Genomic DNA, 113081 nt, shown 5'->3' with positions numbered 1-113081 from the left:
TGGGACAGACATTTGGTCTGAATTTATCTGACTTGTATTTTCAGATCTCCTTTCACATAAATCCAATATTTATCCAGTAAAATACATTTTACACAGCTATGGGTTTTTTTGCATAGTGAGCACTGATGCAGTTTTCAGATAATAGAGGATTGTGTGTGATTATACCCTCAAATAACAGAACTTTGCAAGGAGTATTTTTTCTGAGGTTACTTTAACAAAAGTAAGAAATTTGAATTACTCTCTATATATGTTAGATGTATTTTAAAGCTTCTGGATTTAAATGGGTTTTTTTTGGTTCTTGAATAAGTTAGTGAGCGACACATTGAGTTACTGCAATACAGAAAGGTAGCATAGCTATCATGTTTCATCACAAACTGTGTCATGGGTGTTTGACTTTGTTTGTTAAATATGGTCTAAAATGTTTACTCTGGTAGCCACAAAATGACAAATTACATGTGTAAGGCAGTGGAAAAACAACCACAATGTGAATCAATTACTTTGACCTGCTGCCCAGCAATTTGTTGCCCCAGAGTTGTACATACTGTAAGGCATCTTACTTTGGCTCTTGATTACACCAGAACAAATGTGGGACAATTCTTCTTTCATTGGCCTCTCCAGAGAAGTGGCACGATAGCAGTACAAAAGACAATTTCCAACCAGGGCAATTACTCAAGAAAAAACATCTGAATCTAAAATCAGTTACATTGGTGGCACCTGTTCCAACTTGGGGGTCTCCGGCACTTACCAGAGCCCCAGCTGAGCTTATCTACAGGAATCTGGAGCAGAAGGAATCCAGGAGGAGTTGGTTTGATTGTGGGCAATTATGGAAATGACTGTGTGCTATGAAGCCATGGCAGACCCTGCCAGATCTGACCCCCAACATCTAACATTCTTTATGTTTACCAACTGGAGACTTTTTAGGACTAAGTTTAGACAAAGTGCTACTGCAATTAATCTGGATGTAAAGGGAAAAGAGAAGGAACAAGTCCATATGCAGAGGAGGAATCTGCCACCACCACTTCTACAAGCACCACCAAAAAACTCAAGAGCTTAGTGTGGAGAAAAGAATATAACTGCCTTGTCCAACATAGTGAAAACATGTGGGATGCAGCTGTGAAGCAGAAAGGAGTACATCTGCTGGGAGAGATAGACCATTAGGGAGAATCACAGCTCAACAGACTGCAGTTTTTAAGCTGACAGAGTCTCAGAGCACACAAACACACATGCCTACACATTAAGATAGAAGCAGAAAGATACATAAAGTGTAATTGCATCACATTTCAAGCTTGCACATTACTTCTAAAGTTGACTTTGCTGTAATTTGAAACATATTATTGGTATGAATAAAGTCTTAGCATGATAATACGTGGGGAAAACACCCTGTTCAACACTTACTTTATTTCTGCAGGGTTATTTAAAGAATTCTTATGCATTCGGCCCCTTGGAGAAGATATCCCGGAGAAAGATGCTAGGTTTGTGTGATTCCACATAAAGATCAACACCATGACTGTGCAGCTCTACAAGCTCTTGTTCCTGCTTCCACTGTTTCCCCAAACTGAGGTGATGTTAAAAGTTTATTGTGTCCTCTGTTCATTTTTCTGTGAAAGATTAGTCATTGTTTTCTTCGTAACCCAGCATCAACATAGTGAAAATATACTATGGGACTGATAACAGGGACTCTGTTTTTGTTTATTTTGGTTTTCCATTCCGAGCAGAGTAACAAACAACTACCTCACAAGGGCGCTGCCAGGGACTTATTGCCAGTTGAAAAAATAAAAGAACATGTTGAATAGAACATGAACATGTTGGGTGGAATAGTGCGGTCGTGACTGCAAGTGCAGACGCCACCGTCATTCACTGTAGGTGACCTAACACAATTGACAAGTTGCCCCCATCCATTGGTTATTGCAAGTGGTCACTTCACAAAGCATGCTTGATAGATAGCAACACAGACCAGACAGGCAGCATCACCTTCATTAAGGTCATAATCATGTTTTTTCTATAACTGGTATGATGTTATAAGCCATAGGAAGTGCTGGTTTGATTGAAAAGACTAACACAATTAATGTCAACAAGAAACCAGGGTGTAGGCCTGTACTTCACAACTATCAACGTTAACGTTGGCTGGATGGTAATAGAAAGACATACACAGCAGCACAGGGACTGCACGTTTGGACTTTGTTGAACGCGACGAAAATCATCACAAATTAAACTTCCTTTCTCCCTTTAGGAAAAGCCCCCAAAACAGATTTTATATACCGGTGCGATTGACATTCCAGATTAAGTGGTAGCTGTGGGTCCTGCACCATTCTTCTTTGGTGGTGCAAGAAAAATAGGATTTTTATTAGCCATTATTAGACTCAATCAGACTCAATGAACAGAATAACGCCCTACCCAAGCCCCAATGGAATCAGAATGTTTAGAACTCTTGTCATGTTGTTTTGATTTTCAGAATCTAAGAATTTGATGTTCTATCTAGCCTATGTGTGAGAGCTGTGGCGATGATGTTCTGTCTATGTGTTGATCCAAGAGAATGAAATATCTCAATAATAGTTTGATAGATTGCCATGTAATTTGGCGTAGTCATTCATGGCACTTGGGTGGATACATGATGAATAACAACTAGTGACTTTGGTGATCTCTAAACCTTTCCTCTAGCACCACCATGAGGTTCACATCTGTGACTTTGACTTAAAACTCTTATGTAAGGAGTTCGACTCAACCCATACTCCAGCAAAACTTGAATATAGTTCGCTCTCTCTATATACCTTACTCGAGGTTAAAGTTAGCATTGGCAAGTTCTTCTGGTAAAGTATATTTGTAGTGTATTTCATTTACAATATGGGGCTACTGTATATATTTATAGTCTATGTAATAAAGTATATAGGTCCGGCATCTGGAATCTTACAAAGCTCAAGTTCTGTTCTACTGATATCACATCACATTATGACATTCTCTCTATAGTCCTGTACTCAAAGGAAATCATTCATTTCATCATTTAGTTGTGTGAACTTTTTTCATGGTTGCCATCCCTCACCTTAAATCACACAGCAGCAGTGTGTTACTCTCACACCTTCTATAATGGCCAAGCTTTGGCAATCACAAGCCCTCAGGCATAAAGAACTTCGGAAAGTGTTCACAATGTCATTAATAGTCCTGACAAAAGCTTAATGAGCCTCTGCCATCTGTTTATGAAAGCTTCAGGGAAAAGCACGAGAGAAACAAGAAAGTCTGATCCAGTAGCGCTTTCCATTTGTGTAAACGCGCCTGATTTCCACTTGAAAATTTGTAAACACATGAGGACAATTTAAGTGTAGTGACTTATAGGCAGCATCATCTACAGTGAGTCAGTGACTGAGTCTGGGCTGTCTGCCCGGTATCAACAGCCACTAAATCACTGGCTTCAACTAAGGGACCACACTACTTTGCCTCAAGCTTCATTGCCCCTCCTTTACTCTGTACCACCCTGGAGTGTCCTTAGGCCTTGTTTGGCTTAAGTATACACATGGCATGAGTAAGTGTAGCCACCCAGGGTCCCTGGTGCAGTGGCACGAGACACATAGGGTTGTGCACATCAAGACGGTGTAGTGTCCTGTCAATATTTACATGGTACTTAATGTCTTATGCATGCATACACATAGAAGATATATCTTAAAGGAAATAAATATAGCTGCACTCCTCACAGAGGGTGTTTATAAGTAGTGATTTTACCTGTATGGTTCTCAAAACCCACAATTCAGTTGATCATGTCTCTTCTAATCCTAAAAAGAATAATAATATTGAAGGGACCATTGTCTGGTACTGTTAGCACGTTCTGTATTGCCTCTGTAGCCTGCTTTGAAAATGACTTTTTCTTTGGTGCTCTCTGAATCCTACAGATTAGCACTGTCACCTGAAAATCACGAAAAAAGTGAATGTCCAGACTGATCATTCCTTGTGGACGCTTGTTTGTAAATGATTCAATCAGGAGTTAAAGGATCTGGAAGTAAAGTAGTACCATGGAAGCCAACATGCATGTATGTAAATTGCAGATGCATTACAGTCAAGAATCATGGCATTGCAAATGAATTTGGTGGGATGGGATGCGGGTGGGAAGACAAGTATGGTGGTAAGTGTAATCTGTTGTGGGCAGCAGTGATGGTGGTCCCTGACTGTCGATGCTCTCTCCTTCCCCCCCCCCCCCCGTCTCTCCCTCACTCCCAGTACCCTGCCGTCCTCAGCCCATCTGTTCCTGCTTGGCTTCAGGCTCTCCATCAGGTAGGCCAAGGCGATCTATTGAGTGCTCCTCTCATCTCATGGTATCTGAATAACCCAGGATGAGTAGTTTGTGTGCACCTGTAAGGCTGTTCTTATGATATGTCTAAATCATAGAGATATGATTTAGACATATCACAACAACAGATGACAAAGGGTTCCACCAAAGTCAGTAAAAAATAAAACATCTGAATGAAAAGATGTTTTATGAAGATTTGCATGCAAAGATGTTATTTTGACACTATTTCAAATCTAAGCAGTGTCCTTCCCCTTGTAAGCAGTTTCTGCCTTTATTAAGATGACAGCAAGTTTATTCCCCAAATTCTTTCATGCTAAGAACTCTAAAATTTACCATCTCATTTGAAGAGAATTGCCTGCAGTATAGTTGTACAGATGTGTTGTATATTGAACTTTTATCAGTCAAACAAAAAGGTTTCCAGACACATCAGCCAGATTAATCAATTCAACCCTTATTTAGATTAAGCAAATGGAAAGTATTTTCATTCCATTATTTGGAAAAGTAGCTCTCAAGGTGGTCCTCAGCATGAGTTTGAACGGCCGATTGGTATGATAGTGCAGTGCTGTACAAGTTCGGACATCAGATGGTTTTCCCAGGGCTTGTGGTCAATTGTGAAATCCAGGTTTACACAGGCTCTTTGCATTGGGATCATTTTACAACAGAAGGAAAAGAGGTGAATGGAACAGGCGCTTCCAAGAAAGCAGTAAGGTGTGGTGGGAATCAGATTTGAGATTTTTTCCTTTCATTCTCCTCCACACAAAGGTCACTGTTTGGGTATCCAATGAGTTTTGTTGTCCCAGAGTTCTTTGTTTTGAGGTCTAATTTCAGACTAATATTTCATTATCTGGCCCATTTTCTTTCAAAGCTGAAGTGAAAACTTCCCCTTTGTTTGGGATCTTGTTACCAAGCATTAGTATTTTTTTTTTAATGTGCCAGTCTCAGCTGTCTGTGTTTTTTAAATCCTGTTCAATTACCCTTAATTTGTCTCCTAGAAAACACTGCATAGTTGTTACAGTATACATTTTCATATTGCCACCCTTAATGCTCACTTAATGTAATTCAAACGGTGCTCTTCTTTGTGACTTGGCTCTTACTGACTGTGGAAGGTATTTAGTGGTAGCTTTGATGCAACAGCTTGAAAATTGTAATGTAACAGATTAACTACTACTTTTGTTAACTCAGTGTTACATCAAAATGTTTCATTATTCATGTCCAGATGCATTTCCACCTTGCGCTCTTTATTCATCACCCCGTACATTAACAGCTATAAAGTCTCTAAATTCGTCACGCACAACTGCATGTTAGTCAGATGTGTTTTGCCTCTTCATGGCCTTAAGGTTCTCATTAGCAGAGGAGTTAGCGCTGTGTCAGAAGGTGGTCTCCATGTTGGCCCCAGCCATGGGAGGTTTGAGTCAGTCAATATGTTTTTAAGTAACACAAGAAAAAGGGTTACAGGGTAAATCAATTCAAATAAGCCTGACTCGGTCTATTGTGAACTGCAACAACCTGGTTCTTTAACAAGTTGTGTATATGACTAATAGCAGCACATAGTAGATGACGGCTCATTTGTAATGGCTTTATTGATCACTTCAGCAGGAACAGAAAGACAGTTTAAGGACAAACATTGCAAAGCTAAATGTCCAGGTTTAACAATGTAACAGTCCCATGCACTCAGAAGGGAGATGGCTGAGGGGCAAGCAGGAGGTGACTGAGAGCGAAGTGTCCAGGTCCAGGTAAAAATCCTAACAATTACAGTCCAGAGAGAGTTGGGAAAAGGCAAGACATTGCCAGAGAATAATGTAGCAAAAAGGTGAGTCTCTGTGCAACAAGGATAAACAGGTGAGTAATGAGGAAAAGTCACACTGAAGTGTTGTTGCAGAGAAATCAGTATCACATAGGTAGAATCCATAGTCAGGGACAGAAGGCTGAACGGATTTCCAGGGATAACAACAACGCGTATAGGTCAGAGGCTCGCAGGGTAGGCAACAGAGAAGCTGTCCGAGAGGTGCTGGAAAGTCTTGCATGTGATAACATAGATCAATCTGGCAATGCATCAGTAAACAGAAGAGGTTTTTATACTGCCTTGATTGCAAATGAGAGGCAGCTTTCGTGCACAGCTGAGTTGACTTGGCTGATGGAGTGGGTGTGACTGGTAGGCAGAGTGGAGCTGAGGCAGGGTGAGTAGAAAAGTAATGAATTATTGAGTGATGGCATATGAGCACATGTGAGGAGCAAAACTGTGACAGGTTCATGTACAATATTTCATTTTTATACAATCATCATTGTTTCAAACTTACATCTTTAGGAAATACAGGTGTACGTTGTCGGTTGTCAGTTATGAGGTTTCTTTCATCTATGGTAGGATCAAACAGATAAACATGGATGCATGGGTCTATACAGTGAATAGTCAGAGTTTAAACAGGTTTTGCAAATGTGGATAACAGTGTAAAAGTATACTGTGGAAACCATCATCTTTAGACGTATATGTTTTAGTCTTTATTTCATATATCTAATGTTATTTTCAGTTTTAACACAAGGGTGGATGCCATCTAAGGGTGCAATATCTGTGCATAACATGAACATTTTAAACATAAAATATAATCCCACTTTGGAGGAACTATAGCTGCTTTACTCATGTTTTTGCAATTCTGTTAACCCCAAGAAAAAAAGCATGTAAATGACATGACCTTAAAAGAATCAAGTTAATGCAGAATTCTGATAATTACAAAGTATGACACATGGAGTATGATTGAGCACTTTCATCTCCAGCCTCAGACCTCTCAGCAGGGTTTATGTCAGACTGATGGGGTCACTGCACCGGCTGCCACTCTATGTCCCCCTTCCATTCCTCAAACCCTCCATCACACTGACATTTGGACAGACAAGTTGTCTCTCATATAGCCGAAAACAATCACGCCTCTCATACATGTTTGTAAACTTGTCCACACGGGAGTACGTAACATGCAAGCAGTTTCAGGCCTATAATTATTGCAACACTCAAAAACATAAACAATGCCTCATTATCTTCATACTCCTCTCATAGCCAGACAAACAATTAATGAAAGTCAGTGACTATAAACAAACTTTCCATGTTTGTATTTTCTTGTGGGAAAGAGCATTTTGTAAATAATAAAAAAAAAAAAAAAAAAGGATAAATCAGTACAGTGTAAAACCCAAGTTTATCTTCAGCTAATTACGACAACACAGAACAGAACATTATCGGCAGCGTCCTCACTGTGCTACATTCCAGATGCTGATAGTGGTTTTGGACCACCAAGGACTTTAAGTATACTTACATGACTTTAGATGTACAAAGCCTCCGATAAAATGTTTCTCTCTGCATTCTATCCAGCCCTGTCAGACAATCAGCAGTGTATCTGTAAGATGGCATCTTCTATTTAACAATTCTTTGAAGCATAAACTCAAATGGTGTGCTTGGCTGTGGCCGAAAACAGATGAAGAAAGCTGAAAATTACATTTTAAACAAAATGAATGTCAGCAGTGTCTGTTTACTCAGAATAATCAATAGAACAGTGTGTTAACATATTTTATGAGCATTATTGATTCAAAAGAATTTCACTGAACTTAAAGAAAACCTTTGCAGTGAGATATTTTGATGACCCTCTGCTTGTTTACACAAAAATATTTATATTGTATTATTAAATAATTTAAGAGTAATTTTAACCTTGCAAGCTGCAATGCTTCTGGGGTTCCCCTTATTGGATTTTTGCTTCTGCCTTCATGGTGGGTAGTATTAACCAACCATACCTATGCTCAATCAACCTTGTAAATTGTGGTTGACCATCCAAAAAGCATCATGATACTTTAGTACAGCTACTAGTAACAAAGTTGATCACAATTAGTGGCTAAACTTTTGAGCTAACGTTCATGTTTATACTTTATACTGCTGTAATACAATCACCTTTGTGGTCTCTATGACTAATTTTCCAGATCAACTGAATGTAATCTTGACTTTCATTATCTTATGTAGTCAAATTTTGTATGTAAATGTAACTTCAATATTGTAATCTTAAAGCCATTTTGCTGACCTAATCTTAGTTGTAGATGTCAGTGAATGTGTCAAGTACTGTTTTCACTCCATTGTCCAAATGTGATCATTTACAGCTCCAAAAAGAAAAAAAAAGTTTTAATGTGGTAATCCACAAAGCAAGGAGGATTCAAGTTAGTTCCTCTTCTCTAATGCAGCACAACCCAACCTAAATTGTAAGTACTGATGAAAACTCTCAGTCTTCCATTCACATTTCTTTGTTTTGTTTGCTGGTGGTAAATAAAGATACTGATGTCGCATAACAACAACAAAAAATAAACTTTCTGCATAGCCTGATAAGCAAAGACATTTAAAGTATTTTTTTTTAAATCTCAGTGAACCAACTTTTAAATTAAGGAGTTCCTTTCTGAGATATATATGGTGAAAGTACTGTAAATAATTGTCAACAGCCTCACTGTTAATGTAATAGTGTCTTGTATAAGCAGGTGTTTGACATCACTTCTCAATGATGTACAGTTTGTACTAATTTACTCTAAAAGGCTTTTTATTCAGCCTTTGGCAGAAGAATATAAAGGAAACGGGGAGTCTTGCCAACATTAAGCCACAACTGGAATCAGTATTCTTTTGACACAGTGTCTTTGATTAGGAAGGTTGTTATGATTTTACAGGCCAAGTCACATAAGGCATACAGCATGCTTTTTATTAACATGCTAAATGAACTGGGCCATTATGTTCTTGTGGTGCACTCAGCCCACCAAATGAGTTCTGTGAATTCTGATATCCAACGGAGAATTGACTGAACTTGACAAAACTGGTGAGACAAACCAGCAAGCAAATTAGAGGATAGATGGGTCATAAATCATTTGTCCACTGCAGTGCAATGTTCAAATGCATTTCAACACTTGTCCTTCCTTGAGAAAGTGTTTTTTTCTTCTTCTAGGCTTTCATAACCTGCTTTGCATGCTTGTGTTAAGGAGAAAGAGACTGCCAAGTATCACAGCGTACTCCAAATATTTGTGTGGTCAACTGGACAGTGCTGTTGCGGTTAGATCCCATCAGCGATGTTCAAAGACTCTTGAACTTCATGTTTTATATGGCATTGTTCTCATGCTGTAGTGTTACTTTTTGTGTAATTAATCTAATTTGTCGCATTTTAAAGGGAGAAGATGTCTTTCAGTGGTCTGTTGTGGTTTCAGTCTTTTTCTAACCTTACATATGTTTCCAGAGCTGTTTATCTATTGTTGGTAAATATATAGTTACTTTGACTTTAAAAGATGCTAAGACTTTAAGCTTTTCAAATAACTTTGAGTCTAGTAATATACTTTAAGGACACTCCTTGGCCAGGCACTGATTTCATGAACCATTATTTGCCCCACCTCCCCGCAAAGGTCCTTGTTGATAGAAATTACTTTGAGTTATGTGTTTGCATTACTAGTCTCTGGAGAGGCTTGACACATGTTTTGAAAGCATTTCAGTCAGTGTAGTGCATGATTAGTGTTTATTACAAAGCCAGTTTATCTCCTTTGTCTATGTGCTCACATGGCATTGTCTATTCAACTGACTTTGTTTTTCTTCTAAAAAGTGCAGCATTATCTGATGACAATAACAGTATTTGGCAGTATGGGTATCCACAGTCACAGAATACACGTTTGTGTCATTTTTGGAACACAGGTCAATTACTGTAAGGTCTGTGTTGTTTCATCACTGCTGTAGACCTCCACTGAAGACAACAATGAAACTTGAGAATGTAGCACAAACTTTGGGTCATAAAAACATGAAAACCATCAGATTTATTGGAAATGCAGTGGTCTCCAAGATCAACTGTAAAATGCTGGACATCCTTAAATCATTTAGCCTGCAGCCTCATTAGCAACCAGCAGAGGAGGGGAGGCCATATTTTAGCAAATGTTGACGTACTCAATGTGTGACAAATTCCCCAGTGGCCATACATAAACGTTTCATGTGTATTGAATTCTGAGCAACCAAAGGTTTAGTTAAGTATGAATCTTGAACTTCACAATTAAATTATTTCCATTTAGAAATACAGTCTGAAGGATCTACGTAACACTTCAGAGAGTGAACAGGCTCCAAATGCACCAAACATGTCATGTCGGACTGCACACAATGTACAGCAATTGACCTCTTGGTCTTGAAAATCAATTAAGAAAGAAGTCTTTCTTTTTCTTATGTATCAGAAAGACATTGACCATGGAATTTGAGAACCAAATGTTATATAGACGCATGAATATATATAGGAGGCAGTGCAATATGCAGGTAATGCTAATAATAATTGTTGAACAGGTTGTTTGGACTGGCTGTGTGTCACCGTCTGGAGTCCTGGCTAAATATTTACTGTGTGTGTGTGTGTTTGTGTGTGTGTGTGTGTGTGGGGGGGGGGTTTGTAAGAAGGCATAGCTGAAGTATCTGGTTTGGGAGCATGGAGAAAGTGGGGGTAGCAATGGGGAAGTCATGAAGTCATCCCTAGCTACTGATGTCATTAGCGAGCCAGTGATGTTCACTCCTGACCCTTTTACCATTTAGGGGGTCCTGGACTGATATGAGTGTTATTGACCCAGAGGCCATGTGTGGCATGTTTGGGGTCTGCAGAATATATCCCAAGCTTTAACCTATACAACAGAGCCAATTATAGCTGCGAAAGGCCAAACAATACGATCCATCAGTCAGGTTTCTCTGGTAAACAGGAATGGGCGGCCCATGTTGGGGTGTAAACTCCAAATCCCAGAGAAGCTAAGGGTCAGTGGAGTTGTTTGATTGTTAATTGGGGGGGGGGGGGGGGGGGCAAGTGTGTGTCTGAGAAAAAGAGAGAATAAGAGATAAAAAAGAGAAAGACTAAGGGAAACTGTGCATGTGTTTGTGTGTACATGTGTGAGTGTTTGAATCACTGCGCAAACACTATGGTTCGAGAGGCACTGAGACACCTAATGAATGTGTGTTTGTCCTTCAGACCCCACACACCTCTGTTTATTTGAACATGGGATAGTGTTCCCTGAGCTGTTTTGTACTCCCTGTGTTTGCCACTTAACACGTGCACTGCAGGGTCACCGTTTAAAGAAGAGAAAAATATCAGTCAGCCAGGCAATTATGAAAGACAAACAAACTTTATCGTGTAGATTGTGGATACAGTGTTGCTCTTCATTATTGTTCTGATTTCATTATGAAGCAGGGTGATAATCCAAACAGCCAAAGTGGAGACAGAGCCTATGGCAGTGGGCCAGCGGAAGATTGGCGGTCGGTTTAGTGTCAATGATGTGGGTGATGTGGGTCAGGGATAGCAGCAGCAGCCATCATTGCACAGTGGCTAAGAGCCCAGTCAGACCACCGGGGAGGAGGCCTTCACCTCTATCCTTAGCCATCAATCACTCACAGACATATAAGCAAAGATAGATAAAAGCAAACACATCCAGACACTCATTCTCACACCTCAACATTATTTATAATTTACTACTTACCTATTACTTATTTTGCTCAGTCTTTCAAAATTGCCATGGTATGGCGAAGATATTCTTAAAAAGACACATGTTATACGTTATGTTATACAGTCAAACATTTTGGTTATGTAGAGATGCCTTTTCCTTCAAATTTTCCCAAATGTCTATGATGTAAAGATGTAGAGGTAGGAGGAATTCAAATGCTAAAAAAACTTTGCTTAAGGCCCTGACACACCAAAAAGACGGGAAAGAACTAGTAGCAAAGAAGGCTGCCTGTGGCGTCGCCTTTTGTCGCCTTTTGTCATAGCCTAAAAGTTGTACTACGAAGACTACAGTCGACGGCCAACCACCGCGTAGGTTCTGCGCATGCATGAGAGGAAAGCGACAGGTAACAAGCAGGACACAGCAAAAACTAGGACAAGGACTGCTCACTGACGATCTCCTCGGTTTCTCAGGGCCTTTAAACACCTGAAAAGGTGTTAAGTCTGCTCAATCAATCAATCTCAGATTAGGAGTTATTTTAGGCCAGACTCCTCTAATGACTCTTTTTTCAGAAGCGAGAAACATCAGAGAGTAAATTTAACACAAGCAGAGAGAGAGGAGGAAACAACAGCTGTAAGTGCAATCGAACAGCTTTGAGTCTTATCGAACATAGGTGCTGACAGGCAGTGCACATAGGCAAAGCAAGATTGACAGCTGCTCTAGAGCTTTCCAGTCAGCATCAAAACCATCCTAAATATCCTTCTCATCATCAAAACCATCATCGTCAATATCATGAACTGTGTAGGTGTTCACAACAGAGCTGGCCTTTAGCATAAATTGACGCCTTTTATTGGCAGAGTGTAGTGGATGGGAGGAAGTGTAGACCTGGATGATAAACTGTCGGCAAGAAGGAGCTGTTTTGTTGCAGTTTTGTAAGCTAACTGCAGGGTTTTAAATTTGACTTGGAGCCGATGAAGGGAGATGAACAAAGGAGTGACCAGTGGCTCTGCTCCGTTTTCAAACATCTGCAAGGGTTTAGTTCATGTAAGAAAAACTGCCAGTAGGGAGATCACTGCTAATATCACAAGAGCCTGTACAAGGAGCTCTGTAGCATACTCTGACAGGTAAGGTCTGATCTTCCTGATGTTGTACACGGCAAATCGACATGACTAGGCAATCAAGGCCACTTGAATCTTAAATGTAAGCTAGTCATCAATCATGACACCTCGGTTCCGGGCAAACTTTGTAGGCATGAGTCTGGTTGTACCAAACTGGATATTGATCTGTGGTTGCATAGAGGGACTGGCTGGGATGAAAAGAAGCTCAATCTTTGAGAGGTTGAGTTGAAGATGACATATATTCATCCATTTAGAGATATCAACAAGGCACCATGAGATTCTTGCTGAGACTGTGGCGTAATCTGGCAGAGTGAAGGAAGAGCTGGGTGTCATCAGCATAACAGTGTTTGGAGAAGCCATGAGAGTGGATTATTGCACCAAGTGAGGTGGTGTATAGGGAGAACAGAAAGGGGATAGAGCACTGACCCTTGAGAAAGCACTGTGGATAACTGTGCACGTCAGACACATCTCCCTTCAAGTCACTCTAAAAGATGTCCCTGAGAGGTAGGACATGAATCAGCAGAGGGCAGATCCTGAGATGCCAAGTTCAGAGAGTGTGAATTGATAGCATGATTTTATAATTAACTGTGTAAAAGGTAGCCATTTATCAGCAATATAACTGAGGACTTACCATCAGCTCTAGCCAAACATGTTCGATGCTTATCTTGACTTTGTCATAAACTAAGAGCAAAAGAATGATGATTTCTTTCCCCAATACCTATTATGATACCTAGACCTGAGTATTGGCCGATTCTAGGTTTTCGCCCCTCAATACAGACAGAATTGTTGTTGTTCCACCCCTTTGTATTGACTACAGTCAACTCTGAGTTTGTTTTTATCTGAGGTGGGTATTGAATAGTAGAGAGAATCACTCTCATGATTCGCCACAAGCCTTGACGCCATCTTTTGTTATAGCCCTGTGGTGGCGGAATGTACATCCTGTGCATTTAAAAAAAATCTACAATTATCTGTATCTTTTTACCTTGTACTTCATATTGAAATACTGTAAAGATTCTGTCCACACCAAACCTGCACAGCATTATGTCAGTAATAGTGAAGTACTGTATGTCTCTGACCTTTGGGGCCTCAGTGTGTTTCTTCTGTGGAGGCCTGCAGCTCATCTGGTGTTGGCTGTTTCATGCTGGTAAGATAACGGACAGTTAATAATGTTTATGACTATCTGCATGAAATTCACCTTGAAAGTGCCCATGACAGTGATGAGAGAAGTGTGCGGAGGTGTTGAAGAATCTGTGGAAGTTTGATGTTTTTAGCACGTTGTCTCGCATGGTGATTTCTGATCCTGCAAGTTTAAGGATGAATAAAACTGCAATATTAAATACTTATTTTTTTCAAAGCTGATGAAGAAAAATGTTCTTATTTTTATTCAGCTATTCTTATTCAACTTACAAACACACAAACTTACACACACAGGGCTGCTCTGATGTAGCACCTCTTTAATTCATTCCAGCAGCCGCTATTCTTCCCTGGTGGTGCGATAGTATTCGTTGAGAGTCGTTCCTCCTGAGTCTTTCAGTTGTCTCAAACACTCTACTTCAGCGCAGGGCCTTATTGCCCACCCAAAGAGGTTATAGGGATTCTCCACTGCCCTCTCTCTCCCTAAGTGGGTGGTCCTCTGGGGTATGGCTGAGGCACAGGTGGAGCATTGTAGGGGTGCTCACAAAAATAACCCCCTCATTCCTTACCAACAACCCCCTTACCCACCCGATTTTTTTTTAATGCCACGCCTGCTCAATGGAAAGGTGGATTAAATTTGAAGAACCATCCATTAGACTGTACAAGCACTAAACACTGAAGGTGACACATTGACACACACACACACACACACACACACACACACACACACACACTCACACTCACGCGCATACCGTACACAAACTTATGGGTTACATTCTGGGAAAAGCTAGCTTATTAAACACTTGTATACAATACAGCATTCTCTTTTACAAGGACTTTGATTTCAAACCAACCAGTTGGAAGTTGCTTGTAAAATATAATTCTTATTAAATCTTTTATCACAAAGACATGTGCAACAAACTCGTGTTGCAAAAAAAATGTCCTCCCCTCTGAAAATATTCCCATGCTCTGGTTTTGTAAATAATTACAGTTCTGCTGAATGTTTTATAAAGTTTACATGGTAGGTTCAGTGCACCCTATCTGTTGTTTGGAACCTTGCAAAACCACCAGCAAGATGTTGACATATGGCAGCTCTGGTGTAGTGCACAAGGCATGGATTACTTGGGACCATAATAAACAGGAGCATAAAGAGGGATCTGTGCAGAGTGAGTGCCCTGTGAGGAGTGACTCTCATTGGACCTCCTTGTCTTAATATCACTGTGTCTGTCTCAAGCCCTCTGGATAGGTAGGGATGCAGGTTGTAATCACACATACTCTCATCCTACACATCCAGACTGAGTAACCACCTGCTTCTGTGTTAACACAGTCATTTATTGTTTGAGGATGATGAAACAGACAAAGAACATGTGTCTTGATAACCTCACAGGCCCTGAAATGACAGATAACAGCAATATATAAAGGTAAAAGGACTTTTTTGACATGTCATGCAGTTGGCTGGGACACCCATAACAGAGCTGTATTTTTTCAGGAATACAGCAGGTGCTCCTCATGAATTTACAATGCAAGTGTGCACAAAGACTATGCTGTGTGCTCCATCCACCTGCACTTGTAAAAAGATGCCTGAATTTCTGATTCAATGAACCATTTATGCTAGGTCGAGTAACATAGTGGTCTGCATGTTCTCCACCTGTACACTAATACAGACATGAAACACTTGTTTATGATTTTTGAGCGTCCCACAGGAATGTAATCTCTATCCCCTTTAGCGTCAATTGGCAAGAGAATATAATGTTGAGCTTGGTGGATATGGCAAGGTTCCAAAACACTTGGCTACAGCCTCTTCAGACAATGATGGGATTGCCGAAGATTCGGCTGACTTTATGCAAGGCTAAATATCCATTATCAGAGTTCCTATCCTCTTACGTCTCACATAACTTCCTGCTCAGATCTTTGCGAGGGCCAGATGGTTACATTGGCCACTGGGGATAGTAAGAAGCCCAGAAAGACGGTTTTACAATGTGCAATTACGCCACAGATAAACTAAACACTCAACAAAGCGAGGCATTTCCAGATCCCTGGCTTCTAGACTTTGATAAGAACAAGCTGCATTCCCTGGACAATTTGCTGTTGAAATACCAACGCTAATGAACACTAGCTTGAATGGAAGATTTTTGTCACAGTCTAATGAAGGCAGAGCACTAGATATACTGTAAAGCATGCACTAGTGATCCATCAATGTGTGCTTAGAAAGCTCTGCAAAGCACTCAAATCTTACTGATTTGTTCTGGGCTTGTTCTCTTGCCAGTTGATGCTAAAGGGGATAGAGTTTCTAAACCAATGAGCAGGGCTTCACATATTGCTACACTCAGAGTTCAGCCTGTTTTGTTCCACATTAACATTTCAGAGAGAGATCAGGCGCCTGCCCTCTGTGCTTTACCCCAGGGAGCAAGAATCCCCCACAAACTGACACTGATACAATCTCCAGGTAATGGCTGCATGCCTGCAAGCCAGAGGGTGTCTTTGGATAAACTCTGTGTGCGTGTGTTTGTGTGTGTGTGTGTGTGTGTGTGTGTGTGTGTGTGTGTAGGTGTGTGTGTGTGTGTCTATGTGTGTGTGTGTTTGTGTCTGACTTGAGGAGGTACCCAGCCCCACTGGTGTGGTCACAGGGCCAAAGTTCACTCAGAAATGTGTGGCCTGGGGTCGAGAGGTGCTATGGCCTCCGTTAACGGTGAGAGTAGAGTTTCAACCTCCACCCTTGGCCTCTCCTCTTTCTCAAGGCTGTTCTTCCACTTACATTTCTCACTCTGACACGCGTGACGACCCTCACCTCTTAGTCAGGTGACAGAGGCTTGATGGAGGTGAAGAAAGAGCAGACAACAGAGAAGTGCAGCATGATATTACAAAACAGAGTTAGGTCTCAATGGTTTGGTGTCAAGGTAATGTTAAGTTGGGTCAGAGTATAAAAAGTTGAGTTGATTGGCCTGTTCTTCCCCTGTTTTGTCTGAGTCACCTGTTAAACTAAGCAAATACATTAAAATACGAAACAAGAGTCAACTAAGAGAGGCTCATTCGTATTCCAAACATATGCCTGTAGAGACATAAGGCAGACGCAGCACAGTGGAACTTTTGGGTTTTGGGAGCCATGTTTTCTAAAATTCTTGACAAATTTTGGTATTTCTATGGAAACAGCCACATGTGTACAGTGTTTGAGTCCAATACAAATGTTCCTGAGGGGACAATTGAACTAATTAAATCCATATCACATATTGTATTGTGTCTCATTTCATCTTTTCATATTGTGCATTGTCACAGATTGTATCATGTCCCATCATATCATCATTCATTCTCTTATTGGCTGTGTTTCATACCACATTGATGAAGTTTGTCGAGTATGGCTTTCCTATGTTAAAAACAGCAGCCTTGTGAAGCTGCTGCCAATTGTTGAGCATGAACCAAACAGTAAAGTACAGGCTAAAAAGTAATAATAACTGAAAGATGCTGTAAAAAACTGCAATGTAATAGAAACTGGTTAGTTTGGTGACAACTATCTCTCAGAAGGAGCATTCCCTCTCCCATGTAAAGTAGTTCTTGTATCCTTTGTTTTCTTATCTTCTGCTAATTTATTTATTTACAATTAAGAAATATTGAAGTGAAAAAATCTGACAACTTATTCCTGCTTCGGAGAAAAGAAATCCACCAGCCCTATTCTTCTGGTGTACAAAATAACCTGTAAAGTGTCCACAAACAGAAGCCTTTCCCCCTCTAAAATCACACTGACAGTTTTAGGAGTTATCTGGTCCAATAATTTATTATATTAATTGGCGCACCTCTGACTCAGATGCATACGCATGCACACACATACACAAACACACATGCATACACACACAGACACAAATATGTACACACATTCTCAGCCGGCACTGTTTAAGTGTTCCCCAGACAATATGTGATCCTCAGACAGGACAGTGCTTCCTCCCCTCGTAGTCAGGTCTGGTCTGAAGAATCAGTCTTGGGAGGTCATCCAGAGAGAGACAGACAGACAGAGAGAGAGGATTTCTCTCCTTTATGATGCTCTTGAGCATGCGCTCAAAAATGTTGTGTTTTTCAGGTCTGCGTAACTGATGTTACTAACAAATGTTGTTGACATGGTTTTGAGATCCTTCAGTGTTTTTTTAGCTTCAGTTTCCCCCTCACAATACTCTCTTTCAATACTTTTTCTCTATGTTGCTATTAACTTGCTGATTCGTTTCATTTCTGTTAAAGAGGATAATATGTCTTAGTTTCCTCTTCAGTATTCATTGTTGTATTTCTGTGGCATTATTTCATTATTTACGAGGCAATGTTCGAATATCTTTTTTCATCGTCTCCCTTTGTCTCACTTCTTCAATCTTGGTCTTACTGCTGGTGTTTTTCTGAAAATAACAAGGTTCGGGGCTGTGCGTGTGCATGTGTTTTGCTCTGGCTGCATACATAGGCTGGATGGGCTGGGTGCGCTGGAGTGGCTTCTTGTGTGGTCCCCCGGCAAACTTTATGATTTATTCAGCTAAAGGCAGAGGAGCACGACCCCCAGTGACCACAGAGAGAGAGCTGCACGTGGGTTTAATGATTTCACCACAAAAATGTCTGCTATGGCTGGGCCTGCATGGAGCTCAGAGCCCCCCCACTGGCTGAATGGTGGTGGTGGTGGGGTAGGGGGGGGATTTAAAAGGAAAGCTCGGCTGACCGGCCTGAGTCAATACAAACGCTTACCATTACACATCTACTTGGAGGGATTACGATGAAGAAGAGGACAGACTGAAAGCTACATCCGATTGGCATGTTTTAAATGTTTTACAATCGTGTCTTTCAAGATATGTTCAATCTATGCGTATTGTTATTCATGCATTCTGCTATGTTTCTTTCTCCATCCCAGCCCTCCTGAGACTTGTTGCCATTGGGAGATTTAAAAGGCATTATTGAAATGTGGACACTGAGGATGATGTAAGCGAGCTTTCAAGGAGAGGGGCAGAAATAATAGGAAGGGGTGGGGGGTATTTGGCATATTTTTCTCTGCTGGTGTCCAGGTCTGCTGGCTCAAGAGCAAGACTGCTGAGGGCTTGGATCTGGATGCTACGCTTGGTACTGCTTTCTCTGTCTGTTTGGCTACAACTCCCCTGATGATGTCATTCACAGGGATTTGTGAACATTCTTGATAAAGAGACAAAATCACAGGAGTGAGCCTCATTATGCTGCCTTGGGTATGAACAGGTCAGGGAACCACACCACTCCCTGTTTTATAACTGATCTTCTTGGTTTAGCTTGTTGTTTCCACAATAAAAATGTCCTTCATAATATTCAAAAAGGAGATTGAGGACACTTTGGGGAATTAAATATGGAGACTGATGAGCCAATTGCTACAGGTGTAATTTTGGTACAACATCTGAAAAGACGTGGTGTTAAGAGTCATAAGAACTATAGGCAATTTACAGCTGGTATTGGTGATGTCCACACAAGTAGACGGCACTATGCAAAGCTCTGTACACCTGAACAGATCATGCGCCTCCAAAGGGGTCTCCAGCGACCATTTGTAAGGCGCTCTCACTAGCTGTAGGTGCTCTGAATACACTTCATTATCTTTAAGCTTATACCTCAATATCCCTGAAATCCTAAAAACTGCAGTTCCTTGAGTGACCACTTTAGGAAGGCTCCAAAAGCCAAGAGTCCCCATGCCCATTTTTTACAGCAGCAATAACCTGATTAAAGTCTGGTACAAATAGCTTAGTTTTGTTTTCTAGCTCATTTTATAGGACTGTATTATGATAACTGTATTAGCAATAGGATCTCATTCTCGGGGAAATAGGGGGGTTACAAATTATTGCTCCCTGCTAAGGACGGAAGCGCTTGCAAGGCAGTATTACTTACATCACAGCAGTTTTTAGTGTTTGCATGGATGCCTCCCAAGTCTCTGTGTGTGTCGGAGGGTGAAGCCATATCAAACCGGTCATCATTACAAGTTCATTCCAGAACCCCTGGAGGGATTACACAACAGACAGTGCATAGTGGGTGTGACACAGGCTTCTCCGTCAACTCGGGGCTCAAGACTCACAGTGAGTAATGAGTCCACCCTGCAGAACCTCTGCACACGCCTAGGGCCTAAGGAAATGTATGTGCTCACCATGTCTGGTATGACAACCCCCCTCCTAGACTAGCCAGGAACACAAACTCATATCTGCTGCTTTGTCTTTGATCCCCAGCAATCCCTCACACAAAACATATTGTGTGGTTTTTATATGGAAAGCTATGTAAGGTTTAATGGTTTATGTCTAGTTTAACGCAGAAATGTACACACGGGCACACACATACCTTGTCTCTGTCTGCCTGTGTCTCAGTCTTTCGGCTGTATCTTTCGATCAGACACACACGCACATGCACACACTCACTCGACGAGGTCCAGACATAAATCAATATGACTCTAAATGCAAAGAAAACATTAACCCAAAACATACAGAGATGATGAAGACATTTGTTTTCTGTGTGGGTCTGCAGTGATATGGGAGTGAACAATACTGTTTGCTTAGAAAAATTGTGTTTAATTAATTGATGTTTAGGCAGTGAAATTAAGTGTCCAGGGGTCTGCTGAAGCAGTTAAAGTCCACCGGGCATTTGCTCATGGGTAAGCTGCTGAGGAGCTATCCATCAGCTGAAGATGTGGCAAAGGTTGGGAGAAAAGTTTTGAGTTTTGTGTTTTTAACTCTTTTCAGTTAGTAGCATAGACTGTAAATATTAATGGTGACTTGAGCTTGAGTGACGTCAGCCATCTGTTACGGTATTGTGTTCCGGAGGCTCGTTTGCAGCAACCACCATGCTGAAAATGTTGTTAGAGCCTAACTTCAGTCAACATAACGACAGGCTTAGAGCCGGAGCTCAGGCGGGTTTTAAGCTTACAAGTCAATCGTGTCAATTCCCTGCCTAACTATGGACAAATTGTATGGTTCTCAAAATCCAAACAAAGCCATAAATGTGTACATTTCTGGGTAAAACTAGACATAACCCATTAAACCTTACATAGCTTTCCATATAAAAAAACACTATGTTTTTTTGAGGGACTACTGGGGATCAAAGACAGAGCAGCAGATATGAGTTTGTGGTCTTGGCTAGCCTAGGAGATTTTTGTACCAGGCTATAAACATGTTAATTTATGCTTTTTTTGGCTTTGGTGTGTATGTGACTTGAGGGGTTCCTGAAGCCAGCCTCAAGCGGACACTCAATGAACTGCAGGATTTTACACTTCTGCATTGACCTCATTTTTAATACATGAGGTTGCCGCTTTGTTAGAAGTGGATAATCCAGAAAGATTATCCATTGTGTGTAAACACACACAATGAGACACAACATCTCTACTTCTGTTCTGTCACACCTCTTGTCACCTGGTTTCATCTTCCCTCCTCCTCATTCTCCCACAGTCCTTGGAAGAATTTGGTAATGCCAGTTGGTTCCAAGTGTGACCTAACCTATCCTCATGCTCCTGCTTTATCCCCACTCCTCTGCCACCCTGTCCCTTTTTAAGAAGGGTTTGTTTTGGGCCTTGTCACCACCATGCACTGTGTGGTTCCAGCTATGATGGTGGTGAACCGTCTCTTGCTAATTACCACACTCCAGATGAGTCACAAAGAAAGAGGCATTTTCCGCTATTTTTGGCCCCTGACATCGGCCCCTGAAGAAACTTTCCCCCCCTCTGATCTCTGGACCTCCTCAACAGATGAAACGAACACTTTGAAGAGGGCCTCAAATTGGTTTGTGACATAAATACAAACATTCATATACACAGTGTTTGGGTTTTAAGGTCCTCTCTGCATGTCCATACTTTCCTACAAGTTCGGACAAATGTTATTTTACTGTCTTTTGCATTTAACACAAACTGCCAGAGTAGATCGATGTGTTTTCATCGAGCATTCGTTATTTTGCCCCAGTGAGGTGTTTGAACAGCTGTAACGTTTTCATCATTAATAACTTCACTGCATTGGTATAGATTTAGTCTTTAATAATGACACTATAATCAAGATTACGCAACTTCTTTGGGGAATTTGGAATAATTGGTTGAATTCTAGTGTTGTGTCCACATTACACTTGCCAACAGAATGTATTTATTGTTGTGAAAATAGTCACATCCACCAGGAATCTATAAACGATGGGAGTTCTCAATTGCTTAATGTTTATTGGTTAGAGAATAGAAAAACATTGAAAGAGATTAAGCTTGCCATTACACATTTCCATTTGTCACAGGCAGGAATCAGCTCTTTTTTTTTTCAAATGTAGTGCAAATGTTACTCACACTGCATTTAAGCCACCACAGCAAGACCCAAATTAGACTTTATATGCAAGTTTGTAATGACTAGTTACAGCCACAATTTTACCCTTGACAAGATTTAAATAAGGACCCATTTGCTCTGGCATTAGCGGTGTAGGTAGCAATGCAGCTGGCATGCTTGCTGGACACTTGCTTTCAGCCAGAGCAATCTATCATTACCAATATAATAAGGGGTACTGACTCTTTCCTGTCTTACAATTGAAAGAAAAAATGAATACTTCCACACAAAGTGATAATCATGAGGGCTTGCCAAATTTGAGGCTGCTAGAAATCCACTGTTGTAGTCTTATTATGCGTTTCATCCCAGTGGTTTAGGAGGGGTCATTGTTGACTCACTGCTGTCTAATTTAACGTTGTCCTCGATCACTGCTGAGTCTTTCATGGTCAAATAGCTGCAACTATGTTTTTAGTTTTATGGGCATTTCAGGGTGTTGTATACTTGTTTTGTTGCCTAATTCAACCCTTCAATATTTCACTATATTCACAATACAGACTATACAGATTATTTTAATATCAAGGTCAGGGTGAGAAACTGAAATGGTGTCATTAAGTTTTGTTAAAATGTTAAACTCTTTTCTGCAATGATCAACCCCTGTAGAGATATGGATTGTGAAAATCTAAAGGGACATTAAGCCATATTTATAATTCACTATCAATCAACCATGAATACTCTAGATGGCATGAAATTTTAGACAATTTGTGTAAAACTTTCAAACTGTAATTTGTTTCTCTACAAGTAAAAGTGTGCATAGTGTATATTTGTTGTATTATTTTAGTACTACATTTCTTCTTAAATTTACTTCATTTTAAAAATATTTTAGCTATATTTTACTGATTCAATACACATTTTTTTAAGCTGTTGTAAACAAGAGATTTCCCCCAAAAGCGATCAGCAAAGTTTATCTAATCTTATAATACCTTATTTAACCAAGGGTGCACCCATTTCCTTTCATTTATCTTTTGGTAATGGTGGCATCAAACTATTAAAGTTACCCCAGAATTCCCTCTCCCAACTAAATTTTGTAGCTTCTTCTGTTTTTTTTTTTGTTTGTTTTTTTTAAATGAAAAAATCCATTTCCAAGGTCCCCAAGTTGCACTACCCTGGAAAATCTCCAAAGGGATGCACCAAGGAGGCATCCTTGTCAGCTGCTTGAACCACCTCAACTGGCTCCTTTGATGCAAGGGAGGAGTGTTCCTACTCTGCACAGCACTCTTTACCCTATCTCTAAGGCTAAACTCCAATACACCACTAACAACATTCCTTTTGGTTGCATCTACTTTTGATCTTGTACTTTTGGTCACTAAACAAAGCTCATGACCATGGATGAGGGTTGGAGAGTTGAACTAAATCAAAAGTTCCACCTTATGGGTAAGCTTCCTCTTCAGTTTGTGTACAACGCCTGCATTACCGTTTATACTGCACAAACCCATCTGCCAATTCCACAACACATTTGAACCTTATCCTTGACTGAGAAACAGAGAAACCTTTACTCCTTTACACCTAGAAAGATCTGTGACGTCTAGGAGTAAACAACTATTCTTCTAAACATCCCATGCAGATATCAAAAAGTGCTGTTGACTCTCTCTAAGCTGTCCTTGGTCTCTAGCCAAAACTCAACTGTTTTAGGTCTGACTGACATCAGGAACAGTGAAATAACATTACACATTAACTAAATAATTAAAGAAATTCCACCACAAGTGACTTCTTCCAAAGATAAAAGTTAGGCTATTGAATCGATTGTGATAACATTTGGCATACCCTTAAGGTTTAAACAGGATGTATTGCATTAGCTTTCCTGATTTTCGCATTGCACCATGATCAGGGGACGTCTTTGAAAATGTCATGAAATCTACATCAGCCTCAGTGGTCTTTGCTGCTCAGTTCTAGTTGGTAAAAGCGAAACTAAAAATCCCAACTTAGTTAATGAGTCATTGTGAGCATTTAGCATGATGTTAGCTCAAAGCTTCATTCTGTCCAAGTTTGATACTGAATGCCACCAGAACAAAATAATAAATGACTCCGGATAATGTTCAATATGATTCTTTTTATAGTGTAATATCCAGTAGGTTTTCTTGTTGACACTGGGTTTTGGTCATTCACTGTGATGAAAATCAGCCATTGTTGTGTGGTCTCTCTTCCATTTTCCATTGTGTGGTCAAGAGAATTGAGAGCGGCTCGAACAGTGCTCCATCCTGCCCATTCAACATAACAGGAGGGCCTCTGAGAGCAACCAACAGACGTTTGAAGATGAGGGTTGTGGCTAGTTTCCATCCACAACGCCAAGCTGTCTCTGATTAGACCTGGGATCTAATTTGAGAGGGGGGCTATGAGTGGCTTTGGGGTGTGGGGGTCTTTGTGGTGCAGCCATCCTTTCCCTGAGGGCCAAAAGCTCAAGGGTATGTGTGTCTGACTTTCTCTTAAGAAATACATCCTGATGGTTATGAATAAGGGCACTGGAAGTACATGTAGAAATTGAGATGAATGAGAGAAGCCTGTATCCTTTCTCTGCTTTCTTTTTCTGACAAACTGCAGAAAAACCCTATTTCTGAAATGTCCAACTATATGTGTATAGGTGTGTGTGTGTGTGTAGGTGTGTGTGTGTGTGTGTGTGTGTGTGTGTGTGTGTGTGTGTGTGTGTGTGTATTTAACACACACACACACACACACACACACACACACACACACACACACACACACACATCTATACAGTCTCTCCTTGTCTGGGTAATCATGACGGTGGTCGACCCTCTGACCTAAGTGATGTATTTCTGTGCAGTGTGTCAGCTCTCTGTGTGTGTGTTCTGGCTCCAGTCTGGGTCATGCATTGCAGGGAATGTTGATGAAAAATGACAGGTAATTATTTCATGCAATGGCTGTACCCTTCTCTATCCCCTTTCCCTAACCATTGATAGGGCTACTCAAAAAAACACTCAAACCAACAACATAAAACACAGTTACTGCTTAAAAACAATACACCCCATGGACTACAAACCAACTGCCATGCAGACCTGTTTTTGTGAATTTAGCAGAATATTATCCTGGCAATTTTGCATCTTTTTTTGCCAAGCTCTTCTACCCCTCAGCTTTCTTCCTCTGCCATACTCCATTAGCTTAAATGGACTCAGGTTTCTCGTGTGGAGGCCATTGTAGTGCAAATGTTCTGCAGTATGGGAAACAAAGCTCACAGCATGTAAAATAGCCTTGGTTCCCGGGCAGGAAGATCAAGCAGCTGCAGGCAAGGGGTGTGAAGGTTTAGGTTACCTGCTCGCTGCCTGAGCACACCGACTCCTCTTCCTCCAAGCATAGGACCACCTGGGTGGTCAGCACTGCTACTCAAGAAATCAGAGAGTGTGGACACACGTATGGAGACACATGCAAAGAAAATGATGATCACAAATGCACACACAATAAACCCACAAATCTCCAGCCTTCAATGATCCATATCTGCTGAGTACAACCCTCAGGGTCTCAGATGGATGTCAAAAGGTGTGGTGGCTGTCAGTGACGGTTGACCCTGCTCCAGTTCTCTGATATCTCCTGTCACACATCACTGCCCAGGAAGCACTTTCCTTTCTTCTTTTACTCTCTACACACTTAATCATGCTGTCTGACTACAACAAGGCTCAAACCACAGACCGCCAACCCATGTATATGTATGTTTTATGCGTATGTATATACATAGTGTGTACATAGGTTTTGCTTTGTACAATAAATATGGGAACTTTTGCTTATAGTTTGACATCTGTGTGTGCTTTAAGTTGTATTTCATGGGTAAAGAAACACTTTTTCAGGTAAACTAACCATATCAATTTATTGTGCAACTGTATAATTCACAAGAGTATCTTTACAAAAACACATCCGCGCATGTCTTAATAAGCATTTATTGTTGCTAAAGATGTCAAAAGTTCATCAATTTTCTGACAGAAGGCTACTCATACTTTAGAAGAAGCACTTTGTTCATGCATTTGTTGCTGCATGAATCATTAAGTTAGCATGTACACAACTTCTTACCAAACAAAATAACATTCAAAGTGTTTGTTCACAGAGTAATGTTTCACTTAATGACCAGCTATTGCCATAATTGTTTGTAATTAAGACTGGTTCAGAAAACCAGAGAGATTTTATCTCTCCATATTGGAGTTCATTTATCGTACATGTATCTATGAATTACTTTATTTCAGTCAGCTTTAATTTCTACTCATTTGAGATGATGAAAAGGTAATCGCAAGCTGAGAATAGTTCCTGTTCTAATATCTGGAAGCACTTATATGTTGTTGTTTTTGCTCAGCAAACACTTTAAAGTGGAAAGAGTGCTGTGGTTGACCACAGGGGAATAAATATGGTTTCTGATCAGCTCACTAATTACCTTCCCCAGAGTAAATATGAGCAAAAAAACAACATTCTGAGCCACCCTGGTGTAAATGCTAGCTGTTACACACAAATGTGGTCTTCAGATGTATTATAATTTAAAGTGGTGTGTAAGAGCACTTTATGTGGGTTACTAGGCTGTAGTTTTAATGCTACTGCAGCTACATAACCCAGTAATACCATACTCACTCAGTCCTCCCCTATTTGACTTATGCCTTGTTTAGGACACTGAAGTTGATGCAGCCTTTTTTGGTGCTCTGCACTGTAGCTACATGAGGGATCATGACAGCTTCTGTGTGCGAAGAGATCTGTCACTGGCCTGGGACACATTTGTCACTCTTAAATTGCTTTGTTCCAGACAATCTTGCAGAGTGTAATAGAGCTTAACGTTATGCTTTATGAAATGCAAATGCAGCATGACATGAGGGAGAAAGTATGAATATTACACACATTGTTCTTTTTTGCTTTTCTGCACCAATGTAGCTCAGTCACAATCCTGGAGTGTCTTGCCAAACCCCTGCTGATGTTGTTCTTGAACACAGTCCAGTTTTGAACATGTGGACTGCGGCTTGACATCCACTTGCACACAGGTCAGGATCATGGTTCGGGACGATGATGTGCCTCTCGAGCACCTTCCTCTCTCAGTATGTAAAGTAAACAGCTTCAAGTATATTACACTGGGCCGCTTCCTGCTTCTATGTGTGTGGCATGCTGCGTACGTCAGCTGATGAGACATAAAGTAGGTCTGTTTGCGCAGTTATAAATACACGGACTGTGCATGGAAGTAGCCAAATTACCAAGGACTGTTTTGATTTAACTGTCAGTCTGTGGTGTGGAAACTCTTGCAGAAATTGATTGTGACATGAAGCTGAAAATGACATGGAAATATTTTTGGATAAGACAGAGTTTCTTCAAAAATTGACATCTTGACTATGCATTGCAACATGTCGTTTTTCTCCAGATTGAAATCAAATCAAAAAATTACAAAATAGCCTCAAATGGCCTTATTGGATTTCATCCTTGAATGTTTCCACTTCATATTTTAAGTGTGAAGGACTAAATCAACTAATAATTGCGTGTTTTGGCACGCTAAGTTACATGCCATGAATCAAAGCCAAGGAATCACAATGTCATTTGCTACTGTGTCTCTAGTACAACAACAAAAACACATATTTTGTGTTGTTTTGAATAAGGATGGGAACAATAAAGATGAACTTGAAATTAAAAGCCAAAGGTGTAAAAAATTATCCATCTGTATCAAAAGTGTTTATTAGATATTCTCTTAAAGGCATATAAATCCTGTGATAGTTTGTGTACCAGAATCACATCATTTCTCAATAATCAATTGCAACCTGGGGCGTCAGTTTAGTTTGGTGTTTTGAGCCTGTCTCCCACGTTTTGAGGCCATAGTCCTTGTTGCAGAAGCTGTGGGTTTGAATCTGTTACATATCATCCCTGTCCAGGCAACATTTCTTCAACCGTCCTATCCATAAAAGGCAACGATGGCTTAAAAGAGGAACAGCACTTAGAAATAACTGTAATCAGAAATGTGCTTTTTTTTTTTTTTTTTTTTAAATCAAACTGTGTCTGTTAAGATTCTAAGGGAGATGAAGAGATTAAGGCCAATCTGCCTAGGTCACTTTTGATTTGTAAAAATGTCATTATCATCATTGCAAACAGACCCACTTATAAAAAAAGAAAAAGAAAAAATATGAATTTGAACTCAACCTTTTGATAATTATCAAAGTCAGACAATTACTGAGCAATGTTTTTACTATAAGATTAAAGAACACCAGCAACTTCCTTAAAATATATCATTCCTTAAGAAATTAACTAAAAATCAGTTTTATTTAAAATAAGCTGTAAAGCTTCAGCATTAACTAAAACTAGAAAAAAAATCAAATTGATACAGCACTCAATAGTATCTTTGATTTGAAGTCAGAAAAGCCTAAAAACTCACTGAAGTGTATCTACGGTAAGACAAAAGCAAAGAAAAGAGAGAAAGTGGGGGAGAGCACAGTGCCATGACCCGGAGGTCAATGGCAGTAGATAATCTGGTATGAGAACAACTGATAGCCTGTCAGTAATGATGGGGCCTAATGCCAGAGAAGAAAAAGGAGGGGAGCTGCAGAAGAAAGAAAGAAACCTACTGAGAACTCCCCTATGTTTTTTGTCATCTGTGTGCCAAATTAGGGTGAGAAGGGAGAGGAAAGGGGGGTGGGGAGGGTGAGGAGAGCGAAAGAGAGAGTGCAGATGGACCACACCGGCTGACTGGTTGGACTAATGTGGACATTTTCTCTCCGGGGTCAGATATTTACTCCTAATTAGCTGGAGGAATGCAACGCATGAGAGCGGAACAGATACGTTACCGTTTTGGCCGGAATTTCCTCTCCTTCCGTGGCATGCGCTGCTTTAACCTGATTAGGTATGGCACTTATCAGAGGAGATGAAAGCACTCAGGGGATCGCTGACGCATTGCTGGACACCCCTGCTCTGCTCCCACTTCACCTCATTTCCACCATGACCCTCCCCCTGGTCATTACTGGTTGTGCCTTGTGTCATAGTACTATGAAAACTCGGTCCGCGATTTACAGTGAGACTGACTGCCATCGGGGCGCACTTGCTTTGGGACAGAGTCGAAAGGATGTTGCTGAGAATAAAAAAACAAGGAGGCTCTATAAGAATGATTTCATTGAAGGAACTTATGAGATAAACAAGTTTTGCAAGGTGGAGAAAATGGCATCATTTTTACAGGAAATGACATATTTATGTATGTGTTTCAGTGCAAGTATCAAACCCTGGTGGGAGCAAGTCAACAGATTTTGTGGTTTTACGCATGTAGCGAAAAGCTTGTGGTTAGGCCTGACTTTCTGTTAATGATGGATGGATGGCAAATGAAATTAGTTGGTATGGCAAGCTTTCTGTGTATAGCTTTAATCTGTAACGTTTGTGGTTTTCTTGGAAAAGTGGAAATTTGACTTTAGGACATGGCAAGGGTCTTGTTTTCCAAATTCTGGTGACTGCATGGAAGCCATTTGGTCTAAATTCAGGAGTTTGGTGGTAAAATATTTAGCTGTTGTCACCTTGTTTAAGTTTTAAAGATATTGAGATATTCTGAGATTCGCACCAAAGCCCCCTATTTTGTTGAGGTGAGGTTGAGGTTGAGGTTGAGATGGTCTTCAGGTAAAACAGTTACAAAGACAACTGTTAGGTAGTGTTTTTAGGTAGACGCAACAGATTCTGCTGAAACATTGTTGTTGAATTTTTAACCATGTTAACACCATCAGTCCAGACTTTCATGCAGTGAACGATCTTGATAACTTAGAAATGGAGTGATGAATTCTCATACCAATATCTCTTGTTTCTCGAAGATGTATCCGTAAGATGTGAAGTTTAATCTTCCAACTTCATCTTGCCCCGATGGAAGTTGATTTCATTTCTTTATTTTTTACATGGTTTTGACTGAAACTTTTAAAGAACTTTTAGATTAAATGCAAAGGAATTTGAAACTAATAATTTAATAATTGTCAAACTCTTACAATTGGCCTCAGCTGCACTTTGTGTTTTTTGTTTTTACTAATCAACATTTTTTTTTTTATATGCCTTAGAAAAAAAGTTATCATACTAAACAAATGAATGGATTAAACCAACATGTAACATGCAAACATGACCTTAGAGAACTATTATGGCTACCACAAACACAATTCAATTCAACTCAATTTTATAGAGAAAACACAAAATATTGGCAACAGATACTTGTAAACCAGGAATGTTTTTAAAAGATTTTTCATGCATGTATTAAAAAACCCAAGCAGTAAGCAACATGTAGCATTTGTTTATTGGGTCAAATTCTTCTTTATTGTGCAGCTATGATTGCCCTTAAACTACTAGAGTAGATGCTCTATATGCATGTGATGAGGACACAAAGCTCTGGATACATGCGTGTGAAGAACAGAAATGTGTTAACCTTCATGTCGAGGAAGGAGCTGGTGGTCTTCCAACTGATGTGGTTCTAAATTCAGGCTAAACATATATTTTTCAGAATTCCCCAACACAAACAATATCAATCACCAGCTGTCACACAAACCACCAGTGAAGTGGAACTCTTTGATTACACACTTTATCAGTATGCATACAAAACCTCAGTTACAAAACCAGAAAAGAGAGCTCATGAATATTCTGACCCCCTAATATTGTTACATTACATTTCCTTCCCTGGTTTTATATTTTAAAGGAAGTGATGTCTGATCTTACTGCTTTTTGGCATGTGAGAACACTTTTGAATGCAAGACCAACAACACATCTGTGCACCTTCTGCAGTGGGTTTTGCATAGTGAGTAGGAATCAAGCGGACATACATGATACGCACAGATAGACTCATGCTCTCGGCTCTAGGTGGCCCTGAATGTGAAGGCAACAACGCGAGCCTTTTACTCGGCCAACTAAAGCACATGCAGTTGCTGCAATGGTCTGATATGTGTAATTTTAAATTTACTTTGGCATATTGACATTTGCTACATTTTTAATGGCATCAGTGACTGAGAAAAATAACAATGAAAAGGCATCATCAACTAGAAGATGCCTTTTCCATCAACTAGATGAAATTAGCCAGCTGATTGTTCCACATGATGGTCAAGAGAAAAATAGATTAAAGAATGGAAGAAGAGCATGTTTATTCTCAAATTTGAAGATGGAGTTGAATGAGCTACACCAAAATGTGTCCAAAAGATGGACTTGCGAATACATTGTGATCTGGATTTACAGCTGCGCTTTACCAATCCAGATGTACAGATTAGGAAAAACTATTCACAGAGTAGTTATACTATAGCAAACTGTGTCGTCATCATGTATTTTTCATTTTGTCATCTACATGTTTGGTTGCATTATGGTAAGAGTTCTCTCAAATTTGATTCCCAATATGACTTTTGCATAATTGGCTCAGGGCAGGCAACACTAAAGAGACAAAAACCAACAATCGGAAAAATATTCGTTTGCAAAATAATCGGAAACACTCAAAGAAATCCTGGTTGCAACGTGAGAGAGAGAAGGAAGGAGCTTGACTCAAGGTGCCACAAACAAAACTAAGCAGCATCAGTTCTGCACAAAACAATGACAATTACAGTTTTAAAACAAATATATAATTTTTCATAATGTCTATATAAGAACTTTAAAGATTATATTGCCTTACCTTTCTTTCTGCTTGGAACCTGCTTTTCTAAACTGTTTCTCATTGTAGCTTTCTGTTTCTTTTCAGGCCCTGTTTGTTAAGGCAAACTGTTAACCGTGACATTGGTCATTTGAGCTGAGCTTTCTCTGCTATCATCTGGTAGAAGGGATGAAGGCATTTGAGTGCTGGCACACGACATAGGTGGAGGACGCACAGAGAGGTTAGGAGGCATTTGATCGGTACTTTCCATCCTGGGCTTAAGGCAGTGATAGGTTGAAGATTGTACAGGATTACATGCAGCAGCTTGATAACAGCTGTTTTCTGTCCTTTTTTAGAGCACATCGTTTGCCATTAATTACTGTCAGTGTGTAAAGACCATTTTTACTAATTTATGAAATAGTAAATGCTGAATTAATTACCAATCCTACCTGGTTGAAGATTCATTTTATCTCGGCAGTTTTGGATTGTGCAGGAAAGACCTATCTTATTTTACTTTCAACAACACCCCCTTTGGTGTACCGCCAGTACTTTGAATGTATCTTTCTTTAGCTTGAGTCGATTAATAGATAATTTAAATAGATTAAATAATAAATAAATACTTACTTAAATATATTTTAACCAAAATAACGGTACTTTTACTTCCGTTTACATTTTTTTTCACTCTTTCCACCTCTAATGACATCTCCTATAAGTGATGTCAGAGCAGATCCAGATCAGCATTTAAATTACCTCAAACTTTAGATTCCTACCTTGAGCATGACGTCACAGGAAGATGGCCGTGGTGTGATGTGTAAAAAGAAAAGAATCTGAATTCTTATATAACTGTGTACTAGTTTTAAACAGCAAAAATAAACTTTCCAGCAACTGTAATGTCAACAACAGGCGTAGGAAGTGGTTAAATGGAAATATTTGTCTGAACGAAGAAGAAGACTTTTTAGCAATTCTTATAGGTGTAGCAGCTAATGAGTTATCAAATGTGTTGTTTTTCTTTGAAATAGCCTATCACCTGGTTTCCCTTTGTATTTTCACTATGAATTGGTTTTTTTCAGTTTCTCATTTACGTGAAGCTGTTAAATAGTGCTTTCTCAGTTTCCCTTCATTCAGCTTATAACCTGGAACACAGCAGTGTAACATTTTAACAGCATTTGAGCTTTGCATCCTGACAGGATCTTATTTGAAAATGGCATTTTGTGAATATGCTAAATGAGTGCCCCAGAGCTGATGGCTGGGCTGGACCTGAATGTATGTTACAGTTAATGACAATGTTGTCAGAGCCCCTGATTTTCATTTTGTACCCCACACAGAGCTTGTTCCCAGCTCCTACTACGATTATTACTCTACTTAACTGTCTTTAAATCATTCTTGCACAGACACACATACACACACACACACACACACACACACACACACACACACACACACACACACACACACACACACACACACACTTGCTTGCTGATGGTCTGTATTTGCTCAGGACTTACTGGAACAGGCCACATTGATGTCTGGAAGTAGAAGGACATCCAACCACACAGCCTCCAGGTCTCACGGTTCCACTGATTGACCTGATGAAGACCAAAGCCTCCAATCACTGATGTGTGTGTCTGTATGTGTGTGGGCATGACTGTGTGTGTGACATGCATGAGAGTGTGTCATCACCTGACCACACACATGGTTTGGATGAAGCGTTATCATTTGCACACTAGACTTTTTGAAAATACTCTGAAAACTTCTGGGACCAAAATCAGTCTTGTGCTTCCTTTTTCCTTTCTGCTGTCTTCTTTCTTAAATCCCACACAAGAAGACCCACATCTAGTCTGTCATGAGTGTGAGTGTGTGTGAGGACAGATACCAGTTGGTTATATCTGCTGCCTAGGTGGCACAGTACAGATGATTGGAGTTTGAAAGCACTGGAGTCCTGCCAGTGTGCTTGAATTTAAATACAGCTGGTTGGCAACACCAAGGATGAGAGACTTTAGAATGTGTCTTGTATCCACATGTCTCATCTCTGACTTTATGGTTGAAACTGAAGATTTTTTAAAAATATGTTTTTGGTCTGTTTGATAATTTTATGAGTGTAAAAATATCTGGGGGAAAAAGTTGAAATACTAATCACAAATGTAGGAGCCTATTGTGTTGGCTTCAAATGAGCTGTTTTGTCTAATTCACCATCTACTGCATTCAGACATGCATTAACTTTCATTTATTATAAAATGTCAAAGATTGTCAAATAACTTGGTTTCAGAAGATAAGTTTATTAAAAAATGGGTGGTGCCTCAATAGCTGTTTTTTTTTTCAATACAGTGAATCTCATGAACCTATCACTGTGGACATCTAAAATATGTTATCTAAAATAAATGAACAACCCATGAAGTTCTACAGATATTAATCATTTATTGTTTCAATCCTTGTTTTCTTTTTCTGACAACTTTACTATTGACCTGCACTGCAGACAAACTTGAAGCTTTTTTTTCTGTTTTCTTTTCAGGTTTAGCCCCACACAAACATTTCCTCTTCAGCATTTTGATGTTTACCATCAAAAAAAATCCCACCAACACTTTCCTTTGCATTTACATTGCAATTATGCAAAACATCTTTCTCTCTCTTATTTCCTTGGCTAATACCTATTTCTTTAGGAGTTCATGATGTTTCATCCACCAATAAACTAGGTTACATTGCCAATACTGTGAGCCTCTTTCATTTTAAGAGCACACTGGCATCAGCTGAGTGATAAATTCAGTCAATTGTGTGTGGGTGGTATGGGTTTTATTTTCTGGGTGGTCATATTTGGTTAATGTGAAGTCCAATAAAGGTGTATAATTTGTAGGGCATTTTCACCCAGTCTATACCAGATGTACACACACTTCCTGAGGAGAAGAGTGGGTTAAACACAATATGCTATGTGCACATGCAATTTACTCAGACTGGCTTTGGCATTACGATTCATTGCAACAAATGTCATTTAGAAGTATTTCCAAATTTAAAAAAAGCATCATATTCACTTTATTAGGAAGTCAAGCTTGTTTCACTTATGGACTCTTGTTAAAAAATAGTTTGAAGACAGCACATGTATGGTCATGCTAAAGATTCCCTCATAATATCAGTGCCAGTTTCACTGTCTGTAACCAGCTTATGGATCAGAGAGAGCGATTGAAAGAAGAGAGTGTCAAAGGGGAGCAGGGAAAAAAAGAGAGGAGCGAAGTGTTCTGGCTTTTTGACCTCTTAGCATAAGAAGTCTTCTGAGTTTGAACTCCAGTGATTACAAGCTGAGCTGGTATTTAAAGTGGTCATACTCCCCCTCACTCCCTGCCCTTCTCCCTTGCCTCCCTACCTCCCTTTTTGTTCCCCCCAATTCACTGGAGACTCGTGTGAGCTTTGTGTGTGACTTCTACTGCATGAATTTAAGAGTACATACCTCATGAACCTGTATGTGTGTGTGTGTGTGTGTGTGTGTGTGTGTGTGTGTGTGTGTGTGTGTGTGTGTGTGTGTCTGTCTGTTTTGGGGGTTTAGTCGAGTAGGTGGGCATGGTCAGGGGTTGCCTGGCGGGGTGCTGGAGCCAGTGGGCCTTCTCCATTGTTCAGGCTGGAAGAACCAAAGGGGGGCAACGAGTATTGGTGCTAAAGGTATTGCCTACTTCCAGCAGGGGGTTTGCAATAACTGTGTGTGTCCTCAGATGTGTGTATGTGGACCTTTGCTCCAGGAGGAGCCCACAAGGGGCGGGAAAGGAAAAGTAATTACAGATGATATAGGACCAAAGGGAGGAAATTGATTAAAGAAAATGGGTGACCAGGAAGTAAGCAGGGATCTTTGTTTCCCCTTCAATTAAACTGAAATGTTTCAGTGGTCCCCCTCTTTGAGCTACATGTGGTGGAGCAGGACTGTGGAAGAAAGAGGTTAGGAAGTGTGGGAGTTCTTTTTTTCTCTTATGGAGTGTTGGAGGTAATGATAATGAAGGATGACATAGTGCCTACGGAAGATGATACTCCTTTATCCTCTTTATCTTTTGTTGTTACATTCTTTATTTTATATCTTAAAAACATCATACCCTATACAACACTGGCTTCCAGAATGCAAGCTTGATTTTGATTTAGAAGTAGTGTGTGAGGTAGAGCCTTTAGACCCATCTCCATGTTCCTGTGACAGCACACTCTTGGTGGGATGTTTAAATGTTATACTGTTAAATTCCAAGTTGTTCAAATAGTTTTGTGAATCAAACTGTTTCAATTTCATCATGTCACATTTAAAAAGCAATTGACTATGGATACTGAAAACCCAGAGAGAGATCTGATCACATTTCATGTTAGGCTACAAAAAAAGGTATAGCATAGCAGCCAAGTTTAGATAGCGTTCAGCCATTTTTTTATTTACCATTTTTATGTGAGGCTCACAGATATGATTGAAAAGGCATATTTTAGTTGTAAATGTTAACATTCACCTTGAACACGTTTATTTAAGCCTAAAGGTGGATGATTTATGCTTACAGCGTAACTTTAACTGTCTAGTCCTATCTTCAAGCACTATCATCAATGCAGTTTAGTGCCCAGTTTGCCATTCCACAGGTGGTTTGATGAATTATACTAGTATTCAAAAAGGGGAAAACCTGAAAGTGAATTAAGGCTTCTATTAACAGAGTTGGCCTACTGCCCTGTGTACTATTAACTTCATATCTAGCTAACGTGACGATAAAATGTCATCAATGTTCGTGTTTACAGTCTAAATAGGATCTTACTTGTCTAAAGGCTTTGCAAACACCTTGAAAAGAACGACTGTTAAACAGACAACAGACTTGATTTTATCTGCATATATGGTTTGACAGCTGTATTTAACCAATTTTTTTGTGAAATAAGGGGAATTGTTGATAATTTCACCAAACCAAAAGAAACATTTGCAGGTTGAAAGCATGTGGAAAATATGTGGAACATTCCCTTTTAAAGTTCAACATATCCTTATTCAAACTTTCAAGTCGCGCTCTCTCTCTCTCTCTCTCTCTCTCTCTCTCTCTCTCTCTCTCTCTCTCTCTCTCTCTCTCTCTCTTATTTTTTTACTGTTGCTTCTCTTTTACTTGCTTGGCAAATGTGAGTATACAGTATGAATAGTTTTACAAGGCCAGGGGAGGAATAACAGTGAGAGGAGGTGGTGGTGTGGGGATGGGTTTGGGGGGGTAAAGAAAGAGAAAACAGGTTGTCAGTGTGGTTGAACAGCAAAATAGCATTTTCTCCCTCGGGCTCAGCCTCCACAGATGTTTCATTCAGGCCCCATGGCAGGGCCACTCTAAAAAGTGCTCCAGTCCCCGACACAATTCAGCCCCTTTGTGTGCTGAAGGAGAGAAGCTCGGCCCACTGTTTACTGCTCGTCCACCCCCCCATCCCCCCTCACATCACCCCCCTCCTCATGTTAGCAGGCGGAACAATTGGGGAGGGCCTAGCCCAGAGCTGAGGCGGTGTGGCAGGTCAACAGAATAGGCTGTGAATCCTGTGCCTCTGAATCCTCCGGGTGGGTGGTCTGGCTCTCTCTCTCTCCACTCTCTGTGTCTCCCTCAAACACATACACAGAGAAACACATCCTCCTCTTCTCTCCTCTCCTCTCCTCTCCTCTCCTTTCCTCTCCTCTCCTCTCCTCTCCTCTCCTCTACTTCGTGATTATCTCATCCACAGTGCCAGGTGCTGTTGCCTGGTCTCTCTGATGTGGTGATAGGTGGCCCACAGAGGAAGCCAGACTGGGGTCTTTCTGCAGGATTAGTGGACTGCCAAGTTCCCTCGTCACTGCAAGCGGATCTCGGGACAGACCTGGTCTCGCCAGTCTGCAGGAGGGGCCTGCGGAGGTCCACGTGGAGCCTGCCAGAGACTGGGTGGCAGTTAACACTAATCCTGCTGCTGATTAGCACTGGCATGGGGAAATAAACAGTAATAAATGAAGCTAGAAGGCTGAGTACACATATATCCTTACAGCAACCCCACCCAGGTATGAAAAAAAACTGCTCACACAGTTGTGCACACACATTTATGACCCTTCTAAAAGCAAATGCATTACGGCAGCTTTTTCATTTTGAAATATTCATTTGGACTTACGCTATAAATTACAAGAAAGAACAAAACGTGCTTGATACGATATCCAAGAGCCCAAAGACATAAAATGTAAAGCAAAACATAGGATATAAAAAAAGTTACATAGTCAGTTTCTTATTATGACTCAGTGAATGACTTCTTATACCATTGTAGCATATCCTTCAGACACCAAACATCACAAAATATTCTCTTGGACCCAATAATATTGTGATTTAACTTCAAAAGAAACCCTGATACAGACCTTAATCAAATGATTTTGTGAATCTCTTGTAACTGATTTCTTTTGCAACTACTGTTAAGTATATAAGGAATAGAATCAGGTGAGGTTTAAGTTGATCTTACCTTTAAGAGAAAAAGTGCAACGGTCTCATTGAAATTGTGCGTCTTTCCCCTTGGCCACAGCGACATCTAGTTGTCAGAAAATAGAATTGACAGCATTAGAAAAACACACCAAGCAATATATTGTTTCTACAGTCATTCAGTTAAATAACAGACACTAATGAAAAAGTAAGGATAAATTCAAATATATTTTGCTTTGTATGTAAGTTAAATATATACTCCAACAGCTAGCACTGCTTTGTAGGACTGTAAAATTAATACTACGTTTAAAGTACTCTATACAGAAGAGTTTTGTTCGTGATAACGCACGTTATCTTATCATGCATCTGCTTTGTTGAGTACTTACAGGAGCATCTGAGGTAACACATTACTTCTTTATTTCCTCTTACTTAAACCCTTTGAGCAACACAGGTTTTTTGATGCACCCTGCTGTGGTCAGAGACATTGATCCTCTTTTTAGGTTCCTTTAGAGGCATGCAACACTGAAGTATTCAGGAAGAAACACAGCACATGAACGCATCATCTTCTGCTCAGAGCTCTTTGGTTGTTAAAAATTTATCTGGACAAACGTACAATGGCATTGATTCGTCCTCCTTTCTTCATTCTAGGTAAGGCTCTGTATGTTTTTAATGTATATATTTAATGACAGACGTTTAAAGGCCCCTGTTACTGAACTGTTCTGACAGGTAGCTAACCTTAAATGTCTAAAATTCGATACATTAAATGAGGTTGTTGAAAATGTCGAATAAATAAAAACCTGAAGTCTAAAATATCACACGGCAAACAGGGTCCCACCTTATGAAACAGCACTTGTGTTATCACTTCCCTTTACAGTTAACAGAGCTACTAAGTTTTCTGCGTACTTGCAGAAATTGCCTCAGTTTTGTGCTAAACGTTGGTCTCCTTTAATGTCATCATGGCACAGTTTTTTTAAACGGTTGTATTCTTGTCTGCAGGTTTGATTGTGGCTCTTATCACGGCAGCTGAGACAATGACAAACAGCTCATTAAGCACAGCTCTAAATGAAGGAAATACTTCAACTTCTGTAACACCTTCCATGAGCACCACAAGTGTCACCAGCATCAGCAATATCTCTGCTAGTACCATGAACTTCACCACAACCAACAGCACACTCACACCGACACCCAGACCCACAGCAACAGGAAAGGAAGGTGAGAACAAATGTCTTGACTAATTCCCTTGTGCATGTACTATTGAGTTCTGTATTTAAAAAAAAAAAAAATATATATATATTTCTGATTCACTTTTTTGTGTGATACAACATGTCTGCTGATTCATGGGGTGGAAATTGTAAAGATGGCAATGCACCATCGCCCACAATGCCCACAGCTGCACCTGTCCAAACTAAAAAACCCACTGCAGATGTGACAAAAAAACAAGACAACAACAACAACAACAAAGGTGAGGACACCTGGGACAAAAAAAAACCCGACGTATTTTGTGCTTAGCCTACTGATACCAGTTTAACCTTCACAAACATTGTGATATGCTTACTGTGTAAAGCTTAAATAATTCTCTTCTATCTATCAATAGTCTTTAAATATGTCAGTGTAAACCATTTAAATCAAATCAAAGTTATATACCAATAAAACTTGAACTATATGAAACATATAACCTAAAACATACACCATCTTCTGCATTTACACATCAACACACTTCTGACCTCCTTCTGCACATAATTTGACAAATAAATTCAAATGTTGAATGAAGAAAAAAAAACAGAAACAAATGTTTACAGTCCATACATGAGTTAGAATTCAAGGCTGATTTAATGTCTATATAGTCTATTTGCTTTAGTTACAATGGATGAAAGGATTACAGATGTTGTCTTACAGAGAGCCAATTATCACCAGTTCCACCAGTTCTGAACATTACATTGATCATGTTTGGCTCAGCCTCTTAGCTCTCACAAATGTGCTTTGACAGACAAATGCTGCAACGCTAAAGAGCTGATAAATTCACAGTAGCCGACATTTAAAGTAACAGGTAGAGCTAAAAGACAGCAAAGACTCTGAAATGGGCCTTTCTTTCTTTCTGCTTCATATTTTCAAGACATGTGCTCCAAATGGAGGCAGTTTTGCTAAGTTGGCTAAAAGTATAAATATCCAAGACAATGTTCGCTAACACATGAACAAAATGTTTGCTAAGTGGTTGGTTTTTAGCATAGGCTAGTTGATATTTAGTCCCCTTTGGCAAAATTATCTAGAATTCAATAATTGATAATTAGTTAAAGTTTGGCCGCAAGAATTCCTTCTGACACTTTGTTTGTTTTGCTATTAAGACTGCTTCCAAACCTAGTAACTAAACGTGTCATGTTATGTTGGATTTTGGGTTTTGTTGGGGTTTTTCAGACAACCAGTCAAAGGTGGAAGGAGGTGACATGACTGGTGAGTGACTTAGTTTAAATACACTTCAGCTCATTATACCAATGATATTATCATAGTAAGCAGGAACTGTATTGCCTTCTTCAGGTATTATCATCGTCATTATAATTATCATCATCGCTATTGGATTTGGTGTTGCCTGTTACGTGGCACGGAAGAGAGGAAGGGTAAGTTTGAAAGTCTTTTCTTCAACTAATGATTCAGGCATTGTTTTACATTTTGGGAGATCTGAGCAGATTGTTTTCTACCAATAATCAAGCTCCAAAAAGCAGCTTGTTTGCAAAGCCTTACATGCAGACTGGAAAAAGAGGGAAACAGCACAGTGTTTGTTCAATCTACAAATTAGGGAATTAAAAGTTGTACAAGGTGGAAGGCTTGTGTCATATTAGCTATAGAACCACAGAAAAAAATTAAGCAAGTGTTCAGTTTAGTTGTTTTTGTCACTCTGTTATTGCTACACATACAGTACATGGGCCAGTAATCCAGAGACACATTTACAAATATCATCCTATGGTCACGTACTAATGGAGATGTCAGTAAGGCGCTGCACTAGAAAGAGCCCCCAAGCATTCCGGGGTATGATGCCTTGCTTAAGGGTACCTCAGCAGTGCTTAGAAAGTGAAGTAGCATGTCTCCAGCAATCAGACAAATTTTCCGTACCAGTAACCCTCTGCTCTCCAACCCAAGTCAGCTAGTTTCAAATATATTTTAGACTTGTTGTGGCATTCAAATGCATATTCCTGTCTGATTGTTCTGATAACCCTCGTCCTACAGCGCTACTCTGTTGACTTCACATCCAGACCTGATGATGCCAACATCCCTCTCAGCACTGTGGAGCCCGAGTTGCCTATCGACGCTGTACCTCAGAATGGTATGTCCAGAACATGAACTGTTTACAGTAACAAACGATGTTAGAGAGAGGATGCTACAGAAACAAAAAAAATGTGCCTTACAATTTCTCTTGCTCTTTGATCTTCTTTTTAGGCCTGCAAACCTTTGAAAGTGTTGAATCAACAAAAGAGCCTCAAGAACCACAGACAAAACCTGAAGCACAGGAGGAGCAGAAAGGTACGATAGACATGAGGCATGATCAGTTTTCTCTGATTGTGTTTAAATACTTTGTCATTGGAGCCCTTGAGAGAGAAAGAAAAGGGATCTGGTTTCAGTTGAAACAAAATAAGTTGGGAATTTACATAATCGTTTTGTGGCCTGTGTTCCTTCCTTTTTCTTCAGATCAGTTATGGTGAATAAAAGGAAGCACTGTTTGTGTAAGCCTGGAACGCAACTTTACATTGAGAGATATGAATGTTCAAAGTACTGTAGGTGCATAGACTTTGCAATTGTTAGAAAATTTTTTGCTGATTCATCAGCCAAATATAATGTAAAAAATGTTCAGAAACCAGTCTCTCAACTACAAAACCACAAGTCTTTTCTAAATTGTTTGTAAGCAAAGATGTTGTAAGTTCTACAGGAAGAAATACAGATGTTTTTTACAAAGTGTGACTCATGCTGTGAGAAAAATACACTGATGTCCAAATGAGTTCACTTCAGTTAAGTACTTCTAAGTAACGTTTTGAAATGTCGGTGACGCATTACACATTACAGACTCACAACACTACCTCTTTTGGAGAAATAAAGAGTTACTTACTTGCAGTTCACACATTCACCACTTGATGGAAATGGAAGTCAAGTTTACACATCACAAGCTTATTCATCTTAAATGCAGCATGCCATACAACTCATGACTCCTAGTGGTTGATAAACATACTGTAGTGTCAATTTGCCACAGAAAGTAAGAATGTCTTCCTTTTAATAAAACAAGAAAGACAAAGCCTTTATCTTAAAACAAAAAAACTGAATATATGTAAACGCTAGTTCCGAAATAGAAAGGCCAACATATATGGAAATGATTTAGGATGTCATCTAAAATGTATACATCTTGCTAGATTTCATTCATAAAACCAGACGCCATTATATATGGCACCTTATATTATAAGGTGTTTGATCTTGTGTTATTGTTTTGCTATTTTAATTTGTCTGAGAATGAATTGAGTGTTCCTATTTTAGTCCAGGAAGTCCTCCCAGGCAGAATCAGAAAGGTAAAAGAGGCGGTTCATGTGTAGACCTGCCTTTGCGCTCCGGGCCACACTTTGTTTAAATGGACAGGGCTGATGGTCGCTTTAAAAACAACTGCAGTAGCTCTCTCAAGTTAAAGACTTAATGAAACCTTGCCAGCAATCAGGGCAGTTCAACAACCACCTTTGAAAACATTCACTTGGGTTTGTTATTTCTGAATTAAATCACCTTTAATAGAAAGAATACCGATCTTGATTGAACTCACGATGAGAGTTTTTGCAGTACACTTAAACTCGTTTTTCAATTAGAGAACTTGCTATTGAAGAAACAGATGCTTGACAAACTGTAATTTCACAACAACAATGCCTAACAATCTGTTAGGCAACAATTTCCCCTGAAGATTATTTTATGTTGCACCTCATAGACATTTCCTCTGGTTTATTTGGCAGGAACAGAGGACATAGACAGAACTGAACAATGTATTGCAACACAGAATTTAGAGTTAATAGTAATTTCCAATGTCTGTCCCTGAAAATGCACTCAATAAAATACATACATGTATGGAGAGCATGCTTATAGAAAGAGCTCATCTGTATTACAACTCAGTCAAATGGAAGAAAAGTATCAATTTTCAACCAACTTATTTCATGTTTATGCCCTCAATTGCAGGTACAAATATTTCAACAGCAGTCTGATTTGTCATTTCTCGTTAGTCAGTTATTTGTAAATACTTCCTTTTTTTAAGCAGATAAACATTATTGAGAGTAGGGGCATTTCTTCAGGAGGTGGGGCAGAGAAAAGGCACATACATGGTGCATCCCATCTTTTTGAGATCCAGGGTGATGGAATGAATGCATATTTGTAAAACTGGCCTTGATCTTTAGTCAGATTTTCTTACACCTGTGGTATCATCAGTGGGTTTAGATGTAAGCTTATTCTTAGAGTTGAGATGTGATGATTGTATAATGTTGCCACTCTTGACAACAAGCTGAAGCTAGACCTCAAACAAAAGCATGTGGAACAAAGTGAACAGGAGAGGGAGGAAGATGCCACTCAAAGTTTGTTCATGGAAGCCAAACCAGTTCTGAGAAGCGGTCGTATCGGCCAAAATAGGTTTAAACACCTGTGGACAGGAATTTATCTTAGCTTAGCAAAAAATACCTCTGAAAACCTTGCCTTTTAAGGCAAATTGTTCTCAGGTCGAAGCAGCTTATGTCCTTGAATATGGCAGACATCAGCAGGCTTCTACTGCCAATCCTCCAGAAATTTAAACCCTTCCTCAATTCAGATAGTCTTGGGGGTCGAAAAGTCACAGCAGCAAGTCCCTTATTAGAAATGTGTGGTGGTGTCGGGTGAAGACCATTGCTCAAATATTTAATATGTTTTTATTAGCATTAACTTAATATACTACAGTCTCAGTCTCTGACACTTTATGCCAACATCAGCAGCTATGATGCCTTGCTCAAGAGCTCTTTTGCAGTGTTGGTCACAAATACATTTATTTGACAAATTTATCACACCAAGCTTATTAGGCTAAAATTGTCTTGGCACTTTTGATTTTGTACCACAACAAAGTTACTCTGTCTGGTAATGTTTTGGTTCAACAATGAAAAAAAGAATCTAGGTAGTCAGAACACCGAGCTGTTGTTCCCAAAGTATTGAGTTTTTAAGGTGATAGAGGAGAGCGAGGAGTACAATTTTCCATGTGCTTCTGGTCTTAAAATTTAGGTAACTGTCACCTTGTTTCACTGCTTATCTGATGCAATGGTATGGTGTGGTGTTCATTTTCACATACCTGCTGGAAGGAAAATGAGTCGTTACATCTTGTTGAATTATATTATTAAATAGATAACATTTAAAATTACAAGTTAAAACTGCATATCACATCTTCAGTCCAACTTTACCAAAGGAGAACACTGAACTAAGGTCAGTAGTCCACCTGTAATAAAGATTATAGGCATTCCCCATAAAACTGACAGACGCAATGATTCTCTGAGGATTTGGTTAATGCCTGAGGAGTCATCCTAGTCATGGCAGACTTGTGTGCAGAACAACAGTCTCCCCTTCGTTTCTGCTTTCCCTCCACCGAACCCCCAGTTAGATAATCAGGGAAAAGCTGCAACACATAGGAGTTGTGGGTAAAACCAAAGAGCCGTGGTGGACTTTCGCAGGCACAGACCCACTTCTCCCACATGAACATTCAGGGAAAGGACATTGAGATAGTGGACTCTTATAAGTACCTTGGTGTTCACCTGAACATTAAGCTGGACAGGACAGACAATGTAAATAGTCAGTATTTAAAAGGCCAGATTAGACTTCACCAACCAAGAAGACTCAGGTCTTTCGGAGTGCAGGAAGCACTCTGGAGGACCTTTTACAACTCTGGTGGGATCAGCGCGGTCTGTCAGGAACACACTAAAACTGGTAAAGAAGGCCAGCTTTTTCCTGTGCTGGCCCCGAAACTCTGAGGAGGTGGTGGGAGACAAGAGGAAGATGACAAAGCTATGATCCCTGATGGAAACAATCAAAACAACCCCCACCCCAGACTTTCAAAGCTGTGAACTGGTTATCTACCTCCACCCCAGACTCTTGAAGTGGTGAACTATTGGCCTGAATGCACCACTTATTATTATGTTTATTATGTTTATACTGGTCTTAATGCACTACTCCACTTTATTCTGTTAAGTATGCTTATTTATGGCTTCAGGCACTATTCCACCTTATTTTGTCTGATATCAGGTCTCATATCGTATCCCTCATAGCACAACGGTCACTTTTTTCAGCATTAATCTTTGTTTATACAGAGCTAGTATATATTTAGTCTGTTGTTCTATTATCTGCCATGCACCATTATCACTTTATTATTTACTATCTGCCTACTTGCATATAGCTTATACTTATATATTTATGTTCTCATTTACTGTACTATAGTTCTGTTACATCTGTTCATTACTGCATATTTGAATTATGCCTGATTATATCTTAGTCCGATCACTGTCCACTTATACCTTCTTCTGCACTACAGTTCTGTTTACATCTGTTTCAATTACTTCTTACGTTCTGTTTACAGGCTTAAAAATCCATTTACATCTTACTCCATCGCTGTCCTCTGGATCTAACTCTGTAACTTGTATTTTTAACTTGTACAAACATCTTGACACTTTACTCTTTGCTGTCCTTTGTATCTAACCTTGTAATTTTTGTACTTTGTAAGTGAACTTTGTACTAACACTCTTGACACTTATTCTTCTGTGACACTTCATTCCTTGTTGACTCTTATCATGTTTTAGTGTAGATGCACTGTTGTTCATTCACTGCTCTGTGTGCCCTTGAATTGGCCCCCGGGGACAAATAATTGAATTGAATTGAATTGAATTGGAGAATGTCTCCCACGCCCTGCATAGTACTGTGTGAGCACTGGGCAGCTGTATATTTGACATTTTTGTTTAATTTGATTTTGGAGTGTGTGAATTGTGTGCTTTTTCTTCTGTTGGCTATCCTGTTTTGATGCTGTAACACTTTACATTTATCCATTATGAGATGAATGAAGTATTATCTTATCTTTTCTTTTCTTAATGGTGGGGCTGCCCTACTTTCCCACAGCCTCGAACAGCTGCATGGCTGTGGCTCATTAGGAACTGGTCAGTAATCAGCCACCTCATTACCAACATGGTGGCCCCCTGACATGCCTTGAGAGAATCCCACCCCAACCCTCCCAGACTGTCAGAGAGGGCAAAACCACTTCAGGCTATAGAAGTAGAAATACTGTTATTATGTTGGTAGGTTAAACAGAAAGCCAAGAACCTTGAAATCGAATATGCTATGTCATAGACGGTAACATGATGGAAAAAAATGTTGAAACAAAATTTCACAATTTAATCATTGCAACAGTTACACTTCCGTGCATGACATACATGTTGTTTTTCTCCAGTATAAGCCAATGACTCAGCCTGTGTGTCGTTTTGTTTCATGCATTTTATCTTTTCTTAATATTTACTGAAAAAGTTGTGTGTGGTATTGTTACTCTTCACAGTTGATCCTGATAAATCTGTTGTTGAACCTGCTGCTGAGTCTGCAGCTCCCGCACCAACACCAGACAGCTCTGAGGACAAACCCAAAGAGGAAGGGGTTGGGACAAGTCCTCCTGCACCTGTGGAGCCAAGTGTGGACGAGAAAACTGATGACGAAGGTGTCGCCTCCAACAAGACCTCAGTGGAGTCACTAAAGGAGACAAACGAGAACAACAGCAACAGTGCTGACTTCAGACAGAAGACAGGTTGGTATTTAAGTTTGTACCCATAAAATGGAGATTGTCAAACAGAAAAAAAAAAATCAAATCCGAGAACAGAGTTTCTGCTCACTGAAAAGTCTTCCTCCTTCCCCTTGAAAACTGTTTTCCTGTACAACAGCAAAATGTATATATATATTTTTTCAATTAAATCTTTGATTCCCCCTGACATGATTTTAATTAGAATCACTGGTGAATAAATAGCATTTTCTTTGGTATTTAAAAGGATATCTTCATTGTTTTACTCTGATACTTTGATAAACATGGAGGTCAAAACAGTCTGTAATCTAATCCTGTCAAAACAATTACTCCAAAAACAATCTTAAACTAGGTTCAGAAGTTTGAAAAGGAAAATCCAGTGGGTATCAACCTGTCTGTCTTGTGCTGTGAATTGTTTAAAAGTGAAAATTGTATTTATCATTATTATATGTAACTTATACTTTAAAGAAAAATACTTTCTTCTTTGACTTTTAAACAGATTTGATGTCCAGCAACAGCTTCTGCGACGTTCCTCTGGATTGCCCTGTATGAGACCCTTCTCTACCCCCTGTGCTGTTCTTCAGGAACTTGGTAAGAGCACAGAATAGACACTGTGCTTCAGCTGCTTCGCTGCTCAGCCAGCTAAGGTGTTGGGAAAAGGGAACCACCACTGAACTGCATGTCAACATTCACACTCGTATCACCCCTGGGAAGGCTGTGTTACAGCTTCCTGTCCTGAAATATGATTATAAAAATAGAGGAGTCATAACCATTAAGTCTAAAATTATAAAATGTGCTTGTCCAAAAAAACTATAAATCACAGTGACAGTGTGGCATTTAGGAGTTTAAAAATACACACTGTTTCTGCATCCATATCTGAGTTTCTGTACTGGTTGAAAAAGTCAGTATCAACGTGTAGTCATCGTTCCTTCAAACTGTCTTTTAGTTTTTTAATAACAAAAATTTAAAATTTGAAAGATAACTATGTGTCATTCTGCAAAATGATATGAAATTGACAACTATTTATTAACTTCTCTGCAATCTGATTTCGTAACCTTACCCCCTCCATCATTATCACAAGACCGGCGTTCCGAAGAGTAAACACAATTTACTAATGTAGAACAAGAAGAAAGCAGACCCTGGGTACAGAGCTTTTCTTTGATCAGTTTAAAAGGTTCTTTGTGTTTATCTGTAGGCCAAAGTCTAAATGCCCTTAATTATTATGAATAAGCAGTTGTTGTTACTTTATTAATGTGAGACTACTACAGATTTTTTACTGATATCCCCCTAATTCAGCTAACACAATATACACTTGGCTGCATTGTTTTGACCCTCTGTTCCTCCTGTCCTATCTAGAGTCATTTCACACAAGTACTAACATGGGCTCTCTCAGACTAGTCATCATGTACTTCAGGATGTAAGGCCCACACCTGCACCTGCAACCCGTCTCCTTATCGGCTCAGAAACACTCAAAGCAGAAGCCTGAGTCCCGAGGAATTCACACTGCTCTTAACAGCTGATGATAAGCTCACATCTGAGAAGTTGAGCGCTCAGATGCTGTGAGTTCATCATTCACGGATCATCTCCATTCTCACAAAAGCACCAGCTTTAGATATCCCAAGCATTTCAGGGGCGGCCCTACCTTCTAGTCCTATACACCTATATATCATGGGAAAGAGGATTACTGTTACTGTCTTGTATTTAGAATCTGAAATAATATTAACAACATCAATCTATTTTTTTCTGTTTTGGTCAGTTTGATTCAAAGCTCTTTTGTGTCAGTCAGGATCATATCTTACCTTTAACAAATAGCATTCACTATGCACCTGAACCACAATTGTTTACCTACTATGAACACAATCCAATATGATTTTAAGACAGTGTAAATGATATGAAAACACTGCTACACAAGCCTTAAATCTTAGTGATGGACTTGCCTGATGTTACTCCTGCATTTTGTCCAGAGGTCCTATGGAGAAAAGATTGATCTAAAACTGATCTAATTGTTTTTCTTGTAAGAACATTTTTAGATTTTTAGTACACACATTAAGTTATACAGTATATTAAGTTCCTTACTTTGGAAAATTCTGCCAATTTGCAAACGTTAAAAAGTGCCATTAGAAGTAAATATGAAAACTGAAATTATTATTATTTTTAAAATACATTTCAGATTGAGATATTGTCTTTGCTTTAAGATGATATTTAAACTAGTTTCCTAGAAAATACGTTATGAGAATGCCAGAAATTCCAAAGCTCCCAATTGGAAAAAGTAAAAAGTACACTCTCTTCACTCTTTCCCACCTGGTCTGGGAAGCGATTAGCAACCTGGAAACTGCAGTTGAAAGGCTGCTCATCGTTCTACAGGATAATGGATACGAGCTGACAAGTCATAAACTAAACCAGCATAATTAGACCCAGAGTTTCACTGTGTTATTTTCCAGTCAGAGCTGGACTTTCATGTTTGATGGCTGATGTTGGAGGAAACTGTCTGCACTGTCTGGGATAAATATTTCACAGAGAGGAGGGGGCAAGTGTAAGAGAGCAACAGACTGAGATTTAACTGTGTGAGACAAACAGGGGTCGTAGTTAACTAGAGGCAGCTTGTTTTATTAGCAGAGGCTGTTTTTGGAGGGTGGATGATGGTGCTGGTTCAGAGGCAGGTCAAGAAAAGGTAACAACTTAAGAGTTTGAAATACGAGTTAGTTGATTTTTACTTTGAAGCTTTTTGTCCCTTTTTTGGCTTCCAGTAAGATCCACAGTCATAACTTTATTGGGGGCATCTACAGGTGTTAACAATGAGTCACTGTTGGCAAGATGACAATTCACCATACAGTAAATACAGGATTTTTTTTCTCAGTAATAACAGTTAAGGGAAGCTTCCTGCCCGGATTGTTTGATGTGGTTTAGATCGGCTGGTTGGCCGTTAGCCCTGGGCGTCATTACAGGAGGGAGGGACTGTCGGAAAATGCAGACTGACACTCCCTTCTCACTACTAGAAAAAACAGCTGGTGGAGGAGGTTTTCTGTCACTTCCTCTGTTGACTTCCTACCACAAAACATCAAGTTTGGGTCGAGTCACAAACTTGCAATGTAAAGACTTGAGGATGGCTTTTAGACTTGTATAATTAAAGGACTATGCCTTGGATATGTGCTGTTTATGCACTTCAGAGCTGACAACTGGTTCATCACTTTTTTGTAATGTAAAGATTTTGTTGAATTCTGCCGTTTTCTGATACTTACCAATCAAACATTTTTTTTTGTTTTCAATTAAAAAGAAGGCTTTTGAGGTGCCGTTGGATGAGTTAGTCCAATAGGTTTGCACAACCCAAGTAGAGAGGCTGGTGGCTAGGGTTGAAATCCAACCTGTGGCTCCTTTTCCGACATGTCAGTCCCCACTCGCCCATTAGTGTATAAAATATGCTTTTATGTTCATCATCAACAAGTTTAAATAAAGCCAACAACGATCACATTAAGGTGTGTCCGACATGTCCGTTACTTTAAATTTTATTGTATTTGGATTATGATGACATTCTTTAAAAAGAAATAAAACAGGCCTTTGACATTTTTTTATTAAAGGAATGTTCAAAATGTGCATTATCACAAGCTTTGGGTAAAAATAAATAAACGTTTTGTGCATTGTCAGCATTTTGGGATAAACAGAAATGATTACCCAGACAACCTCATGGCATCAAAACAAAAGCGGGCATTCATAAAAAAACCAAATGCATTTGGTTTCCTTCACCAGTGTTAAAATACCAAGCTTTGTGACGTTATATACTTGGCTTAACCACACGTTTCAATGAAGATTGTCCATGTTGTAAAGCTTTTTGTGAGGAACAACTCAGGACCAAAGCTTTTTCCATGCAACACCAACATTTAACGGCAAGGTTTAATGAACATTCAGGCCAGTTAAAGGCTTATTAATTCATTTTAACTTACAATAAATGCTTGTAACCAATGCATTCTATCAACATAATTTAGTTTCTTTTGCTTGCTAAGAGAAATTTATTCTAACAGCTGAGATAAAAGCTCTTAAAAAAGTGCTTTAAAAGAAAAAAATTGGACTCATTCTGAGAGTCAAGCGATAAGATGATTGATGCATCTTTTATATCTGTGAGGGAAACATGTGGTTGAAGTCAGCAGCCATGTTAGTGTATCTTAGTAAAAAGACTGCAAGCAGATTAGAGTTTCCGTTTTACAGCAGGTTAATAACGTCTTGACCTTTTTTTATTTCTGTCCATAAATTAGGCCGTGACTTTTGAATGTTGCGGCTAAATGCTTAATCTACATTCATTTAATGAACTTTGATATCAAGAGGCTGTATATGCTGTTGGATGCAGTTGTTAGAGCTGTATGTAAAATAGATTTAATAGTCATTCCAGGCATACAAGTGAGTGTCATTGGACTAAATAAATCTGTCAGTGGTGTTTGACCTTTGACCTGTAAGGATGTCATTCCCCTTAACGCTCTGTCATCATGTTAGAAATTGTGCACAAACAAAAAACAAGAGCAGGAGACAAGCTTATTGTTAACTTTGTCTAGTTTGTTTTGAAACTGAGTCCCTCATGATATCATGGTTTGCTTTTGTAAAACAGGCTCAGACAGTGACAAATAAGCTTAATCTGATTGTCTTCCAAGTCATACTAATGCAAAACTCTTCAGCCTGTGTCATTGCACATGTGCACTGATTGAAACTTTCCTTTGTGTCAAACCTCACAGGTTAGCTTCCGGCTCCCTGCCTCTTTATCAAAACCAAAGCATCAGTGCTCTTTCTGCTTTGTTGTTTTGACCCAGAGAGGCCTCTGGGTTGAAGTCCTTTCCAAGGCTCAAAGGTCAGATAATCTTAATTAAAGGGTCCACAGTGACTGCGGGAAAATAATGTGGCCTCAATGTCAGAGTGAACTGGCTCACATTCTTTGCCTGTCACTGAGCAAGTCTCTGCAGAATTGGATGCATAGCGGCTGCTGTGATGTGAAGGCCACAACCAGGATACATTTCAACAAAGACAACCAAACAGGATAGAACCTGAAAAAAATGAAAGCAATATTTGTGAGAACACAGAGGAAGAGAAAATCTTCCACGAAGGAAAGTAAAAGTGAAAGGTTTCTAAGAATCCTGATGCTCCAATTTACAACCTCTTATTTTAAGAGATGACAAAGTATGCTGGGCCTTGACCTTTACTATTTACACCATGGACACTTTACAACAACAGTGTCACATTTTGTACATTCTTCCTTTGTAGTTCAGTTCATACTCTGGCAGGTGGACGGCAAAACATTTAGAGGACTTAATTTAGTGCATACTTCCATACAAAATGCTGCATATCACTCGAGAAAGTTGCAGGAGTACATTGTGAAAATATTTTGTAGAGTATTCTTCTTCTGTTATGTTATTTATACCTTTATCAAATATTTACAATAGTTATCAAGAGAAATCAGAGAAATCTTTAATTTTATAGTTGTTATGGGACGTGTCTTGTCACAGCAGCCGCCATGACAGACATGACATGATTATTGTTGCCATGGAATCACTGGATGGTAAGGCGAAGGCTGCTTCCTATTAAGAAGCTGGAACTGTGACTACTGTTGCTATATGTTCTACTCTGATAAAAACATTGTGTTTATTGTACTTGGATACCTTAGCTAGTAGGTAAACACACAATAGGTTCTTCTTCATGTCTCTTTAGCCTGTTTGTCTTGACCACAGTCAATTCATTTTCGTCGTGGGATGGGATTGGAGTAGCAGAATCCGTCCCGTGATTTCGTGCAAGCATCAATGTCATCTCTTTGGGGTTTATTGATTAAGAGTCCCCTCTCAATGGAATTTAAACACTGTGCATTTGTAAATCTCTGAGATATGTGTCACATCAGACAGTTTAGAATTCATAAATCACAAAGAATGTGAGCAGCTGAAGCTTGTTTAAAAGTCAACCTGCTAGCCATCCAGAAAGATGCTAGCAGTAGCCATTCAGAAGCTCTCCAACCTTCAGTCTATAAAGGAAGGTTAGCTCACCCAAGTCTTTAGAGTTTATCCTTCAGGAAGTTTGACTACCTGCACCAAATTTGTTTCTGCCCTGTAGTTTCCAAGACATTTCACCCCACAGTTAAATGGTGGCCCCCGACATGCAAGTTCCTACTGTATAGCTTAATGCAAATGGTTTCTTCACTGACCTGCAACTCCCCCAGGACTCAAACTCCATGAGGTCCACAGTTGTAGGGACAGATTTGTCTGTTGTCCTCTCCAGGCAGTTTCAAACATTCCTGCCCTGACTGTGTGCAGTTGGCAGTGTGACTGTGATCAGGAGGCCTGCTGACAGACATACATTCATTCACCTGCTGGTATCGCCTCCGGCATCGGCTCCACATTCCTCAGGCAGTGTCAAGCTGTCAGAGTCACACCGTGGCTTTATTACATCTCAGTCTCTCATCATTTACTCAAAGTGTAAAGTATCTCAGGTGGTATCTCAGGTGATGCTGAAAAGGAGTTCCTAAAAATGTTAAACCTTTAGTTTCCTTTCATGTCGCTGAGTTGAGTTGAGTTGGACGTATCTTGTGTTGATCCATTTGAGTGATAGCAACAAAGCACTGTTGTTAAATCTGTATATCAAACTGTTAACCTCGTCTCGCATTAATGTGTGCATGATGATGCTATAAATTCGAACGGTATATGCACTTTACCATAATTCACTTTTTGACTCTCAAAATTCTATCAGAATATTACTATAAAGAATACTCACAACACAAAAGAACTGTCGCTTTTGAGCTAAATACTAACATGCTGGGTAATATGCCTTTACTGTTGAGATAGGAAAGTGGACAGAGTCGTTAATCAGGGAAGAGAGGGAGAGAGCAGGGAATGAAAAGCAGGAAAGGAGTGACAGGTCGAATCCAAACAAACACATCACTCTGAGGTCTACAGCCACTGCACCAGGCGTGCACCCTAACCACCCAGCCAGCGGCACCCCACCGAAGCTAATATTTTCAATGCAAACCAATGCAGTTCAGCGTTTTCAGTGCTCAATATATTGTGCAAAAATTCCCTCGGTTCCATCGTTTTTGTGCACACTTCTTGGTGAGTCAATAGCCCGAATAAAAACATTCAACACACAATACAAACAGCTCAGTTCAGTGACACATAACGTAATGTTCAACTGTTGATTTGTGTCCCATTTACACACTTTTATTTTCCACTGAGAACTAGAGTGTATGTATTTTTAAGAGGCCAAGTAAGGTTCAAAAGAAAACTAAGGAATTTACTTAACCTCCAATTGGTCCTCACAAAGTGTCTTTGTTTTCCCTGAATGATGTTGTGGGTTTTCTATTTGTAGGTGAATGGAAATGAAAGATACCCTTGCTTGGGATTCAGTTGGGCATTTTCTTCCAGACCACTAAATCCCCCCTGGAATTCCCAATCTTTCAGCAGCCAGGTTTCACTATAGTGGCCAACTGGTCACCACAGATCCCTATCTGTCACTGTGGTTTGACTCTGCATAGCAGTATGGACTAAGATCAATGTGAAGTCTTACCTGAAACCTGAGCCACAGTTTAAACTAAACTCCTTTATTTTAGATGCAGTTCAGATTAACTCAGGTCAGAATAGAGCTTGTGTGGTTTGTGGGAACAAATTTGATATCTATACGATTTGATTTGAACGACTGTCAAAGAGAAATTGATCAGTTTGCCCTCAAACATGTTGATAGAATTAATTTCTTGAAATGTTGGTCGTAAATACTAAAAAGTGCAATACACAATTTAATTATGTATTGAGACACACATTTGGTTGAATTGAAGACAAATGTTCTACATCCTGCTGTCACACCAGCCTCAGGGACAACTTGTTTTTTTAGCCATTTAACAGTTAAGCGTAAATCACATCAATAGATCTGAAACAGGATTATGTCAGTTATCCTCTACCTCGAACAGATGTTTCTCCTGAGAGCTAAAAGGTCATGGCAAAGGTCACGTAAACTTGGCCAAAGCAGAAGTTACAAGGGGAAAAGCAGGTGATTGTTGGACACGTGACTGTGGGATGGGAAACATTGAAACATTGTTTTCTTTCTCTTTCAGATCGAGGAATTGCTCATAAGCTCAAGCAGGCGCATACAAAAGGACACATCAGTTCAATCTGTTTAAGCATCAAGTCAGCTTTTGCCTCCTTTTTTAGATTTTGTTAAAGCAGTTTTTTCGGCGTATTAGATGTTGGAACCATAATTGTCCAACAGTTGGCTTTTCTAGACACATTTCTTACATGATGAAATGACTAAATGGGTCAGAGGTTTTGGGTGGATATGCAGTATATACTGGCTATATTTTCGGTACAACCGAAACAGGTTTGAGCTCTCTCTGTTGAAGGATTTATGTTTAATTATGCATTTATTAAATTACTCTTTTGACAACAAATAACATTCTCGTAAAAAAAATTGTCCAAGGAAGTATGGACAACAGGAACGCAAGGAATAGAAAAGACAAATCCTCCCTGAGTATTAACCCATATACTCTTTTGTAAAGTGTCACGAGATAAAACTTGCTATTAATTGGCGCTATACAAATAATGATTGATTAATTAAAATGTCAACAACTAAAACTCCTCCTGCGGTCATCATCAAATGAAGGCTTTGGTTTAAACAGATAATGTTTTCGTCAAGACAATCCTTGGCATTAAATGTGCGTATATAGTGCCAAATTCCAAAAGATATCTTTAACAATCTGAAATTGTTTTTTATGGCATGCATTTTCAGAACTACTTAAATGAAGAAGACAATGATCTAATTTTAATCAGTTTTCTTGTATAGATTTAGAGTCTAATGTTGTATTTCAGTGCTGCATTGTTGCTTTTATGTTAAATGTTTTAAAGGAAGATTTTGAAACTTTGTCTGAAAAGTCTGATTTGTGTTCAATATACTGTATATAATGTTTTCTATGTATTATTTCCTCTAGCTCATGAAATATTAAAATGTGAAATACCATCAGCAACCTAAAACATAAGAAATAGAGTATAAGATAAGTTGCTAAGTTCAGCATTTCTTTGCTCTATTACTGATTTTGTCCAGCTGTCCTGTAAAATCACAACAACTTGTTTTACTGTAAGTGAAAATATAAGCTCCATATGCAAACACATTTAGTTCAAAGTGATAGTGTTAACAGATGTCTACATGCCTGGTTCAGTCGCCAGGTATGGTGTTGTCTTCATTCTTTAGTCATTGTTGGTGCTTATTAAACCTTTCAGAGATAATAAAATGGAGTTCAAATCAATCATTTTTGCCTCTTTACATGTGGTTAACATGAAACTATTTCCATTTTTTATTTAAGTAAAACAAGCACTGAAGGACTCTTTATATAAAGCTCTTGTTTCTGTTCAATTTTATGAGCCATTTAGTATTTTTAAATGTCCATTGCCCAGTGTTTGGGTCTGCTCCAGCGGCTATATCAAGCCTGTTTCCATGGGCTTCCGCTCTCCTTTAAAGACAAGCGATGGCCCCAGCCTATATCAATCTGCCCACAGGATGTTTTAATCCACCATTACGCAGATGAAATGTTGCACTGAGCCTGTGGCGCACCAGTGACGGCAGGAGCGGATCTAAATTTTGTGAGCTAGCCCCTCAAATCTGACCGCAGTCATGGACACCCTGCGCCAAATCATCCAGGGCAGCAGAACACAAACCTGTTCCTCCCCGGAACTGGATCCAAATGTCTCAGGTCTCAGTATCCTCTATTTATACGCTGTGTATATATACAACAGACCCAGATGATTAGCATGCTAGTGCATAGTGAAGAGAATGTAGGGGGAATCTACCTTGGCTATTTGAAGGAGACACAAAGTTTATCAGGGGTCAGCCTTCTCTCTGAATTCACAGCATGTTTTCAGTCCTTTAGAACTACTTTTACCAGAGATAGTTCACATATTCTTTAGTTGACCCTTTGAAATGTTCATTATTTTTAAGGTTATCTCTTTGAAAGAGACACTGTTTTACTTATTCAAGCAATTTAAAAAAACAAATGTCATCAAATCAATCTCAAATAATCAGTTGCCTGTGGTAGGACGCAATCTGAGCTTAATCTCATTAAGAAAATCTAAAAGTAACCAAAAAATGTTTGAAATATATCATCTTGATGCCTTTAAAGCCTGAACTCCTTTAGCTCACTTAGAATAAATATAAATATAAAGTATAAAGAATTGTAAGTCAAAGAAAAATGACAAACAGTTTGAAAGGAAAAAGGAGAAAATCCCTTACAAGTTCTAATTTTTTTCATATGCTCACTATTTACAATAAAGTAGTCATTGGCAATAGAATCCAGGACGAAAAAATGTATGTGTAGAATAAAATAAAATGTGCAGGTTAGCCAGTGTATAGTAGAACTGAAATAGAAACTATAATATAGCCAGGATGTGAACCAGTTATTGGTGACAAAACAGGACACAGACAGGTGAGGCACAATAGTACTCGTGCAGTGAAAAATCTCAGTTATTGAATTGTATCGTGGTAACTGTATGTCTACTACTGCTGAATGATCATATCACACTGACAGTGATAGAGTGATCTCTTATTCTCCTGCACAGCTGTACTGAGCTGTTCAACATCTGCATGAATGATTGAGATGTTTTCATATGATAACTCATAAGGACACGGTCAGAATGTGAGGAATGATCACTAAAACTGTTGCCTTTGTAAAGAGGAAACATTCATTACAGCATCTGTCAGGCTGTGGCGTTCAGGAATGTTTTAATGATTGAAGAAAAGTCCTTTTTCTGTGTCCATTTTAATGAAATAACTGGATTACATGAATTCGACTATCTGAAATGAGATACACATAAAAATAGGTTTTGTTGTTTAATCAGAAATTAAACTTTTGTTAAAGTCTATCACTGTGCTCTGATGTAAAGGACAGATTGTTCTCATCAGATCATGGCTAAAAAGGCATACAGTCACAATCAATAAATCAGGTGCTAAAAATGTACTTTATTTATAAAATTACACAGACATTATGTTGGATTGGATCATGGCTGAAACTTTAGAAATGCAGCAACTGCACTGAGATTAAATAAAGTAAGTACTTTCCTTTCCCTGGGTGACTGTTAAAAGATACAAGGATGGGATCCACTCGAGCTTTGTTTTCCATCTATCATGAGGTCATTACTGGCTGCTGTCATCATGCTGCACCCTGGATGAAGAGTTGATCCTGGGCTGCAGGGCCTGGCGTTGACCCAGCTGCTCAATTTGTTTACCTTGGATGCTCATTAAAGGCATGTCATGTCTTTAATAACTTAATTGGACAAATCCAAACTAATGGCATCAGGAATTACACTATTACTCCCTCAGAACAGGTGCAGTTTTATGCTGGGTTTGTCACTGACGTATAATGTTAATGTTATAATGTTATGGCTCAAGAATTTTACTTTGAAAGCAGATTCTGGATTCATTAGTTAATTCTGACTTTTTGGTCTAGGATTTTAATTTAAGGGTCTTGATATTTTACAGTACTTATCTTCACTATGGTAAGAATGTGAGTAAAATCCAGAGCATAAAAAGCTTGGTGTTTGTTTCTATAGTTACACCCTAACAGTGTTTATGTGCGTCCCCTGTTTATTCTTGACTGGTCAAGTGAGGAGGGCAAGATTTATTTAGAGGATGCAATGAAAAGTGTGATACAGAATGCCTGGATGCATATGGCATCTCTGCTATTTGGCCCAGACATCAGGGAAGGTGGCTGAGTGGTTCGCAGTTGCTATGTTTGTCAAGCTTAAGCCGTTTTCAGATCCAACATAATTTCTGTGTGATTTTATGAAGGAAGTAAGTTAATGCCTGTTTTATTTATTTATATATGCATGTCAAAATGCACAGTGCTTTTAGCACCTAATTAACATCATGTCTATACATGCCTTTTTAACCATGAGCTGAGTGTTGTCCCAAAAGCAGTCTCATGTCCAATAAAGAGATTTACTTTAACATAGTAATACTTTTTATTACAAATTATTACAGTATCAAAGTACACTTTAAAGTTTCCCTCCAAACATTTTTCCTTGAAAGATTTCATTCCTGATTATACTGTATAAGCTTTTATACATCTGAGTTTATATGACTAATTTACATGAATATTTATTCATTGAATTATATTAATTGATATCAAATTCATCCTAAACAGATCTCAATGTATCCTCCTTGACATAAGTGACGATAAAAGATTCGACTTCTGTTATTGAAAGAACTGTGTGAAAATGTTTGAGCAATGTACACGGATCACTTCATCAAGTGTCAGGCCCGACTCAAAAGATGATCCATAAAAGGCTACTAGATATTTTTATCTTAACATGACCTTGCACACCATACTGAGTACACATTCTCACATTCTCACTGCATCCAGTGACTGACTGCCTGATTTCTCCAGGCCTTGCTTTGTCGGTATCTATAAAGTAAAGACCAGTTCAATGTATTTTCTTCATAGATTTAACTTGTGATACCTAAAATAAAGATTACCATGCAACAACTAAAATGTTTGATGGTTTATTGGGCATTTAATATGTAAAATGAAATAATTTTATAATAAAGCAAGGGATTTCAAGCTTGGATACTGCAAGCTTTAAATTGAAAGTTGACTGACTGCCTTTCTGCCCTTGACTTAAAGAAGAACTCTCAACCAAAATCTGTTAATAGGAGACGCCCTCCACAAATGTTTCAAAAAGCTTGTTGACTTGTCTGGTGTTATCTGTGTGTTTGTGAGAGAGCCCATACACCTGTCCTACCAGCTGATGTGAGGTTATTGTCTCTCAGTGTGAGTCCAACAGCAACACCGGTGCCGAGCTGTCCCACTGACACAGCCTTATTGGCACCTTGCCTAGAAAGCAGAATATGAAAAGACTTCAGACAATTGTTGACCACTCTATGTATTGTTTTTCTTATTTTGGTAATAATAGACTTTACTTTTATTTTTTATGAAAAACTGCACAAAAAAACAAAAACAAAAAAAAAACAATTTACATTATGATAATACAGTATAGGAAAAACTTGCTTGTCTAGGTTTAACTGAGAGTTGTGCATTTTATTATGTGTTCCCTCTACCCTGACTAGTGCTAAGATCCAAGATCTTGATACTGATATAAAGACTTTGAAGGATTGATCATTAAAGAATGGTTACCTCATTAACACAACTGAATAATGATGCATCAGTCAATCAAGGTGATAAAAGTGATTAAAACCACTTCTAAAGATATTTTCCCCAAATCAACTGCATACTGATGAAAGTGTTTGTAGTCCACAATAACTGTCAATTCATCTCATGTGCACAAAGTATAGCCATTAGGAAACCTGTGCTAAACAACAAAAAACATTGTGTTTCGAGACAATTAAATGTTTATATACAAACAATTGAGAATTAGACCATCTATATGTTTGTATATATGTATATATGTAGTCTTCAAATATATATTGTCAGTTATGAAGACTAGGTCAATGAATTCGATTCTCAAATTCAGCTTAAGTGGGACAGAGTGTTTGTCACCCTCATTTGTTTCTGGGAGAGAAAGGCAGAAGAGTGGGTGTTGGTCGGGGGAGCACTTTCACAGTCTTGTCCAATGGTTTTTCTTAAATTAGCCATGGGGGCAGGAGGCTCCCACCCTGTGCTGACAGAAGGAGGAGCCTGGGCCTGGGCCTGTCACTGTCTACTATTTCATTATTACCTGCACAGCCTGCAGCATTCAACACACTTCTGTCTCCGTGTGGCCACATAGAAGCAGAAAGACACACAGAGGACACTTTCTGAGGCCAAAACTATCTCAGAGATTTTTCTTTTTTAAATCATTTCTCCCCTTTTGGGACACAGATCTGCCTGCTTCTGCTGACTTTTAAATTAAATCACAAGGCATCTTGCTGCAGATATGGCAGGTTGCCTGAAAAGTTCCTCACTTTGTAAAAAGTGGGAACTTTTGAGATGCCTAATTTTGACTTTTGCTCTATGTCTCTGTTTTGCATTAGTAGATGCAGAGCCTTTTGACTCAGCTCATCTTTACCACCACAGATCAGGACCTAATGAAGACAACATTATCATCGCTAACAATGGAATCAGGGTGCCTTTTGGGAGGTCTGTATTTTTGGACCCTTTGAATGACCTGGTAACAGAAGTGCAGCCTGGTGACCGCTGCCACATCACTGTTTTGGACAATGACCCACTGGCCCAGAAACCTGGCATGCTGACTCCAAAAAAGTTCCCTTGTTTGTTTGGACCTGACGAAGTGAAATATACTCATTTTGGATCTCGAAGCCCGAGCAAGGACCGTGTAAAGCTGCATCTTCGTTATGACTCCCAGACAGACACAGTCATCATCCCTTTTATGCTGGAGGTAGAAGTGGTTTTCCAGCAGCTTGAGGTCCTCACCAGGAATATGCCCCTTAATGTTGAAAAGCTTACTGGTGACAGCAACCCCATTGACAAAAAGGGTCTGGAGTTCTCCTTTGAGGATGGCGTCACACAGTGTAAGATCACTACTCTGGTCGGGGCTGGAGGTCTTCCAAGGTATGGCACCCTTCTGAATAATCCCTCGAATGGCCAAATGGTTGACTGTGATGAGTTTGTGAAACAGGGCATTCGCTACAAGCACACAGCTAAAACCAACTCACCAAACAGAGACTACATTCCAATGATGGTAGAGCTGCAGGATAATGAAGGCAACACCATAATGCAAGAGTATTTCCAAATGATGGTTAGAATCAGGGAGGGTGCAGAGAATACTGCTCCTAAACCAAGCTTTGTAGCCATGATGATGATGGAGGTTGATCAGTTTGTGATGACAGCTATTACAAGTGACATGCTTGCTGCAGAAGATGTTGAATCTGACTCAGATGATTTGATTTTCAACATCACTTCCCCACTTAGCCCTCAGCAAGGTTATATCATTAGCACAGATGATCAGAACTTGCCTATCACCTCTTTCTATCAGAGAGACATCCGAGATCTTAAAATAGCTTATAAGCCACCCTCAGAGGATTCAGAAGTAGAAAGGATTTTTCAGCTAGAGCTTGAAATTGTTGATACCGATGGCGCTGTGTCTGATACGTTTGCATTTATGATTGTGGTGAAGCCAATGAATACCTTGGCTCCTGTAGCAACCAAAAATACAGGGCAGCTATTGTTTGAAGGGCAGTCCAGAGCTCTCTCCAGCTCCCAGAATTTAGAGATTAGTGATGAGGACAACCTTGAAGATGTCAAAATAACTGTGGTTGATGGCCTTAAGCATGGAGACCTGACTATACTCGGTTCTCGCAGGAAATTCTTTTCACCTGCCGATCTAGATGCAGGTATTGTGGTGTACCAGCATGACGGCAGTGACACCTATAGTGATAACATTATTTTTAGAATGACTGATGGCAGTAATGAAGTGGAGTTTTTGTTTCCCATCACTATTGCTCCCACTGATGATGAGCCACCTATTATAAATGCCAACACTGGCCTGGTGCTATTCAAGAATGAAGTAATGCAGATCTCTCCCTTCATCCTGAGCGCCACAGATATTGATTCAGAGGATTCCACCATTAAATTTGTCTTGGAAGCGCCCTACTCCACTGTAGGTGAGCTTCTGCTAAGGCAAGTCGAGCCTCCCTCTGACCCATCTCTCTGGAAGTTCAGCGAGACAGATGAGATGTTTGAGCAGGTGGTAACTGAATGGTTTCAGCAGGATATTCTTGATGGAAAACTTTTCTATCGTCACATTGGGCCACATAGCACTACCACTGTAATCGATCATTTTGTTTTCCGGGTTCAGGATGACAATGATCCTCCTAATCAATCAGGAGAACACATGTTCACCATCAAAATACATCCTGTTGATGACCTTGCTCCAGAGCTTCTTTCAGGCACAACCCTTCACATGACAGTTCAAGAGTACGAATTAACACACTTTAATAAGAAATATCTGTGTTACACTGATTTAGATTCAGAAGACAGGGACCTTAAATACACCATAGTTAAGACCCCAACTGACACTGATGAGAACAATCCTGCCCCCTTGGGTGATATTGTCTTGACTGACAGCCCTGATACTGTAATTACAGAGTTCACACAGGCCCAGGTTAATCACCACAAAGTAGCTTACAAGCCTCCAGACCAGGAGCTGGGCATCACTCCAAAAGTGGCTCAGTTCACTTTTATTGTGGAAGACACTGCTGGTAACACAGTAGATGGACTATTTACCATTTTCTTACAGCCAGTTGACAACAAGCCTCCAGTTATTACCAACACAGGGTTGACTGTTATGGAAAGCAGTACATATATCATCACTAGAAAAGAGCTCCATGCCACAGACACAGATACAGAAGATGAAAATATTGTCTTCACCCTGACCCAGATTCCTGTGTATGGCCAACTGCAGTACTTGGGGATTCTCATGTCAAGTGGCGAAACATTTGTACTTGAAGATATCGCAAATGGCCGCATAGCCTACATCCACAGTGGAGAAGAATCCCTTAGTGACGTCATTAAGCTTGATGTCAGTGATGGTTTTCATGAAGTTCCCATCACCATAAAGATTACAATCGAGCCAGTTGATGATGAGAGCCCCACAATTATGCTCCCAGAAGGTCTGCTTGGTTCATCCATTGATGTGCTGGAAAATGGTGCTACAGAGATCACAAGTAATGTCATTCAGGGCCGTGATGAAGACACGGATGACCTCATGCTCACATTTATTGTTGAAGAATCCCCCAGGCTTGGTGAAATCCTGGTTCATGGTGCCCCTGCTGAAAGATTCACTCAGGAAGACATCATTAATGGGGCAGTGGTGTATGCTCACACATCGGGTGAAATTGGACCTGTCAAAACCCACGACTCCTTCAACCTCACTCTATCTGATTTGTCAGATCAGTGGGTTGTTGGTGGCAACAAGGTCCAGGGTGTGACAGTTCATGTCACCATACTTCCAGTTGACAGTATTCCACCTATTGTGAGTGTTGGAGAGCAGTTTGTTACATTGGAAGGGGAGAAGAATGTCATAACCCCAAGCCACATCCAAGCTGAAGATATAGACACGGATGATGATGATATCCTGTGCACTATCATTGTCCAACCAACATCGGGTTATGTGGAGAACATCTCCCCAGCAGCAGGTTCTGAGAAATCCAGGGCGGGAACAGCAATTACAGCTTTTAGCATTAAAGATGTTACCCTGGGTCATATTTACTACGTGCAAAGTATCCACAAAGGGGTTGAACCTGTGGAGGATCGTTTCACCTTTCGCTGCTCTGATGGTATTAACTTCTCTGAGCGGCACTTCTTCCCCATAGTCATCATTCCAGCCAATGATGAGAAACCTGAGATTTATATCCGTGAGTTTGTGGTGATGGAGGGCATGAGTCTGATCATTGACACACCGATTCTTAATGCTGCTGATTCTGACATCCCTGGGGATGAGCTGCAGTTTGAGATCATCAAAAAACCTAAACATGGTTCAATAGTTCAGCAACTCAGCACTGGAACTATCACTGTAGAAAGTTTTGATTTGGAACAGATAAAAGAGGCATCCAACATTGTTTATGAACATGATGACTCAGAGACCAAAGAAGACAGCTTTGAAATCAGGCTGTCAGATGGTAAACATAAAGTTGAAAAAACTGTTCTTATCATGGTAATTCCTGTTGACGATGAGACACCAAGGATGACTATAAATGATGGTCTTGATGTTGACATTGGAGAGACAAAAGTTATTAGTAACAGGGTTTTGAAAGCAACAGATCTTGACTCTGAAGACAAAGAACTCATTTATGTTGTGCGTTACGGCCCAGGGCAAGGCTACCTTCAGCGCATCAGCAAGTTTGGTGATGTTTTGGGTAACATTACCCTTGGAATGAACTTCACACAGGATGAAATTGACAAACAGCTTATTCAGTATGTACACACAGGCCAGGAGGGAATTCGTGACCTACTGAAGTTTGATGTTACAGATGGTATCAATCCCCTTATTGATCGTTACTTTTACATCAACATTGGAAGCATTGATATGGTTTTTCCTGATGTTATCAACAAAGGTGTAACTCTAAAAGAAGGGGGAAAAGTAACTCTTACCACTGACCTCCTAAGCACCACAGACATAAACAGTCCTGATGAGTACCTCACCTTCAGCATAACAAGAGCACCTAGTAGAGGTCACTTAGAGAGCACCGACCAACCAGGTGTCCCCATTTCCACCTTCACCCAACTGCAGCTTGCTGGCAACAAGATCTACTACATCCACACCTCTGATGATGAGATGAAAATGGACAGCTTTGAGTTTGAAGTGACAGATGGTTTTAATCCTGTCTTCCGTACGTTCAGAGTTTCCATCACTGATGTGGACAATAAAAAACCTGTTTTGACTATAAACAAACTTCTTGTAGAGGAGGGGGAAACAAAGCTGATCACCCCGTTCGAGTTGACAGCTGAAGATCGAGACACTCCAGACAACTTATTGCGATTCATAGTGACTCAGGTGCCAGTACATGGGCAGCTGCTTTACAACAACACCAAGCCAATCACCACCTTTACCAAGCAGGACTTAAATGAGAACCTAATCAGCTATAAGCATGATGGCACAGAGACAAATGAGGACAGCTTCTCTTTCACTGTCACTGACGGCACTCATACTGAGTTTTACATCTTCCCTGATACTGTGTATGAGACACGCAAGCCCCAGATGATGACCATCTACATCAACACCGTGGACAATGGGGTGCCCCAGATTGTGGTAAATAAAGCTGCAGCCTCACTGAAGGTCCTCCAAACAGGTCATCTTGGATTCCTGATCACCAGCAAGGCTCTTCGATCAGAGGACCGTGACAGTGCTCAGAAGGTACTAAAGTACACTGTGTCCGAGGCTCCTCTGCATGGTTTCATCATAAACACAGCCCTTGGCAATGACAGTGTGAAGACCTTCACACAAGGTAAGCTAACTGCAAACTCTAATATCCCTCAACAAAATCTTTTAATGAGCCAGACTGTCTAATTGAATTTAATCTTTGGATTAGATAACCCTGTTATGGCCAATATGAGAGAGATCAATTTTGACCCAATTTAGCAGTTGCTCTAATGTTTACATTAACTTTTTTATCGGTTCAGGCTTACCACTGTGAGCACTATAAGCAGTGATTAGCTAACAAGGTCTTATAAAGCCCAGCAAACCTTTACGCTTCAGTTTATTTTTATATCTCAGTGACAAATATGAATCATTTATATAAAGAACAGATAATTAATCATGGTGTTTAAGTGAAGTATAATTGATAGAGAATAAATTTACACATGAAACAATGGCAACTATTGTCTCCATCATTAAAATAACTAAAGATTACATTTCTGTAACAGATGTTTTAACAATTTGGTCTTTGCATGAAACATCCCTAAATTTCCTCTGTTGGCTATCAGTTTAAGAGCAGCCTAAGGTCTAAAGCCTTGTAAAAGTGGCTTAGTCATCACAGTTATTTTTCCGTTTTCAACTAACCTTTTTTCACTGCATTGTTATTACCAACAGCTGATATTGATGACATGAAGATCTGCTACGTGCTGTTAGATGGGAGCAATGCCACGAATGACATCTTCTACTTCACAATCGAAGACAATGGTAGGAGTCCTTTCAAATTTCACACTTGTGTGTGCTGATACCAAACTGGGTCCCGTTGCTATGGAATCATATGCCCAAAGGCTGTACTTTGACTTTATCTTTCCTTTGATTTCTTATAATTTAAACTTCTTGCTTTCTGTCAATCTCCCAAGTGTTTGCATTACAAAGACTTAAGGCAGTTGGCCATGACTGACACCCAGTATAGAGCTGCCATCTCTTGTCACCCAACTGGAAAGAGTAGCAAGTTTAAAGTACAGAGGTCAAAGGTGTGTAGGGACCAACTCATGCTCTAAACGTATTGGACAGTAGGATCCTTGCCTCTGGGGTATTTGTAAGAGTTTTCAAATGTCACCTTTTATCCTGTGCTTAAAAGGGCACTGTGAAATATGTGAGGATATGCGTGATGAGCTATTCAATTAATACCTACACTGTGTCGCTCAAGAAAACATATTTTTGTCTGGCCTCGACAAATTCCCCAGCAAATGCATAAACCCTGTTTAAAAAAAGAAAGTTCTGGGAAATGCATCCTGACCTATTCGAATAATGAAATTTGATGTCTTTCCTGGGTCACCTCTAACTGACGTCCAATAACTTCTCTCTTTTTCTATTTCTCTTTTCACTTGAGCACTGCACTTATAGGGCTTAGGTTTCAGTGATTCAATAAATCTTTTGGATATTATATTTCATCATAGTCCCCTATAATATATGCTTCACTTTTAAAATGTTTAAATATCCACAGCTGTAACATAACATCATCTGTCAACATGTTTGTATTTCATTTATCCAAAAGAATTCTTTTAAATGAACCAGATCTGCGTGGTACAGCCATTACGATGTAATGTGTAAGCTCTGTGGTCTGTCACCTCTTAGTCTGAGGTAAATTTACTCGAACAGCATTACAAATATAACAGATGCAAAGCATTAAAATACAACAGGTGGCCTTTGCTATTTTAGTATTAGCTATAAAATGCAAACAAGATTCAGAGATGGAATTGATGCAGTAGAGAAAGTTTATTCTATATTTATACTAGTTCGAGGACCATGTTGGTGAGACTTCAATTCAATTAAAAAAAACTTTATTTATCCCCGGGGGGCAATTCAAAATTCCACCATTATCATCAAGGCCATTAAAAAGCCAGTAGGACTTGTCTTTTGTCTTGATTGTCTTTTTGTCTGTAAAGTGTAGCCTTTAAATAACCTCTACACCTAAATCAGTAATTAACTTATCCCCCATCACTGCCATTTATTTCTAAAGAAGGTTAGTAGCTCTTTCATTAATTGCATTTGATGCAACACAACCATAACTAAATTTTAATCTATACAGTTCACCAGATTGATAATTCCTTACTTTGGTATTCTGTATAAATCTGTCGAAAGTGGTGCTGGTAAAGCATTTCAAGAGGAGGTTTTTCATTTCAAAAGGAGGGGCTTTCTTAAGCCCACATTTTGCTTTTATACATTTTTAAGCTTGTTAAAGCACACGCACTCTCTCTCTCTCTCTCTCTCTCTCTCTCTCTCTCTCTCTCTCTCTCTCTCTCTCTCTCTCTCTCTCTTTCGCTCTCTCACACAAACGCGCACACACACACACACACACACAGACATATTTGGAAAAAGACCACATAGTCTATAAAAGCAATCAGCCAGTTGAATCATTGGAGTGAAGTGTTGAAGAGGTAAGTCCTGGGGGATGTGTTGTTATCCTGGACATGTAGGGACATGCAGGAGGAGGGCAACCTAATGGTCAGCTTATCTGCTCATTGATCTAAGTAGGTGAGATGTTTGAATGGGCAGTTATAGTCTTGGTTTTTGCAAATTTGTACCAAAGAGCATTCCACTCAATTAGTTTCTGTTCCCATACTTTGTGCAGAGGCAATGAAAAAAAATCATTTTTATTTACAAATAGACTAGAGTTAAATTTGACCAAAAATTCAGCACAATTAATGGAAGCAAATTAACCTCTTCAGTTCACGCTTGTCTTTTGGAAAGTAAAAGGTCATTTTACCCCAAGTGGAGCTGAATTATTGATTCTCAGGTAGAATATTTAAAAACTCTTCAGTTAAGTAAGTCTTGTGTTTAACACACCTTAGGTTTGACCTACATTTAGGAAATACCCCTCAGATGCACTGATAATGGCAGCTGCTTAAGGGTCTTAGCACCCTGATCACCCTGAAGATACCTGCTACTACATGCACTGCACTGGTCCTTCTTCAAAAGTCAAGAATACACACAGACACACACAAACACACACACGCACACACACACACACACACACACACACACACACACACACACACACACACACACACAGTGTGAGTAACTAACTCTTCCAAGTTTTAGAAGTTGCCATTTCACATTTTCTTAAGCAACTTTCTTAAAGTGTCCTAAAATAAAAGGAAGCATGTGTTTGGCCAAAGGCAGCTTAAGTGTTTTTACCAGAGGTCAGGACCTGACATTTCAATTTTACACCTTAAGAAACAGAGTCAACCTGCTGGTCAGTGGCAAAATCAAGCTCTATCAAGTCAGAACGAGCCTAGCAGCCTTTTTGGCCAAATACTTCTCAGCAGAAATGTTTTAGCGTCCCAGAAAATGATTGTTTATGCAATGCAGAATGCAGAATGGATTCTTTGTTTTATTTTTTTGCAATCATAATAGTTATAAAAAAGCAAAGATATTCCCCCATTGTTCCATAGAAACGTTGTGATTAGTGAAATGTGAACAATTGGAATTTACCATCACATTTATATCATGCAAATCTAAACTTAAAACAAATAATGCTATTTCTTTAGCGAAGCCTTTATCAACTAAACAGCATTGAATGGTTATGAAAGGAACTTTAATTTAAGTGAAGAGTGAATAACAGTATTTTCTTCTGGCATCTTGACTGTGCAAACGAAGTTGATTCACAATATACCCCACTTTTTTGTTTAACTCCATGAAAAACAGAACTATTCTCTTGATTTGACCTCTCACACAAACTGGGGTATTTCTATTAAATGAACAATAACCTACAGTATATGCAAGTGACCAGGTCAGACGCTGCCTACGGACATTCAAAGGTTTGGGATAAGGCAATAAATACTTGTTTTTACAAGTCTACACACAGCTCACATATATCCTTGTCCGTCACCTATTAATTGGCCTGGTGAGCCAGGGGCTAAGAAGAGAAACTTTTATTTAGTCTCAGACGTGTTGAGACACTTTGGTGTTCCTTAGTCTTAGAACTAGGGTCATATATTCATCTTAGATGATTGAACTCCGATGTGTATTGTAATTTAGAAGCATTACCTCTCCTTGTCAGTTAAAGGTGCAAGATAGCCTCAGATTACACTGCAGTACAAATCAAATGTTAAAAGATTGGATAAAAAAGACAAAGAGGCTCAGCAGGAATAGCCAACTCTATCTTTGTGCTTTTTTTCAATGGCAACAATATAGTCTTCCAGCTCTGTGAAGGGTTCGTAGACCCCTGTGAGTTGAGTGTTATGTGATCATTCTGAGCCGGGAGAGGAATGCACTTCCTCCGAGACTCCAGACTCCAGGGCCACAGACAGAGCAGGGTCTGGAAGTGAATCGGTATCCCGTGCAGACAGGTGTGTACGTGAGAGGGAAGGTTCCATTGGGATCCCCTTTCAAAGCCCCCTTCGTCACCCCACTCCCAGCTCCCCAGAAATCCAACCCAATCCTTGATAGCCCGATAACCTACAGAGTTCTACTGACGAGGCGCTTTCACTAAAGGGGCACTTCCCAAGAGAGGGCAAAGATATCAAGAATAAGAAAAGGAACAACAAGGAATGTGTTTTTATATGCATCTATTTAATAGGGAAACGTTTGATTACTTTTACTCATACACTGGATTTACAGTGTCATACAGTAGGACTGAGTTTTGAGTGACAGAGCCATGTTACACCCCGACTTCCTAACTGTGTTTGGGGATCTTACATGTCACCAATGTCAACAGTCACAGAGAGATTTACTGGCTAATGGTGCCACTGCCGGGGCCCCCTGTGACCAGAAGAAGCTGTGGCCTCTCAGACCCCATCCACCACACCCCACTCTCTCTTCCTTTCCACCTCCAAGACCCCTTCATGGTATTACTACTCTTTTTCTTTGGTGTTGCCTCATTTCCTCTTCTCCATTTCTTCCCTTGCTCTTTGAAGACTCCCAGATCTCTTTCAATTAACAATGCCTTAACCTACTTCTCTGTCATTCTAACCTTTTTTGTCTCTTTCTTCGACCATGATTTATGGTTGCTAGATGGCTGCAGGGGTGGGGAGTTATGATGTATGGCCACACCAGTTATTCTTATCTGCTCTCTCAGATGGCAAAGCTTGCCGCTAGCCAAGCTGTCATTGAGTTACTTTTGCCCCGCTTCTTGTCCTTTCTTTTAAGCCACACTTTCTGAATGGCTTTAGGGTTTACTAGGCCTTTCAGTCAGGTTTTCAGTTGGGCCACCATTTTAGTCTGGATTGAAATAACAAGTTTTGTAAAGTTGTCCTTTAACCAGCGTTTAAATCATATTGTTTTTATTCAAACTATTAGTTTTGCTGTGCGATTCTGACTTAAATTACTCAAACAATATTGAATGGACTGTCTTGGAATTTGGTGTAATGATTAATTTTGTCCTTAGAATTCATTGAGATATCTTTTTTTGTCATTGAAAGTATCAATATTAAATATTTCAAGTAAATAACTATCTACTAATGATAACTACTATCATTAAATGAGTTAACACAATGGCAATTAAACCAATGCAAACTGATGAAGGCTTTCCATTTACTGGAGTTCTGGGGTTTTACTTGGTGATAATTCAACTCTTCAATGCAAAATTTCCCCTTGCAAAGTGTTTGGATGTGGCTCTCAAACCCAGTCAAATTATGATTTACAACATCCTGTAGAGATCACAGCTCTGTCATGAACTGAAGCAGGTATCTAGACTGTGATGTGTCAATTTACAGCACATGCTGCTACTGGAAGGAGTGATAAGAGTTATTAATACATGTAATCATGTAGCGTTCCAAACATGAATTCTTTGGAAGGCAGAGAGGAAGCTTTTGATGTCACTATTTGAAACAAGAAGGAAAGTTAATTCTTTACGTCTTCTCTCGAAACTTCCTTTTAACATCTTCATTATTTAATTGAGCACATTAGAAAAACCCTGCTATTTAAATGCCAATCATAGCTGACTGCAAACTGCCCTGTATTTATATCAACAGAATGATTAATGAGGAAATGCCATAAAGGTGATGCTTGTCACTTGATGAGGATATTCATAGAAGGTTGCTCTTCCTTGCATCATGCGGGTGAACGTCGATGCCTCATATTGACCTTCCTTTCTACTGATATCTCCGGTCCGACCCACAATCCCTCTGCATCTATGTATGGAGCAGGCAGCACTGCTGTGTAAATATGAGCTGAAGAATGTGCTCTCAGAGGATGCTGGTACAGCGAAAATCTTCTCTGCTTTCATATTGTTCACAGGAGACAGGATGTTTGAAAATATTTCACAAAGAGTTTTTCTGACATTTATGTTTTATTGTTGAATTATGCACCAAAAGGCATTTACATGTGCACATTAATAACCATTATGTCAATCTCTTTAATGCAACGAGTCATGTATCTTTTAATGGAAATCAAGCAGAATTATTATTTATTTCCTTTTCTTGTCAGTGGCTTGCATCAATCATTTTGATTTAATAAACGACGTTTAGAAATGTGTTCAGCACATGAAACTTTTCATCTCAGCAGAAATTATGATGATTGACAGTTTTTTTTTTAGCAAATGGAAATTTGAGCCGAGACAGGCAGCTACAGAGAGTATTGGATTTGATAGCCAGTCTAATTTAGTTATAAAGTTGTAAAATAAAAATGTAATAAGCTAGGACTTAAATCATGTCTTAATTCATTCCAGAGCTGTTATTTGGAAACTTACATTTTCTCACAGGCGTTGAACTTGATTTTATTTATTGTATTTTAAGTAAACTTGAGCTGTGTTCTCTGAACCCTGTCTGTGTTATCCCAGCAAGCCTAGCATCTTGATTAAAACTTGATTTGTTGAGATTTATGCCAGCTCGGTCCTCAGTGTCTGACAAGATGTGCAAAAGAAAGCAGAAAAAACAAGGGGAGATCCTCCTCTTTTACACTTGTGTGAACAATGTGGAGGCACGCATAGAGGCATGTCATGCTGGTAGATCTGGCCCACCCAGACTGCAGTCTGCTGTCCTTCTCAGTTGTCTGTTCCCTCAGTGAATAAAGCCACAGAGAGGGAGGGGGAAAGTGGGGGAGGGGATAGAGGAAGACAGCTGTCACTCAGCTCCATATAATCTAGGAGTCTGGCAGGAAGGAAGAGAGAGTGACAAATATATGGACATAGACTTAGAGAGAGGTCCTTGCTGTGTTTGCTTTTTATTCGTCCTTTTGACCTCATGTTCATGTTTTTGAGTTTGTCTTGTTTGATAATGAACAAGACAATCTTATATTTCTTGGGAAGGATGAGAAAAGGCTGAAGGAAATCAACCATCCATGAAAAGTTGAAATTGTATAGACTTACAGTAGTTATTATGGACAAAAATAACCACCTGTACTGCTTGTACAGCAAAGAAACAACACCTGTTAACCACACAGTGTTATTAAGACACTAAGTTGGAAGGTCAAAGAGTTACGTAAGTTATTCACTGGTCTCCCCAGTCCTGTTGGTTAAAATGCTGTGTCAGTCCTCATTAACCTGTGAAGATTATTTAACTATTAAACAAAACAGGGTCAGTATTTTCAGACTAAAGGGTTCATACTGACATTTGAAATGAAAGTAAAAGATTAGAAAACTGGGTTCCAGCTGATACCTTAAGATGTGCCTCAGATCTCCAGTTAGGCAGATTTTGCTAACACTTTTTCTCAAACATGAAAGAAATGTAATATTTACTTATAGTTTTAAATAAAACAATTATTAAAAAAAAAATTTCAATCAGTTATTACGCCTGTCAAGATAGGGATGTTTTAGATGCTGTTTGGTTGTGGGCAAGTTTACATTAGAACTGAATTCTTTAGTGGTGACTATGAAGATCCCTATTGTTGACTTACAAAAGCAAAATTAGTGGATGAAACTTTCCAATCCTAATGTGAATTGAACATATAAAATATTTGACTTGCAGATTAGTGAATCATAAAAAAGTAGACTAAAGTTCTTGATTGTTGTCTGTGATCTCTAAATGCCTTTCGAGATGTTTATATTTGAATTATATTTGAATTTCCCTCGGGATCAATAAAGTATCTATCTATCTATCTATCTATCTATTTGTAATATATAAATTCATTCAGACAATCCTCCTAAATATAGTTTGAAATCATGGAATAAGAGTATAAAAGTACATGTGCATTCTCAATACTTTTGTTTGTAGATTATAGGTTTCACTTACATAGCGGAGCATACAGATCTTCGAAACACAAAGGGTTTTTTTAGGCATTTTTGCCTTTTATTAGATAGAACAGCTGTAGAGGGACAGAAAATGCAGGAGAGAGGTTGAGATGGCATGCTGGCTGCTGGACTATCTCCTCTGTTCATGGGGTACCCGACTTAACCACTAGGATATTGGTGCCCCATGATATATAAGATTTAAACATATGGGTCCTCCCCTCATCCTCACTCCAATGACTAACTCCTTGTAACTATGAAGCATGAAGCCTGACTGCTTCATGCTTTTTGTGTTGGCAGTGTTCATTCTATAATCCATGATGATAGCCACTAAGTAAACTTCATTCCATATCAGCTGCAAAGAGGCGGGACTGCCAGGATACACTTTATGCAGAATCCATCTGATTACTGAGATTTGTCAAAGACTCTATTGAACTGTACTTCAGGCCTTATAAAGAACTGTTTGAAGTTAGATGAGCAAATGATAACCACTTGGTTTGTAAAGCAATCCATTCAATCATGATATGTGAAGCAGTGTAGATTAAGCAAAAGTCTAATCAGTGAGTAGTTTGGATACATTTACTGAAATAGTATTTCAGAGATTTGTATTTACCTGTGCAGAATACACGAGTCACGCAATATGTTCTCCTACAGTACTTTATCAACACTTAAAGAAAAAAGGGCAAGCAAAAAATAGCCATAACAAATATTTTCTATATTTTTAGCCATGACTGTTGGAAACCTGAGCATGGAGTACGTTGGAGGGTGGTTGTTCCTGTCTGGCTCTGCTGATCTTTTCTTCCTGCTTTTTAACAGGCACTTCACCAACAGTATTTTCATAAAAGGAGAAGTACTCTAATTATTACAATCTTTGTCTCTATTTTCATGAAGAGGAATTTGGAAAAAGACATTCAAGTCTTATGCCAAATCTTTGTATTATCTTGATTACAGATGCCAGTAGAGATGTGATGAAGTACAATTAGCGTACCTCAAAATCCACTTGTTGCTATCAGCCCCATCTGAACAAGCTCTATATCCTCTTGAGTGTGATTTCCCCCTGTTGTGACTCAGCCTGCTTTGGCTTCAGTGTTGACATGTGGGTTTGAGAAGGTACTCCCCCTTCCCATGTTCCATAATACCCACATTCAACCCCCCAGTGTTTTCATTCTCTTGAACCACACAGCAGAAGGAGTGCAGCCTCTTTCTTTCTCACTGAGCCAAAACAGAGCCTGATGCTGCTCCATTGTTAGGTCAGGGAGATGTCCATTTCCATTTTTCCTTGGACACTTTTTTCCAAGATACGTCGACTTGTTTTGTGTTTAAAGATGTGAATTACACAAAATTATTACATTTCTGTCTTTTTTTAAAGAATTTGTCCAACCAAACCTGGCCCAGTGAAGTTCCTTTCCAAGATTCTCCAGCAGCCTTAGGTCAACAGTGTGGCCAGCCATGCGAAACTAAAGAGAGACGGCCCTCTCTACCGTCCTTGATCCAAAGAGCCCATCAGACTTGACCCATTTCACATCAAAAGTCACAGTTCACTAGGCTCGTCTCTCTGAGGGATAAGACATTAGGGCCCTTTTCTCCTGTTTTAAACAAAAAAACAACATCCAGATTATGTTTGAGAACCCATAATCTTAAATATCTCTGAAGTACAAAGTCAATGACCAAAATTGATCTGACAGTTTGAGGGATTACATGAGTCATGAGATAGTATGGATTAAGGACAGGATTGGCTCTAAAGTTGCGGATCAGTGGAAGGTGAATATGAGCTTTGAATAAGGTGTTTTCAGATGTTTTTAATGTTCTGAAAGGTTTTAAGTCTGAGTTCAATTATTAAGCACTCCCAATATGTAAAGAATGTACTGCTGTCATATAAGTAATTGTATGAATAGTAATTGTCAAGCAATATGACATATCGCTGTTCTACTGAACATAAGCATGGCTATATCACAGCTGTGCTGATATTCAGTAAAACTGAACAACATGCTTTGGTGTGAACCATCTTAATCAATCAGAAAAATACCCTTTATTGTATACTTGACTAAACAGTTTGTCATTATCAAAACTGACACTCATAAACTGCTTTTTGTCCACACAGATTTTTGAATGGAACTTGTTCAAGTATTTTTGCACTTACCCCTTTGAGGTCCCTGATAAAGTGTAAAAGGAGCCATGACGGTCTCTGTGTCTTGAGAAATTTGTAAATTTCATGTTGACCAAGAGGGAGAGCGACCGAGTGTGAACTAGTAGAGTAAGGCAGGTTTCCAAAAGGTCAGCTCATTAAAGACATTATACTATGACTGAGTTTTTTTCGACATAAAGACCATGCAAATCTACAAGCCCTATTGAGGATAAGGGAAAGAGCGTGAGATAGAAGGTGAAATTAGCTTTTGTGAAGTCCCAATTTAAAATGCCCCCTCAATCCCTTGTCTGTTATCTTAAAGCAGATTTCCGTTTGTATGCCTCAGTGGCTTCTAACATGAATAAACTACGATAGATGGTATAATTGTTGTACAGTACAGTGAATGAGATCTTTCAGAAAAAATAAATGGTGCAGTAATCTTTTTGTTGTTTTCATTTCTTTTAGGTGGAAACAAACTTAAGCCTCAGCCATTCAGGCTCAACTGGGCCTGGATCTCTCTGGAAAAGGAATATTATTTGGTGGACGAGGACTCCAAATTTCTGGAGGTGACGCTGAAACGCAGAGGCTACCTAGGAGAAACCTCCTTCGTTAGTAAGTCATGACATGGGAAATAGTTTGCAGTATTTCTTTTTTACTCTGTCAAGACAAGGGATATGAACAATTTGGGCTCAACACAACATGCCCTTATTAAACTGAAAATTCACAAAGAATTATTGCCCCTTTAACTTTGTACTTAGAATGTGTGGTGTTATTTATGTTCCATTTGAAAGGCCATCCCTGCTATAAAATATCAGCATAGCCTTCTCATTTAGGGTTAATGCAGATTCATGTTGAGCTTCAGGGTGTGTTAGTTAATCTCTGAAGTAATCGTGAAATAAAAGCAGCTCAGGTCACACTGTTCCCAACCTAAAGGTGCTACTCTGTTTTGTTGAATGTTGATGTTGAAAGAGGTCGGATTAAGAGCACGTACTGTATAACCTTTCACAGTAAAGGTCAGGAGGAAATGTCAACATGCTTGTGTGTTTGGCTCTCAGACAGTTGCATGTGAAAGACACATTACAACTGTGATCAGGTTCACTTCTTATAGGTTTTAAGACACAGATTTATTACATATATGAACTCAATAGATTAACAGGAAAACTACTTTAAAAATAATATCCCACAATCACTTCAATAGACTATTACATCTCTTTTCTCTAAAAAGCATGTACTTCCCTTTCCCTCAGGTATTGCCACGAAGGATGGAACAGCTGAAAAGGACAAGGACTTCCGAGGGAAAGCACAGAAGCAAGTCCAGTTCAACCCCGGACAGACTACAGCCACCTGGAAGGTGAAGATCTTCACAGACCAGGAGTTCGAGACCTCGGAGACCTTTGAGATTCAGCTGTCAGACCCCGTCATGGCTGTGCTGGAGTACCCTGACACTGCAACGGTTGAGATTGTGGATCCTGGAGATGGTATGAGTATAATAATAAACATATATGAAATTAGACCTACCTCCAGTAATGGAGCATTTATCATTTAAAGACTTAGATATGTGAATAATAATCATCCATTTTTCTCCTCCCAACAGAATCAACAGTCTTCATTCCTGAAGCAGAGTTCAAAATCGAGGAGGACGTTGGAGAGCTGTTAGTGCCAGTGCGACGCTCAGGAGACGCCAGCCAGGAACTCATGGTTGTCTGTTTCACACAGCAAGGTAAGATGAACAGATTTGTAATTATTTATTTTGGAAAGACAAGGTGGCTATTTAAAATGATTCCCCCCAAATATGGCAGAAGTAAAACATTGATTAAAAAATGATAACTGAAGCTTGTTTAAACTCTCTTATAAACTGTTTAATCACCTGTCTTCTCTCTGTTCCTATAACTCCTCAGCTACTGCCACCGGCACCATCCCGAGCTCTGTGCTCTCCTACTCTGACTACATTACACGACCAGAGGACCACACCAGCGTGCTGCGTTTCGACAAGGACGAACGAGAAAAGCTATGCCGTATAATAATCATCGACGACTCCCTGTATGAAGAGGAGGAGAGCTTCAATGTCAGCCTCAGTATGCCCATGGGGGGACTGGTGGGAGCCAACTTCCCTACCGCCAAGGTCACCATCCTGGCAGACAGCGATGATGGTGAGTTGAGAGATTGTTTACCTGTAAAACTGGTCAAAGCTGGGCTGTGGTATAATTATAACCACATTTCAACTGATAGCTGAATTGAAAGATAATTTGGTTGGGTTTCAAGGTGGTTTGATGGATGGATAGAACCATGAATGGATGGATATATATATATATATATAATTATCATCCATCACAGGGTTTTTGAATACCTCATTGTCACCACATTGCCAGTAGTAATGTGTCCCTGCTGTTCACAGTCTATGGCAGTAATGGCAGGTGTAGTTGCTGTTGCTAACCCCCCTCTCTGATGCTCTTGCCATTTTGGAATCTGCACACCAGTAAGCCACCAAAAGTCCCCAGACAGGCAAAACCACCACTGTCTCCAGAGTGAGAGCCTTACATACCGTCTCATACTGTACTAGCCTTGATGGCTTTACTGTATTTTCAGGTCCATTAACCCTTCCTTTGCTACTATGTTTACATATTCTGCTTCATTTGTCCAGCACACTCTGTCTGTCACTCTGTGTTAGGAACAGGATAACAATAGACAGGTGTTGAGAGGGAGAATAGCAGCCTCAGTGGATGTAATGCTACGCTGTAGACTGCCTGACAGATAAAAGGGGCTTCAAACCTCTTTGTGCTCTTCCAGCGACCCCTCATCCTCGTCGGCATTCAGAGGAGCTCAGGGGAAACAGAGGGCATATCCTTTGTCTGCAGGGACCAAAAGGCAGGTGGTGCAGAGACAGGGACTATTGTGCAGGGAATCAAAATGACCAGCATGTTTTTTTTTCTCTTTCCTGCTGATCCATGGTATTCAGGGATATATTACCTGTTCCTGTTAATAACGAGGAACTTCTTTAAAACTATAAATCACGAATATGCCATTGGTTTGACTTGATATGTTACACAAAATGTCTTACATAAAAACAATTATGATTCTGAATTGAATGAATTGTAGCCCTTGAATTTGTCAAATACCTCCAAATACCCCCCCCCCCCCCCCCCCCCCCCCACATTCTTCTTCTCTAAACATTTCACCAAGCCTAATTTCCTGGACAGGCTTGTTTAAGTATTTAAGTCATTTATTCATTTAAATTTAAAGATCTCATTTCAAATGTGGATCAGACTGTTTAATTCTAAAGACACACTTCTAATTTGGCAATAAATTAAAGTTTAAAATGTAATGAAAGTAATGAATCACAAACATACCTTTGGTTTGATTTGATCTGTTACATGAAATGTTTCATCAAAACTATCAATTTGTAACCCTTACATTTTTGTTTAAATCCTTGCAGCATTTACTTTGTTTCTTTGATATAAGTAATGTGATGTCTTCCTTAGATTTTACTTTTGTATTTTAAACTTGTTGAAGGCTAATTCATTTGACTCGCTTGTTTTAGAGACAAACTACTTGGAAGAGGAGTACAATCTGACTTTATGTATAAATAATCAGCGTGCATTCCCAGACATGTGAAGAGACAAAAGAAGACTCCTCAGTGTAAAACTCTATTGTGGTTGCACTTCTTGGTGGGTCTTAAAGTGATACCCCGTCATAAATCTTGTGTGTGTGTGTGTGTGTGTGTGTGGGTGTGTGTGCGCGTGTGTGTGTGTGCGTCTCAAACCATCTGCGTGCCTGAATAAACTTGTGGTTTTGACTCTGGCCAGCATCCAGCCTCCATTGTTACTGTATTCGGCTGGTTCGTCCTCACACTGATCTCTAAAGTTGCCATGTTGGCATTAACTTCCCCCTTCTACAACCCTCCTTTAACATTCTCCCTTGTGCTAAATAGCTGGCTTGGAGGCTGAAAGGCATTGAAAGCATGCCAGAAGTCCTCTCTTTAGCATCAGATGCCTGTTGAAGCATGAGTCAAACTTCTAAATGAAACCCAAGATGCTTAAGCTCAAATAATGGAGATTGTTATGACAATATGTGCATTTTTCAAGGTCAAATGTATGTTTCTTTTTATTGGCTAGTGTTTAAATGTTTTATAGGTCAACTGCAACCTTCTGATGATGTGACCCTCATCATCTGAACAGATATTTACCACTGAAACTGCATTTTTTTGTTTTGCAAATTAAATGAAATGCAAAAATAACCCTAATTAATGGCAATATTAGTAAACACATGCCTACTAGAAAAAGAAAGGCAGTAGCTGCAGATTCTGATTGTTGTAATGTTTTTATATATATTTCACCTTTTTCATATTTTTTGGAGAATAACTTTAACCGAAGTTCAATAGTAGTCTAAGTGTAGACACCTTTTCACTTCCAGAAGATAAATTTGAATGTTGTTTTTGCGTGATTTAAGAGTCTAAAATCAGCTTTGAATTTGCAGCTATTTCAGTTGATGTCTAAGTGCATTGGCTAAACACTGTGCGATGAAAACACTCTTTATACAGTAGTGAAGACAGATGAGTCTGAAGCAGATGCTTTGCCTCTCTGTCTCCGTCTCTGCCAGCCTTACCACACTGCTTATCAGCAGGTCTATCATCAAAAACTGGGAACATCTCTTCAAAAGAGCAACTTACAGTGGGTGCCCACAAACAAGCACCTTATTATTCAGGTGTATCCTCAGCCCTTTGGCTTAGAGTTCAGACAGAGCTGTCTGGATTAAGATAAGTGGAGGAAGAAGGTTAGAAGGAGAACAGGATAAGAGGGATGACAGCTCTCATCCTGAGCTAAATCAGAAAGCGAACTTTTTTTCAGCTATTCATGCCAACTAACCTAAATACAATGATGCAAATGATGTTGTTTAAATATCTGTAAATGAAGCAAATACATCACAAAGTCCAGCTTACATTACAGCTTTTTGCAGTGATTTTATTTTAACGTTGAGAATCACACCTAACCTTGAGAATTTGAAACAAGACATTTTTTTAATCATAATGTATATTCTTATCATTCCCATTTCCCACAGAGCCTTCCTTGTATTTTGGAGAGCCAGAGTATGTCGCAGATGAGAGTTCTGGCTACGTCGAGGTGAAGGTCTGGAGGACAGGAACAGACTTGTCCAAGACTGCTACGGTCACTGTCCGCTCAAGGAAGAGTGATCCTGTCTCTGCAGAAGGTAAAATCAGCACTTTAAAATGATCAGCACAATTATTTTTTTAAATATTTTTCATCAAAGGGACAATTCATGGTCTCCTCTCTCTTATACAGCTGGATTGGATTATGTCGGCATCAGTCGCAACCTGGACTTTGCTCCTGGAGTGACGATGCAGACATTCAGAGTGACCATCCTGGATGATCTGGGTCAGCCAGAGCTAGAGGGGCCTGAGACCTTCGACCTTGTGTTAAGGATGCCCATGAACGCTGTGCTGGGTGAACCAAGCAAGACAATCATCACCATCAATGATACATTCACTGACTGTGAGTGTTAAACGCATACAAAACCTGAATAAGCAGAGAATGTCCAAGCTTACAGTCACCTGACAGAATAATCGTTATGTGGTGTCAGCCAAGTTAGTAGCCTTTTAATTAACTTTAAAATAATTTAACAACCACATTTAGATTTCATCCAATAACAATTTTACTGGAATTTTCAAACAATTTATTAACCACAGACTATATCTTACAAAGTTAGTGCATTATTTAACATTGATCTTTATGTTTTCTTCCTATACGTGCTGAAGTGATGCAGAAAAAATAACATTCAGAGCAACTTCTTTCAAAGAAATGTGACTATTATAATGTTTTCAATAATGTCTTTACAGTGCCAAAGGTTCAGTTTAAAGAAGGAAGCTACAAAGTGGACGAGTCTGATGGAGAGCTAACAGCTATAGTGTACCGAAGTGGAGACATCAACCTCAGGTCCACAGTGCGCTGTTACACTCGCCAAGGCTCTGCTCAAGTCATGATGGACTACAGTGAAAGACCCAACACTGATGCATCAATCATCACTTTCCTACCAGGTGAGAAGTCTCTCTTCACCTTAACAGTCCTGCTCCTCTAAATCTTGATCACACTCACCTAAGTATCTTAACCATTTGTCTCCAGGTGAAACTGAGAAGCCGTGTGTGGTGAGCCTGATGGATGACTCGGTACATGAAGAGGATGAGGAGTTTAGACTTGTCTTGGGAACTCCAAAGAGCAAGTCCCCATATGGTGCATCCATTGGGGAGCAGAAAGAGGCGCTGGTCACAGTCACTGATGAGAAAGACAGTACGTACTTCATCAACAGGAATCTAAACATTGAACTATTGTGGAACTTTACAATACAAGCGCAAAACAATAATTCAAACATCCTTAAAAATAGACTGAAAATAAGAACTAATTACCAACAAGGTTTCTTGTTTCTATGTAAGCCTAAGAAGAGGTATTTTCTTGTGTTTTTCTTGCTCTTCTAGAGCCCATTATCCGTTTCTCTGAAATCAAGTACAGTGTACGTGAACCTCAGATTAAAGGGGATGTTGCAATAGTGAAGATTCCCATCCTGCGTATTGGAGACACCTCAAAGGTCTCGGTTGTAAGAGTGCACACCAAGGATGGATCTGCAACCTCTGGAGAAGACTACAACCCGCTGTCAGAGGGTAAGAACGTGGTTTGGATGCTGCACATTGACACAGTTTCAAGACAAAACACTTGTTTCATGGGACAGTAGCTAGTAGTGCCCCGTGATAGAAAATGATTTTGTATGTTTCTGATCATCAGCAGCACACCATTGTCTCTTTTTCTAAGATGTTGAGTTCAAGGAAGGCGAGAAGGAACACTTTGTGGAGATTGAGATCCTGTATGACGGTCAGAGAGAGATGAGAGAGGCCTTCACAGTCCACATGAAGCCTGATGACAACATGGTGGCTGAAATACAGGTGACACAAAGGGCAAAAGGTCACACACACACACACAAACAAATATAAACCAGTAGCAAGACCTATGCGTGCACACGTACAGTGCTGCATACCTACACACGTGATCATGCGCTGTGTTAAAATAGCCAAGCAGCAGCTGGCAGTGCTGTCAGCGCCCCCCCACCAACCCCACCAAAGAGTCTTATAAAAAGCTTTAGATGCTTAAGGGAATGTCCCAGAGGCAAACAGTAGACAAATCTATAAACAGAACTCTGCCATTCTACCCATATGCTCCACATCAGGCATGCACTGATCATGTGACAGATCCAAATTCATAAAAGTAGCTTACTCAATTATGTTGATAACGTTTTTTAAAGTGTTTATTCACCTGTAAATATGTCTTGAAGTAGTTTTGTTTGTTGTTTGTGTCATATTTTAGTCTGCGTATTACTGCAGGCTTTGGCTGTATGCAAGAAAAACTCCATGTTGAGGGCTGAAAGGCAGAACCCACTGGTAGCAACACATTATCAGAATACGCCTTCACTGATCTCTTCACACAGATCTGGAAATGAGTCAAATAATAATCCAGTTATAGGGCACTTCTCCTATTTCTTATTCCTTTTTTTGGGTTTCAGTCAGTCTGTACAAAATAACTGACCAAAAGAAAAAGAATCCTGGCCCAGATATCCTGGAAAATGTTCTGCTGTTCCCAGAGGCTAAATCATTATTTTACAGTAGTTTATGGTTTCAGAGATTGGTCTTGAAGTAGCAGTTATTCCTCTGGAATCAAATGGGTTATTTCTTTATTGAAACACCAGCATAAACTTCAATTTCCCTGGCGGAGGAATTTAATGGACTCTGTGACAGATTGATTTAAACTTTTTTGAGTTTAAATCATCTAACTTTCCTTTCCTCTTCTCGATAGATGAACAAGGCCATTGTGTACATTGAAGAAATGGACAGTGTGGCAGATGTTACCTTCCCTGCAGTGCCCCGGGTGGTCTCCCTGCTCATGTATGATGACACAGTTAAAACCAAAGACAAGCCCAACCCTCCCAATGGATACCCTGTTGTGTGTGTGACGGTAAGTTTGAAGCTTCTTCTGCCTTTGAGAATCATGCAAACATCCACATTACTTTATTTATAGGTTGTTTTTTTCTACTTTTGCACTTCTTGCAGGCATGCAACCCCAAGTACCACGACTTTGACAAAACTGGTTCTATCTGCTCGGCCGAGAACATCAACGACACTCTCACTCAGTATCGCTGGCTTGTCAGCGCACCAACTGGGTCCGATGGAGTGACCAGCCCCATGAGGGAGGTGGACACTAATACTTTCTTCACAAACACCAAGTCCATCACTTTGGATTCAATCTACTTCCAGGCCGGTTCAAGAGTTCAATGTGCAGCAAGAGCCTTTAATGCTAATGGAGACTCTGGCCTGGAGCTGTCCAGCCTGATTGCTGTGATCAGCAAGGAGGAAGGTAGGGGAAAGATGAATGAAACATGGAAAGCGGCCAAAATGTATGTGTGGCATAGGGTTCCTTGGTTTGAATAACATAAAACCCTTTGCAGGTATGTGTCAGCCTCGTATCCAAGGAACTGTTGGAGCTGAGCCTTTCTCTGCCAAGATCCGCTACACTGGTCCTGATGACCCAGACTTTCCCAACCTGATCAAACTGACTGTCAACATGCCTCACATGGATGGTGAGCAGTAACATTAATTGCAACCATGGCTCTAGTCATTACTGTTTGGAAATATAAAGGCCAATGAAAATAATCAGATTTCCACACTTAACAGGCATGTTACCAGTAATCTCCACAAGACCTATGTCCAACTTTGAGCTCACACTGAGCCCAGATGGCACCCGTGTCGGGAACCATCGTTGCTCCAACTTGCTCGACTTTAATGAGATCCAAACAGGACATGGCTTCATCACGGATGCAACAAAGAACCCTGAAATCATTGGCGAGACTTCACCCTACCAATACAGCACTCTTATGCGCTCAGCCAACTCTCTGCGCTTCTACAGGAACCTCAATTTAGAGGCTTGTCTCTGGGAATTCACCAGCTACTACGACATGTCAGAGCTGCTGAATGACTGTGGTGGCTCCATTGGCACTGATGGACAGGTAGAACACACAAACAGGCAAAAACACAGAGGATCTAAATTCTAATAAGCAGTCTTACTATCTTAGAGAACGTTTTGTACAATGAAAGAACATTTTTGGGATGAAATGATTCAGTAATGAAAGAAAGACAGTCCACAGAGGTATTTTGACTGATAGCATTTGTGTGCTTCTTGCTTGCTAGACTAGCTTGCTGGTCACAAAACAATTCAAATGAACCAGTAAATTAAACTTAAAAAGCTACCCAATGTCACTGAATCTCTTTTATAAGAAGCCTTAAATCAAATATAATACAATTCAACAAAGACAATAGAAAGAAGTTGAACTTTAGGGACATAAGCATTTCCATGGCTAGCTAACAATAGTTTTCAAATTATCCTTGCACTGAGTCAATTGTCTTCAATTATGTCAAACTACATAGTGGATGAATTTACAGAGGCTCTGTTTAGCATGACATGGCCTTTCAACTCATATAGAGATACTGCTACCTAGTTTCACATTGATAATGTCTGAATTATCTCTTTCATAGGTGCTGAACTTGGTCCAGTCCTATGTCACCCTGCGAGTTCCCCTGTTTGTGTCTTACGTCTTCCACTCTCCTGTGGCTGTGGGAGGCTGGCAGCACTTTGACCTGCAGTCAGAGCTCAAACTCACCTTTGTGTATGATACAGCAATTTTGTGGCAGGATGGCATTGGTTCCCCACCTGAGGCTGAGCTACAAGGTATACACTAGAGACTCCTGCTGCTTGCTGTGGTTGCTTACAGAAGGATCCAGATATGAAACCGTATTAAACTTTCTTCTCTGTTTTCGTAGGAGCCATGTACCCAACCAGCATGCGTATAAATGAGGAAGGGCGTCTGGTGGTCAACTTCAAGACAGAGGCTCGCTTCAGGGGACAGTTTGTTATGTCTCATCCAGGTAGGCAACCGACATATCCTTTAAACCCATACATTGCGGTCACACTAAAAAGCAACCTCCTATTGGATAACCCTGATGCCTACATCATCTCCTCTATTTTTGGAGTCCCATAATTAGGGTAGTTCCTTTGTGAAAGTGAAAGACACTAAAGCACATGTCAAAATGGTCTAGCAGTGGTAAGAGTTAGGTAGCAACTGGCACAAACAATGTAGAGGTCAATCTATGTATAGTTAGTTCTGGTGTTGATAAAATGTTTGTTATTTATGACTGTCCGTGTTTGTTTTAAGGAGCCAGTGTGTCATCAATGGTGATGTGCGCTGACCACCCTGGGCTGACGTTTACTCTTGCCCTGGTCAGGACTGAGCCTACTTACAACCAGCCCATGCAGCAGTGGAGTTTTGTCTCAGACTTTGCCGTAAGGAAATAGGCAACTTTCAAGCAGTGGTGATGAATGATAAAAGAGGTTATGGTCAGTCTAAACAATTTCCCTGCATTTGGGTGTGACTTGTAGGTGCGAGACTACTCTGGGACCTACACAGTGAAGATGATCCCCTGCATTGCATCACCAAATGGGGAGTTCAGCATCCCTCCTGTGTGCCACCCAAGAGAGCCCTTGACATTTGACATGGACATTCGCTTCCAACAAGTCAGTCTAGAGAATTCTCTCACACTATTTAGCTTTGATCAGAATTGTCAGAATCAAAGTAGTATTACAGATTGCTTTCTCTAAAATGACACGGTAAAACTGACATCTTAGTAATCATTGAGAATTCATATGTTGTTTTCAATTGCTTCTTTTATAAGTCATTAAATGTCTTTCATTTAGACATTTTAAACAACTTTCAATAAATGAGTTGAGAATGGTTAATTAATATGAAAATATCAACTTTCACAGTAAGTATTAACATTTTCTCAGCCTGAAGGTAGCGTTTTCCTCAATGTTAATAAAACATTTACTACAAAACTAGCTAAGATGGGTGCTTTATGACACTTTCACAAAAACCCAGGAACCATTTTGTCCATGCTAACCCTCTTTCTTTGTTTCAGGTGAGCGACCCAGTTGCAGCTGAGTTTAGCCTCAACACTCAGATGTTCTTGCTGTCCAAGAAGGAGTTGTGGTTGTCAGACGGTTCCATGGGCTTTGGAGAAGGGACTGATGCTGCTTTTTCAGAGGGTACGACAACACTGCCACCTAATGGATATTAGTAAACATTACAGCTTAAAACCATACACCCTGTAGTGATGCTATGATAAATCCCACTAAATTGTTTCATCTGCTCACTGCTTCAGGCTCCCCTATCTATGGTCGCGTGATGGTGGACCCAGTTCAGAACCTTGGTGACTCCTTCTCCTGCAGTATTGAGAAAGTCTTCCTCTGCACTGGAGCAGATGGCTACGTCCCCAAGTACAACCCCACTAACAAGGAATATGGCTGTCTGGCAGATGCTCCATCACTGCTATACAGATTCAAGATCCTTGTAAGATACAACAAATCCCCAGGAATTTTTTTGGGATGTTTTAGGGGCATAAAGAAGACAGAAACAGATCTAAAGTGTGTGTGTGTTTTTTGTCTTCAGGACAAAGCCCAGCCAGAGACTCAAGCCTCAGCATTTGGTGATGTTTCCTTTAAGGCCACCCTGGCTCAAGACACCCCTGGAGGTCTTCCATTAGTCAGACAACCAGGATCCGATGGTTTCACACTGTCCTCATCTCCACTTTTCCAGGTTTGTATGATTTTTGAAAGACGGTTTATTTATGTAATGCTTAAAAGTATACAAACCAGTGACTGTGTTTTCTTCTGTAGGTGGCCGCTGGTCGAGAATGGTTCATCCACACTATTTACACAGTCCGCTCCCGCCAAAATGCAAACCGTAACATCGGAAAGCGCAGTGTGGAGTACCTGCATCACAGCATGTCTTCTGTTGAGCAGCCTGAGACCTCCGAAACAGCCATCAGTCGCCAGCGCCGTGCTGCCCCTGCTTTCTCTAGTTCTTCTGTTATCCAGGACATCGGTGTCGAAAACAACCGGGGTACCAACATCCAACACATTGCTCTGGACAGAGCTGACCGGATGGTAGTCAACCAGCGCCAGCCCTGGTCCTCAAAAAGTGACTCCCTCCTGAACCGCCCCCATTTGGAGAGTTCCGGCAGAGAGCCGGTGGACACCTCCACCCTTCCCATGTTAGTGGGCCTTGCAGGTTTGATCCTCCTCATCTGCCTCATAGCCACCATAGTCATACTGCTGTTGAGGCGCAAGAAGAGGGAAAAGAAGACCCAGTCGCCACCTTACACCACCTCCTCCTCATCTGCTTACAATGGATACAGCCAAGGCTCAGCAAGTATGTGGGGGAGCTCAGACAACTCTGAGGTTTAGATGTGGTCCCCATTCACCCCCTATTAGAAATAAAGACTATGATAGTCTCCTCCACCTTTGTGCCTTCGATGCCCAACTTTAGTAGCACTGAATAGCGCCCAGTACAACCTGTGGACAGCACAATATGTCAGAGCTTTGGGCTTAAATGCTGAGAATGCACCAGATTTTAGAGGTTCATTGATCCCATTTTAAAGGTTAGTTCTTGCCTTTGAGTACTGTAGGTTCTTTTTGCAATCTGTTCTGATTCATGGATGTATGTGGAAGACCCTTAAAATGTTTCACCTGCCCTAAAGGTTGACAAGTTGTAAAAAATCTTGCTTTATCTTTTTGCTAATGCATGAACATCCCAGTCAAGTAAATGCAATTATTTCAGTAAATAGCCATTTTGTTTGAATTTCATGAAGAAAATACTTTTCTATTTTTCTCCGTTCAAAGTAATTAGTGTAACAAGTTTTTTTTTTATTAAAGAGTTGAAATGCTTTGTTTGTGCCAAGTAGAGGTAAATGGACTGAATGTTGGTTGACCTAAATGAATGATTGAGAAATGATTTTTTTTTTAGTACAGATAATATTGTGCTCTAAAAAGCATGCATGCCTACCCTCTGCTGAGTAAATATAGGGTCATTGAAAGGGATTGTAAGTCATTTAAGTATATTTTTAGAACACAGAACTTTTTTTTTTTTTTCACCTTTTTTAGGTCACTGTGGTCAAAATCAAATGCAAAACTCTGTGTACATATCAATGTGGGACTATGAGAAATGGTATTATTACACCCTGGTTAAACTTGAAAAATGTCTTTCTGGATTGTTAATTCAAGTCCTAAAAACAAAAAACAATTACAGTTACAGTTATATTTCCATCTCCTGCATCTGACAGTATATTTTAATGTGCCAAGTGTTAGTGGACTTCCATGGCTCATTCATTGTGTCAAGAGTTTTGATGTATTTACACTTCAACTGCCAAATATAAATATCTTTTTTTGAATCGGAGTATTACTTACTGGAGTGCACACATTATTAAAAAAAGAACTTTATTTATGATGTTCAAAAAGACATTTTCTACTTCACATAGGAAGATCAAAGCACAAAAAAAGTCTTCAAAATAAAAAGGGTACATCTTATGGAGCAATGGAATGTGGTACAACCAAGAGGCATAAATACACGTATTTCAATTTAGTACTAGTAAAAAAAAAAGAAAGAAAAAAGACTAGTAAACAAACTAAACCAGCACAGCTGCAGCATTCAGTTTAGTGATAAAAAGGCAGGCTCGTAATGGGGCACTTCCTAAACCTAATACAATGAGTTCAGTCCATCAGAGGGTTTTACACAGTACATTATCACAGCCTGTGAAACAAACACTAGGACTAACCAAACCAGAGCTGGCTGTCACTCTGTAAATTCAGTAGATTCAAGTTGTCAACTTCTTCACAACTTCAGCTTTTTTCTTCGTCCACGACCATCTGGAGTTCCCTCTGACTTCCGTTTCTGGGCCTGAGTAAAATATGGAAAATAATCATCAGCAGGAATAATTTAACAAGCGGTGACATAAAACTAAATCCCTCTCAGACAAAGATAGAAATGTGAAGGTAACCTTTCTACTCAGTTTGATTTTTTGAATGTGCTTATAGCAAATTAAACGGACGACAATATTGAAATAATAAAATATCAAAGGTTTCAGGGCAAATGTGTAAACCCTATAATGTTTCTGATTTAGTAATTGCAACTTTAGAGAACTCAACATTTGAGAACTCTGGAAATAAAAGGTTTGATGTAAAAAATATGTTCTTTGTTTTTTAAACTCAATGGTTGGTATCAAAAATGGTGTTACTCCACCTTTGGCCCTGGACTCATTTGAATTCAATATGAAATAAGGTAACAACTTACAGAGCTGGTTTTTGGGCCCCGTTTCTTCTTCTCAGCCTTCTCTCTCTCCTCCAGCTCCATGTTCTCTCTCTCTATCAGTGTGATCAGGGTGTTGCATCGCCTCTGAAGCTCCTAAAGGCGCACCAAACATATTTTTCATTGTTAGGCATTTTTTTGTACACACTATGCACAGAAGAAATGTAAAGAAGATGGCACATGAGAAGTTTATATTTACCATGGCGGTCCTGGATTTGAGAAACCAGTCGAAGCGGAACTGAGGTGAGTTGCGGATGCACTGACGTAGCTCGTCGTACACGCTCTCCTTGTCGAAGCCCAGCTTGTGGAGCATACAGATGAGGAAGCGGTCTTCCTCCTCGGTGTAGTTCTTTCCTTTGTTGGTTCCATAGGAGATACGCAGCTGATGAAACGGAGCCTTGTAGCGACCAATCTGGGTCCAGAAGAGAAACATGTTAAGAAACCATTTATGAATCATGATGACATCAGTAGAACATAAAGGCTTAAAGAGATGGTGCGAACTGTTTGACAGCCGGGTTACCTTTGAGTCAAGTGCTTTCTTAATGCTAATCCTCCTCTGGATCCTGGCCTCTCCTCTCTCTATCTGGGCCATGATCTTCTCGATGTCCTGCAGCTCGTTGCAGCGCTCCCAGAAAACAGCTAGGAGGAACAAACACAAAACAAAATCACTAAATATCCACAGAAGTACAACTTTTAGACGAGTCTGTGATAAAAAAAAAAGGAAATATAAATCAAGTTACCAGAATATTCCATCACTTCCTCTGGAGTCTTTCCCTCGACCTCTCTGGCGATGTTCTCAATATCATCTCTTCCCCACTTCTCATTGGCTTTGATGAACTGGTTGAAGTCACGTTTGTTCCAGATAGTAAATCCCTGTAATGGAGGGAAAGTTGATCAATAAATGCATATTTGAGAGCTGACGTGACATGTATAATGTTGACATGTGGACCACTGTTCAATGGTTGCATTTAGCAGGGTAAAGCCTACCTGTTGTAGCAGGTTCTCCTTCTCCTCTAGCTCCTCCTCTGTGAGAGCCTCTGCCTCATCAATCTTAGCCTGCTCCTCTTTCTGGACCTGGGCTGAATTTGGCATCTCTGGGTTACGTGGAACCTAAGAACACACAAACACAAATGGACTTACAGTCAAGGCATTGCTTAAACTATTCCTATTCGAAAGACTGGTGGAAAATTACAAACGTTTCCTTTTTTGAAAGAAAAACAGAAATGTTATACCTTGTAGCCGATGGTTTTTCTGTAGAAGAGAATTTCCTTTTCTAGAAGCTCGAAAAGACGAGGAGGGAAAAACTGGAAGTCCTGAACATTTGGCTGCTTGGGAGGACGAGGAGCCTGGGAAATAGAGTTTGTAAAAGAAAAGAGTTATGCCATAAGCAGAAAAATTTCCACATTCAGTTGAATTCATTCCTTGTTACCCTAACAGGGCGAGTACATCACTTTTCCTACCTTGGGTGCTTTCGGCTCGCTGACTCTCAGAGCTTCTCTGAAGTATGCGTCCACCGCGTAATTGGCTTTCCTTTCTCTCTTGGGCGGCTCGATCCAGTTGGTGATGACCTGAATGAAGCAAATAAAAATGTGAAACATAGAAATCACTGACAATAAGAAGACCCAATAAGTAAGTAAGTAGTATGACTGTGTTGTAAATAGTTACCTTTTTCTTCTCTCTATAATCTTCTCCTTCGAATGTGTACACACTGCTGTTCTCCGTGTCCATGGTGAAATTTCTCAAAGTGCTCTCGCCCAATGAAGAAAGTTTCTCCTTCATCTCCATTGTCTAGTAAACGACAAAGGCGGAATGTTAATTTAATGGCAAATTAAAAAATAAATCCTATTTCATTAGGTGTATAAAGAATTCAGACTCACCTTTCTTTCACCTCTTTCCAGGATTTCATCAATGTCATCGTCTGTGATCTCGCTTTCTTTGGAAGCGAATACGTGTGTGGCACCGTGGCGGATGATGGACAGCATCTCATCTTTGCCCAGCTTGTTCGCACTCGGATCCACCAGTCTTCCTGTTAAACGAACAGAAGGCGACTTTGTGTTTTGCTCGACTCTTTAATGGACACTTCTGTTATGCAACAATGAAACATTCTCGAAGAAGTGAGGAAATGGAGAGATACCTTGCTGGATGACGATGGAGTCCAGGCGCAGTTTCATCTCGGCCCTCTCCACGATCCTCTCCTCCACTGTGTTTTCAGTGATGAAACGAAAGACGCGTACCTGCTTCTGCTGACCAATCCTGTGAGCTCGGTCCTGAAATATTCAGAACGAAGATCCAACTGGTTAAGCCGCTTGCATCGGAAGTTATTCAGCGCCAGAGCGACTTTTAAAAGATCCCACTATTACTGCTATAAAACTCAGAACTTCACAGTACAAACCATGGCTTGAAGGTCAACTTGAGGGTTCCAGTCGGAGTCATACAGGATGACCACATCAGCTGTAGCCAAGTTGATACCCAGTCCTCCAGCTCGGGTGCTCAACATGAAGATGAACTTAGAGCTGTTGGGCTCGTTGTATGCGTTGATGGAGATCTGAAAAGACACACTTATCAATGGAGGGTTGCCATTCATTTCACTCGACTGTGATCATCTCCCGCACAAGCACCGTACCTGTCTCTCCTCGTGCGGCGTCTGGCCGTCCAGGCGACAGTAGCCATAGTTCCTCCACATGCAGTAGTCCTCCAAGATGTCCAGCACCCTGGTCATCTGACTGAAGATGAGCACACGAGAACCTGGAGAGAAGGAACGTTTGTAGCGTCAGTCAAAGGAGAGTGAAACCCCCCCCCCCCAACTGTGGCTCCTTGTTTACTAAAAAGAAAATCCATAGAGATTATCTCCATACCCTGCTTCTTCATCTTGGGTAGCAGCTTGTCCAGCACCACCATCTTGCCACTGTTTACCACGAGGTGGAGGTCAGTGGTGTAGGGGGGGCCGGGCTCAGCTCCGTCGAACAGGTACGGGTGGTTGCAGCATTTCCTCAGCTGCATCAGAACATTCAGGAGACGCATCTTGTCCGTCTTGCCCGCTGAGTTCAGGATGTCGATGTCCTTCATCAGAATCTTTGTGTACCTGATGAGTGGAGACATGGCTTTCTATTACACAACAACAACTATGTCAACAAATGAACTTAAAAGAAAGAATAACCAAAGATACTTACCACTCTCGCTGCATTTTACTCAAACCAACGTACATCTTGATCTCTTTCTTGGGAAGCAGAGTCTTTTCTACGTCTGCTTTTATACGTCGAAGCAAGAAAGGACGCAGGACCTACATGAAAAACGCCATGTCAAAAGGCTGCTTTAACCCAAACATGGTAATGCATTACACATATCATTTAAAGAGTTTGGCAGGATATCCAATACATACAGTGTGAAGACGCTCCACCAACTTCTGATCACCCAAGCAGTTGTTGGTGTCAAACCAAGAATCAAAGTCCTATGGGCATAAATAGAATTAGTACCAGAATACAAAACAATTGTTTTCTTCATATCAGACGAGAACAATGTGAGAACAACGATTGAAGACCAAGCAGGTATCGAGAAATTCCCTGTGGGGGGATTCTGACCTCTGATGAGTTAAAGACGTCAGGCAGCAGGAAGTTCAGCAGAGCCCACAGCTCATGCAGGTTGTTCTGCAGAGGTGTTCCAGTCAGCAGCAAACGATTGGTAGTCTTAAACTCTCGCACAATTTCTGAGAGCTAAGAGAAAGAAACAGAAATGCATCATCAAAAAAAATAAATAGAATAAATAAAGGTGCTGAACGAATTCTGTCAAGCATCTACTCCATCTGTTTTGATATACTGTCTGACTAACCTTTGACTTTTCATTCTTGATCCTGTGGGCTTCATCAATGACCAGGTATCTCCAGTTGAACTTCTTGAATACTGCTTTTTCAATAATGAGCATCTCGTAGGACGTGACGCACACGTCCCACTCTCCAGGCAGCAGCACGTCTCTGATCAGGGCGTTCTGAAATTGATACACAAATAGTTACCCATGTGACTTTGTGAGCCAACAAGAAGCAACCTTTTTGTCTCAAGAATATTAGATGAATTTGTGGCGTTCAGTTTTAGGTGGACAACTACCACATAAACATGAGCTATCTTCCATTTGTGAAGCTTGTTGGTTGTACCGTAAGTAAACTTTAGTGACCGATTTTCTGACTCATTAAAAAATGTCCTTAACCCCCCCCCCCAACCACCACTGCTCACAAAAACAGGTTTGACTACACTAACCATCAGCCAGACAGTAAGTCTACAAACTGCATATTTTTGATCAAATTTGAAAAAGTATTTCTGCTGACAAATCCAAAATTGGTCTCCTTTGCTTTGATAGTGCACAGTAAATTTAATTGGCTATTTCCGATGACGTTACTTTCAGAAACAACTGAAAAACCCGATGCAGCCTACCCTCTGCTCTCTGTCTCCGATCAGGCAGACAGCTCGAAGCGAAGGCACCCATCTCTTGAACTCGTTCATCCAGTTGTAGAGAGTTGACTTGGGCACCAGCACCATGTGGGGACCGGGGATGTTTCTGTAGTGCTTCATGTATCCTAACAGGGAAATGGTTTGCAGAGTCTTCCCCAAACCCTGAGAAGCAGCAGAGCAACTGTTAGATGGTGCAACAGTGTAAAAACGTTTAAAAAAAAAAAAACACTCGTCAGAAATCTTTCAATGTAGAGAAAAAAGTTTAGACTGTGGGAAAACACTGACCATCTCATCAGCAAGGATACCGTTGATGCCGTTCTCATACAAGGAGATGAGCCAATTTAGACCACGGACCTGATAGTCCCTCATTTTTCCGGCTTTAACGTCTACAGGAGGAGAAAAATCATTAGTTCATCTAATCAGATAAACGCAATAAACATTAACCGTGAATAAAAACAGGTGTCTGCTTACAGGAAGGAGAATCGTCAAAGCGAGTGCAGACATTGGTTGTCTTTGTGCTCTCACTCAGAAGCTCTTCATCCTCCTCTTGCTCTGTGCGACGATGACGGTTGCTGCCAAACACAGACACGAAACAATAAGTCAAAAATCAGAAGAGGAGTACACATCCTAAATCGAAATAAATCTGTGTGGGGTGTGTACTCACTCTCCAGCAGACAAAAGGTTTTGTTTCTCGTCTTGCTTGATCCGAGGGCGTCCAGGCTTCATCTTTAGGGGCGAGGTAGGGGTCTTCTGTGCAGATGGTTGGATGAAGTGAGCAAACAACTCTGTTTGCTTCAACAGGTACTCAAATCTGTTGGTCCGGTCTGTTTGCTGCATAGACAGGAAGATGGCTATGGTTAACAACTTCATCAAAGAAATGTATAAGCAGGCCTTGTGGCGTAAGCAAAACAGAAGGCGTACTTACCACTTTCTCCTCATAACCCGGAGTGGCGTCTTTAGCTTTGGGCGAGGAGGAGGACGCATCTTGTCCATCAGGCCCGGCATCTGAAGACGACTCTTTTCCAGCATCTGAAGAATCAGACTTTTCCTGAGCAGAAGAAGAAAACAGTCAGGATTTAGGGCTATTCTCAGTTAGTTTTAGCAACAGCAAACCCCAAAAACACACTCTCAACTTTTATGTATGACGTCACCAAAGCTATTCAGTGAAAGGTGTTGGGAATTAGCTATGTATGTTAAAACATTTAAACACTCCATCTGGTTCGTCTGATGTATCTGTGATGTCCATGCCAAATGAAGTCACATTTAACAATACTGCCAAGTAAGCTCTAAAGCAGGAGTCTCCAACAAGGGGCTCACGAGCTACCCATAGCTCGCAGGCCCTCGATAAGTAGCTTGCCAAACAAAATATAAAAAAAGAAAAGAAAGAAAATAATAATAATCTACCCTGTTTAAATGAGGGCTCACTCATCAAGAACTCTATCTACTTACTACAACTCTAGATCTTTCAGCCCAAATTACAATGCACTGGTCGACAGCACGCAGTGTCTCTTATCTCATTAAAGGTAAAGATATAATATTAATATACACTGCAAAAAAACAAAATAAGGGGAGTAGAAATAGCTTGCGGCTTGTTTTATTGTATTTTTTTTAAGTGGCACTCGTCCTAAAAAAGGTTGGAGACCCCTGCTCTAAAGTGACATTTTAATCTATTGTGTAAGCAAAACATTTCTCATTTTGTTGATGTTGCTAAAACGTAGGAACTGGTTTGCATTAAAGCAGTTTTCATTCTTAAGAGTGTGTATAGCAGAGATCATTCTCCATTCATTGTCATTAAAGATTATTCAGGCATGCTATGCACATTTATTCTCTTCTTGTACTTCTGCTAATGTGACATAAGGTTTGTTTCACCCGACCTCACTTTGATTAATGAGCCGTGCACGAGAAAAAAACCCCAACAATAACTATTTAATTTCTAAGCGATTTAAGTCAAAAGTGAATGCAAAGTTGTGCTAAAGTTGCACACAGACAGCGCCACAGAAGCCATCACTGCTCTGTTCCTCTGATAACAAAAGACGCAGATGGGACAGCTGGGCGCCTTGCTCTACTTTTATTATTGGGCTTTTCCAAAAAGGCGTTTCACATTTAAAATCCGCTCCCAGGGTGAACCTGTCACGATTTTAAGCACACTTGGACCATGTATGTTATAATCAATGGGTGGCGAGTGGGGCTGCGCTAATATGAGCGCTTGTGAAACAGGCTGGCCTTGTTACTGCTCTTAGCTTAGATGAGACTATGCTGCTGTTGTTATGAGCTAGCCACCAGCTAACTAGCGTACACAGCCCGCATTACCGTGGACTGAAGTGAACACAAAGTGATTGCTAAGGGGCTGGATTAGTTCACAGATAAAGACTTCAGATGTTTGTCGGGGGGTGTAAAAAGGTACCAAGAGAAGACGATGACCGTTTAAACCCATCTTACCTCCGCTGCTCCTCCGGCTTCTTCAACTTCAGTCGGCTCTTCCCGCTGTTCCACGCAGGTTTCGCTTTCCGACATTATTTACGGGTTTTTTTCCTCCACGATTCAGATGTTATTTGGTCCCAGTGTGTGTTCCCGTGTCAGAGTCGTCAAGGTTGTTTCTATTACCAACTTTCTCACCGTAAATGAGAAATAATCAGTTGTTTATAATGAAAGACTCCACCGGTTGGTTAACACCGCACGTTCGCGCTAGCAGGAGCACCCGCGTTCTCAGCTCTGACGTAAACCCGGTCTGTGTGCTCTATCGCGAGACTTTGCCATGCAACCTTCAGGGACTGTTTGATTTGAACTGATGGATGGATGGATGTAAGAAAAATTGAGAGAAAATTGTGGTTAAACTGTAATGGTGATGCAGATTAACCTCATGCTTTTCCTTTATAATTTTGTAGTAATTGTAGTCTTGTTGTGCTATTTTTTTCCCTATTTTCCCTCCAATGTCTCGTTTCTTTCTTTCTTTCTTTGGAATATAAATATTGTCGGTAGGACCCTTGTGTGCCGCTTTTGTTTACGAAAAACAACTTCATTGTGAAACATGGTTGTGTTTAGCCTGTTTGTGTGCAAGTTATCGTGGCTGAGACAACAATCAAGATTAATTTATAGACTATTACGAAACCAATAACGTTTTTATACAACCTCATTGATGTCTGTCTAACTGTCTCTGTGGAGATTGTTGTATTTATTAGCTGTCTAACTTGGCTTAGAGGCTGCTGTGGGTGCACCTTGTTACATTACAAAGTTGACTCAGTTGACGTCAGATTTATACCTTTAATCTGTCGTCTACATGTTTCAGCTGGTCCTGAAGAAAATACAATACAGTAAGTGTCAGGCTAAATACTTAATTACAGGTGTATGTGTGCATTGTTAGCTGTTATTTACATTTTATCATTGGAATTGTAATGTTTTTAAGGAAGGAAAACAATGTTTTGTTTGTTTACTTTAGGGAAACAAACAGGGAGAACATGGTTGGATACAGAAAAAAACTCAGCTAATGGATTGTACATTATTCAATATCTCTGTGAATTTATTTAATTCAGGTATTACAAACAAATGCTGTTCCTTCTCTGCTCCAGCCAGCTGTAACATGATGCCGATGTTTATATCTAAAAGGGCGAGGAAACTTCTTGTTTCGTCTACCTTCCTTCCTTTGTTGGATTATATTAATGTGCTGTACATGGGCGCCTCTGCTAAATGTTTACAATCGTTGGATACCGTTTATCACTGCGCGTTGAGATTTGTGACAGGTTGTAGACGCCTTACTCATCACTGTGACCTTAAAGGTGCGCAGGTATTTACACTGGCTAAATGCTTCTTGGTTTGGTGCCGTCATATTCATGTGCACACTTTTAAAGAACCAGAAGCCAATACGCCTTGCGTTCCTGTGATGTTTTAAAACTGTCTGTTCCTCGTGTCCGCACCGAGCTCGGAAAAAGAACTGGAACTTTCTCCAAAATGACTTGAAAATGGCCGACCTCATTTCACTTGAAGCCTTTGGCTCGGTCTTAAGGGACATAAAACGCGAGGCAATCGGACAATGTCTGTGTGTCTGAATTGTAACCTGTCATCACGACTATGCACTTTATCTGAAAACTGAGCTGCTCATTGTTATAAAAAATAAATACAGTGGCTATAGTCAGTGTACGAACTATACCGCGACTTACACAAAACACATCCATTATTACAAGCCTGTACGTTTGCTTGCCTTATGTCAGCACATGTAAGCATATATCACATCCAACCTCCACACACGCATCAAATAATCAATTAATAAAATCTAAATGATAAAACTGACGCTGGTTGATTTTTCCCCTGCCCTCAACAAGTTGAACGCCTTTAAACAGGCCCATGGATGTGCGCTGTTCAGCTTTCAGTGTGGATTTACCGCCACTCTCTTTCATGGCCGTCAGCACGTCAGTAGTCTGCGGAATCTGGCGAGTGGCATCCACTAGTGACATGTCTCTCCGCTGAAGTTTCAATGAGAGATGTCTTTCATGCAAGCCAAATCCATTAAAAACCCGGAGTGTGTGAGATGTTTGTGCAGCCCCAGGAATTTCTTCCTCTCGGTGTCGTTGCGAGCTGTATCCTCGCTTGCTGTGCTAAGGCAGGGTAGTTATTCCAGACTGCTTTTACAGTCTTAAAACTACTAGCCACTCACCTGATGGTGAAAATCTGCCCAATTCTCAAAATGCTGCAGCCGCTTCCTCCAGCAATCGTGCGTTTTTTGTGGACTGGTGATACAGAGCGTACAGCTTGGAGATGAACAACTCTAAGTGGTTACATCCTGCAACCTCTTTGAGAGTCATGGACAGCCAATTCGAGGCGGTGGGCCAGGCAATGTATGGAGTGAATGTTTGGAAAGTCACGTTTAAGCTTCGCAATCAGTCCAGTGGTTTTGCCGGTGAGAACTGCAGCACCATCTGTGGCGATGCTGATGAGGTTGCTCCTCAAAAACTCATCATCTAATCCCGTTTATTGGCGCAAACTCTGTCTCAAGCTGTTGTAAATGGATTCCGCATCTGTGCCCTGGGTCAGTTCTGTAATGTCTAAAAATACATTGTCCACGTCTCCATTCCCACTCACATCACATCGCATATATAAAATGAGGTATGCGCGTCCGTGCACCGTGCTCTCGTCAATGGTTATGCTGATTTTTGAATTGATCTCTTTCAGGTTTGAGACTAACTTCATCCACATGTGCTGTGCAATATGGCCTATTATCTCAGCACATGACTTATCTGATTTAGGAACAGTGCCTACTTTTGCGCCATTAAGCTGCTGTAGTTTCATTAAAGGAGGGAGCTTTTTATAAGCCAGCCTTTCCTTGGCTACCATATAGGCCGATCTGAATGAAGCTGCCGTTTCTTCTATTAACTTTGAATTGATCTCAAGTACTCGGTTTGGCAGAATATCCTTTTGCTTGGTTTCTGTCACTTCAAGTGCCCTTTTGTGTGCTATGCTATCACGATGTTTATAGATTTTTTTACGCAACCCTTTTTGTGTGTGGCTGCTTACATCTCCGCTAATCCACTCTTCTGATAAATGCGTGCCAATTACCTTTTCAGAAAGCAACAGAGTTTTTGTATCTCTGCAAATTGTGCATCCCAAGTTCCCGTCCTTAATAAACAGCCAGATGTTGCGCGACTTCCTTTCTCTCCACTGCTGGCTGGTCCAGTTAGCCGGGAGAGAGAGGCAGGTGGATTCACCGTCATCGGCGACCTCTGAGCTGTCATTTACTTCATCTCTAGCCTCTGTCATGGTCACCCCGGGCCCGGCTGTTGGCGGGCGTTCACCGGCGTCGAACCTCGCATCTGCCGAGGGACTCACCTCTTGCTGCTCCTCGGAGTCATTCGTCTTCGATGTCTTCGTGAAGCCGAAATTGGCGAGCAGGTTTCCCTGTTTTCTTTTGCTCATGTTTTGCCGTCAAAATATCAAACAGATAGCTCCGAAACTCAGCGGCTCAATCACAAAAGGTCCAGCGCGCGTTTTTCTCCCCCGTTTACGATATCTGACTTAAAGTGACGTTTAAGGCATAGCGCCTCCACGCATGAATGGTGAGGACAAGAACTGCATGCAGGCCGGCATCTTTATTAAAGTGAAATAGTGATGCGCAAATCATACATTAACAATAGCCTAATTCTACACATGATCCATCATTATGATCATACAAAATAATAACAATAATAATAATAATAAAATAAAGGACAACCATGGGAAAACAGCACAAGGTTGTAAGTTCGAGCCCCGCTGTGTCCCTTGGCAAGACACTTAACCTCGTATGTCTAATATGAGATTGCAAAAATCCATTGAATTAGTGAGTGACCAGAGTGGGTCACTCATAGCACTTGATTTTTTGATCAACACATAGACCAAACACTGATTTCTTTTTCAACCAGAAGGATTACTATTGATAGTTTGTCAGTTTATTGAGCAGAGATGAACCATAGAGGTATCCAGGTAAATGTTAAACGTTATTTATTTTTTATTATTATGTGAATTTATTATTTGGCTAAATATTTAACAGCAAAAAACAAAGCAATCCCCTCCAGATAAATAAGGACCCAATGTGAAAGAGATGCTACAAGATTAAAACCAGAGTCAGGGTAAATGAAAGAGAAGTTAAGATACATGTTAATATTAGGATGATGAGGTTTCCTGTGGCTCAGCGGTCAGCTGCACAAGGTCAACACTGACCTGCTGGAGGCCTCAATGGACGAGCAGTGAAGGTTTGTGTTTTCATATAAATGATGATAGCTGACCGCTGAGCCACAGGAAACCTCATCATCCTAATGTTAACATGTATTTAAAGTGTCCACTTGCAAATGTCATTGTTCGAATTCTAAAAATTCAGGGCTGGAAGATTCCTTATTGTAACCCTTGCAGCAGACGGCCTTGACCGGCGTATAGAAATTCAGGGCCTTGATTGGGTGGCACACGGCCAAGTAGCGGTCCACGCTCATCATGGTCAGGGTAAAAGATGCTGGTGAACATTTTTTTTCTTCACCACTTATTGTTTCAATCCTTCAGAAAACCACTCTTTTCTCTTTTTTACATACGATTTATTGCAGTTCAAAACAATGACATTGTGGAACATCATTTTTATGAACACACAAACCTCTGCTCGTCCGTTGAGGCCTCCAGCAGGTCAGTGTTCACCTGGAGTATGGAGTTATTTAAGAGCCAATAAGTCACAAACAAACAGAAGGCGATTTACAAACACGAAGATCCACAAATGCAAAATTGAACTACAATGCATTTTTTTTTCACAACCGCAAAAGAGAGATTTTCATTTGTGGAGCGCCCCCCTTCTCTCACTCTTATTTCGCCTGCATGATCCACAAACGTAATCGTGATTCACAAATGCGAGCTTCCTGAAGTAACCACACCAAAACAGCAGAGGGTGCCACTGCTCGGTTTTACCTAGTAGGCGTGGACTTTAGCCAATTTAGCTTACTGCCTTGTTGACTACGCAGCCCAGCTGTGCTAAGAATGGCTGATACATACAACAGAAGGAAGTGTGAAGTGTGATGCAAGAGGTTAATTATAAAAAAAAAAAATGCTGAATGTTTCATACATCTTTCATGCTGTACCCCTGCCATCTCACCTGATGGTCTCCATTATTTTTTTCTCCTTACAGTGAACACCTTTGGACTGTGGAAGAAAGTCGGAGAGAGCATGCAAACTCCTCACAGAGAGACTCCTGTCAGATGGGGATTCAAACCAGGAACCTCCTCACTTTTATTACTGACAATTTCTTATGTTCTTCAAGGGCAATAGCTTTAAAAGTACTTCAACACTTGAGTGTTTAACATTTAATGCAGGTTTGTGTTAAAGACAGCATGCAAATAAAGAGAGTAGAATGGCATAATACAGACACAACTGGGAATTACATTTACATTTTATTCAATCACACATGAAATGTCACACTAGTCTTGTAACTTACTTTATGAAATACAAATTTTGCTTAAAAACATAGTGTGGCATTTTAAGCTACTTTCTTTCACTCGGTTGTTCAGTTAGATGGAGGTAGTATTTAAATTAGGTTTTTGTGGGTAATACAGGTTTGAAAGAGGCAAATAAATGTAGAGTATTTTCAAGTTATAGCAGATGTATGTAAATTAAAAGAAATGTGGCTTATAAGAAAAACCTCAGTATTAAACAAGGCCTCTCTTTTCTTCCCTTCATCTTTTGAATGAATTGTCACACATTGTTCAGGAGGTACGAGCTGTGTCCTCAGTGGCACGGGTGCGACACTCGGGCCACTGTTTCACATCAGACTGCTGTCCAGCGTAGAAATGCAGCTATCGAATATTTTAGTAATCAAGTATTCTATCGAATATCCCAATTGATTAATTGAGTAATCGAATAAAACATACTTTTGCTTCATTAAGGTTTAACTCGTCTTGGGTCGTCCCTGCTTCTTTGCAGCTACCATGGTAACGCCTGCTTGTTACAACCAACCACCTCTGCTCTACAGCTGAAGCTCACCATATTCATTCAAATTAGCATTTTGATTCACTGGTCAAGGTGGCAGGTAGATGAAACATACAGGCCAAACATGTTTTAATGGCTGAAATAACAAATAGTGTTTTTGTGTCACCTACACATGTTACTGTACTAGTAATTGAGAAAGTGTTATGTTCTGTTGAATCAATCACAGATTGAAGTCATAGATTCAATCATTTTATCAGATCAGGAAATTGGAAAAAACTTTAAAAATATAAAAACTAAAACAAGTTCTCTCTTGACTTAGCTTTGACAACATTACACTCTTCATATAATCAGCCTGCTCATTAATAGACGTGTATCTCTGTCTGCGGAGTGAACGGAGAAAAGCCGACCGTTTGACCATGTTCCCAACTCGGTCGTATGGATCACGGATCAACTGGACTAAAAGTTCAAAGGGGCACGCCGCGCTCGTGTGTGGATGTGTGTGCGTTCGCGCTGAAGTGTCTGTGTGTCAGCAGAGAGAGGAGCGCAGCACGACAGCTGCCTGACAGCTGCCTGACCAAAGATGGCCGCCATGTCGCTACGGTGGAGAGTATCATAGATGTATAAAAACACTGTTTTATATGCATCTATGCCGTGAAGCACTCATGTACGAGTAGTGCTTCCCAGAGACAAGATAAACGAGGAGTATATGAATGCAGCACATAAACTGCATTGAGGTGACCCAAAATGCCCAAATAGTTTTAAACAAGGTTCATCATATTATTTAAAAATGTTGCCATAAAAAATATAACATTAATGTAAGGTAACTCCTGATTTTATCACATAAAGTTATAAACACTGTAACAGGCAATGTTAAGACGAAAATAGCTTCACACACAACGGTCCTAGCGACAGTCCTGTCCATAGGAATGACGTCGGTGATCGGTTAATCAGCTGATTCTGTGCGATCAAATAAACCGAAATAACACGATTTTATCAGCCCGAAAGGAAGTAACATCTACCGACAACTGAGGATCATTTAGTCGGGCTTTGTTGACATGCTTCATCGGGGTAAGAAACAGATCGTATTACCCTCTAACACAGCGGCATTTTAATGCTAAGTCAGTGGCACCTCGGCTAACGACAGGCCCGCTCGGTCGCTTTGTTTATATTTTCGTCGTCTAGTGATTTTAAAAACAATCGTCTCCATAGAGCAGCACAACTGGCTCACAATGTTTACTTCTACTTATCATTCTAGACGAAATCTACTCTTTTAAACGTAAAAAGAAACCAATTGAAGTTACCGGTACAGTTAGCTTAGGCTAGTTAGCACTGGAGCACAACAAGCATAGCGGTTTGAAATAAAACACCATTTAGGATGTGAAAATGTTTTTAAGCTTGTGGGTCTGAAGCATCAAAGATCAAATATACACGAGTCTTTGAAATAGTACGTTAGTAAATAAACATAACATTGGAAAAATCTGTTCTCTGAGTCTATAATGAGACCACAAAGTTAAATATTATTGGTTTGTTTAGGATTGGTTCTTATCTCACTTATCAATAATAATAACTCTATTTTTTAGCACCTTTAAAACAACTGTTTATATAACAGATAAAGATAGAAAAACATAAACATAAAAGATAAAAACAAATACATCAACATTTAGAGAAAGAAGTAACAGAGGTACACTGACGGACCAAACAGGGAGTATATAACTAAAAATAATATAAAAGCAGAAAACAGAAATACAAGAGATACACCAGGCAGGTATGAAGAGGTAGTTAAATACAGGATGGAGAATGATTTTAAATTCAACCAAGAGAGAGCTGAAATAAAAGAAATAATAATAAATCTGAGGGAGGCTGTAAGAAGAATGAGGATAAATGAGAGATGGTGAAATGAGTAAGGCAACAGAGGGCTGGAGAGTTAAATCTTTAAAGGAGTAGGAATAAAGTTAAGTAAAAGCAATTTGATTAATGCGGTAAGAGATAAATTAATAGAAACCTTAAAAGGAGAGATCACATAGAGCAAGTAAATAAAAATGGGTTTTAAGAAGTGATTTAAAAGATGCCACTAACTCTGCCGCGCAGCCATTATAGACTAAATTAACACAATTATCAGTTAGAATTGTTCTGCTGTTAACTTCCATTAGGTTTCATTTTTAAAAAACAAAAACAAGATTAATGATACCTTAACTGGTAATTTGGCATTAATGGGACTCAGTCTATGGCATAATGTGATAACTGCAGTAAAAAATGTAATCTATAAAATGTGAACTGTTTAATTACTGCAGTGTTAGATTTAATTCTCTTAATTTCCCCACAGTCTCTCATCATGGACAAGATTTTGGAGGGCCTTGTGAGCTCCGATCACTCAGTTCCAGTGAAGAGAGCCATTGTGAAGAAGGTAGTGGAAGCGGCAGAGAAAGAGGTGACTGAGGAGCAGTGTCAGTCCCTGTTCATTTTAACCACCCGCCTCATCCTGCTCGGTGAAGATGCCTTTCAAAGGCAGATCGGCCTCCAGGTTTTGGAAGCATACGCTCGCTACCACCGCCCGGAATTTGAGCGCTTCTTCAGTAAAGACTTTGTCGTCAGTCTTCTCCAGCAGGGCTACGGCCACCTGGACCGTAAAGACCCAGCCATCATAGACTACATTCACTGCTGCCTGCGGCTGCTCATCAGCTGCCCCTCGGTACTGGAGATCTTCAGTATGATTCAGGTGGAAGTTTTAAGGATGGTGTGTGAACGTCCAGAACCTGCTCTCTGTGCACGTCTGAACACTTTGCTTTCAGACTTTGTGCAGTGCATGCCGAGAGATAAGTCGGGAGTTTTGTTCTGCCAGCAGCTTGTGAGGACAATCAGTTACTTCCACTGCTTTGCCAGCCAGGAGCGGGAGCTGAGAGAGTATGTAGGTCAGGTGACTAAGGTCAGCACACTGCTGCAGAATATCTGGAAGAATGACCCAGCCACACTGCTTCCCTCACTACAGGAAGTCTTTGCCATTATCTCCTCTACAGGTGAGACTTCTCCTCTCTTCTTCACACAATGGAAAGTCCAGATGTATAACAATATTTTCTATGTAGTGTAACCTCAGGGGAACCTGATGTCTGTAGGAAGCTAAAATTCTGAACAAATTTGGATTTTTTCCCCCCCTGAAATTAAGATATATACCAACAATAAAATGGATTTGACAGCAGCATATCTAACCCTCCTTCTTGGCACTACATCCAGGTTTTGTGCTTCATTAGGCATTTGGAAACAGCTATATCATGTCCTTTTAGTATTCAGGCCCCTGCCAGCAGTTGTCTTTGATCCCTTGGCTTAGCTCCTATATTTTTATAGGTTGAATGCTCATCCAATGATTTTCTGTATCACTGGCACTCAGAACATTTTAATGTTGGTGGCAGTGGCCTCTTTTTAACATGTATGTCATTGCTTTGAGCGGTTACCTTCAAATCAATGGATTTAAGAAACAAACTGTGTCCGCTAATGCAGACACTAGGGAAAGCAGAAGAGCGGCAGAGTAAAACGAACAGTCGGCAGCATTTTCAATTGAATAGCCTCACTGACAGCAGGCGTCAGTGAGCGATGTGATCAGCAGAGTCGTTTGGGTTAAAAGGTCATTCTGCTTCTGTTTCAGTGACATTTTTTCAGGTGAACAAGCATTTTTAACTGGCTACTGTTGAGCTTTACTTAGAATTTCCAAGTGAAATTCAATGTTAGATAATCCCTGATGTGCTGAAAAACACAAGGAAGAAATGTCGATATAATGAAACCAAACAGACCTGTGATACATACAAACTATGTCAAACTGAAATTAAAAAAAAAACGCCATGTGTATTTTTTATCTCTATAACAGTCTACTGAAGAAATAACAAAACTTGTTGTTGTTTTTTTTGTGTACATACAGACCCCTCCTTTGATCCATCCATCGCACTGGCAAGCCTGGTTCAGCACATCCCTGTCCAGATGATCACAGTGCTCATCAAGAGTCTCACCACAGACCAGAATGTGAAAGACGCAAGCATGACTAAAGCCCTCTGCAGGTGACTCCACACTTCAGTCATCCAAAACAAATGTCATTATGAATATGTTTTTATACATGTTATGACACACTCTTCTTTATTTGTGTTGCCTGTATTTCGATCATAAAGTAGCTGGAGTTTTAACACATACATTAAAGAATTTTGAATATGTTGTGAATTGTATTTTAACATATTGTTTTCTGTATTTTTAACATTAAATCTGACCCATATACTCACTCTCTGTGTCCAGGATGATTGACTGGCTGTCTTGGCCTCTGGCCCAACATGTCGATACCTGGGTCATTGCTCTTCTGAAAGGACTGGCTGCAGTTCAGAAGTTTACCATCCTCATAGACGTCACTCTGCTTAAAATCGAGCTGGTTTGTAGAGAAAATTCTTCATTTGGATTTGTTCTGGCTGTCAGATAGTATTAGACAAAAAAAAATTATGTATTTTTTTTTTTCCTTGCCATTTTTTTGCCGTTTTTTTTTCTTTCAGATAATTTATTAAGGGCTGATAAAATTACTAAAATGATCAATCAAAGCATTTTCCTAGTTTACATAAATGTATTCATGGAATAAAGGTTGTTTTTTGTTACCCACAGGTATTCAGTCGTCTGTGGTACCCCATCGTGCGGCAGGGGGCGCTCACTGTTCTCTCCCATATGCTGCTGAGTTTCCAGCACTCTCCTGAGGCTTTCCATTTGGTAAGGGATCTCCTCTCACAGTCCATTTCCCTCTCATATTGCCACTTTATTGGTTTATTCATTTTTCTTCTTTTGGCTTAAATTACTTCAAAGCTGCTCAGACTTCTTTTCCCAGAACCCCAGGCCTAGCACCGCTCTCCCACTAATGATGTGTGAAGCACTTAAATGCAGAGAAATGGCCCTTGAGTTGGCCAATTTCATTAGTATCTATGAATACATGAATAGTTACAGAAACACACTGTGGGGTTCCTGATGTTCAGCTACGCTTTGGCTGACATCGCTGCAGATTTGTCTGTTTTAATTTCTGTAGTTTCTTTCCACATGTACAGTGTCCTGAACATGTTCCCTCCTTTATCTTTACCCCTCCATGTCTCAGGTTGTTCCACATGTGGTGCACCTGGTCCAGTCTTTGAGGACAGATGGTCTCCCCACCAGTAAAGCTTTCTTACTGCAGTTTACTGAGCTAATACACTGCATGATGTACCAGTACTCCGGCTTCCCCGACCTCTATGACCACATCATTGAGGCCATCAAGGTATTGAATAAAGTCAATTTAAAGCTTAAGTGTTTGCTTGTGTCTGGCTGTTTTATTATGTGAATGGATAAATCAGAAAAATTGAAAACTTCTCGATTTTTGTTGTCAACATTCATTCAGGTTTTAATCATTTTATTTTGTCAGGATCTCCCGAAACCAGGAGAGGAAAAAATCAAGTTGGTGTTGAATCAAAGTGCCTGGACCTCTCAGTCCAATTCATTTGCTTCCGGTCTCCTGAGGCAAGTTGGGAAGTCCGAGACTGGCAAGACTGGCCTGGTTAACCTGGGGAACACCTGCTACATGAACAGCATCATCCAAACCCTCTTCATGGCCACAGAGTGAGTTCTGACAAGTATTCACGACGTGACTAATACACTGAAACATTTTGCATAAACACAGTCTTGATTGTTTTTTTTTCACCCCCTCAGTTTCAGGCGGCATGTTTTATCGTTACACCTGAATGGTTCCAACACACTGATGAAAAAGCTACAGCTGCTCTTCGCTTTCCTTGCACACACTCAGGTAAGTGTTTTCCCTCGCAACACATTTGACAGAATCACATTGAAGTTACAAACAGTAAATGATTGCCTTATGTGTGTTGGACGCCTGCCTCCTGCAGAGGGCAGCATATGCACCCAGAAACTTCTTAGAAGCATCTCGGCCTACCTGGTTCAATGCCGGCTCCCAGCAGGACTGTTCTGAGTACCTCCGATTTCTCCTAGACAGGTATGCTCTTGCATGCAGTGGACTGGGGGAAACATGATGCGTGGATGGTGAGAAGTCAGTTTGTTTGTGAGAAATACAAGTCCCTTCCCCCCCTCAGTGTTTCCCTTTGCTGGATAAATAACAAATGGCCCAATTATAAAACATGTTTGTGTCACCTGAAGGAAAACATTTAAATAAGAAAGCATTGTGAGGATCGAGTGCACAAGACTGGAGCTTAATGATGTACCCCTTTCTTTAGAAACGACATGACACGTTTTGAAAATTTGTGTATGTGTATATATGTGTATATATTTAGAGAAAAAAACCCAATGTGGTGAACTATCACGACAGGTGCACCACTTACAAACAACAGAAATGCTTGTTTCCTCTCTGTTGTTAAGTGTCTCTCTGTCTTGATATATAGGTTACACGAAGAGGAGAAAACACTTCAGGTCCTGGAGTCGGCTAAGCCAAAGGTTGCCTCCCCTGTGGACACAAGCAGCAAAGACCCAGAAGCTCAGACTTCTCCAGAGGACACTGAAGAATCGGCTTCCTCTCCTGCAGAAAGGAAACCCGTGGATGATGGGAGGACTTTGATAGAAAGGATGTTTGGTGGGAATCTGATCACAGGGATTCGCTGTATGCAGTGTAACATTATCTCTGAGAAAAAGGAACGTTTTACCGACCTCTCTTTGGCCTTCTGTCCCTCTGCCACTTCTCAGGACGGCCCTCAAGCTGCAGGGCCCTCAGAGGAGCCTAAAGTTCTCTGTCAGGGATCTGTCAATGGTGGCAGTGAAACTCCCGAGCCAGGTTTGGGTAAAAACTCCACGAGTAATGTGCAATTTGTGCCAGTGACAAATGGGCCCCCTCTCTCTGTGCCTGACCTGGTGAACTATTTCCTCGCTCCAGAGATCCTGGATGAAGAGAATGCGTATTTCTGTGAGAAGTGTAGTTCCCTGCAGCGGGCCGAGAGGACCATGAAACTAGTGTCAGCACCTGAATACTTAATCCTCACGCTGCTGCGATTCTCATACGATGCCAAATGCCATGTCCGCAGGAAGATTCTGGAAAATGTCACCATCCCACCCCTCATGAGACTTCCTGTACACTTCCCTTCAATGAATGCACAATATTCCTCTGCTACCTCCTCCCCTCTGCAAGTGGACTCCCCTGAGAGCAGCGAGAATCTAGCCAAAAAGTTGAAACCGTCTCAGAAAGAGGAGGAAGAAGATGAGAAGGAGAGGGTCGATGAAGCAGAGCTCTTAAACAGAGGGGGAGAGCTGTCGGTCCAGTCCGTGCCCTATGTGCTCAGCTCAGTGGTGATGCATTCTGGCATTTCGTCTGAAAGCGGCCACTACTACTCCTACGGTCGTAACATTAACGGAGCAGATGGAGCCCAGCATCCAGCCAATCACTTTGCCCTGAAGGAGGACTTGGAAAACGATCAGGCCGAGTGTAGCCTCTCCACCTGCTCCGCTCTCTCGATCCCACCTGAACAAGGAGACACACCTCCTAACAGTAGCCAGGAGGCGAGGGATTGGCTGCTTTTCAACGATAGCAGAGTGACATTCTCGTCCTTCCAATCAGTGCAAAACATAACTAATCGCTTCCCCAAGGACACAGCATATGTACTCATGTACAGAAAACAGGAGTTACCAGGGCAGAGAATAAATGGAGGACCGATGGAAAAAGGAACGAGAGTGAGTGCTGAGCCTCCGCTGCAAAAAGAGCTCCTGGATGCAATCATCAAGGACAACAAGCTGTATTTACAGGTGAACAAAACACACGTTTCTTCATTATGCTGTCATTCAAATACCCATGTACGTCATCGTCAGTCTATTATTTGTGCATGTTTATTTAAACCAAGTGTGATGTGATTTGCCTGGAAAAACATTTTTGATCTGCTGCTTCGAGATTCTTGGTACAAGTTGACTTATTGTTGAAGCTTACAATGCATTTGCATGTATAATATCATTAGTACTCACATCTTAAAGTGTAGGGTTTTTATCATGATGGAGGACTGTACTGTAGTAGATTCACTCAGGTAGCTGATGGAAATCTGACGTTACTTTTTTTTTTTTAATACTTAAAAACCAGCAGAGTTTAAACGTCTTTTTTTTTCTTCTTCTTTCTGGCTGAACATGAAGCTAACATTGAAGTGTCCTATTATATAACCGTAGGTGTCATTTCACATGTCTTTTGACTGTGTTCTGTTGACTTTCCACTGGTCTTGTGTAAGGTGTAATGTGAATGACCACTAGAGGGTGCTCTAGTAATGTCACACTTGTGCATTATTGGAGACTCAAATGCTGAATAGATTCCTTGGAATAGCAAGGCCTATGTGTTTCTAGTTTGTTTAACAATCAAGAGGATGTTACTTAAAAACACATTTCTTTTTCTCCTCCACACTGCGAACAGGAGCAGGAGCTCAATGCTCGAACCCAGGCTCTCCAGGCCCCTTCATCCTCCTGCTCATTCAGGCCCAACGGTTCAGATGACAATAACCCACCAGGGAGCTGTGGCCCATCTGGCGGAGGAGGAGGGGGAGGGGGAGGGGGCTTCAATACTATTAGTAGACTTGTCTTCTAGAGGGGAAAAAAATAACAGGGAACCCAGATGAACTGACTTAAAGGGAGAACTGAACTGATCATACAGGAGCCTGAACTTCAGTAAAGAAGATATGTGATAACCTCAATGAAAAAGAGCACTGAAAAACTGACAACACACTTACACACATTAACAAAACTTTTAATCCAAATTTTGCTAGGTTTTAACTTTATATTGCTTCAGTTACGGTATATATAATTGATTTGGATAAATTCTAAGAAAATATTCACACAAACATTTGAGGTAGAGGATAATGATTAGAACAAATTCCATATCTACAATAAATGAACGGCCCAATATAATTTTATGTTATTGAAAGAATACAATCTTATTGAAATAAAATGAATGTTATAATCAGTTTGAGTTTATAACATGTTGATATTATCTGGTTTTCAGTGTTTACATTACCTCACACACACACACACCAAACATAAACATATGCAAAAGACATGCATGTGCAGTGTACTGTACAGAGGAAGAAAAGCATTCAACTGTAAGATAAAGAGACTGTTTTGGATGTGTCATAGTTCTGAACACACAGCTCAACCTTTGTTTACTTTTTGATTTGCATGTGGCTTTTCCTCATGAGCTGTAGAGTTTGATTTTTCAATATATTTCAATCTTTTTTTGTGTGCTTTGGTGTTTTATAGGTTTCTTATTTCATGCAATAAATTTACAGATGACTAAAATTATCATTCCGAAGAATCATGGAATACATAAGTGGAGAATTCATTCCTATACATCGTCGAAGGTAATGCAATGTTTGTAGATGCATATTTAATACTGTTCTATCATTTAAAGGGAGCGTCATCTATGGATAGTTAAATTTCAAATTGTTTGTCCAAGCATTTGATAGCAAGTTGTTATATGTTGTCATAGACCTCAGTTTTACTTACTGTGTTAAAAATCACAACTACTTTATCTACAGGAAGAAAAAAAACAATTAAACCAGTATATGTATCACAGTCTTGCATGATAAGTCAACATATTAGATAAAGTTGTCATTGTGTTGGCAAAGAGTTGGGCATGACGGCATTGAGGACTAAACTATAAGTTCAATGACAACAGAGAGAGACTACTTGTCTATCCTCAGGTGATTACTGCAAACAAAGCAGCCAAAAGTTTCTTTGAAAGGAGTTGACCTAAACCAAACACTGGGTGGTTATGAGTGTGTTTGCTAAAGCATAAATTAAGAGATGTGTGACTTTGCTTGTAACATTTTCATTCTTTCACAAGCTTTATCTGCAGATAAAAGATTGACTACTTAGAGCCACTTCAAGAATATCAATGTTATTTAAACTGATTTTTACTCAGCACATTTTCAATATGTGAACGCAAA

At 40.1% G+C, this 113081-nt stretch overlaps 4 protein-coding genes across 4 annotated transcripts; 3 read left to right on the top strand and 1 right to left on the bottom strand.

Moving 5' to 3' along the window:
• Window positions 1-38743: 38743 nt before the first annotated feature.
• Window positions 38744-56212, top strand: LOC306820430 (uncharacterized protein). The gene is made up of 10 exons (XM_079338266.1): window positions 38744-38822; window positions 39171-39386; window positions 39532-39636; window positions 40587-40622; window positions 40707-40786; window positions 41394-41490; window positions 41604-41687; window positions 46729-46971; window positions 47462-47553; window positions 55028-56212. The coding sequence occupies exons 1-9, from the start codon at window positions 38789-38791 to the stop codon at window positions 47512-47514; spliced, it is 948 nt and encodes a 315-aa protein (XP_079194392.1). The 5' UTR covers window positions 38744-38788; the 3' UTR covers window positions 47515-47553; window positions 55028-56212.
• Window positions 56213-60708: 4496 nt separating this feature from the next.
• Window positions 60709-89610, top strand: frem3 (Fras1 related extracellular matrix 3). The gene is made up of 24 exons (XM_079338247.1): window positions 60709-65859; window positions 66444-66533; window positions 76526-76672; window positions 77308-77538; window positions 77655-77780; window positions 77959-78210; window positions 81116-81265; window positions 81358-81567; window positions 81912-82109; window positions 82195-82359; window positions 82545-82727; window positions 82876-83006; window positions 83911-84069; window positions 84165-84468; window positions 84560-84691; window positions 84786-85117; window positions 85644-85836; window positions 85929-86033; window positions 86321-86448; window positions 86545-86679; window positions 87081-87207; window positions 87324-87511; window positions 87611-87757; window positions 87838-89610. The coding sequence occupies exons 1-24, from the start codon at window positions 60831-60833 to the stop codon at window positions 88405-88407; spliced, it is 9432 nt and encodes a 3143-aa protein (XP_079194373.1). The 5' UTR covers window positions 60709-60830; the 3' UTR covers window positions 88408-89610.
• smarca5 (SNF2 related chromatin remodeling ATPase 5) lies at window positions 89420-97484 on the bottom strand. Its single transcript, XM_079338248.1, has 24 exons — window positions 97183-97484; window positions 95669-95791; window positions 95408-95574; window positions 95215-95315; window positions 95029-95129; window positions 94726-94905; window positions 94130-94285; window positions 93883-94014; window positions 93684-93752; window positions 93475-93584; window positions 93160-93386; window positions 92928-93049; window positions 92697-92849; window positions 92439-92571; window positions 92182-92330; window positions 91970-92092; window positions 91765-91872; window positions 91537-91650; window positions 91292-91414; window positions 91045-91177; window positions 90825-90943; window positions 90504-90716; window positions 90290-90400; window positions 89420-89896 (listed from the first exon to the last, which is right to left on the bottom strand). Exons 1-24 carry the CDS (start codon window positions 97255-97257, stop codon window positions 89831-89833), a joined length of 3108 nt encoding a protein of 1035 aa, XP_079194374.1. The 5' UTR covers window positions 97258-97484; the 3' UTR covers window positions 89420-89830.
• A 6557-nt stretch (window positions 97485-104041) lies between these two features.
• Window positions 104042-112448, top strand: usp38 (ubiquitin specific peptidase 38). The gene is made up of 11 exons (XM_079336975.1): window positions 104042-104235; window positions 105491-106181; window positions 107075-107210; window positions 107440-107569; window positions 107794-107895; window positions 108272-108430; window positions 108575-108768; window positions 108859-108952; window positions 109050-109156; window positions 109560-110907; window positions 111554-112448. The coding sequence occupies exons 2-11, from the start codon at window positions 105500-105502 to the stop codon at window positions 111722-111724; spliced, it is 3123 nt and encodes a 1040-aa protein (XP_079193101.1). The 5' UTR covers window positions 104042-104235; window positions 105491-105499; the 3' UTR covers window positions 111725-112448.
• The last annotated feature ends 633 nt before the right edge of the window (window positions 112449-113081 follow it).

The sequence above is a fragment of the Symphodus melops genome (assembly GCF_947650265.1).
Source record: "Symphodus melops genome assembly, chromosome: 2".
NCBI classification, from domain to species: Eukaryota; Metazoa; Chordata; class Actinopteri; order Labriformes; family Labridae; genus Symphodus; species Symphodus melops.
The sequence above is the reverse complement of the archived record's forward strand: the minus strand, read 5'-3'. Positions and strand labels throughout refer to the sequence as shown.

What these genes read in the sequence shown, in the direction of transcription:
- LOC306820430 (XM_079338266.1), top strand. Translation starts at nt 38,789, where the DNA reads ATGGCATTGATTCGTCCTCCTTTCTTCATTCTAG. An exon ending in GGAAGGAGGTGACATGACTG is followed by an intron (nt 40,623 to 40,706) that starts GTGAGTGACTTA and finishes TGCCTTCTTCAG; the next exon opens with GTATTATCATCGTCATTATA. An exon ending in CGACGCTGTACCTCAGAATG is followed by an intron (nt 41,491 to 41,603) that starts GTATGTCCAGAA and finishes TCTTCTTTTTAG; the next exon opens with GCCTGCAAACCTTTGAAAGT.
- frem3 (XM_079338247.1), top strand. Translation starts at nt 60,831, where the DNA reads ATGGCAGGTTGCCTGAAAAGTTCCTCACTTTGTAAAAAGTGGGAACTT. An exon ending in ACCCTGTTGTGTGTGTGACG is followed by an intron (nt 84,070 to 84,164) that starts GTAAGTTTGAAG and finishes CACTTCTTGCAG; the next exon opens with GCATGCAACCCCAAGTACCA. An exon ending in TATACAGATTCAAGATCCTT is followed by an intron (nt 87,512 to 87,610) that starts GTAAGATACAAC and finishes TTTTGTCTTCAG; the next exon opens with GACAAAGCCCAGCCAGAGAC.
- smarca5 (XM_079338248.1), bottom strand. Translation starts at nt 97,257, where the DNA reads ATGTCGGAAAGCGAAACCTGCGTGGAACAGCGGGAAGAGCCGACTGAA. An exon ending in CGCCGCACGAGGAGAGACAG is followed by an intron (nt 92,850 to 92,927) that starts GTACGGTGCTTG and finishes GTGTCTTTTCAG; the next exon opens with ATCTCCATCAACGCATACAA. An exon ending in TGGAAAGAGGTGAAAGAAAG is followed by an intron (nt 92,093 to 92,181) that starts GTGAGTCTGAAT and finishes GTCGTTTACTAG; the next exon opens with ACAATGGAGATGAAGGAGAA.
- usp38 (XM_079336975.1), top strand. Translation starts at nt 105,500, where the DNA reads ATGGACAAGATTTTGGAGGGCCTTGTGAGCTCCGATCACTCAGTTCCA. An exon ending in ATGACTAAAGCCCTCTGCAG is followed by an intron (nt 107,211 to 107,439) that starts GTGACTCCACAC and finishes CTCTGTGTCCAG; the next exon opens with GATGATTGACTGGCTGTCTT. An exon ending in CTTTCCTTGCACACACTCAG is followed by an intron (nt 108,953 to 109,049) that starts GTAAGTGTTTTC and finishes TGCCTCCTGCAG; the next exon opens with AGGGCAGCATATGCACCCAG.